The following is a 144,179-nucleotide window of genomic DNA, read 5'->3' on the forward strand; positions in this document are numbered from 1 at the left end:
AACTCACACACCTGTTGTCATTGGGCCCAATGCAACTCAGAAAAATTCTGTACAGGTGTGGGTGTTTCTTACGTCAACAGAGGTGACAAGTGTTTGGGGGAAGAAAAGGAGCCGAGTATTAACCTGACATGTTGGGGGGAGCGGGGGGGCTGTGTGGCAGCCTTTCAAACCCACAGACCTGCAGTAACCACAGGGGACAGTCTGCAATCAAAACCTTCTAACTGAAAGCAGTTGTGGCGGGTGGCCATGTCCTGGGCTGGCATTCTTCCCTAACGGAGGGCAACCTTTCCCTTCACGGAGCCATCTGTTGGCTCTTTCCATCTCCTCTAACATGCCTTTGGAGTGTCGACTTTCCTTTCTCCCGCCCCTCTGAACACACCAGGGGAGGCCTCGAACCCCCTCATTGTCATTGTTACCGTGTTCCGTGTGGACTGTTAACTATCCTGTACCCCTCTGTGTAGAAGACCAGTCTACCATTTCACGTTTGGTCCAGTCCCAGAGGTTCCACCCCCACCCGGGGCTTTGCTTTCTCCAGCCTCCCTAATCCATCAACCACGGATCACACGTATACCCCTCAGGTCTTCTCCTTTGACTGTGATGGATAAAACAAGGTGCAAAACTGCCATTTTCTGGAGCACTTCTCAGTCCAGTGAGATTTTGCTTCCCAGCAACTGGCGTCAGTGGGGCTCACGTGAACTCACAAAAATTCCCTGCAGGTGTGAAGGAGCCTGACCTCGGTAAAGAAGAAAGCCACGCCCACAACGGCATCCCTCGCGCTGAAAGCCCACCACTCCCAGCTTTCATATCTGATCTTAGTGCAGCTGCAGCCTCCCCCAGAAAGGTCATCTTAGTCAAGCAGTCTGGAATTCTTGTGCTAAAGCACCAGTAAGGTCACCAAGCTGTCACGTGGGCCCTCTCCATCCCCCAGGGAAAGAAGAGGCCATCTGCATGATAAAAACCCTCGAGTTCTCTTCCCCAGCGGCTACACTGGAAGGTGGGGGAGGGGAGTCATGAAGCCAATTAGATCTTCAAATGTACTCGGTTGAGTTTTGTTTTTTAACGAAGGGTAGGGCTCTAATCCAGCGGGATAGGTAGCCTTGGTAAGAGGAGGAGGAGGAGAGGTCTCCCTCCCCTGGAATTTGCGTGTGTGATTCTTACACAACCCCACCGCCGGGGGCTGAAGTTAGACGCTAATAAACACGGGAACTGGGGAAAGCGCTGGGCAAGCGGTCGTGCTAGGCTGACAGTCTCCAGAGTAGAAAAACTACAACGTCTGGGTTTATTGACTCCTTCTCCTGGACCTCTATGTCTGAAGAGGAAAAAGCGCACCGGGCTCTGCCTCGCGCTGTTCTTGCCCCGGCCTCCCGCCTCGCCTCCCACCGTGGCCGGTCTGCACCGGCGCTGGCCTGTCTGCAACTCCTCACGCCGAGACTGAAAACCACCTTCCTCTTCTAAAATGCTGTTTTAAAATTACAGCTGACGCACATACGACACCAGTTTCAGGTGCACGGCCCTGTGATTAGACATTCGCATAACTCACAGAGTGCTCGCCTGCTCGGTCTAGTGCCCACCTGACACTGTACGTGGCTATTACAGCATTTTTTACTGTGTTCCCTGTGCTGTACTTACATCCCCCTGGCCATTACGCGAGTGCCAGCAAATCCCTTCGCCTGTCCCACCCAGACGCCGTCTTCTAGTTGTCAGCTGCAAAGGACTCAGTCCCCCCGCCACCCCACCCCCGCCCCGTGACTTCTGGGGAGTGCCCATCTCTGCATTCCCTCCCAGGGACCCCTGCCGTGACTTCCAAGGGACCAGCCTCTCCTTGTCCTCCTTCTCTGACCGGGTGGCAGGTCTCTTTCCCTTCCACCAATCCTTAAAGGTACTTGGCTCACAGGGTTTCATCCTTAACTTTCCTTAGCTCACTGAGAAGACTCTGCAGGTGATCGCATTGACCATGGCTGTCACTGCTGCCTTCGCTCAAGTGTTTGGCCCTGACCCTGCTCTGAACTCCAGGGCCACAGGTTCATTTGCCTCCAGACTGACTCCACCTGGCTGCTCCAGGCCCGTGGCAGTCCTATGTTCCAGTCATGACTCAGTGTCGTCAGGGAGGCACCTCCAGCGCATCTCCCCGTTCAGTGCTATCATCCACCTGTCCCCACGCCGTGCCCGGGCTGTCCTCTCCTCCCTCCCCGGCCCCTTAAACTTCCTTCCTCTGTTTCTCCACCCTGCCGATGCCGTGTCCTTCATGGTACTCACACCCACTTCTTTTCCACCTGCACTGCCCCCGATTCATTTGTTGGGGAGGCAGCACCAAGGGGCAAAGGAGAATGTGCATGAGCATCACCCCAGCCTCTCCTGCGGGCGTGAGTCAGACCCGCCCGTCAGACAGCCACGGGCTCTGCCTACCTGCGCCGTTCCCGCTCTGCCCACCTCCAATCCACTTTCCGGGCTGCGGGCAGGATGATCTTTCAGAAACGCAACACTAACTGTGCGGTCTACCTGCTTAATAGTCTTACGAAGATTCCCAGAACGCTTAGGATAAAGGTCAAAGTTGTCTGAAAACCCTTCGTGTGTTCCTTCCTGCCCACAGGTTCCACCTCACCTGCCCCTCCCCTTCTGGGCACCCTGCGCTGGAGCCTTATCAAGCGTGGAGGTACTTGCTGTTCCTGGAACATCCCTCCTTTCCTTGCCGGGCTGCTCTGCCCCACTCCTTTGGACTTGGAAGTCACCTTGTTCAAAAAGCCTCTCCTGACTTCTCCGAGCAAATAGGCATTTCCTTGTCTATGTTTCCCCTCTGTCCTGTTCATATCATGATTCCGTATTTACTGTCAGATATTATAAGTATGTGTGTTTATGCAATGCCTCACCCACTAAACTGTGAACAGACTTCATTCAGTTCCTTTTTGCATGATCTCACGTAGAGCCTGGGATGTGATATGTACTAAACAAATGCCTCCTGAATAAACTGTTGAAGTAAGTTTTACTTTATATTTTTCCTGATTGCTTCAAGTAAGTGTTTAACACATAATAAAAACAACACAACTTTCAGGATAGCATGCTCTTTGAATCCCTTGTAATAATGACAGTTTATATTTGAACAGTACTTTTCCTTTTTCAAAGTACTTTTCCCCCCAACACTTTATTGTGAATATTTCCAAATGTACAGAAGAGAAAAAGAATTGTAGGTGAACACCCATATATATACCCATCACCTAGATTCTAACGTAACCTTGTGTTATTCTGGCACACCTCGGAGTTCCTGCCGCGTGTTCCAGACCACTGCAATGGAGTGAGTCCTAGTGCTTTTGCTGGTGGAGGGTCTTGCTTTCAATTTGTTTAAAAAAATAAAAAAGGCAACATCAGTGAAGCCCAATACAACAAAGCACAATAAAGTGAGGAATGCCTGTATTTGCAAAACACGTTTATGGGCTGATTTTATTATCTTTTATTCCTAATGACTAAGGTATGAGTCTACCTGTTTTATAGATGAGGACACTGAAACCAGGAAGGTTTAATGACTTGCTAAAGAGCTTGCCTTCTAATCTGGGCCAGCTGACTAATCCACACCTTCTGGGCGTTAGATATGTTAATGAAAGAAGGTCTGAACCTGTAGAGAATTTTACGAGTTCATTGGAGCCAAACTGGTGATGTATGCAGGGGTGCAGGGTTTCAAATGCCTCAGAGCATAACAGTTTTGCAGGTTCTTTTGTGCGTTTGAAATTACGGAGGTGGGGAGAGCAAAACAGGGATAGGGTGGCAGGATAGTGAACAAGATGATGCGCTCTCCTACAGGAGGCCATGGTTTATCTCAAAGGCAAGCTGGCCTAGGTGCATGGCAACAAAGAACAGAGCTGGCTTAAGGCAAGGGCAAACCTCTTACTAAAATACGTGCCTGGGACCTGACTACCTGACCTGACAGGTCCCTGACCTGACAAGTTAGGCATTTATGATCAGATCACCCTGTGAGGTTACTTTCCATGGAGCCCAGGTGTGGATAAAATAGAAGAATCAGCAAAACTGTGGGATAACCAACAAGAAAATGTATGCAGCCCATACGTCATTCAGAGAGGTACCCAGTCTTGGGTTCCCTCCCCCTCCCCCACTTCCATTCCTGGGTCGTCATCGTTTCCTGCCTGATGCGTTTCTTCCATCCATTCCTTTTCAGGACTAGAAACAGGTCTAGAATATCTTGCATCTCCGCTGGTCTACTCTTTCCTTTCATGTGCCAGAGATACATGCCCCCCAATTAAAGCAGGGCTCTAATCACATCCTTGCTCAACTCACAAGACAGAGCAGCTCACCATTTCGTACCAAATTAAGTCTACTATAATCTCCGCCTTCTACAGAGTAATCTGCCCGTCTGTCTTCTTACTCCAGCTTCCCTCTTACAGGACTAAAAGTTGTTTCCCTAAATACACCCAGAGCTTTCTGCTTATCTCCTTTCTTCCTGTATAAATCACCACCACCCTCCTCCCAAATTCCACACGTGTAAATTCTAGACCTCCACGTTCTGGCCCAGCTCAAATGCCAGTTCTTCTCATGAGCCTTCTAGAAACTCCAGGCCCGTTATAACCCCCATGCCAAACTTGAGGCATCCTGTGCCCCGATCTTAACCTCCCTTGTAGAGCCTTGCGGTCTGATTTCTCTGAAGACCTTCTGGCCCTTTGCCTGAGTAAGCCATTCTCGAGGACAGGGACACTGTCACATTCGCCAATTCGCCATCGCCCACGCACACGGTCGGGGCTTTATCGTGATCAATTCCGTTTAACGTAAAATATTCCGCCGAAAGAGTCGGGCGCGGGCACCCTTTGCTGTATTCACACACTCACACCGATGCTGTCTCCCGCTCGCACGCACACGTGTGCCAGAGCACCAGCCCCGGCACTATCCAGGGACTCCCCGCCTGTGGGCGGTTCCATTCCAGCCCGCGGAGGGAGGAGTCTCTTGTCTTTAAAACCTCTCCCTCAGGCTTCGGTTCCCTTAGGCCTCCTGCAGCATCCACGCCACCAGCAGCCTAGTATCGCTTTCCTTTTGAAATAGAACCACCCCGGTTCTTGGAACCTAGCCTGGCCGCGTCAGGGCCCGGCTCCACGGGTCCCCCCTCCGGGCCCCGCTTGGTAGCGCCCGCTTTGTCAGCCGCCGAGCTCACCGGGTGTCCTCCCGGTTTCGCCGGCCCCAGCCCGCAGTCCCTCCGCCACCGCAGCAGTCGCCCGGTCTAGCCTGTCCGTCCGGCTCGCCCGCCCAGGACTCCTCCCGGGGTCCGAGCTAGGCGAGAAGGAGCCCGGGAACCTCCGCTCGGGCGCCCCCGAGAGTCGCCTCCCCTCGGCCTCGGCCGTGCTCTGCCCCTCCGGCGCGCGAGGGGCCGCGGCGGTTGTGGCAGCGGCGCCCGGCATGTTTCAGAGCTCGTGGCGGCTCTGCTCCGCCCTGCTGCAGAGGGACGCGCCCGGCCTGCGCCGCCGGCCCGGCCCGGGCCCCGGCCGGCGCTGCCAGTCGTCTCCGGCGGCCGCCACCCGGCGCCCAGCGTCCCCCCGGCTCCTGGCGGCGGCCTCGGGCGCGCCGGCGCCGGGTCCCAGCGCAGGTGAGTGCTCAGCGGTTCCGGGCGGAGGACGCCGCCTGCAGACGGCGCGGAATGAATGGGAGCCGGGCGGCGGGGCGGGCGGGGTAGCGGCCGCTCTTCCTCCCTCCCTCCCTCCCGTTCATCGCCTGGGGCTTGCACCTGGAACATGGTGTTCAGGTTCCCTGTGCTGGATCCTCGGGTGCCGGGCCTTCGATATTTCTCTCCTGGTCCTGCGTTCAATTTCCCCCTTTCTGAGGCCGAAAATGATTCGTGTTGGTTTTACTTCTCATTGCTCTAATTATGGAAGTTATATGCAAAAAAGTCATTGAAAGTTACATTTATTTGACCATGTGGCTTTCATGGCTTCGATATTCTGGGGTTTTTTTTTTCTTTGAAAGTATGTTAACAAGGTGTTATAACACGAAATGATTCGTCTTACATTTATTTAGGGGTTGCTTTTTTTTTTTTTTTTGGAGCCTTGTAGTTCTCAATACTTACGTCATCCTGTGTCCTACATACCTGGATTAAGATCTTGTAAAGGTGATGTCTTCTCCAGGAGCCAATTTTATCCGTCGGGTACCTTCCACTTCCTCTTTTTTGCCACCTCGGTTTCTGCCTGAGGACACATTTCTGTGGCCACAACTTACAAATTAATCATACTTTTAAGATGAGAACGTGTCCCTTTCAAACTGGCAGTGGCTTCACCACACTAAAAAGTGTATGTTGCTTGTGTTCAAGTGAGGCTGTGGGCAGTTTTCCACTTTCAACATTGTGTGACCATCCGCTGTTATAGCTACATGTCGCTCGTAAAGTTTTGGAGTAGTTTGAGAAGGACAATGAAACAATTATGTTCGACGTGACTTTCTTGAGTTAATGAAAGTGATCATCCAAAATGTGATTGAAGCCAAGACTTGAAACTCTGTTCAGATTGTTTGGCATATGTAAGGCAGAAGCTGACATTTAAAATGAGGATGTTGAACTGGTAACTGAGACTCCAGACTCTGGGTTGTTCTTTAGGAAGGGTGAACTTGACCGTCATTCCGGTTTTCCCCCCAGTTCTATAGAAATTTGGCACATGGCGAAATAACTGTTAGAATGGGCACCACCTTATAACTTAAGTGTTTTTTTTCTTGCTGGAAATTTTCAAGAGGAAAACTGTTAGGTCTGAGGTGGGAAAAGTAAAAGAAAACCTGTAAGAAATCCTCTGAAACCCCCTAGTTTCACAGATAAAGAAATTACTGTGGTCCGTTATGGTCCTTAAACTGCTGTAGACAGTTACCACAGAGTCTAGGCCCTTTTCCTGTTTCCCGTGCTTTTAGCTTCATCTGCTTTCAGTACATTGGTTCTCTAGTTGTGTGACCACACATTCATCATTCATTCCACATTTTACTGGAGGTCTCGCACACTGTAGGAGCTTTACAGGGTCCAGTGCGCCCCTTTTTTATTGCAAAGTCTTACAAAATCATAACCATGTAATTCTGTACCGTAACCATATCGCATTCAAATACACCATGACATTGTAGATGAAATGTTCAGATTAAAACTATAAATTATTACACCCATGTGATTGCCCTACTAAGCACACGCAAGCAGGCGTTGCTTCTGCCGGACCCTGTATTATAGGAGGTAAAAGAATGTGAACCTTAGTCTGCCTTTAAGGATTTCACTGCCCAGTGAGACAGATGAGGTTTGGAAAAAGAAATAATTAATGAGATTAACACCTTTTCTTCTTAGAGAAAAATGTTGACACAAGGGTCTCATCGGAGACATCTTTGTGGGCTCCAGGAGTGGGTTGCATACTTACCTGGGGGTTGGGGGGGAGACACCAGGAGCATGAAGGTGCCTTTTCCAGGGCGGGGCTCAGGACGTGGGAACTTGACTGCATAGTTTGTGGTGGTCAGGGACTGCATCATCATACTTTCCCCTGTTCGATGGGGGGAGTGTTGCCTTTGAGCCGGGCCTCGGAGCACGGTTAGGATTGGAAGAGACAGAATCATTTGGCTTGGGAAAAGCCCAGAGCGAAGAGGCGGGATGAAGCATGGAGGCTGCAGGGCGAGGGAAGAGGCACTTGCAGCGTGGTTCTCAAAGGGCCTCCGAACCAGCCTTGGGTGCTTTTGAAAACACGTGGGTTCGCGGAGCCTGCTGCGGGTCTGCCGAACAGAACCATTATCGCTGAGCCCCAGATTCCTTGTTACTTGACAAAATAACAACCATAAGAAAGCTGCAGGCTGTTCTTACACGCCCCCAAGTGTAGACAGGGCAGGAGAAGCCTTGGGGAGCTGGGAACTACTCTTCTCTCCAGAGAGCCTGGGGGGAGGCGGGAGCGGGAGGCCCCGTTCCAGGATCAGCTCCTTCCTCGAGGAAGCCCCTTGGCAGTCAGAGGTCAGTGGCAAGGCGAGTCCAGTCCCTTTGGAGCCATCAAACACTAGGCTGTTAGACTAGAAAGGGGACCTTGGAGATGATCCCAGTGCTTTGCCTCCTTTTCTCACGAGGGGCAGCAGCCCCCGGAGACGCCACAGCTGCCACAGTTATAGTCCCGAAGGAAAGGCAGTCGGGAGTGGTCTGAGGTTTATGTAATGCCGTCCTCGGATAATGGAGAGTTGGCCAAATTCCTGTTCTCCACCACTGGGAGGCGCTGCTTTTTCCTTAGTACGATTCTCAAAGCCAACGCCAGCTCACTTGAGGAGCCAGCTCCCTTGAGGAGCCGGCTGTATTTAGTGTGTTCCTTACCTATGAGCTGCTGGGGGGGGAGGGGAAATGGGGAAGCTTGTGCTCACCAAGCTTCTGCAGGAACGCACTGCCCTCCTGGGGGGAGAAGGGAGGAGTTGTTTCCCAGAGCATTCGACGGCAGGGGTTTGACAGCAGTGAACTCCTGGGGGCTTTCGAGTTCATAACCGTGGGTCCCAGGGCCACGTGCAACATGCAGTGCATGCTCACTCTCGAAGCATGTGACCTGGCGTGCTGTCTCTTAACACTGGGCTGCCCCTGGAAGAAAATAAGATGCATCAATGATCCACGGATCCTCAAATGTTGAACTATTTTCAGAGTAGGGGAAGTCAGCACGGCCACAGGAAGGGGTAAGACCTCCCCTGACAGTCCGCGCTCCCTGTCCTGTAGTCTCTACCTGGTCTCAGAGCGACGCCTGAGAGACACCAGCCACCACAGACCCTTGGCAAGGGTGGGGGGAGGAGCACCCGGGAGAAAGCGAGCTAAAGAAAGCTGTTACCCTCAGACTTGCATGGTTCTGTAAAGGCCCCTTGTCTCCTCCTTCCACGGTCGGAGAGACGGTGGGGCCTGCTCAGACCTTCCGAATGTGCAGGTCCGCAGGTAGGGCCTCAGCACCGGGTCACTCAGGGGTAGCCCATGGGCAGCCACTGACCGACCAGCAGCCCAGGTGGACAGCCAGGGAGGACACTTGTTTTACAGAATGCTTAGATGCCTACGAGAAGTTTCTTACTAGGGAAGTTTTTTGTTTTTTTCCCCCATGAGACGTCTGTGAAGGCGAGTGCGTGCCAGGTGCAGGCAGCCGAGATTTCGGCACAGATTGACTGCAGTGGGATGTCTGGCAGCGTCTCGGGCCTGTGCCATCCTCTCCTGCCAGCTGCCATCTTCCTCGCCCTCTGCTTGCCTTCCCCCAACTCCCTGCGCTTTCCAGGCGGGGCTGGGCGGGGCCCTCAGCCAGTCTGCAGCTGCACTGGTGACCTGAAGTGCCTCGTGCAGCAGGGGGTGCGGGGGAAGGGGGGGAGTACTTTGCTGCAGATGCTGGTGATGCCTTGCCGGTAATAGTTTTCTGTTTGCATGCGATGCTCCACTTTCACGGACTCTAACCGTCACTGAGGGACGGCTGAAGGGAGACACCCTCTTTCGAATGATAGGTCAGGCTTTATAGATTGGCTGAGATGTATTGTACAATTAATCTTTCATGATTTTTTTAAATAAGATTTTTTCAATTACAAAAGTAACACATGCCTATTACTAGAAACCTCTTTCCACAGAACTTTGAACATCCCTGCGAGTGTGTGTCAATCATCTCTAGAAGCTCAGAGGCTTCTCCCGTCCTCGCTGTCCCACGGTTCCGTCAGGGCAGATGCCTCGGCCCCGGGGAGCCCCTCAGGCTCAGGGCACGCCGCTGTCCTCGCGTTCTTAACCTGCGACACACGGGTGCTCGGCCTCGTGGACCTGGCCTGCGTCTCTCCTTTCTCATGTTTAGTGTCTTTATCTCTTCCTTATCATGCCACATTTCCTGAGCGTTCCTGCCTTGCAGTCATTATAAATATCCAGACATGCCCTGGTTCTCTGGTCCTTTGTTCATAGAAGCCCATTCTCGTTGGGTGTCCCTAATATTTCCCTGTAGTTTTGAACAGGTAGAGACACGCATGCCCCTTTCTCCCTTGGGCCTCTGCTAAAGGACAGCAGCAAGGCGGAGGGTGGACAGCCAGGCCCCCCTGCAGCCCTGGAGAGGGGGCCGGAGAGGGGCCGGCTGGCTGCCTCCACCTTGGCCTGAGCTAGGAGGGCCTCTTGCCGTGTGCTCTCACCTGTTGACATCTTCTCTCCCCTTTTCAGAAGCATCCCTGGGACCCAGAGTTAGCTCCTGGTCTGCTTCCCACGGTGGGAGGGACTCCCCACATGGCTTCCCACGGCTAGGGGCCCTCCCCAGGCAGGTGGCCCGCTGCCTCAGAAGCAGCGTCTGGACCCCTGCTGGGTCCACCTGTGGGAGAGAAGTGGCGTCACCGGGCGACTGATTCAGGTGTCACTCTGGAATGCCTTGTCCTCACGCTCGCCCCTCAGCTCCTGCCGCCCTTTGTCTCTGACGACCCAGCTCAGCATTTCTGGGGCGTCTTTCGGAAGAACCGAGTTTGATTTGCCTTCAGTGGCTGGCGGATAGGGCGGGCCACAGGCCTCTGTCACAGCCGCTCAGCCTGAGGTGCGGGCACCGCCACAGAGGATACGGCAGCTTTATTGCTGGGACCTGGAATTTGAATTTCATGGAATCATCGCCTCAAGATATTCTGTTGTTCTTAGGATTTTTTTTGCACCTGTGTCAAAGCGGAAGCTCTCGGGCGGCAGCAGTGCCCGGTAGGGCTGCGGCCCCCGATCCGGAGGGAGAGCCCGTGCTGTCGGCAGCTGGCTCCGCCCGGCTGTCCTGCTCCCATCCGCACCTGTAGAGCAGACGGTCTCCTTGAGTCCCAGGAGTGGAGGACTAGTGCTGGGGCATCGTGCCCCAGCACCGACTCCAGATCTGAGTGGGGGCCGGTTGTCCCACCGGCTCCCTCGGTGTCTGCCCCCACACTCCACGTCTGAGCACCACAGTGCGGGGGGCGCCAGCTGCGTGTCCCGACCCAGGCTTCTCTCATGGGGGGACTCCTTCTTCCTCGGGGACATTTTCTGGGTGAATCTGGCATGGCTGGAACACACTTGGACCGTCTGCTCTGTTCTGTGACGCTGCCCAGCAACCAAAGGTCACCGGGATTGTCACCATGTCTAGGCGCTCGTATTTTTAGCCATGTTAGGGCGAGTCACGACCTTCACTTGATATCTGCAGCAGGGCCACACGGGGCGTCACACTGCTTGGACACTCTGTGCCGGGCTGACGTGTGTGCTGTGCGGGCAGTGACATCGCCAGGAGGAGAGGGGCGGAATCTGACCTCTGTTTGCTCCTGTGCGGGCCCCGGGCCAGGCCCGCCGTAGCTGCAGTTGCCCTGACTCGGGACCTCAGCGATGCTGGTACGTGATCCAGGTGCAGGCCGCCTTCCACGGCTGGTTATGCAATCCTGAGAAGGCTGTGCAATCTCGGCCTCAGTAGCCACGCCTGTGGAGTGGTGCATGTAGGGCATACTCGGCCTGATTGCTGGGGCAGCAGTGAAAGTACAGGGTGGTGGTGGTGTGGTTCTCTCTAGGCTGCTGGGTGGCAACTGCCTTCTCCCTGAGCCAGAAAAGTGAGCATCACTGAATGGAACAGAGTGGGATGGGCTGGGTGTGGCTAGTTCAACTGAATCCTCACAGCAGCCCCTGAAGGGTAGGCTGCACAGGTCCCCGCACGAAGAAACTGAGGCACCACAGGGAGGTGACTGCGCTGCTCGGGATTCTATTAGTATAAGGAGGAGGCGGAATGTAAGGCCAGGCGGCCTAACTGGAGTCATGTGTCTGAATGTTTGCCTCTCGAGTTGTAGCCTGATCTCAGCGGGACGAGTCGAGGCTTCAGCCATCCGGAGCGCGTGTCCACTGACTGAATATCTGACCTTTGCCAGAAAAGGGTGTCTTCCTGAAGTGACACTTAGGGTCCAGTCTCCGGGGTCCAGCAGTCACTGCACTGTGCACAGCCTCACACTCAGTGGCAAAATACAGCCCTGAGCTGGGTTAGCAAGGGAGACACAGCCCCTGCCCTCAGGGAGCTTACAGTCTAATGAGTAAAGGGCGGGGATTGCAGTTCAGGTATGCAGAGCAGCTTCAGTAAGAGAAGCTGGCCAGGTGTAAGAAGGGGGACATGGGCTCAGTCCTTAAAGCTCTGCAGGTGGTGTTGGGGGGGGTTGCATTTTAAATAACGCATTGGGGGCACCGCTCATCCAGTGCCTAGGCTGTCCTACGTCGGTGGTTATCTTGTGAAAATGGTCGCTTTGCCCGTCTTGGAGGTGGCCCCGTTGACTCAGGAACCTACCCCTAAGGGGCCTCCTGAAACGAACGAGCGGCCGGAGGAGCGCTCGCCGCGGTGGTTCAGCACGCGGCCGCCAGATGGCAGCACAGGCTCGCTCTTTGGGTGGCGCCTTCCTGTGACGTCTGTCCTTTCCAGTTTTTGTGCACTTTACTGGTCAAGGTTTCTTTGGGCCCGAGGTTGGTCAGCTCCGCGGCTTCCCAGGTATGTACCCAGATTACCTTGCCTTCTGCGGAGTGTTTGGGTTTTTTTCTTTACCTCGCGGTTTTGCCGAGCCGCCACTTCAGGAGGCCAAGCTCCAGCTTGGGGCGAGAGAAGTCCTGCAGAGACGGAATGGTGGGGCGGACTGGGGAATAAGCAGTCGTGGGCAGCCGAGGCGCCCTCCGTGGCGAGGCGCCCCTCTGCCCTGATTGCCAAGTGCGCTCGGTGGGGCCACCCTGCGGGGCGGGGCGGGCATCGGCTGGGGTCTCCGCCGCCGCTGGCCCCACAGGCTTCTCCCCCAGCATTCTCATCATCACAGCCCGCTCCTTCCCGTCGCTGGCGGTCCGCACTCCTCGGGAGCTTGCCCGGGGGGCTGCTTTTGCTTTGGATGTAGCGGTGGGCGATGCGAAGAGTCACGGGTGTTCTAAAAAATCTGAGCTCTCCGGCACGTGTTTCCAGGCTGTTGCAAGGGTAGGTAAGGGGTTGTTTGTTCCTGTAAAGTGAAATAGCAGGGAGGCGTTGACGATAATGCCCAGGGTGAAGGCGTGCAGTTCTCATGTAGGTGGAAGTGCGCGCACAGAATGGGGAAGAGGCAAGGGATGGCGGCGGGGTTGCTACGTGAACAGCTAGGTATGAGAAATAAAGCTATTTTGATCTGCCTGTTGATCTATGTAAATTATGTAACGTGTATCACAGAGAATGATGGCTGATCTACTCGAAGTGGCTCAAGGGGAGGAAAAAAGCATTTTGGGCAACAACCTAATACAATATGGGATGTAACAGGACATATCCAGACACATAAAAAATTGGACCTGGAAGCCAGTGCGAGTGCCAAGCAGAGGTTTTATCGAGATTTTGTATTTTTCGGTATCTTAATTCCCGCCCCCAGGAATTGTTTGTGCTAGCTCACCGCAGGAAACCGGCTTTCCGCATTGGGCTGTTCTGAACCTTGGACAAGCTTTCTGGAGCCCAGAATAACAGCTCCTACTAAGGCATAAAACCTTCAGTAGAATGGCTTGAAATATTGGAATCGGACATGTGTTCATGAGTGAGAAGAATTTTTTTAATGGTTGATCCTCTCAAAGAAAAAGTGCATGTTATTTTTAAGACCAGGTGAAAGAGACTTGTTATCAAGTTACTTAAGGGGCGTAATCAGGGTAGCTAGCTGCCTCTCAGGACTGTGACAATGAGTTGAAAATACTCAGAGCACGCAGAATCTGGAAGCGGAGCGTGTATTACACATTCTGTCGTCGTCAGCATCAGCTGGCGTACCTCGTAGAACGGGAGGGGCCGAGGAGGGGGCCCCATGGTCCTCAGCTTCGTTTTGCTTTCGCATTCGAGGGAAGGCCTTACTGCAGCTCCGTGGGGCTGGGCCTTGGTGCTGTGTTACCAGTGTGAACGCAGTCAGTGAAGCCTTGACAGTGGGCACTTTTAGTTCTTCCTCCCTCCTGAGCCCCCTGCTCCTCCTGGTTCGTATGTTGAACTTGCATACAGTAAAGCATTGTGATGGGTGGAAAGCTCTGTTTTGATGAAGGTAGAGAGTCATGTACCCACCACCGCAGTACTGGACGGAGTGGTCCCGTCACCCTACAAATTCCCGGTTTCAGGCGCTGCCCCCCCCCCCCCCCGCCCCCAACCTGACAACCACCGGGGTGTCATAAGACCCGGCTCATGCAATGTATCATTTTTAGGGTCTGGCTTCTTCTGCTTCACAAAATGCGCTTGAGATTCGCCATTGTTGCGGGGATGGATCCCGCAAGTCCAGCCTGCTCCTGTTTGTCGCTGCCTAGTGCTGCATTGCGTGGATGCGCCGAAGTCGGTTATCCATACGCACAGTGAAGGGTGTCTTGCTTGCCTCCGATTTTGGCAATTATTAATAAAACTGCTAATAAACATTGGCATATATAGCTTTGCATGCACCTAATTTTCCAGTTCACTTGGGTGAATACCTAGGGGCATGAGTTCTAGGCCGAATGGTAAATCTGTGTTTACATTATTTTTTTTAAGATTCTATTTATTTATTTTTAGAGAGGGAAGGGAAGGAGAGAGAGAAAGAGAAACATCAATGTGCGGTTGCTGGGGTCCATGGCCTGCAACCCAGGCATGTGCCCTGACTGGGAATGGAACCTGCGGTGCTTTGGTTCGCAGCCCGCGCACAATCCACTGAGCTACGCCGGCCAGGGCTTATGTTTACATTATCTTAAAAAACTGCCAAGTGCCTTCCAGCATGGCTGTGCTTGGGAAGCAATACATGGGCGTCTGTGGAGGGTTGATATCATTTCTTACTTAAATATTGGATAGGCTACCAGTGAAGCCATTGAAGCCTGGGTTTTCTCGGTGGGAAGATTTTTAACTTAATAATTCACTATCTTTGCTGCCCTAGTAGGACTAGTTAGTTACAGGTGGGGTGTAGGTGGGGGCCCAGAGTAGCCCTGTTCTTACCCAAAGCTCCTGGCCTTCGGGAGTAAAGCTTCCTAGTCCACTCCATGCCTTTGGTCTCTGTCCAGGGCACTGAAGGAGTCAGTTTAGACAGTTCCGTCCAGGTGTATACTTTCCTGTTGGGGAGAGGATTTGTCAGCACCCTGGTGCTGAAGTCCTGCTGGGTGGGTGCCCCCGCACCTATCTGCAAACAAACACGACAGGGTAGCCTCTCAAACGCTCTTGCCCCAGCCCTAGCCACGACGCCATTTCCCCACCTTGGGGGCAACTTTCCTGCTAGACTTCTGTCTGTCCTCATCCCCCACCCCCCACACAGCTCCACCCAAACTCAGAAATCGCTGTTATCAAAGTCACCAGCGTTTGCCACATTGCCAGATCCAGACCTGTTCCCAGTCTTCCTTCTCCTTGGACTGTCCGGCAACACTGGACACAGGAGGTGACCGCCGCACAGATGAAACTCTCTTTCCCCTGCCTCTCTGGCCTTGCCGACACCCCAGGTGCTCTGCCCCCTCCGCCCACGGACATCTGCTAGCATGTGTTTGCGGTTCGCGCCTGTCTCCCGAACACCAGTCCTATCTAATTCCCAGACTCCTGTTTTCTGCAAACCCACCCAGTCTTCCTGGTGAGTCTTGGCAACTTCTTGGAGGCCTTCCGATGACTCCTCATAGGTCACGTCCACTTCCCCCACCGAACTTGCTGGCTCCCGTCTATACTCACTCAGGATCCGGCCACTCGGTCACCACTAGTCCAAGCCATCCACCTCTTTCCCTGAGTTGTTGCGATTGTCCCACAATGAGTTTCCTGCGTCAGCCCTGTTTCCTGACAGAGTGTATCTTTAATGCATCAGCTGGTGAGACTTTCTTTTAGTGTAAGTCCGATTCTCATTCCTGCCTGGACTTCTCCACGGCTTCCCGTCAGGTGAAGGCTCCAGTCCTGAGAGTGGCCAGCACGGCCCTACTCTGTCCGCCCCCTGCCCCCCTGGCCTCATCTGCTGGTCATTCTGGAAGTCGCTCTGGTCCCCTGGGCGGTCATCAGCCTTGCCAGACCTGCTCCTTTCGCGGGGCTTTTGCATCTGCTGTCCTCGGCCGAGACTGTCCTTACACTGGCTCTCCGTACAACTTCCCGATTCCCCGCCACCTCAGGTCCCCGGTCATGGGTCACCTCCCACGTGTGCTGTCCTGAGCCTCGCTGAGCATCTCGCCCCCTGTAAACTCACAGCTCTCTCCGCAGCGGCGCTCCCGTTGGCCCTCTCTCCTGGGTTCTTCTCCTGAGCACTTGTACCATGTGACAAATTATGTCGGTCTGTCATCTTGTCTGTGTGTCCCCACTACAACCAAGCTCCATGAGGGCAGACGGTTTAGTCTGTTTACTGCTGTGGGCTGGAGTGGCGTCTGGTGTGTGTGTGTGTGAGTGGGGCAGGGGGTGCGCTGGCCTCCTCGGCACTCTTACCCGTCCTGACTGCTTCCACCCTATTGCGCCCGAGCCCGTTCCACGTCGCACGCCCTCAGTTTTCCTCTCCTTGGTTCCTGTGTATTAGTGTTCCCCCAGACACGGAACTCCCTGAGGGAGAAGTTCAGCACGCGCTCACTGATACGGAATGCCCTTCCCGAATCTCAGGTGACAGGGAAGCGAGAATGTGAAATCTACACACCAGAGACAGATGATCGCAGAGGACTGTCTGCACGGCAGGGCAGAGCCTGGCCACGAGGCCTGAGGTCCTCCCGTGGGAGGGTTGGGGGGGACCGGTGAGGAGACTCATGGAAACATCTTCCAGGATCATCTGGGTTTCTCTGTCCTAATTTCCTGCTCACTGTGCAACAGGCTGATTCATTCATCAGCGTCCCAAGTACTTTAGTGTGTCCCAGGCCACTTTGTCATTAAATAACCCAGTTTTCAGTCCATCAAGGGGCCATCTTTGGTTTTCCTGTGAGGTCAGAGGAGCAGAGGCAGGGCTGCCGGAAGCACTCCCACACGATGCTATTTCTCCTCTCCCTGGTCTCCAGTGCAGAATGTAGCCCCGAGACATCTCTCCCGGGTGAATGCATCTGCAGAGAGGCAAGGGCAGGGGGTGTAGGCCGTTTTCAGTGCATCCCATGCCTGAACGCTGCTATCACGCCTGATGGAAATGGTCTACTCTAGATCTCAAAGATCTAGAGTAGTAAGTCATTCTGAGTGGTGCATGCATGTTTTCTTAATAGAAATGTGTGCCTGTAGTGAGAACAGTAGATAGGTTGTTTGGGAGTTGCTACCCCTTCTAACCCGGATGTATACCCCAAATAAGAAAGTGTGATCACGGAACAGGCCCTCATTTTAGAGGCACACACACAGTTCAAGAGCTCCGCGCCACGCACAGCCCTGGGCCCGGAGCCGGCCCCTGAGCCCCGGCCTTCCGGCCTCACTCCTCCGCCCTGCTGCAGTATGGCTTTCCTCTTGGTTGCTGCAAAGCTTTGTCTCTTGAGGGTAAATTTCATGTTTGAAAACCACCAAAAGTCTTTCAGAGGCCAAGTCACAAATAAGGTGGATGATCAGATTTCATACTCCCCTGCCCGTCCAAAATGAGCTGGCTCTAACAAGAATGTTTTCCTTATGTTGCAGCTCAAGCCTAGAAATGCATTTCCAAGCTGCACACACACACAGAAAAGACTAGGAATGATGGAATTAGAATGTCCGGTTTGCTTCATCTCACACCCACAAAACAGTCTCAGGGCAACAGCAATCGTGCTACTATTAGTAATTATGATTACTGAAACATTTAAAAAAATTTAATTGGATATGCTTTCTCATTCTGGCTCCTGCTTTTCACCCACATACCCTTTTTTTTGTTGCACGAAATCTGTGTAAGTTCACTGTTGGATCATGTGGCCATCTTAGATTGTACTCGCCCTCTAACCCCATTTGGACTTGAATTTCTACGTAGCTGTGTATTTCACAAGCACCAGCCGTTTGCACATCCGTGTCTCTCTGGTCATTCTGGTCTGAAGCTTGTCCTGTAGTTGCAGGGGCGGCAACATTTTTCTGAAAAGGGTTCGACAGCAACACTGAGGCTGTCAGGGCCAGAAGAAATCACCCTGACACACACTTGTGTGTATGTGTGTGTTTGTTAACAAACTGTGAGGCCATTCTTAGCTCAGGGGCTGTGCGGATCCACCTTCGGCTGCAGGTGGCCAGCCCCTGCCCCGGCGGTCCGGGAGCCAGTATCCACTTTGCTGGATATAAAATTCTTGGGTCACATAGAGATGAGCCGAGTATTCTTTTCCTTGTGAGTTGCTTGCTCTTCTTGCCTAGATGCCCAAGGGACTTTTTTCTCTTTTCCTTTACAGTCCAGTTGGTGTTGGTCAGTCTGGGTTGGTGTTCTCAGGTATGTGGTGTGTTATTTTTCAATGTGTCGTTTCAAGTCTCGTTTTGTTTTTCAAGTTCTTTTATCATTTTCTTTTTTAGAATAACACAGACAAAGCTTTATGTGTTGGTGTTTGACAATGTCCACGATACATTTTTTTTAACCTTGTAATTTTTTAAATCATTACTTTTACTTTCCCAGCTTTATTGAGGTATAATTAACAAAATTACATATGTTTAAGATGTACCAGTAATGTTTTGATACGCATATACATTGTGAATACCTCAATCATGCTGATTAACGTGTCCGCCATCTCACATAGTTGCTGTGTGTGTGTGTGTGTGTGTGTGTGTGTGTGGTGAGGTCACTAAGATCTACTCTTCGAGATTATTTCGAATGTACAATAGCCTTATTAACTCTAGTTACTATGGTATGTATTAGAACTCCACAGCTTAATTCATGCTGCATGTTAGCTATCTGTACTCAAACTATTCTTGATTTATAGTTTTCAGTGTTTATTTCCATGCACTGGTCTTCTCACTGTAATAACTCCTGTTATTCATGTGTTGGATCTCCTTCAATTAAAATAGGCTTATACTGTTCACCCCTAGCTCTCAAAGGCTCTGCCTCCTCATTTCTGAGTTCTGCAATTCTGACTTAGGCCATACTCCCCATTTGCCTAGTGACCTTCAGCTCATTTTGATTTGATTTCATCTCTGGGCGTGTCTTTTTAGCATGCTTTCATTGTCTTGATCTGAGGGTTTTCCTAAGTTTTGGAAGGAAGTGTGGTTCAGGGTAGTTTTTCGGGCTTCACAGAACTCCTCAAACGCTGGACTCCTATTGGACACTTACCCTCTTTTTCATGTTCACAAACTTGCTTCTTATCACAGTCTCCACCTCAGAACTCACCTGGCAGGTGTGTGTCCTCAGCAGGGTGTGGAACGGTCCTGTGCACACTGAGCAACGCTGAGCGAGTAGTTAGTTCGTAGAGCCTGGCGCATGGCGAGTGTCGCAGCTTCAGATGTGAGGCACCCCGCTGTGCCCCGGGAGTTGCTGTGATGCCTGTGACACTTGGGCCTACAGTCAGGTGACCCTGATGCTGATCTAGAGACCACACTTGAGAAACCAGTAGGACTTTTAGCTGCTTTAAAAAAGTACAGCCCTGGCTGGTGTGGCTCAGGGCTCGGGCTGCAAACCAAAGGGTCGCCAGTTCGATTCCCAGTCAGGGCACATGCCTGGGTTGCGGGCCTGGTCCCCAGGAGGAGGCATGCAAGAAGCCACCACATATTGATGTTTCTCTCCCTTTCTCTATCTTCCCCTCTCTCTAAAAATAAGTAAATAAAATCTTTCTTAAAAAGTACAGAAAAAGATTTTCAAAGTTACACTGCCATCTACACAAAGTTACACTTCCTGCTAATGAGGAAGAAGAAAATTCCTTCCTTTGGACCCATGTACTCAAAACAGGCAAGCAGATTGATTGAAAAGAACTCAGTATGTTCAGATTGGTTTGGAAACAGGGGTGTGTGTGTGTGCGTGCATGCGTGCATTGGTGCATGTGCACGGTGCAAGAAAGAAGTCTCCTGGCTGGCGCATGTTCACTTACGTGTATGCTGCAGAAACCAGCATGTGTTTCTTTGCCCTGACCTAGGGGTCTTACTGGGGAGGGGGAGCTACTCTGAGTTGGTGAAAAGGAGAGAGAGCATGTTTGCATGCTTATTGACCCTGCTGTTTAAAGGACATCACATTTAGTGGTAAATCTGAATTCAGTTTTGTGACCTAGTTCCCAAATACAGCCCATCAGCCTGCCAGATCATGTATTTTTATACAGAAAATTGTGTGTCTTTTAAAACAAGGCAAAGAATGGATGTGGTAGGAAAAGCCAGATTTTCCTCCGCACCAAGATCCATCTTGCACAGAATCTTGGAGGTAATTCCAAGTACAACTTGCCCCTACTTTATACCGTACTGAAGAGAAAGCAAGCTTGACCTAAAAGCAATCAACTGCTTACAAGCGACGTGACAGGTACAACTTCCCTCCTGCTAATGAGTAGAAGGCTGTGCTCTGCCCTCCTTAGTGATTTGTAATCATTAGGATAAAGAGCAAGCACTAGAATGTTGCTCGGTGCGGGGTGCACAGAGCTCTGCAGAAAGCCAGAGCCCGGCTCTCCAGGTAACATCCAAGAGAAGCGGGAGATGGGCCAACCCAGCCGTTTCTTCTCCTAGCAGAGGGGTCTGGAGTGACGGCACGCGAGAGCAGCAGCCTGCTGTAACCGTCTCCTCCGTAGGGCTCACACCGGCTTCCCAACATCCGCTTCTTCACAAAACCGGTCTTCAGGATACAGAAAGAGGAATGGGGGTTTTGTTTGAGCTCTGCTTTCCTAAGACTGGGCATATAAATTATGAAGGCAAACCACAGGTTGGAGGTCATAAAGAGCATCTGGTTTTCACTAATAAAGGTGTTTTTACCTTAAGAGAATTATCTTAGTTCTCAGAGGCCAGTTGTTTTCTTAATATTTTAGCTTTGATTTGGAGGTAGGGGGAGGAAGAGAGCACAAGAAACACGGATGTGCGAGAGAAACATAAACTAGCTGCCTCCCCCCCCCCACCCGTGCCCCAACCATCAGTCACACCAGCAACCCTTCCGTTCAAGGGACAAGGCCCAACCAGCTGAGCCACGCCAGCCAGGGCTCTGAGAGCAGTTTTGACAGCAGCATTTGTTTCCCGTCCTAGTGGAAAGGTGGAGCCTGGGAACTCCTCTGATCCACCCGTGCTAGAGACAGCATTGCCCTACACTCAGGTCTCTGCTTCTGGGGACCGCAGCTTGCCTCCTGGTTGAGCCGGGTGAACATGGAAGAAAGGCCAGCGGAGGAGCCGAGTGTGTCATTGTGTTTTTCCTTTCCTTTCCTGCGCAGCGTGTCCCATGGGAAACGGCACGAGCAGACTCTATAGTGCTCTCACCAAGACACTGAACAGCAGCGCCGCCTCCCAGTATTTGGAGTCGCCTGACCCGGAACACCTGGAGCCCATCGACCCCAAAGAGCTCCTTGAGGAATGCAGGGCCGTTCTGCACACGCGTCCCCCCCGGTTCCAGAGGGACTTTGTGGATCTGAGGACAGACGGCCCCAGCAGCCACCCGCTGATTAGGGTCATGCAGTGGAACATCCTCGCCCAAGGTATGCCTGGTGCTCTTGTGCCTGTTGGCTTTCTGCTTCCGCACACGCCCAGTGCACTGGTGTCTTCCACTGGTGTATTCCGTGGAGGGAAGAGGTGTGGGCAGAGGGAGGTGTGGGCTGGGGTGACAGGGGCAACATGAGCTGTCAGAAGGGGGGGGTTAGGCAAGCCCGTCCTCTGGTTTTCACTAAAAATGAATCCAGCAGCTCAAGATTGATCCCTTAGCTTCCATGTTTGCGGGCCATCCAGGTGCCATGCAAGTCCATCTGCTTCCCAGCACAGCCCAATCGAGAGGACCCTGTCTTTTATCAGCCTCAGAACTTGGTCGTCTCCAGCTTTCAGTCCACAGCACTAAGATAGCATTTGCAGGGGAGAAACGGAATCTCCTGAATGGTAGCCCAGAACTTTCCATGGGGAATGGGACCTCCTGATCTTTGGTTCAGTTTTGTTTTTTGTTTTTTTTTGTTTTTTTCCCCCAGATGTTCACCCATAAGTAGGAAAAGCTGCCCATTTGAAATGGGTCATTCATTGGAACAGTGCCTGTATTGATTCAGGAGGCTTATTATAGTCAGTATTGAAACAAGTATATCCAGTTAAATACATTTATTTCACCTGACATAGTTTAGACCCTCGGAACTACAAAGAACAATGAAAACTTTAGTATGCCCTTGAAATAGTTTTAATATAAAATAAAGTCAGTCACTTGCCTTCTGTGGATGGTAAGAGGTTCTTTGGTTTGGTGGGTGAGTGCGTTTCAGGCAGAGGATCTCCCGCAGCGCCTGGAGCAGGGAGCATCCAGAGGGTCTTGAGTGAAATCCAAGCCAAGGAGACCCCCCCACCCCCCAGACACTAAGAAGTCGTAGTCTGTACTGGCTGACAAACTGACTGGCTTTTTTATTTCAGCTCTCGGAGAAGGCAAAGACAACTTTGCACAGTGCCCTCTGGAAGCACTCAAGTGGGAAGAACGGAAATGTCTCATCCTAGAGGAAATCCTAGCCTACCAGCCCGACATATTGTGCCTCCAAGAGGTGGACCACTATTTTGACACCTTCCAGCCACTCCTCAGCAGACTGGGCTATCAGGGCACGTTCTTCCCCAAGCCCTGGTCCCCTTGCCTGGATGTGGAACATAACAACGGGCCAGATGGCTGCGCCCTGTTTTTCCTCCAGAACCGATTCAAGCTACTCCACAGTGCCAACATCAGGCTGACGGCCATGAGGTTGAAAACCAACCAGGTGGCCATTGCACAGACGCTGGAGTGCACGGAGTCCGGCCGGCAGCTCTGCATCGCCGTCACCCACCTGAAAGCACGCACCGGCTGGGAGCAGCTTCGGTCGGCTCAGGGCTGTGACCTCCTCCGGAACCTGCAGAACATCACCCAAGGAGCCAAGATCCCCCTTATCGTCTGTGGGGACTTCAACGCCGAGCCGACAGAGGAGGTCTACAAACACTTCGCTTCCTCCAGCCTGAACCTGAGCAGCGCCTACAAGCTGCTCAGTGCGGACGGGCAGTCGGAACCCCCGTACACCACCTGGAAGATCCGGACCTCCGGGGAGTGCCGGCACACCCTGGACTACATCTGGTACTCCAAGCACGCTCTGAGCGTGCGGTCAGCGCTGGACTTGCTCACCGAGGAACAGATTGGACCCAACCGGCTACCGTCCTTCCACTACCCCTCAGACCACCTGTCTCTAGTGTGTGACTTCAGCTTCAATGAGGACCCTGACGCCCTTTTATAAACGCTTATCTGTGTGTTTTTACTCACAAGAGTCTTAACCTCAGTGGCCCGAGGAAGGACTCCTGGTTCCTCTCGCTTCACCTTCCGTGTTTCCAGCATGCCCTTGGGAAGGAATCCCACTGGTTCACAAACCTTTCCCATTAAAACCTACAGCAAAAAGGTGTCTGCACTCCAGTTTTGGGTTGTATGGGTCTTCTTTCCCTTAGCGTTACGTTTAGATCAGTTAAGGGCATCAAGTTAGGCTTGTTCTGAAGCTTTCAGTTTGATGATGCTGTATACAAAAGTACTTCCTTGAGTCCTCCGTAATTAACAAGTACGCAGGAGCGATTTCTCTAGACAGTGTTTCAAATAATTTATTTGAGGTTTTAAATGTCAACAAGATATGCATGGCAATATTTATTTTTTTATACCTTTGTGTAAAATTAATAAATTGTAGGTAGCATTACACATTTCAAAACCATGCAAAACATGTTATAATTTATAGTAATTTTCTTAAGGCTTTAAGATGTTTTCACCTGGGGTCTAACAAAACAGTGTACAAAGGAACCAGGTAGCCTGGCGGCCCCGGGGTTTTGCTTGTTTAAGTGGCAATATCAGCTCTTCTTGGTAAGTCCTTCATCGCCATTCTTGCTGTGCCTCCATGTCCCCATGGCCGTGTTTCCTGAGGAGATCCCACGACCAGTCTTCGTTATCTAATCACTGTTGTGCATTTCCCATTTCCCATCGGAATGCTATCAGCATACATTTGAGGTCACTCAGTGTCATTGTTCCTATCAGGATGAGCTTTTTACAGTAGGCCACTCAGGAGCTGCATAAATGTGCAGTGCCTGAGAAAGTCAGTGGGACCTTCTTTTCAGAGATGGGAAACTAGGAAAACCTCTTCACGAGGCCATCATTGACATTTCCTAAGATAACCAGGGAATGTGTTCAGAGCATCTAGAAATAATGTAAAAAGATAACCTGAAATTTTTTCATTGGGGAAAAAAGATGGTACTGCCCCTTCGAAACAAAATACCCAAAAATAACCTATTGGTAATAAAGTGATAAATATTTTAACCCATGAGTTGTATATATTTAAGATTAATAAATGGTCTTTTAAAAGTAATAGTTTTAACTTGGTTTTTTTTTTTTTCAGTCCAAAATCACAACAGATTTGATCTTTTAATACTGTTAAGGTGGTGGCCCACACTACCCATCTGCACACAGATCCTCGTTTTTCAAAGTGGACAAAGGCGGGCCTGGAGCTGCACATTAAAGGCATCTCTGCTGTGCTTGCATGTTACCTCCCAGTGTTACGCTTGCGTGGTACCTCTCAGTGTCACGGCTGGAGGTCCCCAAGCAGTCCACCCAGCGATGCTACATGGAGCCACTTTGGAAACAAGAGTCAGTACACTGCACACAGAAAACCTTGGGGCTGGCGGAAAGCAATGGCAAGCAGAAAGAACACCTGTACCATTTGGTTCAAATCTTAGCGGGACGAATAGTAACCCTAGGTGGCTGAGAAACACGGCACTGCTTAGAGCACTTACCGGTCCAGGCATTAAACATTGTTTACCTACCTCCAAGTACATCAGCCTGAAGAGATTACCATAACAGCCTTGAGTAAGCAAAACCCAGTGAGGAGAGCCAAAATGGTATTTGAATTTCAAACGTTGTTCACCAATTCGGTCATCTGCCACTTAATGACAGGGACACGTTCTCAGAAGTGCGTCGTCAGCAGGTTTCACCGTCACGTGAACATCGTAGAACATACTTACACAAGCAGAGATGGTCTAGCCTACTACACACCTACGCCTATTGCTCTGCAGGGAAGAAAAATAACATTCCCTCTATCCTTTTAGTTTCTTGGGTGAGACAATCCTGTGACACAAGATTAGAAAGATAAAAAGTTTTAGAACAGGAATACCTCCTTTCTACATGGGAAGAGACCCAGGAATAGTAACTCACCACGATGGCTGAGGCCGGCACCGCAAACACCGTTTTCAACTGCAGACAGGATGTGAGCAGCAGGAGCCAGGTGTGGGCCGCCAGGGAGAAACTATGAGTGAGGTAGTCTTGGAGATCAGGGGGCTGGGGGTTCCTGGAAACACCATTTACTGAACACACATTTCAGAAGAGTCCGGTTGGATATTCAGGAAGAAACAGCCAGTTGGCAATCAGACAAATCCATCTAAGGCTTCGAGTCTAGGCTACACCACCACATTTGGTAGTGAAAGTTGTATTCGTGGGTGAGATTATGGAACAATCGTGTCGAGGTGAAATCCTAAGAGTAAACATTTAATAGAGTGCTTTACACGTGCCGGACACTGACTGGTTCTACGTCCTGATCGTGAACTCCTTTAATTCTTACACATGCCCCAGGAGGAAAAGAGCCCCACAGACAGAATCTAGGTAAATACTAATAGTAATTGGGAAAGCAAAGCCAACAAAGAATTGGTCAGGGGTGGAAAACCATGGGGGGCATTATAGAAAACCCAAAGAGAATTTTTCAGGTGGAAAAGAAAAGAAGGAATCTATATGATTTGACTAGTGGGTACTAGAGACCTCAACATGAACTCTTTGTGAGAATTCAGACTGCAAGTTACTTAAGAAAAAGAACGATGGGCCATTAACTGTTGGAACAAGGAAACCAAGGTGTGAAAGAGGAAATGCCGGGTACAGGATACACCTGCCTCCTTCCACTGACACGTGGTGAGGATGGATGCTGGAGTGAGTAGATGGTCTTACAGCAAGGGCTCTGGAAAGGGGGGTAGTTTACAGCTCAAGCCTCCATGTTCTCTGGTCATTTGGTAAGCAGGGTGGTGAAGGCTGGAATTGCTGCTGGAAGATGACCTGAGGGATAAATGGACAGACTTCTAATCATTGTTCATAAGCCTGGTGAGGCTGGAAAATGGATGTGTCAAGCTATTATGTGGTTCTTCTCCAAAATGGACACAAAAAGCAAATATTGGGTTGTCCAAAAAGTCCCATTATTCTTTCCATACCATGGCTCTAGTAGTGCTTAGTTGTCTCTAGCTTCATTCAACACAATCCTGTTAGACTGTATTGTGACAGCTGCCATATCAGTATGCATTTTTTTTAGTATGCATTTTTAAAAAATTTATCAACATTGGTGAATTGTGCAACCATTTTAATATTGAAGATGGAAGAAAATACACCTCATTTTCAGCATGTTATGCTTTGTTATTTCAAGAAAGGTAAAAATGCAACTGAAATGCAAAAAAAAAGATTTGGACAGTGTATGGAGAAGGTGCTGTGATGGATCAAACGTGTCAAGAATGGTTTGCAAAGTTTCTTGATACTACTGACATTTTGGCCAAATAACTCTTTGCTGTGGGGCTGTCTTATGCATTGGAAGATCTTGAACAGCACCCCTGGCCTCCACCCTCTAGAGGCCAATAGCAGGAGATAGCTGACACACTCAAAATAGCCAAATCAATAGTTATTGGTGAAAATGAAAATGTGCCTTTTATTTTACGGAAAGAAATGTAACAGACTTTTGGCCAACCCGATACAATTTATGGTTCAAAAGGTCTGAGATTAAATACCACACAGCTAGTAATGTCAATCCCCAGAAAAAACTCCGATCAGTATATACTGTCAACAGGTATTTCCAGATCTAGGCCATCGGTATACTTATTCTGAAAGAAATACACAAGAAATGTTTGGGTACAGCAGTGGAGGAAGCTAGACAGTAGCCCTGGCTTAACCTCATCAGAACCAATTGATACAGCTAGAGAGAAAATTTAAAAATACTAAAAATTTAAGTTTCTTTAGCTATCTTCCATAGCACATGACTTACACTCTTAACAAATGTTACCGAAGTCAGTCAGTGCCTCTGGCTGGCGTGCTCGGCACGTGGGGAGAGGTGTAGGTATGGTATAGTCTCTAACCGCATGCCCTGCAGTGGCATGGAAGACACGACCCCACAAATGAACCTGCAGTGCAAGAAAGAAAACAACTGCCAAAGCACAGAGTGCAGATTCTGAAAGCTGAAATATTTAGGAAATGTTTAAGGAGGTAGAATCTGAGATTAGCTCTCAAATGGGATAAGAATCAGGAGAGTTTTTCTTTGAATTTTTATTAAAAAGTACCATTGGGTATGTTTATGGAAAAGATAAAAGATTACAAAGGGAGCTCTTATAAAAATCATCAACTTAAGAAGTATCAGATGAAATGCACAATTAAAGGCCACAAAATATTAAGCATCAGTTTATTTAAATTTCTAAAAGATGTAAAAATAGACAACTTTTCTTTGTAGTAGAAAGAACATTAAGATGTAGAGTCACACAACCTAGTCTGGTGTGAAACTAGGAAATTCATGTAATCCTCTGGTACCTCCAACTTCCTAATCTGTAAAAGACCTAGAGTATTATTACTTGTTCTTGTTAAGCCTCAAAAAGTATGACTGAGAAACAAATGGTCTTGATTTAAAATATAAATTCTTTAGGTGTGGCCAACATGAAAACAGTAAAGTCATTACGGTAAGTATAACATTGTACTTCATGATAGTGATTAGAACGGAAGTGGCAACATGCAGTTATTTACCAAATATGAATACAAAAGGAAAAGAAGGATTCCTTACGCAGTAGTTAAGGAAGGAGAAAGAGGATTTCTACTCTTAACTAAAACGATGTCTCTATTCTAGCTTTTGAATATTGTTATAAATATCACCAGAGACCAAAATGCAAGATAAATTTCTATATTTCAGAAAACCTACTTGAATACACTTTGAAACAAGAGTACAACAAAATAGAATATACTTCAAATGTTGAATATACAAACTATTATAGTTCAAATCTGAACACTGGTACTTTCCCTCTTAAATTTCAACTTAAAAAAAAAAAAAAAGGAAGAAAGAAAACTCCAGGTAGTAAGCATTACCTGACAGAAATTCATGCTGAGCCGAAACGGGTGTGCGCACACAGACGCCAGGGCTAAGAGAGTGACACAGGCATGTTATAGCAAAAGGCCAGGGCCAACTGTTAACTTGTCAACAATCAAGGAACTGACAGACTTAAACTACCATATAAAATGTTACATGTAAATTCTATAACAATACTGTGCTAGGTACAAGGTTTTTAAAATTTTCCTTTTAATAAAAAAAGCTTTACACAAACAAGCCATTAGCTTATTTCAATAAAGAAAATCGAAAATTAGTCTAAGGCCTTTGTTTTAAATCAGCTTAAGCTATATGATATAAAAAAAAATCGCACTAGATCTTTTTTGCTATCCTCTCTGAAACTTTTGGATCCAGTCAATTCACATTCTAAAATACCTATATTAGCAGAGTCTTCACATAGCACCAGTTAAGTGAGTTCTGTGTGAACACAGTAATATTTGCTGGTATGCATGTAAAATGCATCAAAAATCGCTCTGTGTAACAATGAGATCACCCATCCCAACCCCTCCCCACTGAAAACTATGACCTCTTACAGAATGTTAGTGTTCCAAGTCTTAGTGTAACTTGATATTGTAGTGAGTTGCTTGGTCCCTTTCAATCCGTATTCTTATTGGCGGGTTCAGTTGTTTCCTACTGTAAGAGGCAGTTTTCTGTCAGCATCTCAGTATGTAGTTCACTTCCCACTGAAACATGGGATAGGTAACTTGTTTCCAGTAAGTTTGATTGTTTTCCTATATGCATTGAAAGTTTTAAAGTCTCCTTTTGACTTTTCTCGATGACATCCCTTGCAAATATCCGTGTTGGTACGAGCACTAACAGTCTCAAGTCCACGGCAGAGCTGCTATTTATTTCTCACATGTCACTAGTCCTTCCGTTTTCATAGTGACAGGAAGGGCAATGGCTGAAGGCGCACTGACTACCACCACGTGGGTCACTGTCTTATTCCCATCGGCCGGTTTTTCTTCTTGTACCAGCTGCAAAGTTTTCACATCGTGTTCCTGCTTTTTTGCCACTGCCTCTGATTTCACCTCTGGCCCTTTTATGACTGCACTGATAACTCGGGGAGGAGTCTGGCCAGAGGACTGCTGAGCAGGCACTGACAGTCTCATTACAGGTGCACCATGGGCTATGGAAACAGGCGTAAGTGCTCTCACAGCCAGCGGGGTGCCAACAATGTTAATGCTTCCTGATCCTGTCAGATTTGACTTTGTCTGCAGTTGACACTGTGCAAGTTGTGTAGCTGGGATGGTAATAATTTTGGCAGGCTGCATGGCGATTTTGTCTCCATTTTCAGCAGAGGCTGGCATCACAGTAGGGATTGTCTGGATAACTACCTTTGGAGAGGCTGCTGTTGTTGGGCTAGTGCTGGTTATTAATGGTGCACCTGCATTGACTGACTGAACTGCCACAGTTGAAATTTTCTGACCCAACGACGTCATTACAACAGGAACTTGCATTGCCACACGAACTGTCCTAGTAAATTAAAAAAAAAAAAAAGTTGATTGTATTTAATGATAAATTAGATAAGAGGTCCCAAGCAAAAGATGAGTGCAAATACAAAATGTGGAAACCAATATTCCCAAATTACACATATGTACTGACAATCCCTGACATTTAAAATATGAAATACCATGAAACAAATATATTTTAAAAACTAAAGCCCACATTAAGTTTCATCTATAAAACCATAAAAACCAACTAAGGTTAAATGAGACATCACCTACTTTAAGAACAACAACAAAGTACATTTAAAATGCCAGGTACTTTTCAGAGCCCTGACTGGTGTGGCTCAGTGGATTGAGCATTGTCCTACAAACTGAAGGTTGCCAGTTCGATTTCTGGTCAGGGCACACTCATGGGTTACAGGACAGGTGGTGTGCAAGAGGCAACCAATGGACATTTCTCTTGCACACCAATGCTTCTCTCCCTCTCCTCCTCCCTACCTTGCCTTCTCCCTAAAAATAAATAAACAAAATCTAAAATAAAATAAAATGTCAGGTACTTTTCAAAGTCCTGACTAATAGTGAATTCTTAGAATGCTAATATTTTAAAAAATGTATTGTTTTGCCAAGGAGTTTTCTAAAAAGCTAATGCAACCACCAGTTTCCCTCCCTTACCTTGGAGCTGCTGTTGCTGACACGGAGGTGGTAGTAGTAGGAGACCTGGGCGAAGCGTCGTGACCAGGGGAAGTGATGTTCACAACTCTAGCCACTCCCTTCTCTGCTCTGGAGCAGTTTAGAGGAGATGGGTTTTTCCCACCTCGAACAGAGGCTGCTTTCAGCAGACTTTCTGCAGACAGTGACACTCGTTCTAATGACTTTTCATCAGTAGCTGCTGCCAGATCTTCATTACAGGTTTCACTCTTGTCATCATCTATGACCACTATGTTTTTGGGCATGTCCTTGAACTGATACACAAGCCTCTGTCCTTCAACCTTTGCAAGAATGCCCCTTTGGTAATAATACCTGGAAGGAAAAAAGAACTAAATGAATCGAGTATATCACATTCCCCACCTCACCTGCCGGCCCCCAAAAAGCAAACAACAACTAACACCATGCAGAATGGGTACTAAATGAAACATTCACTATTTCTGTAAGAGAAGGAGCTCTTCCTGCCTCGACTGTTCAAATGGCTGAGAATGTGAAGTAGGAATGGGGTTGGAACCTGTTGCCATAGGTACTGTAACCTTGAGATATATCAAGTAGCTAAAAGTTCCTTCTTAAAGGAAGTAATGTAACCTAAACACAGACGAGTTTACTGTATTTTACAAATACTGGTAAAAATTCAACTCTGATTTACACAGGTTAAAAAAACAATCCATTATATGAAAAAATTAAGCTGTACTTAGTGGAGATGAATGTGGGATACATAAAATACTGTCACATAAAGTATGTGTTCCTTTCAAAACACTCTGAATTAGAAGCCACGTACACTACAAATTTTGTGGGTTTCACAGACTGACAAAACAAAAACTTTCATGTCAAGATAAATCTATAAAGGATTCTATAAACAAATTCGCAACAACTGAAACAAACACTTTGGAAACTGTTTTGTTTGGGTTTTTCTTAAACGTCTACAACTTTACTTCATATTAAGAAATAGCCCTAAGTGTAAAAAAGCACATTTTCTGCAAAAATGGATTTCCCAATCATGTTGAAATTTTAGACATCCAGGCCAAACTCCTCTTTCCCATCTATCTCCAAAACTAAGAAGCTCCCTACAATATGACCCCCAAAATTAAAAGTTCTAATAAATAAAAGATTTCCACAGCTTATTTTTAAACAACTGACAATATACAGAGGTATGTAAGTCTTGTCCAAAACCTCATTCCTTTGTGCTCTTACCTTAAAGCTCGTCCCATCGTTTCATAGTTCATGTCTGGCTTGTTCTTATGCTTTCCCCAAAGTTTAGAGACAGCCTTTGAATCTACGAGCTTGAATATGCCTTTTTCTCTCTGAGTCCACTTAATATACCGGGGACAAGTATTTTTATCTTGAAGTAGATCTAAAAGAAACTCCCACAAATAGGTTGTGTTTCCTTTGAAAACAATGATAGACATTGATTAAAAATTCATTAACATAATTAAATACATAATTAAAAGCAGATATTTAATTATGCTGGATAAAAATCAATTCATTTGCTACTGGTGAAACCAATGTACTAAGAGCATGTCATTAAGTGAATGACTTTACTAACAATCTTTGTCCAGTGTCAAATTGTGTTGTCTAGCAAGTAATAAAGTATCTTTCATTATAACAAAATTCACAAACATAGCTGTTTGCTGGATTTTTAAAACAACATCCTATGTAACTTTCTAGTCATGATATTAATATAATAGAGACCCTAAATGTTTCCTCTCATATCACCCTATCCTAGATTATGAGTTCAGTAAAGGCAAAGCCATAACGCATAACACAAAGTGAACCCAAAACAGAATCATTTGTTAATGTACAGATTTAAACTCTGAATAAATTTATTCAAACCTATATATTTATTATTATATAAGCCCAAATTCTACAATCAAAATTTATCAAAAGGCATTTTTTAATTTATTGAAAAGACAAGTAATATGCAGTGAAATTGGCAAAACCTTTAGGCATTGTGGTCTTGCAGTTTTTTTGTAAGAAACACATTTTTCTTTGATTCACCTGTAAGTATGAACCATGAGATACATATGCTATAAAGTGCAAACTACACATAAGCCTTTAAAACTTATCACCTTTATCAATAAAAACCACTGCCTCTACAAAGAGATTTTTAAAAATTGCTAATCTTTCCACAGAACATACTCAGTTTAGTTGAAGGTAATATATTAGAAGGATTTCATTATATATGAACAGCTCAGTTATAAAAGACATTTATGTTTTAGTCTTAAAATATGATCTCCTTAAATAGAAACACTAGAAAGTAATATGACAATTTTTTAGTCAAATATTCATCAAATGTTAAACATGACATTTGATCACACTCACAAAATTTGAAAATGAGAAAATATTGAAATATTTTTTGAAGAATAAAATACTTATTCATCACATACTATGCTTAAGAGTAGTAGAAGATACTGAGAAGCTTTTAAAAACTGATCCCTGACTCAAGAAATGTGTAATTTGGGGGGGGTTCGGGGGAGGGCAGGGAACGGTGGATGACAAGTTAAATGACAACATAAGAAAGAAGTAACAGTATGAAACCAGGTAAGATACATCACAAGGCAATGTATAATTCTATTTCAAATGAATGACAGAATATAATGTTTGGGATTTCAGGTGTAATAATAAAGTATATTAAAAGACATCGTGAAGACTTAGAAGATGGCTAAGATTTGCACACAGGGAAAGGACCTTAGGTAAACTAAGGAACTTAACCCCAAAAGGAAGAAAGCACCACTTTCTTTTCCTTTGGGACAGGGTGAGTGGGGGAAGGAGGTGGGCAATGGTTACGAGAAGACCAGGCTTTACAGGCCGCTGTGTTTTTTTACTCCCTTTCTAAGCCTCTAGGTACAGAGGTTCTTAAGTCAATGAAGGAATAGCCGAGAATCCTGAGGAGAAGAGTAGAACACATAGGCCACCACTGAATCACCAGGTCACCTCTGGGCTCCTACTCAAATCCCTTTACTATCCTCAAATCCACATCCAAGTTACAGACCCCATGAGAAGAACCTCCAGGGGTGGGAGGGCTTTCGAACCAAGCCGCTGCTCCTCAACCTAACCCTTAAAATGTTCTTCCTCTAGCATTTCCTTTTCAACAGGTGGTAACAGTTCTGCAGAAGAGGAAACACTGGCTGGATTCTTAATCCAGGTGTTACCTGAATAATTTTAATCTCCGCATTACAAAATGCTGCCTCAATTTTAATGAAGGCCAAAATTTTAAAGAAAGGTCATTTTATTGGTAAAAGTAGGTCATCACAGTTTTACTCCATTGTTAATCATAAGGTTTTGAATACAAGAGATACCACTGATGATGGGAATTACTTAAAAAATAGTAGTAACAATTTATAATTACTATGTATTTAGCTTTTTAATATTTACTACAATCATGTAAGTTTTAAAGTTTTCAGTATAAGTTAAAAAATAAAACCTAAGATGTTAGAAATGTAAATGAAGAAAGACAAAAAAGGAAATGAAAGCACTCTAAATCTGTCCCAAGTTGAATTACCAGTTCTAAACAAATTACGAGTTCACTATAACTGGATTTTTTTCCCTAAATTTCTTGGTATGCTTACTTGAGACTTTTTACTTGAATTATTTAAAATTAGATACATCAGACCACCTGTTGATGATGCAATAATTTGAATATATTAATCCAAATGATCCAACTACTGAATATTGGTCTGGAAACTTTTATTCATGGAAGTGATAAATTTTTAGTTAATCAGATTACCAGAACATACCTCAAACCATTATTAAAGTATTACTTGATGTCAACTTAGCCAACAAATTAGGAGAGCACAGAATATAAGAGAGTTGTTGCTATTTTTGTTCATAATGAGAATATATAAATTCTAAAATAAAAACTGGTAAATTTTTATTCTGATCTCCTGACATGAGTTGAGTGGGAAATTAAATTCAGCTTGCCTTTAATTATTGCACTGCTTCTATCAGTTAAGAAATTGTGTTATCAAAACTAAGTCTTAGTTGTAAACTTCTTTCAACCCTAAGTGGCAGTGCATGAGGGCAGGTGCTGTTCCGCACACACGCACGCCCTCCAGAACAATGCTCTTAAGGAGGGTGTGCAGCAGCCTGCGCTTAGGACCTCCCCCCATATGAACGCCCACTCCCTTGCACTCCCCTAGCATGTCTACGGCTACAGAATCCCAGTGGGGTGGGGACTGGCCACAGACAGTGTGGAAAATTCCTAGGTGATGGTGACACATCCCTATTGATAAGCAGGACTAAAGACAGTACTTCCACATGAGCCTGTACTAGAAGTAATTTTCTGACAAATGCAAAAATGTCAGACTGGAAATGTCAGACCTGACTGGAAAAAAATCATTTAGTCTCCAAAATAGCCCTCCCCAAATTACCTTTTCCTTCTCTGGGTTTCTTCTTTATACCCAACTCAGGAGACCCATTGGAAATTGGTGATTGTTGGGTCTTTGGTTTACGGCCAACTGAAAAAATAAGATATTGAAAGTATACATTAAAAACAAGAATGAGCATTATTAGCAGACTCTTTGATAACACATTATTCATGAAAATGGACACCAATTTGCAGACTAATATATTCAATATATATAAAAAGTCTCATTTAAAAGGAACACTAAAAGCACTTCTACAACTTCAGATTACAGCAGTTAGCTCGTAGTAATCTCAACCTATATATATGGCAAGTCAGGTACTACTAACCTATTATTCACATGATCAGAGCCTCAATTTGCTAATAACATGGCAATGGAAACAGATTCTACCATAAATGTTTTTATTTCCTGTCCTATAGGATTGCTTTAAAAAGTTTTACAGCAGAGGATCTGATAATCTGTGAAGTTCTTTGAGCTCAAATGAGGAAAGATAAAAAATATTTTAAATGCTCACTACAGCTCTAAGTCAGTCAATTTACCAGAATTTAAGCATTAAGTATTTAAATTTCCCCATCTTGCCCTGGCTGGTGTAGCTCAGTGGACTGAGCGCAGGCTTGCAAACCAAGGGGTTACTGGTTCGATTCCCAGTCAGGGCACATGCCTGGGTTGCGGGGCTGGTCCCCAGGACGGGGCATGTGAGAGGCAACCACGCATTGATGTTTCTCTCCCTTTCTTTCTCCTTCCCTTCCCCTCTCTCTAAAAATAAACAAATAAAATCTTTAAAAAAGAAAAGAGAAGATGACAAAAAACAATTTCCCCCATCTCAAACATGGAGGTACCTTATAAAGGTAGGAAAACCTTCCAAGTAATTATTTCATGTCTAGGTAATGTTTATGTTCTTACTTTTGTTTCTCCTCACTTCTGTCAGAAGACTCTCTTGAACTAGCATCCACAATGAACAGAAAAGCAAGAGCTGTACTGCTCTACCCTAAAGAAGGTGTAAGCCTGAAATGCACTGTATTCGAATCCTCAGCACTGATGAACGAATGCTGGCAGCTGGTTGGGAGCCTCAAGGGAAGAGGTTGGGAATGTTCGAGTATGTTATCCAGCAGTGCAGGAGATACATTCCGAGATCCCCAGTGGAGGCACGAAACCATGGAAAGTACTGAACCCTGTATATACTATGTTTTCTCCTACAGGTACACACATACCACACATACCTTTTCATTTAAAGAAAACACTTAATGGCTCTCTTTGGCATACCCACCATCATTACTTCTGAGCTTTGGGGCCATTAAATAAAATAAGGGTGGCTTGAACACAAGCACTGAGATACCATGACAATCAATCTGATAACTGAGACAGTTACTAAGTGACTAATGGACAGTGAGCATATACAGCGTAAAGACACTGAACTAAGGAATGACTCACATCCCAGGCTGGACAGAGTGGGAAGGCTCAAGATTTCATCACGCTACTCAGAACTGTGTGCTATTCGAAACTTATGAACCATTTATTTCTGGAATTTCCCATTTAATGTTTTCAGACATGGGTTGACTAAAACTATAAAAGGCAATACCACAATTTTCAGATTAAATACAAGCACATTTTGTTTTATTGTAGTACCTGGCTTTATTGCACTTTGCAGATATTGCGGTTTTTTACAAATAGAAGGTTTATACTTGATCTTAGCCAAAAGGCCAAAGAGTGACTACAAATAGGTTTAAAGTTGAGCAAGTCTACTGGCATCATTTTTCCAGTAGCAATTGCTCCCCTTCTGTCTCTGTCACATTTTGTTAATTCTCACAATACTTCAAGCATTTCATTATTATTGCATTTGTCATGGTGATCTGTGGTCAGTGATCTTTGATAATTACTTTTTTAATTGTTTTGGGGCGCCATGAGCCGCACCCCCATAAGCCAGTGAACTTCATTGATAAATGCTGTGTGTTCGGACTGCTCCAACGACCAGATCCCCATCTCACTCCCTCTCCTCAGGCCTCCCTATTCTGAGACACAGAATATTGAAATAAATAACCCTATAATGGCCTCTAAGTGTTCAAATGAGAAGAAAAAAAAAAGTCAATCAATGTAGCAAACCGAACTGTTGTCTCAGTTTAAGAAACTGCCAGAGCCACCCCAGCCTTCAGTGACCACCACCCTGATCAGGCGGCAGCCGTCGGCATCTTGGCAAGACCCTCCACCAGCAAGAAGACTCCACCTTGCTGAAGGCTCAGAATCTGATGGATAGCAATTGTTCGCAATATTTTTAAATTACAGTATACATGTATCTTAGATATAATGCTGTTTATTGCACACTTAATAGTGGAAACACAACTTATATGCACTGGGAACAAAAAAATCCATGTGACTAACTTCACTGCAATAGTGGCTTTACTGCAGTGGTCTGGGACTGAACCTGCATTATCCCTGCGGTCTGCCCGTGTATTGTTACAGGTTTGGTAACTGTCATACACCGGGGTTTATGATGTCACTCTACTCTTCATCAGCAAGGACTATTTCCATCCAAATAAAGAACTAAATTAAAGTATCTTAATTTACATTTAAAAATGCACAGCTACTACATTCTAGGATTTCATTATAATTCTAATCAATAAGTATGCTTTGCCAAAATTAAAACAAAGTTCACTGGCCTCCTCAACAAAATAGAGCTTAATTTCTCAATTTAAATAATATATGTACAAATCAATCAGAAATAATATTAACATCGTACCATCTCCTAAATTCAAGCACAAAAGCCACTCCCTTAATGGAAAGGTTAGCCCAAAAAGACTTCATTTATTTTCTTATACAAGCAGCACTTTTCAAATGATATTCTTGAGAAACAAATAATTTATCAGTAGGGAAAAGGGTTCTACACTCAAGTAAACTTTTAGAACACTGCATGCTATCTTCTCTTAGAAACTCAAAAGACACATTAGTATATTAAAAGCTCTATAAATACAAAATGCTGTGCTATTAAATAACCTACTCAACTGTATATCCCAATTGTACTTGACCATAAATAAATAATCTTATATGTAATTTTTAAGTGGTCATTCAAGCCATCTATTTTTAAAAATCTAAAATCAGTACTGAACTGGCAAATTATTTCCAGGTTTACGTCAAAACACATAGGTTAACTCCATGTACCAACCTATTTATCCAGAGGTCTTGGTTCCCTACATGAGCATAGCTTTCGATGGCCTTTTCCACCTTCTTCCTTTTTTTTAATTTTTAAATTGTTTTTAACCCATTAAAAATAAGTATTAACATATGACACTTATTTTTTTAAATCTAAAAATTTCTTGTGCTTACTTTGGCAGCACAAGAACCATACAGAGAAGATTAGTATGGCCCCTAGGGGGCATAAAGGCTAAAAATTTCGTAAGTGTTTTGTCATACCTTCCAGTGGTTAGAACCACCAAAGGTTACCCTCAGCAGTGGGCTACTCATAGGTATGTCTTTTGCTTTTAAACATTTACAGCAGGAAGTGATTCTTCCCTCTAGATTCTCATTCGCACCTCTCTCAAAGTACAATTACCGTTATGGGTTACATGAAGGCGGGCACTGTCTTATTCTTCATTGTGTCCCTAACAGTAATTAGCACATACCCGTGAACATTACAGCAATCTAAAACCCTTCTAATAACTGAAAGGAAAACACCATTATTTTTAGTGTTTTCCTTTATTTTTGCTTTTGATTTTTTTCCATTCTAAAATGTGAAGAAAGAGGAATTAATGAGCACCCATTTATATAGGATTTTGTTTCTTTCAAGCTTTACCTTTTACTCAAAGAGGAAAAGACCCCACTTGCTGCACACCCTGCATCCTCGGGATGTTGGGGGTGTGCTGGAGCCTGTGCCCCACCCCCTACCAGATCAGGTGACAAGTCTCAGCAGCAGTCAACCCAGTTGAAACACTCTTTACCCACTGGTGAGTTTATTTCACTTGTAAGTTCCTACTGGCAATCTTAGTTTTAAAAGAAGGTGTGGAAAACAAAATTGGGCTATTATTTTTAATCCCCACAAAAGAGTAGAAAGTAAGATTATGAGAAACAGAAAAGATTAAATTTCTTTTAAAAAGTAACGAAGATCAAAAAGTATACAAATGTGCAGTGAATCCCCATTTTTCCTTCTGTGTGTCCAACACCTGTTATAACCTCATTTTCAGGTAACTGCTTTTAGGGTTTAAATACTAACTCTCTCAAAACAGTACGAGTATGTTAAAATACAAAATTAAAATTTTAACTTGTTGATTCTTTGAAAATATCTAGTTATGGTAACATCAACCATAAATCTATAGTATATATTTCCTACATCCCTTGATAGGGAAAACGATATCAGGAGAAAATGTCACCCACTTTCCCAGAAACTTGTAACTATACCCCACCTTTTTTCTTTTTCATCGGTTCATGGCTGTCCGGTGACGTGGGAACAGGAGAGGTGTCCATTGGTTCAGGCTCCTCAGTTGACACCTCCACTACAGTCTCCGTTATGACGTCTGGCCTCATAGCAGCATGGATAAATTCTGGAGTTGATACACAAGGAGGGACAAACACTTCCACTATAAAAAAAAAGTTGAAAAATTTAAAAATTTCCCACCCCCATTAAACGCTTCTTATAGTGGACAATTCAATATTTAGTAGAGAAGAGGTTTATTGAGCATTCATCAAAGCAGGACACACCTTGAAGCTAACATGCAATATGATCTAAAAAGTATGTAAGGAATAAAAATGTAAGAAAAACGAACTTGAAGGAAATGTTAATCCTCTGAGTTAGGGAGGGGTGAGTAGTAACCCTCTGGTTCCTTACACTTTCATACACAGGGCGGGGCAAAAGTGGGCTAACAGTTGTTCGTATGGAAAATAATACAATAATAAACTCTGTGTTTCACATACAACTGTAAACTCATTTTCCCCCCACTCTGTATTTTCAAGCTCACTGTACAAGACTTATTTTGACAACTGGAAAAATATTTGAAAATAAAATAGCGAGTTCATTAATAATTACTTTCCTTCCACATACTCATCATTATTCTCTTGGTAATTCATGCACGTTATAAAATTTAAAACACTTAATAAAGGTGATTTCAGTAACGTGTAAGCACTTCTAGTTCACTTTAAAATATGGGATTTCAATGACAAATAAGCACTTATAGTTCATTTTAAAATACAAATAAAAGGAAAATCTGCTCATTACAGCCCAATGAGTATCATCTTTCGATATTTAAAACTTTACTTAACGAACAGTCCTGGATTTTGGGTCACTAAAACAGTACATACAGATTGGTACTTAGTACTGCATTACATACAACAATGTTGCTCTGGCTTCCTTCCAATGTGTGTAAATAATCAGGAAAAGACATTTCTATTTCGATTAAATCGTTAACACACACTTTCATGGACAAATACATGTCCTAGTTTTCTTCTCTTATCTGTGAGTACGTAAGATTCCTATTCTACTTTACAAGTCTAGGTGCTCTTAGTATCTCTTGAAACACCCTGTAAGAAGGTTCAAACTTACTATAAAATAACGCCTGAATGTTAAAATTAGGACAAATTGAAAATCAGGAGAACATAACTCTCGAAGGCAGTCTTCAAGGGAAAAAAGGGACCAAAAGAAAAGGAAAACTCTCAGCCTGAAGGGAGTGTGAGGCAAGAGGGGATGCTACCTCTTCCCTCTACAATGGGTGGATTACCTAGAGTCACTGCCTATTTATCACTGAATAAAGAATTGAAACTGGTCCTGGCCAGAGTGGCACAGCTGGCTGGGGGTTTGAGAGAGGGAACTGATTGATGTTTCTCTCTCCCTTTCTTTCTCCCTCCCTTCCCCTTTCTCTAAAAATAAATAAATAAATAAAATCTGTTTTCAGAAATTTAATTCTTGATACATACAGTTGTGTGACATGTTTATGTAAGAAAGGGCAGTTCACATACCAGGACTTCTGGAATCCCTCAAGCAGGTAGGAGATTCCATATGAAGCAGGGCTTCAGCAGCTTCAATCGTCTTATCTGTACAGTGTGCATTACTGCTATGAACTGATGCTTCCACTGGGGGGAAAAATAAGTTCTACTCAATTAAAAATGCACTGAACACATGACAAAATTTAAATGCATTGCTGTAGGTGATATAAATATAAATTAACTTTCATGTGCATAACTCTAAGTCATTGACATATTAGTCTATATAAAGTATTTACAGAAATACTTTAAACACCAAAACAATCTAGTATCCTCATCTTATAAAATGAATGCCAGTTATAAAGCAACTATCAAGATTAACTAGAAATTACTGACAAATTTCTGAATTCATCCAAAGGACAACAAAGAAAAACTCTTGAAATTTTAAAATTGTATCAATTATAGGTCAAAACTAACCTAGGCAGAAAAAACATGCTTGTGCATTAACAATCCTATAATAAAGATCAATTATGTATTTTAAAATACTGTTACTAAAATTAGGGGTGATACATATTAGAATTGATCAGAAACACTTATCTAAGTTAACTTAACGAATCGGTTCAATCCCTACACACCCTCCTTGGTGAGCACATTAGCTGCAGCACCAGAGTACTCCAGAACATTCTTCACAATAACCTTGCCCTCTCTCCATGACCTCACTGGACTTTGCTGGGTTTTATCAAAGACATTCTTAGAGGTTTTATGAGGTTTTTTTTTTCATGAAGCCTTTTCTAATCGTACTGCCTTTTGTAACTTTCTCCAAGCACTTAGTTTATGCTTTGCTGATTAATAAATTACTTGTGAGGCAGTAAAGAGTGCAGCAGTGGTTGGGCTTCCAGGTCCAAGGGCCTGTGTTCTAGTCTCTGCCCCTTATAATTTTTGCTACCCTAAGCCAGCAATTTAATTTCTTGTAAGGCTGGGTTTCCTCTGTCACGAATCAGTAGTATTCCTTACCTCATACAGCTGTGAGAATTAAGTGAGGAGACTCCCACAAAAACACAGATAAGAATTTGGTAAGCAGTGATAATTTCTTATCACTCTGGTTAAGATTATAAAGTCTTTGATATCAGAGAGGCTATATTAATTCATCTTTATATCAGTTATAGTTCCTAACACAGACTTTTCATACAGTAGGCATGCAAGTGTGTCTTTTATGTATTGAAGTTAAGAACCCACCAACCTTAGAGAAAAAATAGGCAATTCAAGCACAAATGTATTATCTTAATGAAATATTAATTTCACATCCTGACTTAAAATATTGAATCTTCTACTTGGTAAACAGTTCTGAAACATGGATATATATGTTTCCAAGTTAACATATTTCCCTGAAGATGTCCTCTAAAACTAATAGGATGTATTTATATGAATTTTATAAAACCATATTACAAATTCACAAGTTCTATACACTAAAGATATGAATCTTTGAAAAACTGTTTCCAGGAAACTTTTAATTGAAAAAAAAATTCACTTAATCTCAAAATTCACCAAATGCTAAAGGCTCAGCCTTAAATATCAGTCATTTGGAGAGCATTTGTTAAAAAAAAAAAAAATCCAGTGACTCTTTTACCACCTGTTGCACATCATCCACACTCTCAACCAAGGTACTGGGTCTCTCCAGTTGCTCTTTCCATTTATGGAAATCTGCTCAAAGCTAAACGGTTCCAGAGAGGCAGCCAAACCTCTAAGTAAATCTATCTTTAGGTGACCCTGCTTACTCTTATCTGCAGCTTCACTGAAGCAAAGGATTCAATCAGTGCTTCCAGCTCAACTTTAAGAAACTTAGTTATTAGTAAGTATAAAATACATTGCAATTCAAGTATTTTTTTCAAAGTACCTCCCTATAAATACATACAATAAAGAACCTGGTAAGCAAATTCTCAGGTTTTAAAAATTCACGCTAGGAACTTCATTCTCTTTAAAGTACGCTTGTGTTGCAATTTAGCTGTTGTCTTAGGTGCTATTAATAAACTGTCCTGGATAAACTAATTCCTTATGTAATTGTATTAAGACGAAACCTAAAACTACCGCATTAAAATCACAGCTTCAAATATTTGATAATACAGCAACAGGATTCCACCAGATATTTAAATTAGGAGCAAAATGAAATTTGCCTAGATGTTATATATTATACCACCTGAGTTCCTACGTAGTTTGAGACAGCATTAATTTCATATTAGTTATATGAGTGGAAATTATTTTCTAGCTCATATTTCTGACCTCAACATACTATTTATTATTTCCCAGAAATATTTCATATTTATAGATTAAAACAAATAAAAGATATACAAACTTAAGAAGAAACTTTCCTTATTTATGCTTTAACTTTAGAATGAGAATAAAGAAAATGCATACCTTTTCTATGAAGTACCAATCAGAAGATCTAATACTCTATGTGCAGTCAACAAATGGTTGGTTGAGCATTCATCATGTGCCAGACCCTACGCTACAAACCTGAGATACACATGTGACCAGATTGCTGGCCATATGAAGCTTACGCTGATAGTTCAGAAAGTGTCAAAGCATTAATGGAAGTAAAACATTTGAAAGCTAAAAAAAGTGCAAAATTAATTTAAAGTTACTCTGTAAGCTAACAGCTTATTAAGAGCACTGATTTCTTTTTTTGATGCTGATTTTATTTAATCATTTTTACTTACCAAAATAACCCTAAGCACATCCTAAAAAAAAGAACACCTAAGAACTTAGTCTACACTAATGCCCCACAATAGTTTCCAAGAATATTTCACCAATTTTATAAAAGTGAGCACTCTTTTTACTTGTCTTTCACTGACATAAGTTGACAAGTCATTTTTGACAATAGAAATTTAAGAAATATTTCTCCTCTTCAAGTTTCTGTAGCTTTTAAAAACTTTTTAACACTACCTTCTGACCAATAAGTCAAACACAATTTAAAAATTTTGCACAACTCTTAAGGACAAACATGAGTTTTTACAATGTGGTACAATCAGCCCTGGCTGGCATGGCTCAGTGGATTGAGTGCGGGCCTGCGGACCAAAGGGTCACGGGTTCAATTCCCAGTCAGGGCACATGCCTGGCTTTAAGGCCAGGTCCCCAGAGGGGGTTGCAGGTCCCCAGAGAGGGATGCAATACACATTGATATTTCTCTCCCTCTCTTCCCCTCTCTGAAAATAAAATCTTTTTTAAAATGTTGTACAATTGAAGAAAGCAATCTATTATATAAGCAAGGGCTGAAAATTCCTTTTTTCTAATTTAAAACCTGGTTTACTGGTGTGCACAAAAAATATGGGAGGAAATAATACGCAACTCGCTTTAAAAAGAGAAACAATGACCCAAAAGTTAATCTGACAGATATTTTCCAGTTAACACTAGTAGTTGGTGTTGCTGGTTTAATACTCCTTGAAGAAATAAATGTATCAAATAAATTTCAAAACTATTTTATTTTAAATCATAGTGCCATTAAATTTGCTTACACCTTCCTTTACTATTGGAGAGAGTCGTCTTATTCTGTTTCTAGCTTTCTAATCAACTGGTGTTTGTATGGTAGACTATTCCAGCCTCACTCAACAGCTGTTACTAAATACCAAACTTGGTAATTAAGTCTGACAAGAGACATACCTCTCAGCTTTGCAGAAGAGAATGCTGGCAATGGATCTAGCTCATAACAATGTTCTTAAAGTCAAAAGTAAAAAATAACAGCAGTTTAATTGAGAGCAGTGGGAAAAAATTAGAAAACACTTCATTAAATGAGTGGCATTCCCCTCCAAGCAAGACCATAAACTAGCATTACAAGGTCATCACTAAAGTACCACACCTGACTCATCACAGCTTCTCCTCTAACGCCCCACGGCTATAACCTAACAGGTGAATGAAGAATACAAACGGAATGCAATAAAAAGAGGGGAAAGGTGAAAGATCTGGGACACTCCACCTTTACCTGTTCCCCTCTGACTTTCTAATCAACATAGTTGTGCTATAAGGTTTAAAGGGGAAAAAGAAAAAAAGATTATAAAGTAGAGCTGTCTAATAAAAATATAACATGAACTACATAATTTTAAAATTTCCAGTAGCCACACTAAAAAAAGCAAAAGGTTAAATTAATACTTTTTACTTAACCCAGTATATCCAAGATATTGTCATTTCAACGTGTAAATGGACGTAAGGTTTTCCACTGCATCAGCTTTTACATTTAAATAAAATTTTTTTAAATTAAAAATTTAGTTTCTCAGCCACATTTCATGTGCTAAATAGGTCACGTGGCTAGTGGCCACAATACTGTAAAGTGTTGACTAAATAAAACTGTATTTCAGCTATTTTCAAACCTTTCTGGTAAAAGGACCCCATTACACCCGAATTATTGAGGACTGCAGAGATTCTGTTTGTACAGACCTATGCACATTTATCCTATTTGAAATTTATCCTATAAGAAAACTTTAAAAATGTATATTAACTCATTTAATAAACCCAATACCTGTAAATGCAAGTAATATTTTTATTCAAAATAACCTTTCTAAAATAAAAAAAATTAGTGATTAGCTTTATTTTACACTTCTGCAAATCTTCTAAATACATGGTAGATAACAGCTGGACTCCTATTTGCTTCTTAATTCAATCTGTTGTAATAGCCTCCAGAAAACTCCTCTGCACACTTCTCAAAGTGAAGGGTAAATGAGGTGTTAATATTATTATGAGAACAATTTTGACTTTACAGACTTCCAGAATCCCCAAATCAGAAATTTTAGTTTCGTAGACTTTCAGCTGTAATTTATCAGATATGATTAATAAACACCCAAATTCTATCATCATGTTTCTGTAAGTTTTAGCATCTGAACATAAACGTCAATGTATAAAATGAAAAATTATGATTCCATTTCGATAAGCACAACAGTATTTTTTGTCCACTTATACATAAAAGATTTTTTAAATTTTTCATAAATATTTCACTGCACCCTTTTAAATATTTACCCTATAGTTAATAGAAAGAGTTTGAATAATTATCAAGAACACTCTCATGCCTGCCTCTCTCCAAACAACCAAATCTCTTTCTGAAAAAAATTGTTTTATGTTGAATTATCCTTACTGACTACACTGATGTTACTCTTTAACTCAGTTTTTATATGAATTTTAGTACTATGCTTCCATGGATTCTGGAGTAATTTCTTAACCACATTTTCAAGAAAAAAAAATTTTTAAGGTAATGACATTCTTTCAGCTTTATTTAAACATATGTTTTGCTCCAGCTGGTGTGGCTCAGTGGATTGAGTGCCGGTCTGTGAACCGAAGGTCTCTGGTTTGATTCCTGGTCAGGGCACATGCCTGGGTTGCTGGCCCAGTCCCCAGATGGGGGTGTGCAAGAGGCAACTGATTGATGTATCTCTCACACATCAATGTTTCTCTCTCTCTCTCTTCCTTCCTTGCCCTCTCTCTAAAAATAAATAAAATATTTTTTAATGTTTCATCTTTTTACATCCTGCCAAACTTTTTTCAAACCGGTGATCTTTTCAAGACTGGTGTTAGATATTCCAATAAATAGTAAATTAGAAATCAGATTTTCACATTCAAATTTCAAGATGAACTTCAACAAACTGGACTTTTGTTTTGTCAGTGAAAATGCTAAGGCAAATTCCAGAAAAAAATTTCCCCTTTCATTGAACAACTGCCTTAAAGTAGGGCAAAGCTTCTGGGGACTCTATTTCTCAATTCTCAAATTCTCAAAAAGAAAGGAAAGTATGCTTGAAAATAAGGCAGAATATTTTAAACTGAAAATTTTCCAGAAAATCCAGACCATAATACCCTATATTTTTGCAAAAACATTAAGAAAGTAACATTTGTTTTTCCCCTACAGACATCCATTTTTCCTATAATATACTATATGTACATATAACACTAGAAATAAGCCTAACAGTTAAGTAGACTTATATCATAGTCATATTCAAGTTCCAATTTAGCACAAAGACTAACTAAAATAAACTTTATATTCATTTACATGATGTAAAGAAATAAAAAAAAAAAAAAGAAAATCCTTCACCTTCCACTAAATGTTTCTGAGCCACTTAAAATTTTAGAACTTAAACCGTTATTAGAGGTCACCTAATCAATCCTAATGAAGCCTTAAAGAAGTTCAGTCACTAGTAGAGAGATAATTTAGTAACAGCTAGATGGAGGTCCTCATCTCCTGACTTCAGAGTTAAGGCTCTATGTCATATATCTTGTTGCCAGTGAAAGTTTTATAAAGAATGTCAAGTCTTCACCACAAAAATATTTTGTGCGCTGAGTGATTTATGTATTTATTTTGTTTTTAATTATCAATTTGAGAGACAGAGAGACACAAAGACATTGCTTTGCTGTTCTACCCATTTATGCAATTGGTTGTTTCTTGTTTGTGCCCTGACCCAGGATTACACCCACAGCCTTGGTATATCAGAATGATGCTCAAACCAACTGAGATAGCCAGCCAAAGCTAAAATTGATTTTTAATAACACTAACCTTATTCATTTCATTCTTCAGTCAAACTCCTCTAACAGTATGAATAAATGTTTATATCTAAAGCTGAAGTTGATAGCTAAAGTTGGTATTTAAGCCTCTAAAGGAGGGAAATAAAAACAAAATATATCCCCTAGTACCTTAACAAATAACATAGTAGTGGTAATACTAAGTACGTTATTACTTGCTTAGAAAAAAGTTATGCTAACAATATTCAACTTAACAAGGAAAACTTATGGAGGAAACAAACTTTTAACAGTCATTCTACACTAATCATCAACCCATTATAGCAATCACTGCATATTAACATTTATATGTTTACGTATAATACAAGTTTTCATCTGTCTTCAATTACACTATAAAATTTTTGAGAAGGAATTATGTGTAATACCTGACAACCTCCCTCAAGGGAGTTAAAAAGTTATCATTGTGTCCATTTTACAAATACAATCATTACAAACTACTCTCTGTCACTGGAATCTAGCAGCAATAAAAATTTAGATCCATGGTTCTTCATTTTCTGGGCCACCTTCCCTCCCCAACGTTAACTCACTTGAATAAGCCTTGGGTAAATCAGCAAACATATATCAAGTTTCCTTCTAAAATAGGGCTTGTAAAGGAGCTTCAGATTACATGAACATGATTGAGGAAATAATTTGAAAACAATTATACGTAAAACATATTCTTTAGAGGACATTAAAATCATGAAGCAAACTTCAACTGTAAGGTTTGTATACACTAAAGAAATGCAGTAGGGGTGGAAGTCAGCATTTAACTAAAAAAAAAAAAAAAAAAAACCTTAACAAAGGGAGATGATTTGTATTTTCAAACTGTGGACTGACATGCATCTACTTCCAACAAAATAGCTACAGGTCACATTCAGTTTCAACAATAATTCCAAAGGCTTATGACACCTTCCATCAGCAAAATTAAGCCCTCTACCTTTACAATATTTTTCAAAATTCAAACTGCAAAGGTTATTCTAAGGTTCTTTTGGTAGGTTCAAAACCAATGGAAACATTTCTTGAAATGTAACGTTTATCACTCCCAGAAATATCATGACCTAATCATTCATAAAAATTCAAAAATACCTTTAATTCATATTGTGTTATTAGTGGACTGAGCACACACACAAAAACACAAGTTCTCCTCGGACTGACTCTTATTTACTAATACTTAAGTTCTTCCTTTGATCAGAAAATAACTGTCAAATGTGTTTCAATCATTACTCAGTAAACTGATTGTTCTTTGAGAGCTTTGAAACGTTTAGTATTACATTTTATAGAATAAAGGTTGGTCACTCATTATGTGACACAATACATATGGTTAAAGTATTCTAAACTTTATTTCAACTTGAAGTTCTGTAAAATTTAGAGACACGCATGTGTTCATGATTCCCCCCAATCGAAAAAGAATCAGTTTCACCAACCAAACTTAATTTCACGTTCCCTACCTAAAAACAATGGATGGAAAACAGAGGGCAAGACCTTTTACGGCATTACTCTTCCGTGAATATTTCCTATCTTCCAATTCCCATCGATGGCTATACGAAACAGAGCCGGGGAAAGGAACATGCATGTTTATTATTCCAGTAAGTAAATAGGATGCAAGCACTGCTGCATCGATTCCGGACCCTGGCTGCGCTGTCTATAAAGTAAAGCTGCTTTTTCTATGTAACTTAAGTCCGTGCCCTTCCGCTGCAGCAGTAGCGCCGCACATCCCCCACCCCCGCGGCCACTTCCGTGTTTACACTCCTCTTCCCTCCAATTCCATGCGTACATTGTCAGCTTCACTCCCGCCCAATCTTCATTGGCCCAGCGCGCACCCGGAGTCCCGCCCCCAGAAATCAACGTTCTCAATTGGAACGTTCCAGCGAGCAGATTGGAACCAGAGGCCTGTCAATCCCGGCCGTTCTGTCCTCTCCGAGGCGCTTCCGCTATGGTGGGAGGTTTGGGGGGGAGGGGAAAAGGGGGCAATTCCGTGCTGAGACTTCCCTGGGGCCAAGACTCCCTCCCGCCGCCCCACTCCTTCACACTCACTCCCCGTTTACAAAAATAAACCTCCTTCTCTGACACCCCAACGCCCCAGGTCAGGAGTACACGAGATAGTCCGTGTCCTTCCCATTCTTCCCCCGTAAAAAAAAAAAAAAAAAACCCCACGAGGGAAGGGGCATAAACCTACTTCTTTACGGCCACCCGTGAAATGAGGAAAGGGAGGCGGGCGGCCAAAAGAAGCGGCGCCCCGGGCCCCTCCGCATTTAGTGGCCCTTCCCAGAACCGTTACTCCTGAGATTACACAAGGTGGGGATGCGAGGGAGGGTCACGGCGTTTTTCCTTTTGGCGGGTAGCGGCCCCCCGGACAAGGCCCGGGGCCGCCTCGTCCACGCGGAAGTCGTGGGTCTCGGGACCGAGCTCGAGGCGGACGGGGCGGGGGCGGCGGGGGTCCGCCGGCGGAGCCCCCCGCCCCCGGCCGCGGGCAGCAGCGGCCTCCCCGGCCAGACAGCGTGGCAGGCGCAGCCCACAGACAACAGCCTCACTCACTTCCTGGTTCCTCGGCAACTGCGGCGAAGCGCACAACTCGTCCGCCCCCGAGTCCCCAACTTCACTGCGGCTCGGCTCCCCGGCGCCCGCCGGCTGCCAGCGCTCTGCCCGACAGCTGCCGCCGCCGCCCGCCCGAGCCTCCCCGGAGCGGCGGCGCCGGCTTCGAGGCAGGTTACTCTCCAAGGTGATCACTTCCTGATTCGTCGCCTCCATTACTTCATTCACTACCCCCCTCTCCCCCCGGCCGCCCCGGCCACCGAGGTGCACACTGTACCCGCGGCGCTGACCGCCACGGGGGAGTCACCCCGCCTTCCGTGCACCCCTCTCCTGCTGCACGGGTGCACGGGAGAAAAGTTCCCCGTCCCTTACCGGCCCGGATGAGCAGATCCAGCTGGTTCGTGGGTCCCTCATGCAGAGACGTCGCCATGTTTATCCCGGGGCTGGAGCTGCTGCTTCACATTGACTTACACCGTGAGCAGCGGCGGCAGGGGAGGAGGCGGAACCCACAGCCGAAGACACGCCGTGCGGCCGACACACACACTCACGCACTCGCACACTCTCAGACGCCCAGATCCTTGCGCGTCCTCCGACAGGAAGCCGAGGCCGGCCCGCCTCCCGCCGCCGGGCTGAGAAACCCCACCACCTAACGGCAGGGGCGGCGGCGGCGGCGGCGGCGGCCGCCTCGGCTGGCAACGCGATCCTTCCGCCCCGCGCCCAGACAGGAAGTCCCGGACGCCCGGCCCGCGACCGGGGGGACACCTGAGGCTGGAAGTCGCCCCGAGACCCGCGGCCCGCGCGGGGCCCCCGGGCAGGAAGAGGCACATTTCACGCTCTGCGGAGGGAAAGTCTGTAATTGTCCCCGCTCTGGACCACAGCCATGAGTCCAGTTTTCTTCCTGGAAGACAGCTCATACCTAGTCCCGCGGCTGTAAATAAAGGTGGCCGCTTAACTTGTTTTGACCGTTTCCCAGCTTGTGCAAAGCCACTCACTTGAAAGGGCTGCCCTTTAAAACGGGAGTACCCACCCCCCCCAAAAAAAAGTCATACCCACAAAATATCCTAAAAACTGTACTTGGAAAGTAAGGCGCTTCCACTACTTTGAGAGACCGCCTGCGTCCCTTTCCCCTCCGTCACAGAGACACCAAACAGGCATTTAGTAGTCAACAGCAGAACATGCCAGCCCCGGGGAGGTCTGATGATCCTTCCCCAGTTTGCTAGTCACGAAATTCAAGCACCCTTTCGTTTCTGCTTGGTTCATTTGGTAACAAACGTATACATTTATATCATCGTCTACTTTTTAAAATGTTTTTCATAGAAACATTTTTACAAGTACAGTCCATATTAAAATACAGCAGAAGAGGCAGGGGGTAAATTGTCATTCGGTGACTATAAATTTGTTAAGACAGAAAATCAAACCAACAAATGACTCAAATGAGGCTTCATTAAAACAAACAAAAAAATGCTTCCCCAGTTTAAGAATTTCATAACATAAAAAATATGTTTGAAACAAAAGTTGCCCTAAAGTTGTTGCTACACAAAATTTACATAACAATGCGTCCTACCCAGTAAGTGCTGAATACACACAAAAAAGATTTGGCACTTACAAATTCAGAGTAAGGCTTACTTGCTATGATCTGAAGTGAATGAACTGTGCTGATAATCTAGAGAAAAAATTCTTCCAGTGGTAATATTAATGCAACATCATTTGACAAATATATGCCCAATATGTCAGTGCAAATTCAGATTTTTTTTTTCACTTCTTCTAAATGCTCATTTGCGCTCTCTCACTCTCCCTTTCCCCTTCCCTGGGCCCTACAGCATGATCCCCATCCTCCCAAAAAAGAACCCACAGGCCATTCCCGAAGTGCACTCCCCTTAAACCAAACAGGGACCCCTTTCTTGCAGAGGTGACCTTCCCACCCACTGGACAAAAGGAACTCCATGATGGGTAGCTTGTATTTTTTTATTTCTAGTCAATTTAAAACAAGGATTATCCTCTGATAGGCAGCATCCTAGACAGCCGGGTTCCGGGTGATAAGGAACACAAAGCAGTAATTGCTGGCTTTAGGCAGATAATTGAAATTATAGCAAATCTGAATTTCCACTCCCATCAATCAGGCTTGCATGTATTACGTTTAGAAGGGACAAGAGTCATGTAAGCCAAAGGTTTATTTCTTCCTGGATGTGACAAGTAAGCTTGGCTCAAGGAGGAGCCCTCTCCTCAATGTGGGAATCGGCATGAAGCCCGATACCTAGCTTTTACTTCACTATTTGCTTCCTGATCTGTATCTTAAGTGAATAGTATATGTGCGTGTGTGTACTTACTTGCTGCACATCTTAATTATGTGTATCCATGTCAACCTTATATTTTAAGTTCCAAGAAAATAGAAGCTACATCTATTCCTCCATAATACTTGTTATTATATACACACATACACTATATATATGCATGTGTTTGTTAATGACAGAAATTAATGAAGAAAAACTGATTCCTATATATTTAATGCTCTTGTAAAAATACACTTTTCTGGGCTTCACTGCAATTCTGCTGTACTATTATTGTAAATGGAATTCTGCCTTGCTATTCAAACTAGGCTTTCAAAAATCACCAATACTTTTTAGAAACCAGTAATACTAGGAATGGCAAGTAAGGGCAGGATGCTGCTACAAACAGAAATCGATACAAACTTTCAGGAAAGCAATGGACATTACATATCAAAAGTGTGAAAGCCGTGCACATATTCTGATCTAGGAATTTCATTTCCAGGGGCTAGCCTGAGGAAGCAATCAAGACAATCATATTAAAATAAAAAAAAGGGGGAGGGGGAGAAAACTGTACTTGAACAATGATTAAAAAAAAAAAATACAATCATGGATTGTTCTAGCCCTGGCTGGTGTGGCTCAGTGGATTGAGCACAGGCCTGCAAAGCAAAGAGTTGCTGGTTCGATTCCCAGTCAGGCCACATGCCTGGGTTGCAGGCCAGGTCCCCAATAGGGGGTGTGTGAGAGGCAACCACACATTGATGTTTCTGTCCCTCTCTTTCTCCCTCCCTTCTCCCTCTCTAAAGATAAATAAATAAAATCTTTAAAAAAAGACAGTCAGTGGATTGTTCTATTAAACACATGTTTGCAGAATTTAACAACATGGCAAAATATTGAATATATAAATGTGGTAGGATTTAATATGTATTTTCCATAGAATGTGACTCAAACCATGCAGTACAAATTAATAGATTCATATGTACATGTGTACAGGCACATATCACATACATACATACATCCGCATTTCTCAGGTCTTCAAGATTCAGTGGATATTAATAAGCAGAATAAAAAATTGAGTAAGAAAAGGTAGGTGAACATGGTAGACACTAGGGAGCAAATTCATATTCTGTTAATAACATCACAAAAAGACATCCCCTATATCAATGTTACTGCTGTGTTCTAGCAGGGGAAAAAATAAAAAATAGCGAACTCTTATTTTTCTTCACTCTTCTCACTTATTCCTCTCTACCTTACTATGACATAGATACTGCTATTGTGCTCCTTTTGTAGATAGGGAATCTAAGGTTGCTTGACGGAGATCTTAATCAATGGGAGGGAGGGGCCAGGATTCGAACCCAAGCACCTGACTCTTACCCTCAAACACTCCCCAACTGCCAAAGTAACAAGGCCTGTTTAAATGTCATGGATCTTCTTGTCTGAAAATTCTTTTCATATTCCTCCCTTCAAGAGGTGGAGCCTAATTCTGCTTCTCCCTCTGAGTGTGGGCCGGCCTTGATGGCTCACCACCAACAAAGAGCAGAAAGCTGAATTGCTGCGGTGTGACTTCAGAAACTCCCAGCACGATCTCTGCGGTGTGACACTCTCGGGAAGGAAGCCCACTGCCATGCTACGAGGACACTCAAGTAACGCCGTGGAGGAGCCCATTCAGTCAAGGGACAGTGGCATCCTACCAACAGTCATGTGACAGAGCTGCCTGGGAGGCGGGACCTCCGGCCCTAATCAAGGTGTCAGATGACTACAGCTTTTTGACAGACCCCAGAGCTGGAACCCTGCCGGTAAGCTACTCCCCAAACCTCACCCTCAAAAACTATAATAAATGGTTGTTGCTTTAAGCTGCTAAATTTGGGGTAATTTGTAAATCAGCCAAAGAGAAATAACACAGGAGGAAGGAGCAGTTTAAACTCCCAACTAGTGACATCTCCCAGCTTAGATGAAGAAAGAACAGGGTAAAGTTATTAAACGACCTCTAATTTTCAACTACTGAGTCCTGAGCAGTACTCTCCATTTCTTAATTCTTGACGGGCTGGGCATCAACTCTTTCGTCCTCCAGTCTCTCTATTTTGAAAACAAGTCTTCATAATATACTCGTTATCATCAAAGTCTAATGAAACTAAAAATAATTAGATATCCTCGGCCATTCACATGATTTTACAGTCCTGCAGTAACCAAGGTGGAAAACATTCTTGGGAGATTACAAGTGTTTCTAATACCATATAGATTTTCAACGTCTCTTTTTATCTTTAGCTTGCCTGGGTGATTTGCATTTTCCTTTTATCTAGTACACAGAATCAGGAAATGTTATGGATGGAAAGGAGCCTAGAAACAACATCACCGAGAGGTTGTCAAAAAATAAGGAACCTGAGTATCATGATCTCTTTTCCTAATGACTGCGAATGAGATATATATTTTATTTAAAAAAAACATACAGAATCGTGTGTTCTATCAGATACTAGTACAAACAAAGGTCAAAACAAGCTTTAAAGTTTAAAAAAAATTATAGGTAGGCCCTGGTTGGTGTGGCTCAGCTGGGTGGAGTGCCATCTGTACACCAAAAGGTTACAGGTCTGATTTCCAGTCAGGACACATGCCTAGACTTTGGGTTCAAGCCCTTGTTAGGGTACGTGTGGCAAGCAACCAATCAATGTTTCTCTCTCACATCGATGTTTCTCTCTGTCCCCCCTCGTCCTCTCTCTCTAAAATCAATGAAAAAATGCCCCCAGGTGAGGACAAAAAAAATCAATAAAAGGAAAAAAATGCCATTTAAGAAGTAAAAAATAAAAAAACTATAGGTAGGAATCAAATGGAGGAGATTGTCTGTCCATTAATGTTATCTTTCTATAATTTGGAAGAAGGATGCCAATTTCCCATTTTTAGTAATGCTAACAGCTCTTTAACTACCAATGGTAGAATTATTTGAGAATCACTGATTTAGCCCAATGCCCTCATTTTACACATCAGGAAACTGAGGCCCCATAAAGTGAAATAATTTGACCAAAGTCACATAGTATCTGTGACTTCAAAGACAAAAATTCTGCAAAACAATCTTCATCTATAAATTCAGAGGTAATAAAGTAGATTAAAAAATCCATTTGACTATTATATTTATGAATTGCAAAATGGTGGTTTTGCTTTTTTAATGTCAAAAGCTAAAGCAATGGTTAAGAATCTTTCTAAGAAGTTTCTCTAAGTGGAAAAAAACTTTGAGCAGTGAATGGTGGGAGAACAGTAAGAGGAGGCCAAACGGTCTAAGCTTTTCTGACAAAACCAAACCAAGGATGAAATCCAAAGCTGGGCTGTGGTGTATTGGGCGTGCTTAGGGGAGAAAAGGGGTCAAGAAAACTCAGCTATGAGAAAAACATGTCTATCAAGGACAACACACTGGAACCAAGTGATTTAGGTAAAGCCTGGTTCACCAACACTGGAAGATTGACAATAAATATAAGGATGAAGGCTACAGACTTACAAAGAGAAAAAAGTGATTTTTTCCCTATTTTTATAGTACTGTTTAATTCTCTATTTGCAGTCTGTATACTACTACTTTATTTAATGGTCACATTTTATAAAATATTATTAAAATGAAGATGTTTGAACCCATAGTCACATATTCATTCATTTATTCAACAAATAATTACCCAGCACTTCCTTTGAGCAAGTTTCTGTTGCAGGCACCTATTACTACTCCTGATAGCACTAAATAACATGACAAAAAAAATAAACTTTCTAGCCCTGGCTGGTGTGGCTACTCAGTGGATTGAGTGCAGGCCTGTGAACCAAAGGGTCTCTGGTTCAATTCCCAGATAAGGGCATAGGCCTGGGTTGTGGGTCAAGTCCCCAGGAGGGGGCGTGCGAGAGGCAACCACACGTTGATGTTTCCCTGTCTTTCTCCCTTCCTTCCCCTCTAAGTAAATAAAATAAAATCTTAAAAAAAATTTTTTTAAACTTCTGACATTTCATTTCATATTTTTTAAAAAAAGCTTTCTCAGTTCACACAGAAAGGGTGAAATTCTTAGAGACAGTATGATACACAAAATTGCTTAGTGGGTATATGCTACTACAATTTGGACTACTACTCAGGAAAATTAAATTATTTATGTGTATAAAAGCCTTCAGAAGACATGGATTTTTTTTTTTAGTCCTCACTTGAGAATATACTGATTGACTTTAGAGAGAGAGGAAGAAAGGGAGAGGGAGAGAGAAACATTGATATGAGAGAGAATACGGATCAGTTGCCTCCCACATGTTCCCCGGCTGGGGATCGAACCCACAACCTAGGTATGTGCCCTAGGTATATGTGGGAACCCACACCCTTTTTGGTGTAGGGAACGATGTTCCAACCAACTGAGCCACCTGGCCAGGGCAAGACATGGGTTTTTCATAGTGGGTAGAAAACCCTAAAATTTTGCTGGCAAAATGTACATTATTCTGAAAAGGGCCATGGCAATTTTAAGATTCTCGGAGACGCCCACAACTCCTGAGAGTTATTTTATCCTAAGTTATGTTGACACATGCATTTGTGGACCATGAGAACACTGTGATGAATGGGGGTCCAGTATGTACCAATTTTGAGACTGACGGTTTGCCTGAGGTTCACATTTCCTGCATTTTACTTAAGTTATCCCCGGGCCAGACTCTCCGGGACCTGGCTTCTTCACCTAATGGTTTATCCTGGGCAGCAAACACAGCTTCCGACCCTTAGCAGACACTCCCAGAAGACTGTCAACTGGTTATGGGAGGCAGTCTTCTCTCACGGACGGCAGACAAACAACTGTTTTCAAGTAGCACTTACTAAGCACCCTCATGTGCATGACACCCTGAAAAGTGAGTTAAAATAGTTAACCATCTCTGTATTTTAAATAACCTCTGGAATATTTAAATGTCCTAACATTTAACATGTCCTAACATGTCCTAAATGAACTCATTTCAAGGGCTTAGGTTATGTATTATCATTAGAGAATGGTTAGTATCTGGAAGTTTTTCTTCAATTCCTGTGAAACTTTACAAGAGCTAATACGTGATTCTTTTTTAGCATGTTTATGAAAAATTTTACTACAGACTTCTTAAACATATTACAAGTCCAATTCTATTTTGATTGATTCCAAAAGGAATATTCAGACTACCTAATTTCTCCGCACCCTGCACCCTACCCCCTCCCCTTGAAATATAGCTTCTGCACCCTACCCCATCGAAAGGTTCTTCAAAAGTCAACACTAAGCTTTCAAAGGGGGGGGAATGAGGACAACTGCAATAGCATAATCAATAAAATATAATTTTTTAAAAAACAAAAAAAATGGTTAAGTCAGCACTGACTGAGCTTTTAATGACCAAACCCAGCGACCTCTTCTTACTCTCCACCTGAGTCGACTTATCCAAACTGACGGCAGTACTGCCCCCCCCCCCCCCCCATTATTGAAATCATTCCCTTCATCTGCTTTTCCTAGTAAACTTTTACACTGGCTGGCTTTGTTTGTATTCCTCTTTCTTTCTTTTCAGTTGATCTCACCCACTTTTAAACAGCCCGTAGTCGTGAGAGTTCTCCCCAAGTGCCACCTTCTCTCTTCACTCTCTATTCTACCAAGAATGGCATTTTAGCATCCATTCACCACCCGGGGTTTCAGTATTTTTATCTTATTTTATGTATTTATTTTTAGAGAGAGGGGAAAGGAGGGAGAAAGAGAGAGAAACATCAGTATGTGGTTGCTCCTTGCACGCCCCCTGCTGGGGACCTGGCCGGCAGCCCAGACATGTGCCCTGACTTGGAATTGAACCAGACACCCTTTGGTTTACAGGCCCGCGCTCAATCCACTGAGTTACACCAGCCAGGGATGCCTTCAGTATTACTTCTGCACTGACTCAAAAATCAACATCTCCAGGCTCGACTCACTATTTTTTTAGCTCCAGGTTCTAGTTTCCAATTTATGGTAAGCATCTTCATTGGGAAAATCCACTGACATCGAAAGGCCTTTTATCTACGGATCTCCTTCGTTTCCTCTATCGATGGCGCATCACCATCTTCCCAGGCTGGAAATGAGTCATTTGTGTTTCTAGCTTAGGAACTCATCTCATCTAATTTTTGAGAGGCATCTAAATAAAATGTGCATGAAATTACAAAAAAATAATGTAATAAACAGTCAAGTTCCCCCTACCCAGGACCAGCTATTTTGTCATTTATGGCATGAAGGTGGGTTTTTTTCCCCTAAGAAATAACATATTAAAGGTGAAGACGGCATCTTTGACTACTACCTCCAGCCTTTATTCACCATTCCATCTGTCCAAAGAAACCACCAACGTGAGTTCTGTACGTACTCTTTCAGTCTATGTTTTACACCTTTATGTTTTTGTGCATATATATATTTGCATGTGTGTGTCCTGGAATGCTATGTAGCATTATTTTGCATGCTTTGGGGATATAAGTGACATTATACTACATATGCCATTATATAATGCACTTTTTTGATTCATGATCTATATTCTATCCATGTTGCTATAAGTAAATACAGCTATGCTTTTTAGATGCTACAAAGTATTTCAGTACATGAATTCACCCATTTTATTCATCAGATTATCTGCTGGGAGGAAAATAAAGTTGCTTCCATTTTTCGCTTATATCAACAACGCTGCAAAAAATCTTATCGAGGTTTTTTTAAGCTGTATGCTAGAGTATCTCCACAGTACATACCTATACACAGAATTTTTGGTTCACAAAATAATTGCATTTTTAATTTGATGTTACTCTCTCCAAAGTAGATGTGCAAGTCTAAAATCCCACCAGTGATGGGTAAGAGTTCCCATTTTTTCTCACATTCTTGTCAATAAAAATTATGATCAGACTTTTTAAAATCTTGCCATCTGTTGCGTGACAATTTTACACTGTTGTATTAATTTGCATATACTTAATAAGTACTGATGATAGACATTTTTTCATACATTTACTAGCCATTAACATTTCCCCTATGAAATGTTTATTCATAGTCTTTGTCATTTTCCTATGACACCTTTTGTCTTACTGATCTCAAGAATGTTAACATATTCTTGCTAATAATTCAAATACGTGTTGCAAATCTCTTCTGCCAGTCTGCTGTCTGGCTTTTATTTGGGTTGGTCTATGGTATCCTTTGTCCTATAAAAATTTTAAATTTTGATATAGTCTAATTAATGCATGTTTTCCTTTGCAGTGTATGTTAAGTAGTCTTTGGAATAAAAGGGAAATCATAAAATAATTTTAAAATATTCAGAAATTAATTACAGTAAAAATACAACATGCCAAACTATGTGTGACATAGCTAAAATAATACTAGAGGTCAGGAAATTAAAAGTTTAAAAAATAAACAAGCAAAGCACATTCAATTCATAAACATGGAAAAATCAACAGAACAAACACAAAGAAACAAGAAGGAAGGAAATAATGAAGAGCAAGCAAAATGAAAGAGAGAAATATATTTTAAAAAACAGATATTTTAAAAAACAAAAACAAAAGATGATTTGAAAAGATTAATAAAACAGATGGACCTTGGTAAGAGTTATTAAGAGAAGGCATAAATGTAATACAGAACAAACAGGTGTAAAACTATAGGTATGACATAAAAAATATTAAATCAAGCCTAGGCTGGTGTAGCTCAGTGGACTGAGCGTGGGCTGCGAACCAAAGTGTCGCAGGTTCGATTCCCAGTCAGGGTACATGCCTGGGTTGCAGGCCATGACCCCCAGCAACCCCACATTGATGTTTCTCTCTCTCTTTCTCCCTCCCTTCCCTCACTAAAAATAAATAAAATTAAAAATATATATTAAATCAGCATTATGAAAATTGTAATCTAACAAAGTTAAAATACAGATAAACTGTATGAAGAAACTGTATTTTAAAAACTGAGGAGAATAGTAAGTAGGAAAGAAATCAAAATGTTGTCCAAAACCTTCTCTCCACAAAATAAAAGCCCTTTAATGTCTCTTCAGGGAAATTCCTACAAATTGTAAGATTAATTTTTACCTTATAGAAATAGTTGCAGAAAATAGAAGACAATAATAAATGAAAGCAACCTGAATTATTTAGTAGCCTATCGTAATCTTGATCCCAAAACCAGATAAGGACGATACAAAAGAAAATTATAGTTCCTCATCACTTATGAAAGGCCCTTATTTTAAAGGAAACCAAAGCAAAATGATGAGCAACATGTATTCTCAAACACAAGAAGAGGTCGATGTCTGAAAATCTGTCAATTAAATGACATTAAAGAAGAAGAAAAGTCAGTCCTGGCTGGTGTGGCTCAGTGGACTGAATGCCAACCTGTGAACCAAAGGGTCGCCGATTCGATTCTCAATCAGGGCACATGCCTGGATTGGAGGTTGGTCCCCAGTGGGGGGCACATGAGAGGCAACCACACATTGATGTTTCTCTCCCCTCTTTCTCCCTCCCTTTCCCCTCTCTAAAAATAAATAAAATCTTTTTTAAAAGGAAGAAGAAAAATCATGACTTATCAAAGAAGGCTGTAAAAGCATCTGATAGGACTCCATACTTCTGTATGTATAGCTAGCACATTTAATTGTTTTGTGTACCTGTTAAAAATAGCACAGACCCGTGTTAAGATCACAGTACGTGATTTTAGTATAATTTCTGGTGTTTGGGACTTATTTCTACTATCTTGATTTATGATTTGTATTTCCAGGGTTTTTTCCACTTTTGTTGCCCTTTGTTATATTTGTCAAGTTCACTGTATTCTCTACCCTACCCCCCAACTCCGTATTTTGGAAGCTGTATCTTCTATCTCTATTATTTCAGTATGCCCTAGTTGCTTAAAATAAATGTCCTTTTCACTTCTCCTCTTCTCCAGATCATGTTTCACGCGGTTCCTGTTTTGTTCAAGGGCCCCCACAACCTCGCGGCACTCCGTCTTCCTACCTTTCTGTCTCTCCGCCGTATGTCTCTACAAAGCCTAACCTCAAGTTAAACTGCATTATTTGTCCGTCTCCGAGTGAAATACAAAATTCCTGGCCTGCGGTTCTGATTCACGATGTCTTCTCAGTCAGTCACTCACTCCCTCATTCAACAAACCCTCCACTGAGAACCTCCCTGGCACCGGGCTCTGAGCAATACCAGTGAACGCGGTGTGTGCGGTCTCTGGCTGTATGCAACACTGTGTGGCAACACTAAACGAACAATCACAAATATGAATATAACAGAGGAAAACTTGGTGAATACATGGAATCAGATAAGTGACCTGGCAATGGCCTCCTTTCTTCCACTCTACCTGCCCCCCCACCCCCGAGAGCAGTCACTGGAGCGCGCAACCACCACCACCAGGTGGCACCAAACCACAGGCGGATCCCAGCCTCTTTCGGACGCCTCGGTCCGGGCCCTGGAACCCCCTTCCAGCCACACACTTTTCTACCTTCTCGCAAGAGCGACTCGCGTCATTGTATTAAACTCACAAGAGTGCCATATTTTACACAATTTGAAAATTTTGGAATTATTTACTACCTTATCATGGGAGCTTATTGTATCACAAGTTATAGGTGCCAACCCCTCCCCCAAAAGGGGGGGGGGGACTGTGACAAAAATAACAGAACAGTTCTGAGATTGAAGAGTCTCAGCTAAGCCCCTCTCTCAGAGAACGTGACATTCAGACTAAGATCTAAAGGACGACCAGGAGTTAGAAGCTGAAAAATGGAAAGCAGTATGTTCCAAGAAAAAAACAAAACAAAACAAAAAAAACGCACAGGTGAGAGCCCTGTGAGGTACGGATTGATGAAAAGGTGAACAGACAACTGTGTGTGTGTGTGTGTGTGTGTGTGTGTGTTCCGGAGTGTGATAAAAATCATCCTAATACTTGACAGCCGGGGCTCCGGAGCTCTACGGACTATCTGGGTTTAAAGCCTTGCTTTACCACTTAAACTGATGGCAAAAGGTTTTGGGATTTTTTCTTAAAGCCTTGGAAAAGCCCTGGCTGGTGTAGCTCAGTGGATTGAGTGTGGGCTGTGAACCAAAGGGTCACCAGTTCGATTCCCAATCTAGGGCACATTCCTGGGTTGCGGGCCAGGTCCCGGGTGGGGGCCACGTGAGAGGCAACCACACATTGATGTTTCTCTCCCCCTCTTTCTCCCTCCTTTCCTCTCTCTAAAAACATAAATAAAATCTTTTTAAAAAGCCTTGGAAAAGTTTTTCAGCCTAGGGTTGTTGAGAATATTAAATATGTTAGTATGTAAAGCTCTAAAACTACTTCTGGCAACACAGTAAAGAAGTTTTACATGTCAGGGGTGTTGGTGATGTTACTGTTGTTGTAGCTTCTAGCTAAATTATTCAACATCTTGAAATATCCTGAATATATCCTAAGTGTAATTACTGGTAGAACCCACTGAAAAGTTTTTAAGGGAAAAAAAGAGTACCATGATTGAATTTACAGATACCTACTTTAAGTCACTTTGGCTACTACTATGTGAAGAATGGGTTGCTTGAAATGGTAAAAAAAAAAAAAAAAAAAAAAGGACAAGAGTTAAAATGAAGTCTGAAGACCCTGGCCTGTCTTCAGCAAGAATCTTGTTAGGTTGGGTTGGCCAGAATGCCGTTCCTCCTCCTGTCCCCTCTTCGTGTCCCACCCACAGACCCCGCCCTGCTCCTCCACTACCAACCTTCACTCGCCCACCGCCCACCGTATTCAGTGTTGAACCTGCTCTCTATCCGCTAATACAAAATTCCATTGCCGTGGTCTCTTCACCCCCACCCCAACCCCCACCCTGAATACAGTTTCCCTTATCATGCTTTAACAGGTGTCATTAAATATGTTTTCTTAACACTCCCCCCCCCAAATTTTTATTTATCCTCTCGGGCTCAGCTAAAATATGAACTTTCCCCATCACAACAGCTAATAGCTCTCTCCTTTTCATTCTCACACTGATTTTATTAAACCTTAGGTTATAAAGACTTGTTTTCTTATGTATTTTCCCTAATTGAGAGCCAGCTCCTTTACAGCAAGGGCCATATTTAATTTCTTATTCCAGCCCCCCCCACACACACAGGAAATGCTATCCACACCGCTGGCAGTCTCAAATAACCCCACAAAGGATCTCAGAGTAAGGGCGGTTCCTGGCACCTTTTCCCCCCTTTGTCAGCACCAGAAGGCGGCCTGCTTTCTTCTTCTTTCAGCTGTTCTATCTTTTGGAAGTCCGTTTCCCTGAAGACGAGCTGCGGAATGAACTCGTCTCTCATTAGCCTCCCTATTCCTCACAGCCCCCAAACACAACTGTATAGAGATTTAAGCACTTGCTACTAATTCCTGTTGAAAAACAGAAGGTAGCAAAAGTAAACAGAGGGTGATATGTTTACAGTGGTGGTCCCTAACCTATGGCTCCTTCGGGAGATGGTGAGCTGAATGCCCTGACACTTCTGCCCTTTACTTTTACTTCCAAGGATGAGGTTCGCCAAAAGTTCTTCCTTTTTTGTGGGGTCTCTATTCCCAGAGCGCAGTCCTGCAGACGAAGCCTAGACAGCCTAACGAGTGTTCTGCCGTCTCGAACAGATAACCAGCACTTCTGACGGGCCTCCGAAATAGGCATGCAGTTGTCGCAATGGAATTAAAAACAAATGTGATTCTGCCCACCTTGTTTTCTCCAAACCAAATGGCCAGAGCTTAATGCTGTAAACTCAAAGCGATGCTGAGGACCAATGTCTTTAGAGAAGAAAAGGATGTTCACATTTATTCGAAAAAGCAAATGTGAAATTTCTTTCTCAAAAAGAAATCAGCACCTTTGACTTCTTTGCCCTCTTGACCCGAATCCTTGGTTTCCTCTTGAAAAGAATTACCTCCTTAGCCCTGGCTGGCATAGCTCAGTGGATGGAGCATGGGCTGCAAACCAAAGTGTCGCAGGTTCGATTCCCAGTCAGGGTACATGCCTGGGTTGCAGGCCATGGCCCCCAGCAACCGCACATTGATGTTTCTCTTTCTCTCTCTCTCTCTCTCTTTCTCCCTCCCTTCCCTCTCTGAAAATAAATAAATAAAATCTTTAAAAAAAAAAGAATTACCTCCTTCTAAGATACTCTAAATCTTTATTTTCGGAGAATTAAGTAGCAGATGGAAAAAAAGGCACTATAGAAAAAAATGGTCCCAGTTTCCCTAAAAGTCTCGCCAAACACCTAAACAAGAAGTACGACCCTGGCCGGTGTGGCTCAATGGACTGAGTATCCGAGGGGGCCCTGGAACCAGTCCCCTGGGTTGCTGAGGGGAGACCCTTGTATCTTCTTGCCAACTGGATTCGAAACTCAGCTCTTTTCTTTTTGATGTAACACTTTTGTAAGCTCATTTGGCAGTAAGAAAATCTCTCCAGAGTTCTGGCTAACACATAATTCATTTTGTTCATATATATCTTTAAATAAGTCCTGAAGGGTGGATAATTCATACTTCCACCACCTAGACTAATATAAAACACATGAAAAGTCTTTTCAGTTCAATAAAAACACTTAATTGTTTATTCCTTTTCAGTAGTATATATATTTTTTTGGCTGACTTACAAAGTGAAAAAAAAACATTCAGTTATGATCAAACACTGACCTTAAACTTGGAGAATCTGGAATATCTATTATACAAACTGGTACTCTATCTTAATACAGTCTAAGGGGAAGAGAGGAATTGGGCTACATTCTTTCCTCCCTTGATACGCTCAATGAAAAAAGTTATAGCAATGTAAAAAACAAAAATTAGTCCTACCTCCCCTTCCTAATCCCATTCCCACACTGTAACTACCCAGTGCAAACAGGCTGAGTTCTGAGCCCTGCTCCTTGACTTTCTGTGAAGAGAAAAAAGAAATCACTCATGTGTTTCGACAGTACTGCTTCCACGCATAAAAAAATTACAATGGTGAGATTTACAAACTCGTAGTTCCACCTGACCTGCTCCTCTGCCCCTCATCCCAGAGGTCTAAACTGTCATCTGTGCCCTTATGACGAAATTTCAGTGTGACCCATCACAGAAGCAATAATGCAATCAGGAACCTTGAGATCAGCTACCTTATGTAGCGATTCTTTGTCTACTCCATACAATTATTCCTCCGAATGCTTGCTTTTTCCAACTCTGCTGGTTGGTAAATGTCTTTAAGGTACCATGTCTCATTCAACTTCCTCCCTGGGAGCTGTGACAGCACTCTGCATGTCGAAGGTAGTTTTTACTTTATAAATACCAGCTTTACCAGCATCTCAACTGTACTTAGTAACTGTCATATGGAAGAGGAAGGGGAGGGAGAATTTATCTGCTGCTGCAAAGGCTGGAAGAGAAACGATCCTTGAGTTTTTTTTTTTTTTTAATTTTAGCTTCATTGCAAATATTAACTCAGAGAACAATTTCAGGAGTTGCTAATTTAGGTGATCTGACTTGTGACAAAGCGCTTTTACAGAACGGTGGTGATCTTGCGTGCTTTCTCCACTGGAGGGTATGCACCAGGGGTACAGAGGCGTCACCGGCCTTGTCTACCGCTCCAGCCCCACGCCTAAAACAGTAGCTGGCATGGAGGTGCTCGGTGAATGCTTACCAATGAGCTGACGGTAGGACTGCACTATGTCATCTCACACACACCTGAAAGAACTTCAGTGTCTTTCACCCCCAATGACAATCTTTTGTGATGGGTTTGATACAGTAAGAAACTACAGTATTAGCTGGGTTTTCACAATGGCAGAAGCTCTCTATTGGTGCTATCGTTCCCAACTGTCTAGATAATGTCTCAAACCTGAGCCAACAGCATCAGCATCAGGATCAGCTGGGGACCCGCTGAAAATGCCAAATCGTGAGTGCCACCCCAGACCCGCCGTATCAGACATTCAGAAGGTGAGGCCTCGCAATTTGTATTTTTACAAGCATCCTAGATGATTCTGATCTATGCCCAAGTTTGAGGGCCACTGGCCACAGAAATTCTGTCATGGACATAGATGGGATCTCAGGCCAACAAAGAGGTCATAAAATATTAAATAAGCCTTTTTTAAAGAGTTTACTTATTTATTTTTAGAAGGAAGGGAGAAAGAGAGGGAGAGAAACCTGGACGTGCAAAATTGATTGGTTGCCTCTTGCACGCCCCCAACTGGGGACCTGGCCTGCAACCCAGGCATGTGCCCTGACTGGGATTCAAACCAGCAACCTCTCTGTTCACAGGCTGGCACTCAATCCACTGAGCCGCACCGACCAGGGCTAAATAAGTCTTTAAAAGAAATGTGTTAAATGTTCAAGCATAAGAATGTTGTAGAATGATTTAAATTAAGTCAAGCAATTATGGGGCATGAAAAACCAGCACTCCCTAATTGGGAGGTGTTGCTCCTTAGGAGGGATCCTAAGACTGTTCAGTGCGTGACGCACTTCAAATGCTTTCAGATCCCTGTGATGAGTTTGTACCAGGGAAAGGGAACAGGGTGGGGCAGGATCTGGAGGAGGCAAGGCTGAGAGCTAAAACAATAGGAAGAGGTGTGGGAAAATGTTTTTTCAGATTCTAATGGAAATTTGGCACTTTCCCTTTTAAAAACGGTACAAGCTGCCGTAGTCTGGGCAGTATCTGTGACTTCGTGACCAATGGAAATCAAATATTTTCCCACTGAATTATAACTGCTACGAGGTATCGCAAAATAAAATCTATGGTCATCCCTACTTTCAAATTATAGCAGTGATTTAGACCTGCCACTAGATCTAATTAATGCATTATTCAAGAAGCATATGCATTAACATACCGCAAGTAAAATAGTCTGAAAGCTATATTTCAATATATTTGGTGCTGAGTAATCCTTGGTATTTCATGTATTTTTAAAACATGTTCTGAGAGGTCCACGGGCCTCACCGTGTGGCCAAAGAGGCCCATGAAAAACAGTACCAAAGTTAATGGTTAATACCTGTGTTGGAAGTGTTCATGACCCCCTAAGTGGTGGATCTAAGAAAACTTGCCCTTTTCCCAATTTGCAAAAGGGCAGAGAAGATGGTTAAGGGACACTGATTCCCCCACCCTCTGAAACAGCTCCGTACGCAAGCACCCAGCTTCAGTTCCAAAAAGAGAGACCAGCTGTACAACCACTTCATCTTCAGGCCTTTAGCTGAGGACGGACGGGAGCGAGCTCGCATCTGCAGAGGCAGGCAGCTTGGCGGGAGGAGAGTGAGAACAGTTCACTAGCTATTAGGCAGCTGTCAGTAAGGGGCTGAGGAGTTCAGACTTTATTCTAGGTGATGCCTTGTCTTCTTTTGCTTTCTGTTTACAGCCCTCTTTTGGAAACAACTAAATCTGTATTAAAAAAAACATACTTGAAAACTCTCAAAAGGCTTCCTTCCCACTGCCTTTTACACAAAGCCCAACAAACAGATACAAAGTTTACCAAGCTCTCAGCAGTGAAGATTTTTTTTTCTTACCTCTTTAGCCTCACCTTTACCCTTTCCTTCTCACAATCCATACTCTAGCCACACTTACTGCCTTCCTGCAACTCAAACAGGGCCTGTTCTCCTTCCCGTAGGCTTCCAGCCACACTGTTCTCAGCTCGGCTAATTACTCCAAACTCCTCAAATCTATTCAAATGTCACTTCCTCGGGGAGGCGTTCTCCTGCGGTATACTCTTCTAAACCGTGCGTTAACCGTACCGTAACACTCGTCACATTTTACTGTAATGACATGTTTAACTGTTCACAAGGCTGAAAAGCCTGGTGGAGGCAACGACGTGGTCTTGTTTGCCGCAAAGCACTCCGCTCTGAGCCAGGGATGCTGCGGGTCCTCACTCGGTAAGGGCTGGTGGAGGATGAGCCAAGGTACGGATGTGCCTGCAGGCAGGCTCCAAAGCCTTCCCTTTCAGGCATCTGAGAACCTCGAGCTGCCCCTCCTTGGCCACACCTGTACTCTTGTGTGCCGCCACCCATTTAAAATTACAATTTGTGTTTAGCCTTCTCCTGTCTGAATTAATAAAATTATTATTACATAGACACATTGTTACATAGCAAAACTGTTACCCAGTGGTCTTCTTTGTTTGTTCGTTTGTTTGCTTTTTTAAAAAAATCCTCACTGGAGGGAGAGAAACATCTAACAGTGGGAACCCAACCCGCAACCCACGCACGTGCCCCGACTGGAAATCGAACCGTAACCCTCCAGTTCACAGAAAGACGCTTCCTGTGGAGTCGCCACTGGAGCCGCTCCCGCCAGGGCTGTTACTTAGTGTTTGTTTTGTTGTGTTTCGTTTTGTTTTGAAGTCTGAGTGGAAGGAGTAGTATTCTACGAGTCTCCAAACCCAAACAAACATCCTTTAATAATCTATTTTCTAGGCACATATACTCATCTTTCCTTTTATATAAATTTCTCTTGAAAACTACACAAATACCATTTTAAATCATTCCTTTTCCTGTCTGTCTTATTAGTTGACAGGGTAATAAGTTTGACAATAGTTGACAGGGTAACTGTTGACTGTTAGTTCTTTGTTTTTGGCCACTGTTTTTTTCTTCACACAGTTAAGAATTTGCAAAAACATATATTCAAGGACATTAAAAATCAGTGGCTATTCTAAAGAGCCTTTAAAGAATCCTGTTTTAAACCTTCATTTTAGTTTATTTTTAGATCACGAAACCCAATTAAAAAGTGAAAATTATGATGAAACTGCTTATTGATTTAAGTAAATGTGTTACATTTTTTGCCCTGCCTGGTGTGACTCAGAGGATTGAGTGCTGGCCTGCAAACCAAAAGGTCATGAGTTCGGTTCCTGGTCAGGGCACTTGCCTGAGTTGGGGGCCAGGTCTCTGGTTGGGGGTGTGTGAGAGGCAACCTTTCTCTCACACATGGATGCTTCTCTCCCTCTTTCTCCTTCCCCTCCCCTCTCTCTAAAAATAAATAAACAAAATCTAAAAACAATTGTTTTCATCTTCTATACTCTCCATAATTGAATGCTCTATGGTTATTCTGTATGCTTTTAAACAACACAGTTTAATGAGTTTGTTAATTTAGATACCCTCCCTTAAAAGACAGTAAAGAGTCTAGAGATCCTGGGAGGCAGGAGGAGGGTGAAGAGAGTAACGTGGGTTAAGTATACGGGGACGTAAGGAAACTAGACTTTGGGAGGTGAGCACATTGGAATATGCAGATGACGTGTTATAAAATTGTATACCTGAAACTTACTGCATTTTTTGGACTGTAAGACACACTTTCCCCCAAAATTTGGGGGGATGGGGGTGCATCTTATAGTGTGAATGTAGCTTATCTGGCTCACTGTGGTAGGGGGTGGCGGCCTATGTTATTTATGTTATTAAATATCTTACCACATTTTTTGTTTCAATTTTTTCCCCTATCTTCCTCCTCTAAAACCTAGTGCTTCTTATGGTCTGGTGCATCTTACAGTCCTAAAAATACGGTATATAATGTTATTAACCAATGTTACCTCAGTAAATCTAATTAAAAAAAAATTTAGCTCTGGCTGGTGTGGCTCAGTGGATTGGGTGCCAGCCTGTAAAAAGATGGTAGAAGAGGAAGGTTGCTGGTACGAAGGAGATAGGTGAGAAAATATCTTAGTTGGAATAGCATTTTATCACCTGGCTGGTGTAGCTCAGTGGACTGAGTGCAGGTCTGTGAACCAAAGGGTTGCTTGTTCCATTCCCAGCTGAGGCACGTGCCTGGGTTGCAGACCAGGTCCCCAGTAGGGGGCGCATGAGAGGCAACCACACACTGATGTTTCTATCCCTCTCTTTCTCCCTTCCTTCCCCTCTCTCTAAAAATAAATAAATAAAATCTTTTAAAAAATTTTAAAAGCTTTAAAAAAATTTAGAGATCTTAATCAGCATATACAGGGACTTCCACAGTTACAACTGACTTCCATTTTTCATATTCAATTTTAATGTCCAATTTCTAGAAAATGTAATTTTTTTTTAAATTGAGTCTTTTTTAAAAAGATTTTTTTTTATTTTTAGAGAGAGGAGAAAGGATGGAGAAAGAGAGGGGTAGAAACATCAATGTGTGGTTGCCTCTCACGTGCCCCCACACTGGGGAGCTGGCCTGCAACCCAGGCTGCATGTGCCCTGACTGGGAATCAAACCCCAACCCTCTGATTCGCAGGCCTGCGCTCAATCCACTGAGCTACGCCAGCCAGGGCAGAAAAAAGTAAATCTTACAAGATTCATAATTACATGATACCATACTTCATTAATTCTTTTTAAAAAAGATTTTATTTATTTTTTAAAATAATCTCATTTTAATTATTGTTCAAATACAATTTTCTATCTTTTACTCCCATCTAAGCCCACCCACCCACCCCTCCCCACCTCCTATTTATTTATTTTATAGAGGGGAAGGGAGAGAGAAAGAGAGGGAGGGAATCATCAATATGTGGTTGCCTCCCGTGCACCCCACACGAGGGACCAGGCCGGCAACCCAGGTATGGGCCCCGACTGGGAATCGAATTAGTGACCTCTTGGTTCTCAGGCCAGCACTCAATCTACTGAGCCACATCAGTCAGGGAAACACACTTCATTAATTCTAAGATGTACTTTTCCCTCACATTTTGACAGCTCTGAAATCAGGGTGTTTCTTACAACTGATGGTCTCCTAACATTTATAGTTGGCAGCATTTTTTTCTTTTCGTGTTCTAAAAATGTTTCTTACAATTGATGGCATCTTAGACTACATGCAACATTTATTAAAATATTAAAATTTTTCTCTAATAATGCTTTCTAACTGATCAACATCACAGTACAACGATAATTCAAATAATTCTAGAATCAAAACTAAGCTTACGATTCACATATTTTATGTGTTTAGAAAACTGGTGCCTAGGCTAAACTCAAGAAAACAGATAGCTGGAAGAAAATGCTTCTGTTTTAAAAATGAGGAAAATCTAGATTAGAAGCAGAAATACGGGAAATGAACATATTTAAAAAGGCTCGAAGATGTTCAGTAGGAGCTTCCGGGAAGTGAGGGCAGGAAATAGCCCTAGAGTTTTGTCTATGAAAAGAGACAAGTGTTAGGAACATGGCAGGGGGCAACGTGGCAGGGGAGAACTCGGGCAGCGGCAACCTGTCTGGGAGGAGAAGTACTGTAAAGCCCGATCCCTCCCTCCTCCAGGGAGGACCACCGGCCAGCCGCTCTTCAAACAAAAGGATCGTGCAGGGAGTTAAAATAACTGTACTTAAACGTGAAGCTGTAAATAATCTCAGTAAAGTGAAAACCAACCCACCAGCATTGTCTTCCCTCTGGCTCAATCTGTTGTACCTTCAGGGAATCCTAGGGTGGGGGCTCCTTTTCAGGCCCCCAGTTTTTCATGGCGGTCTTCTACCTCCCTGTGGCAACAACACTTTCTAATTAAAAGAGTCCTTTCATGCCACAGGGAGGATTTCTGATGGTATAACGAATAGCAAAAATCACCACGGCTCCTCGTGAAGCCAACTTAGTCTTGAGGCTCTTCAAGAAGGAGACTGGACTCACTTGTCCAGAGAGAAATCTAATTTTCTTCAGCTGCATTTTTAAAAACCTACGCTTTCATTTATTTTTTTTTAAAAAAGCACTGTTTTTCTTGTCGCATTATATAAAAATTCTTATCATTCAAACCCCGGCTGGTGCAGCTCAGTGGATTGAGCGCGGGCTGCGAACCAAAGCATCGCAGGTTCAATTCCCAGTCAGGGCACATGCCTGGGTTGCAGGCCACGGCCCCCAGCAACCGCACATTGATGTTTCTCTCTCTCTCTCTCTTTCTCCCTCCCTTCCCTCTCTAAAAATAAGTAAATAAAATCCTTTAAAAAATTCTTATGCCTTTCATCTGCCTTTTCAACTAATCTCTAGACACAATTTTGTTGATCACAAAAAAGTTTTCCAAGTGTTCTCGATAATTACTTTCTTGACTAAGTCCAACTTTTTATGTTTTAATACCTGGTTAAACACCTAAGTCCTGTTCCTAATCAATGATCGGAAGGGAGAAGGAGGAAGGCCCTAGACCCCTTTCAGCCAGTGCTTGTTAGTGAAGATTAGTAATTCTCCTTGTATTACATAACAACACCACATTAATTCTGCTTCAAATCCACATTTTAAAAAGACCAGCAGTAACTGTAGCAAAGCAGCAGTTCCTATCCTCTCACTGGTGGGAAGATGGGTGATTTTCATTGCTCGTTCTTTGCAACACTTCCCAATTTTCCCGATGAGCATGTCTCACTCATTTCATTGCAAGAAAAAAAGTTTAGGTGTAAGCAAGAATGATTAAAGCCCACTGTGATTTTAACATAATATTAATCTAAGTATAACAATATTATGGCTTTGATATATTTTAAATGACCATACATATTTTTTCAATGACTACCTTTTCACATTTTAAATAACCCTTAAGGTATTCAATGTTTAGCATCCGAACAAAAAAAGTTTATGATTTTTACAAAGATGGTTCTTGATTATGCTGCATTATAAGTCAAAATTCAATTTGTTTCAGTCTGTACTTCCTAACAGCTGCGTGTTAAACACTATATTATATACTACGTTTGATAAAATGCATGATCTCTGCCTTCAAGGGACTTACACGCTCAGTTTGGAAACAAGAGGAGCACACACACAAGAACGTAAGGAAAGTGTAAGAAGGTGAACGACCGGGGTCTGAAATCCAGACAGTCTAGCAGAAGACCGGGCCAGGGAGCGTTTCATGTAGGCCACAGCCACTGTGGAAAGTTCTTGTAGCCGGGCCTTAAAGAAGGGATGATACCTGAACACATTCTTGACAGAAAACTATTTGAGCAAAAGCTCAGCAGCCTAAATAGCACACAGCCCATGCCGGGGGCAGCAAGTAAAGCAGCAAGAAGAAGAATCCAGTGTTTCAACAGATAAGACGGCCAGATCAAGAAGGAGCTACTTCTGGGTGACTCTGTGGGTCACTCCGTTTGGCCGAGGAGTGGCCTTTGAAATCTGATAGACAAAGAGATTCAGGAGAATGATAAATGCAGTAACCGAAGCATAGTTAAGTTCAGGAAGAAACGACCAGGAAAAGTACAGACTGAAGGCATAAACGAAGCATTTCTTTTTTAAACAAGTAGAAGGGAAAGGAAAGAGAAAAACAGAACAGAGAAATGAACAAGCATACTGTTTTAATGCATAAAAAGACCACAGGACAGAAACTGCTGTCATTGCAGACTGTGGGCCACCACCCTATCGCTACGATCGTCCTGAGCGTGCCCACATATTTGCAAACTATCCATTTATTAAAATGTCCCTTTAACTATCCTAATTTGAGTATGCCATCTTCTTTGGTGATGGAACCCTGACTACACATTTGATCATCTTTAAATCCCTGAATATGTCCCCTTAATGCTCCGCTTCAGCTCAAAATCAACATGCCTACTACCAACTCACCTGCTTCCTCACATCCCTATACAATACTATCGTCAACACTCTGTGTCAAAAACACACAGTGATATCTTAACCATTCCTCTCCCCTTCACCTGCCATGTCTTGTTAGACCTTACATAGTGATATAGCTTATATAAGCCCCTTCTGTTCCTATTGCTTCTAACCCTGTTACAATACTTTTCAAGTCATCCCAACTCACGCTACGACCACCAGCCTGCCTGCCTCATCTTCTCCCCTACGATTTACCCTCTGTCTACCGAGATACTAAATACATAGCACTTTCCCCTCAAAACCTTCCGATCTGTCTGCCTTTTATATACCTAATGACCCACTCCTGGGTTCAAATCGAAATCTAGTCACAACTCATAATGGAACCTCCTGTCAATGTCTTATTTACCCAATATCGTCCAAACATACCTTGAACTCTACTACTCCAACCTATTTATTAATGACATTTCCTCTAGTCTGAAGTGCCTTTGGCCTACTTCCTAGCTGTCCATCCAAATCCTCCCAATTGTCCTCCTTCTTCACTTTCTCAAAAAACATTCTCTAATCCTGTTCATTGAAAAAACAGTGCCCTTGCACATAAAAAAATGCAAAGTACTTACTAATATATTCTCATAAATTTAAGTGAAAGGTTAAGAGGATAAATATAGTAAGTTAAGGTGCAAGATAAAGAGGCAGATCCTAAATAGCTCAATCTGCCCAGACAAGTTTAAGAGATTTCTATCAAAACTTATTGTTGTCCCTGGCAGGGCAGCTTGGTTGGTTAGGATGTTGTCCCAACACACTGAGGTTGTGGGTTTGATCCCCAGTCAGGGCATATGTAAGAATCAACAATGAATGCATCAGTAAGTGGAACGACAAATCGGTGTCTAAAGGTCTCCCTCACTCTCTCTTCTCCCTTGCTCTCTCTAAAATCAATAAATAAAAATTAAAATAAAATTCACAGCCATACACATACATATATACATATTTTTGAGTGAACATAAAAACTGCATTTTCCAATCTTAGGAAACTCAAGAGACGGCCCTCTCCCTCACCCCCAGCTCAGCCCTCTGTCTAAGGAACAGCCCCCAGAGCTGGTGGAGCCTGCCAACCAAGACTACCCTCCATCCACACCACACTGCATTTTCTCAAAGGCTCTTCAGGGTTGCTAACCCTAAATTATCCTCAAAAAGCAGTTTATATGTTTAGATGAATGCGCCTTTTTTTTTTTAAATCCTCACCTGGGGGCATTTTTTCATTGCTTTTGGAGAGAGAGGAAAGGAGAGAGAGAAATATCAATGAGAGAGAGAAGCATTGATTGGTTGCCTCCCACAGGTGCCCAGACTGAGGGTCAACCGCACCACCTAGGTAGGTACCCTGACTGGGAATCAAATTTGCAACCTTTTGGTTACGGGACAACACTCCAACCAAGTGAGCCACATGGGACAGGGCTAAATATGCCTGTTGGTAAACTTTCAAAACATCTGATTTTTCCTATAAATTTTAAGAGGGGATTACTATTACATATAAGTTCTGTGAGGGAAATGACTTTCAGACTATAAAAAGGTGAGACAAAATAGCATATAATTACACCTAACAAAATGAGAAATCTTTTCTTTAAATAATGAAGATGGCTAAATATGCATCACTAGATCTGAGGAGTCCTGCCTGGATGACACCGTAAACACTGTCTCGGGTGTGGACATACACGTGCGGGTACACAGGCATGCACAGAACCGGCGTACAGGTCAATGAGTATCATTGCAAACATTTTTAGGCAGATGAATAGAACCCAAGTTACATGGCAGGAGCATTCCAGGAAGTGTTTCCTAGATGTGCAAAAGGAAGTCTTATTCTCCATGAATCTCATTTCCACCACTTCCCCAAATAAAACCTGCTATAACCGTCATATAAATATCCCTTTGCTTTTCTTCCCACTCAGCTTCATCTCCAAAATTTACTCAAAGCTGGAATTTAAGTTAGAACTTGATACCACCAGAAGAGAGCCTGATCCTAATGCCCTACCTAAAAGGAAACATGCATTAGTACAAGACATAACAACTGTTATTCATTTGTATATGTTCTAGGTGTCAGAAGAATGGAAAATTTATTTGGATTTTAATTTGCTTAAAAATGCACTTGAGTCTTTAAACAAAAACAAATTTAAGCTCAGGTTAACTTTTCTAAACTAATCTCTATATATTAACGATTCTTATAAAGTTACATTAAAATCTACGAGCTGTAATACTGTAAAACAACCATATATTGCAGACTTCATGGTCTGCATGCCTTATCATGAATGAATGCGAGTGTTTTAAATTGTTGTCATTGCTGATGTGTGTGTGAGCCAGCAGTTTTCGGTAAGAATGTGGGATTGCTTTTTTAAATGAGCTGTAACTGAATTCTAAGTTTTATAGAGCTGTTCTGTAAAGAGAGACAAAAATAGCTATGCTATGCTGTTCTGTATTTTTAGAAGTAATAAAGCAAGCATAGATTTCCTTAAAAATCCATGAGTCAGTACGCAATCAAAAATTAGGATGAACTTCTCAGGTACCTGTAGACTATTTCAGCATAATGTGAGTTATTTACTCATATTTCATTTTGGTGTTGAAGAAAAATAAATCTAAAAAAATATTATCAAGTGTTCAAAAACCACTTTAAAAAAATCACAGAAGTAGCTGTTATTTTACCAGACTTTGTAGAATCTCTTTTTCAATATCACAGTCACTCCTCTCTCTGTCCTACAAATGATATCATCACATTCAGAGTTAAACAAGGCTAAGAAAATGAAATCCCTTAAATGGATTATATTTGCTTCCTATTTGGAATTGCTTTTACCTGAGTACTTTAAATTAATGAAGCAATGACCGCCAACTGTAAAACCAGTAAGATTTGACCAACCTGCTCCGTTACGTTAATGTAATAAATATTTTACCATAATTGTCTGCTGATGCAAACTTGGCACTACAGTTTTCATTTTTTACAGTTTCTAATTTGCTATCAAAAATCAGTCTTCCATAGCCTTTCGAATATTTTCCAGAAATTTCAAACAATTCTATTCTTTCATTTGACTTTAGCTGTCCTACTTTTCTGTTCTTGTGCTCTTAGTTTTCTGTTTAGTTGCGCTCCTATAATGAAATTGGTTACAATAGCTACTTAAAAATATCATCACACACGACGCTTTCACCTGTTCTTCCTATTATTCTCCTCAAGAAGGAACTTCATCCCTGCCACTTGACTTCTAGTTTCTGGCTGAGAAATTCTCCAAACGCTCAGAAAAACGCAGGTCTCTACCTGCCACTTGCACTATTATCTGTTGTAGTTCGAGCACCACTGCAAACTAGAGCCACGGAGCCTATTGAAGTCGGTGGCGACCTGTTCTGAAAAATAACTGATAACCACTCCACATGGGGTTTGCCGGCTTGTTGTCACCACTGCTCTGAGCAGCGAGGAAGCTTCCAGTCCCTCCACTCAGCAAAAAACGAAGCTGGAGGAAGCAGCATGGCTCGGAGCCAGAAGATGCTGGGAGTCCCAGGGGGCGCCACTGGGCCCCCGCAAGCAGGAAGCCACCGGCCACTCACAATTTTCATCATGAGACTTGGGCTACTTCTACAGAAATGTATCTAAATATTTAGGAATTTTTATTAGGGCTATACGCCAAACACAAGGATTCTTTTTCTCCGTTAATGGCAAACGATACATTTTAATGTGCATTACTATAAAATAGTCACTATCATCCTTCTGGTAAAATCCTCTTATTTTCTTTATGGTCAATGGCAAAAATTAAAAGGTTTCTTCAGGAACTGTACCTAGTAACCCCCAATTAAACATACAGTTATCTCACCACAGACACACGGCAAATACTACAATTTCTAAGACAAAAAGGGAGGAGGAACCTGAGAGACTGCTGCAAAGATGCTTCTGACCTAAGGAAAAAGGGATCACACCACTCCACCGGTACTGAGTCGAAGAAACTCTTCATCTGTTATCGAATGAAAATGCCGTATTTATGTTTTAGTAAAAAAAAAAAAAACGGTACCCTCATATACTAGCCTACTGACCTCTACAAGTAAATAACAACTAGTCGATTTTCACAGTCCCAGAAAAAGTGATAAAAACAATTTTATTATTGTGGGCCTGTAGCTGTATCCTTTGGATCCACGATATGAGATGCTATTATACCTCAAAAAATGATCATGGAGAACTTCTTATATCAATACATTCCCTTACGTAAAAGATGTTTCACTGGTTTCCAATCTATACTAAACAGCATTCGAAAGAGGTTTTGGGGTACACTTTTCGTCGGGCAACAGCAAGGTGGACACTTAGGAAATGAGGAAGTTAGAAATCACAAACATTGGAGGAGATGTCTACCTGTTTCCACATTCTCCGTTTCAACTTCTTGTTCTTCCGCCACATCTTGCATCATGTAAGTCTCATCGTCATAAACCAGAACCTGGGCGGCGTAGCCCTGCTCTAATCTGGCACTTGGCACCGGCTCCACAATCACTGCTGGGTATTCAGAAACCTTGTCACTTTCCTACAAGAGCAAATTTAAAAAACAATCAGCCTTTTTGTTCGCGAACGCTGGATTCCCTTTCAAACCCTTGAGTTCACGGAGTCCCGAGGAGCCCACACAGTGAGTCTCGTGTATGATACATATGAATGCAAAAACCACCACGAGAGGTGAGAAGGGCTCGCTTGAGCAATCTGTGCGAGTCAAGAGGTGAGGCGTAGGCTAAACATTTTAAATAATCAGAGCTTTAGGATGAAGATGGCAAATTAAAAACGTGCATGACATTTCACTCTCTCATGAGAACAGTCAGACTTTTAGACATAAGCCTGTAAGGAGAAGAGCTAAAAGCAACAAGGGAGAAGAACTACGAGTAACAACGAAACCTTGGAAGATGGAAAGGGGATGGGTAGATATTGCTGGGTGGTTTAGCGGACCCAGGAAAGCCAACCCATATAGCCTGACACACTGCACGGGAGAATCCTCAGAAGGCAACCCCAGTGACTTCTGGAAATGGAACAGCAGCAGGCGGTAGGGAAAGAGGAGGAGGTTCAAAACAAGGGAGATCTTGTTAAACCTGTTTGCGAAGCGCTTTGATTCCTAGACTCACTTGCTCCTCCATGATGCTAGGCAACCGGCCCTCCCCTCCTCAGCAGAAGCCCGGAGAGGGAGAAACAGGAGCAACGCTCAGGTACATCAGGCGCCTCTGCTGGTATGGCCACTGCACCAGAAACAGTCCCCAATCAGCTCTTTAGTTCTCGGCCTCCTGTTACATTCCTCATAGCCATTGTCAGGGACCTCCACGACTTTAATGTTTTTAAGGCTCGAAACGTGGCTTTATTATCGCCAGCTTTCTCTAAATGTATGCAGAAACACATTCAAGTAAGCAGACTCATTGGCTGGCTTTAGTCCTCAACTTTTAAGCACGAGCAGACAGCCAAGTATTACCAGCTATCTAAGACACAGAATATATACATATACATTCATATGTATACATATATATATCCATATTCTTCACAGAGGAAAAAGATTTTATATCCATAAAACAAGAAGAGAATACAATAAATAACATTAAAAAATGAAGCGTTCTTAGAAATTAAAAACCCAACACCTCAAATGAAAAGACAGAGGCCTGGAAGATAAAATCGAGGCAGTCTTCCAAGAACCAGAGAAAAAACATCAAGCAACGGAAAACAGGAGAGGAAAGAGAACTACAGGAGAGGCCCAGTCCTGGAGGGCCAATCTCGGAATGACAGGAGTTCCAGAAATAAAAAAAAAAAAAAATGGAGAGGGAGGGGGAAGTTGGCAAGAAATCAAAGAATTCCAGAAATTTCTCTAGAGCCGAAGGACATAAACTGCCCGTTTGAGAAGACCTACCAAGTGTTAGCGTAAAAAAATCAAGGGAGACCTACACTCAGGCACACCATTGTGGGACGTCATAACAGTGGGGACATGAAGAAGATTCTACAAGCTTCTAGAGAGAAAACGCCCACCGCACACAAAGACCAGGGACTCAGTTCAGTCTTCTCAACCGTCACACTGGGAGGAAGATGACAATGGAGCCATTTCTTCAAAATTATAATGGAAAATTATTTGCAACCTAGAGTTCTCCACCCAGCCAAACCATCTCATGAAAGTAGGATAAAGGTTTTCTTCGATGTGAAAGAGCTCAAAACATTTACCTTCCTGCGTCCTTCCTCAAGAAGCAACTGGAACGTGTTTTCCATAAAAAAATAAATTCTTAATAAAAAGATGACTTAGGATACAGAGCATAGGAGCTCCAACACGGGGGGGGAGATGATAGCAATCTCCGGGGAGGCCCGTGAAGGGAGAGCCCAGGATGCCGGCCGTGTGCTGGATTCCAAGGGGAGCCAGTGCAGTGCAGCGTGGCTCCTGAGATAGCGCGACCAACTGTCACCTCCAAGATAAACACCGACGCTGCTTCGCAGCACAGAATGCCCCGATAGAGCCTATTCCAGCCTGCTATTCCTATCTGGCTTGCCTTGATGCACCCACTCACCGCACCTTGCCTTGCTCCCCGGATCAGCTGAGCACACTCCTTTCATCTCCCAGACGAGCTCTGCTTTGACGCACTCCAACGTGCTGAAGGAAGACTACCAGGAGCACAGGAATCAAAAATGAAGAACGGCACTCTTTCTACGTGACCACATACCTGCTGAACCAACATGCAATACGGGGTCCGTACCACGCCCTGCCAGGTTCCTGATGCCGCTGGCCCCGTGTCTCCAGGAGCTAACTCATGACACCGCTCACTGCCTGCCTGAGCAGAAGCGCCTGAAACTCAGCGACCCCGATGCTAAGTTCGTCAGCCCTTTCCCTGGACGCCTCCGTCTAACTGTGGAACCGCCGCCCTTTCCGAACTCAGCAAGCTTGGCACACTGCTCACTTTTTCAAAGTAAACACTATGTCCTTTAGGAATACATACACAGACAATAACACTGTGAAGAAAAGAAGTAACACCTCAGTCAGGGCAAGGGCACCTCTGGGGACAGCCAGGGCAGAGATGACAGCAGGACAGACTTTGCACCCTCAAATACCGGCGATTTCTATGTTTTAACCTGAGTGATAGGTAATATATGTTCTTTTTGTTACTCTTAGGCTGACACGTATATATTTTATGCACTCTTCACTTTGCGTCAAACATTTCACAAAAGCTTTAAATAAACTGCACAAAGATACAGCCACTTCCAGTTTTTATAAAAGGAAGTATCTGCTTGAATACTAACATTGAATCTCCTACTCTGTGTAACGCAAAAAAATTTGAGCCCAACTTTTTACCATTAAAAAATATTCTTTCGCACAAATGGAATGTAATTACAGTCAAGTCGCCATGCATTCTGCTCAGCTTCGTAACCACAGCCTGCAGGCAGTGCTGCCCAGCTACAAAGCCGCTGCTAATGAGAAGCACAGGACAGGTAATGACCGATGCGGTCTCCACTCCTCGGAAACTTAGAAAGAAGCATCATAAGGAGCAGCTGAACTCGTATTAAGCCAATGTAACCCAAGGGACTCATAGCTTCCTCCACGCCTCTGAAATCTAACAGCATATTTAATAGCACTATTAGTCTGAGACTGCTTTATACTGTGAACCACCAATCCCCACCCTACCAGGAGAAATTTTTGAAACCATGAAACAACCGAAGACTGGAATTCTGTAGAAGGCTGCTGACCTTCCACAGAATACGTGGGGCTATTTTACACTGTAATAGTAGTATACAAACATACTATACTTGCCCTCAACTTTGGAGGGCATCTTTTCACATTATAATCAGAAATCAGAATTGCTTGCGTTACTTCTCTGTGCAAAAGCTTTCACAATTCCCACTTGTCAAAAAGGAGAGTTGAACATACTAAACATTGGTTTTCACACGCTCTTTGAAATATAAGCCTCATCCGTTTTTTAAAAGTTGAGTCGTGGCCCCCAAAAGATGGTGAAGCCCTAACCACTGGTACCTGTGAGTCTGAACTTATTTAGAAGTAGTCTGTGCAAGGCGATCCAGATAAGACGAGACCATCAGGAGAAACCCTAATCCAAATACGAGCACGTCCTTATCAAAAGGGCAAATTTGGACGCAAAGAGACACATACGGAAGGAAGACAATGCGAAGACCCAGGGAGAACGCCACCTACAAGCCAAGGAGCACCACAAGCTACCAGAAGCCAGGGGAGAGACACGGAAGAGATTCTCCGTGACAGCCACCAGAAGGAACCGACTCTGCCAGCACCTCGGTTTTGAATTTCTAGCCTCCAGAACCGAGAGACGATAAATACCTTCTATTTAAGCCACCAGGCTTATAGCGCTTTGTTCCAGCAACCCCCAGGAAGAAATAGATCACCTTCACAGCCTTCACTGCCTTATTTCCTACGTTACATCACACAGCTGTCCACTTACTTGCTTTGCCCCTAACTCCCACACGTGAGAGCTTCCATGGCTATTTTTCATGTTCTTTTATGGCCTGAAATACCTTCCATATCTGTCCAAACGCTTTTCATCCACCAAGGGTCAGGTTCCAGAGAACCTTCCCGTAATCCTCCAATCGGTTTTCCCATCCAAATACTTCCAGAACAAATTGTCTGCCTAACAGTACCACTTTTCATTTGCCTGTACTATAATTATTGGTTTGCATATCCGACTCCTTGACAAGACAGTAAGATGTCTGAGAACAAGACTGCTTATCTCAGTCACCAACATGCCCTTCGTATAAACCGAAGAGGCATTTAAGCATTTATAGCATGGCTCAAAGAACGATAAAGCGCAACACATTCTAATGTTAACAGGTACTCGTGGATTCTCCATTTGCTAATCTGCAACACCACATATGTCTTCAGGAGGTTTTCCTCTGCCAAGTACCAGGAACCAGAGGCCACCGCTACCGACAGGCAGATAATCATTGCTTCGCACAGTGTGTGGGGGATTAGCTATCCTTACTGGGGAAGGAGGGTGGAAAAGGAAAAGAATCAGGAGTCTTCGCTTTCTAAGAATATAGTAAACACTCACACATCCACTGAGTTCTTTGACTTAGGACCACTGTACTTTTGGTCAGGTCACCAAAATACGCAGTCATCAAAATGCACGACATCCAGGTTCGGTGGGTCTTGGCACAACCCGCCCCGTTCCCCGTGAGCTGAGGCTGTCAGACTCAGCAAACAAAAACACAATACACCCAGTTAAATTTGAATTTCAGATAAACGATGAATAATAAGTATAAGGATGCTCCATGCAACACTTGAAACACATTTAAAGTAAAAGTTTTCTGCTGTTTATCTGAAATTCAGATCTCACAGGACAGCCTGTATTTGACCGAGTAAACCTACTGTGAGCACTAACTGTGATCTCAGAAACTTCTATTCGAGGAAAGAGGCCCTCCGCATGAACAGGCAGGGCAAGTACAAGGCTGCAGGGGTAATAACCTAAGTGGCACTTGCGTGATGCACTCAAGCCACTGCTCTCCAGGTAGCAGAGGTCTCCGAAGGTAAGTACATCCCAAGGCTGGGGGCAGGGGTACTGTAACCGTTCCATCACTGTTAGAAAGATGCTGAGAGACAGGAAGCTGAAGAGAAAATCTGTTTCACATTTCCTCTTCTGTGGTAGAGGAAGACCACCTTCAAAACCTTACCCAAGATGAAACAAATAGGGTGGCAGACACAGGGGGACCTCCCAACTATTCACCCCCAGAAGCTACAGCAAATAACTGTGTTACTAAAATGAATTCCACAGGCTTGCCATGCAAATGCAGTTTTAAGACAAGTCCCCTGACCAAGATGGTCACAATGCAAAAAAAAAAGAAAAAGAAAAAGAAATATGCCCATCAGAAATGGATTGAATAACTATCGTGTGTTCATACAATGTGTCATCATGGGAAAATATCAGTGACACAAGTAAATGGGGGGGAATGGGTAACAGGGCAGGACTGTTATATAATTCTACGTATACAAATTTTTATTTTACATATGCATGAAAAGGTCTGGAAAAATATTTCTCAAATTAATTCACTCTGATAAGAGGAACATACTCAGATAAAAGAGAGGTTTTCCTTTTTCAGTGTGCCTAAGATTACTGTTTTTTATAATGTTTTTATATAACTACAAAGAAAAAACACTTTTTTTATCCATTTAAAAATAACAAATGGAATGAGAAAAAAAAAGCCTAAAGCCTGCAGGGGTAACTTGAAAACTTTCTTAAAAAATTGTGGGAGAATCTATCTCAAAAAATAAAATAACTCATTTTTCACCCACTGTACCTAGGTATTGTTACAAATGTAGACATCCCTGCAATTACGATCATAATCAAGAAACAGAACACTTTTGCCCTGCCTGGTGTGGCTCAGGGAATTGAGCATCGGCCTGCAAACCAAAGGGTTGCCAGTTCTATTCCCAGTCGGGGCACATGCCTGGGTTGTGGGCCAGGTCCCCAGTAGGGGGTGCACAAGAGGCAACCACACACTGATGTTCTTTCTCTTCTCTCTCTCTCCTCTCTCTAAAAGTAAATAAATAAGATCTTTAAAAAAAGAAAAAGAAACAGAACACCTCCACCACAAGGCTCCTGGGCACTCCCATACCAGTCAAACCCTCACCAGCACTACCCCCACATCCACCCACCTACACATACAGGCCTAGGCAACCACCAATCTGCTTTCTAGCCCTACAAGTTGCCTCTTCCAAAATTCCACATGTAAATAAACTGTATGCTCTTTTGAGTCTGAGTTCTTTAAATTAACATAGTATTGAGAATTATACATGTTGTTGCATGTATCGAGAGTTCACTTCTTTTTACTGCTGCAAATTCCGCTGCATGGATAAATCCATCGCTAATCCACTCACCACGTTCACATGGCTGCCATGCTCCTACTGCCCCTCTGCTCTTGCCCTCCCGTCCTTCCCACTCCACTCCACCGTCACCTGGGAGTCAGATGACCAGATCCTATGGGTAACTGTACTAGTTTTAAAAGGACTGTCAAACTGTTCTCCAAAGGGGCTATTTTACATTCCACAGAAATGCACATGGGTGCCAGTTGCTCCACATCCTTCCCAGCACCTGGCATTACACCATTCCAAGTATGTAGCAGTACCTCCCTGTGGTTTTCATTTGCATGTCCCTGGTGGCTAACGACATTGGGCATTGGTCCATGTGCTTACTGGCCATGCTCATAATTTTCTCTTCAAGCCATTTTCCCATTTTAGTGGGTTATTTTCAACTTATTATTCTATATATTCTGAATATAAGTTCTTTGTCAATGTATGTACTGTAAATATATTTTTTTCTAATCTTTGGCTTGCCTTCTCATTTTCTTAATGGCATTTTAAAAGAAGTTACTAATTGAAGCTCAATTCATTTCTTTCTTTTTTGTTCTCAACCAAGGACATGCTTATTGATTTTAGAGAGAGGGGAAGAGAGGGAGAGAAACATCGATGTGGGAAGCATTGATCTGTTGTCTCTCACACTCACCAGGGCTGGGTACTCAACCCACAACCTAGGCATGTGCCCTGACCAGGAACCGAACCCGACTTTTCGGTTTAGGGGACAATGATTCAACTGAGCCATACCAACCAGGGCCACCATTTTTGCTTTTAAAGTTCATGTTTTTGTGTGTGTGTGTTCAATCTAAGAAATTATTGCCCCTTTCAAGGTTGAGATAATTTCCTCTCTTGTTTTCTTCCAGGCGTGTTTAGAGTTTACACTCTTAACTCTACAGTCAGTTTTGAGTTACTCACTGTATACGATGTGAGAAAAGATTATAGTTCATTAATGTGCATACAGATATATAGTTGTTTCACTACCATTTGCTTAGAGGTTATTCTTTCTCCATAGAATTATGTTAACACCTTTAATGAAAATCAGCTAGCCTTACGTGGGTCTCTATTTTGTCCCACTGATCTGCATGCCCTACTCTAGGGCACGGCTCTTCTGGAGTCCTGGGCTCTCAAATGTCCTGGGCTCTCTAGTCTACTCCAGCTGGTTGACACTCTAACATCTCCCAGCCCGGAGGGAACCCTATAGCTTTTCCAGTAATTTACTGAGTTCACACACATTCTGGTCATTCTTTGCCTGGCTTCGCAGAATTGCATGCTATACCTGGGCAGCTAGGTCACTCAGCTCAAGACCAGCACAGAGCTACGGTATTCTTCCTCTGACACTCTGCCCCTCAGGTGAGCTGTGTCAGCTCCTCCACATTCTGTTTCCTCGGTTCCCTGAGCCTGTCATGCTCTGCTCGGACTCTTCCTCCCCACGCTGTGGCCCAGAAAGTGCTCCAAGCGGTAAGACTGTGTAACCAGGCCCCTCCTGCCCGGAAGCACAGTCCCGCGCTGCTGTCCAGCTGTCTCGGCTCTTTCAGACTGCCATGACCAAACGCCACACACTGGGTGGCTTATAAACAGCAGCAACTTATTGCTCACACATGTGGAGGCTGGAAGTCCAAGTTCAGGGGGCCAGCATGACTGGGTGAGGGCCCTCTTCTGGGTCCAAGACTTACTGCTACAGCCCCCCACACAGCAGAAACAAGGGATCTCTCCAGGACCTTTCATAAGGGCACTAATCCCATTCATAAGGATTCCTCCCTCATAACCTAATCACCTCCCAAAGGCCCTACCTCCTAATATTACCATCATTGGGGGTTAGGGATTCAACACAGGAATTTTGGAAGGACACAAACATTCAGTCCACAACACCAAAGTTTCAGCAGGGTGGTTTCGTATGTTTTGTTCCTAGTTGTTTATGGTAGGAGTATAACCTGGTCGGAGTTACTCCATCACAGTCTGAAGTGGAAAAATGCCCAATCCTGTTTGTCTGGAAGCTGATGCCTGCTAGACCTTGCAGTTACTGTGCTTTTAAAAAATATATTTAAATCCCTTTCTGCCTGCATTAATCTTCTATTTCTGTGAGACCTACCTGCTACACACTTCCTTTTCAAAGAGTGCTCTGGCTATTTCTGCATGTGTATTGTTCCGTGCAATCATCAGGCTTATAGAACCACTCCTCCCCAAAGTTGCCCTGGCATTTGATGGGGATGGAATTAAATATACGTATCAATTGAAGGAAACTGATGTCCTCCACAGCAGTGGTCCCCAACCGTGTTGGCACCAGGAACCAGTTTCATGGAAGACAATTTTTCCCACAGACCAGGGCAGTTGGGGAGATGGTCTGAGGATGATTCAAGCGTGTTATGCTCAAGCTCGCCTCCTGCTGTGCGGCCTGGTTCCTGACAGGCCCCGCCCAGGACGAGACCTTGGCCTGCAGCCCAGAGGCTGGGGACGGCTGCTCCACAGCACTGACCCTTCCCCTCTCTCCTGTCCAAGTATAAAACACATCTCTTTGTTTATTCAAGTCTTCTTCCGTGCACTTCAGTGCCAATTTTCTTTAAATAAGTTCCACATATCTATTTGTCCCTCAATATTTTATGTTTTGTCAGTTTTCTGAAAGGGATCTTATTCTCCATGATCTATTCTAATTATAGTCCTTACAAAAGAAAGCTGGATATTTTTGGTGCTAATTTTGTACTTGGCAAACTTTTATTAGTTCTAATGGGCTTTCATGGATTCCCCTGATTTCTCCAAGTAGAGAATCACATTATTTACAGATAATAATTTGGTCTCCTTTATAATATTTTTTCATTATCTTGCCTGATTGCAGAAAAATATTTATAATAGTAATGGTAGTGCCTACACTTATTGCCTTTCCAATTTTAAGGAAAATACTCTAGTTCATCATTAGACGGGATTTGACTATTGGTTGGTAACACTTCTTTATTTTAAGATTTTATTTATCTTTTTAAAAGATTTTATTTATTTATGTTTAGACAGAGGGGTAGGGAGAGAGAGAGAGGGAGAGAAACATCAATGTGTGGTTGCCCCTTGCATGCCCCCACAATGGGGACCTGGCCTGCAACCCACACATGTTCCCCTGACCAGGACGAGAATTGAACCAGTGACCCTTTGGTTCATAGGCCAGAGCTCAATCCACTAAGCCACACCTGCCAGGGCTATTTATTTTGAGAGGGAGAGAACGAGAGAGAGAGAAACATCAATGTATGGTTGATTCTCGCACACCCACAGCTGGGGATCTGGCCTACAACCCAGGCATGTGCCCTGACTGGGAATTGAACTGGCGACCCTTTGGTTAACAGGACGGCACCCAATACGCTGAGCCACACCAGCCAGGGCATGTAACAGTTATTTTTTATAATGTTAAGGAAGTATACTCCTGTATTTATATTATTAAGTGTTTTCCTAAAAAGGCAGGAGGAAAATCAGGACAAAAAAGGAAAAGAATTTTTATCAGAAATGGATATAGAATTTCATAAAATCCCATTTCCTGAAGTATTTTATTCCTACTAACATATATGTTATATTTCATATAGTAAGGAGATGTATTCTATTTTTTAATATTGAATTATGTTTGTAATCTAAATCCTACTTAGTAACTAGAACTTTTATATATAGTTGCATTTTGTATATTTATTACTATTTTATTTATGATTTTTACATCTATACTAATAAGTATGATTGTAGTTTACTTTTTTGGTATCTTTGTCAGAAACAGAATTATCCTAATTTTATAAAATATATTCCTTTTTTGTATTACTTCTATAATAAGAAATACAGTTATAAAAAAATAAAGCCTGAAAAATTATTAATAACTCCTCAAATGCCCACCACTTATTTTTGGCCAACTACTTTTAAAATTTATTTTTAATTATAGTTGACACACAATATTATATGAGTTTCCGGTGCACAACACATTCCCACAACTTTTTACACATTTATCTTTTTCTTCAGATTCTTGAGCTCTGATTATAAAATTTTGACAGGTCATTTTTTCCAACCCACCCTACATTTTAGAATATAGACATTATAGATATATTCCTGAAAAGTTGCTTGTAAAATAAAAATCTTTCAAATATACCGTCTCCAAAACTCCCTTTGTAAAAATTAGAAGATTATTTCAGATACTAGTGGCTTTTCTCTCTTCCTGGAATTCTCTTTCCCCGGATGTTTCTATTGCCCAATCCCTTACTTTATTTAGGTCTGAACTGAAAGAGCACCTCTTCAGAGAAGCCTTCCCTGTCCACCCTAATTGAAATCCCGCCTACCACCTCTCCATCCATCTCTAGCCCTGATTTATTTCTCACAGCCCTTCTGAAACAGTCTATCCCTAGTGCCTAAAAAAGGACTTAACACAAGGTAAGTGGTCAGCTCACATCTGATGAGGACAAAGCTACCCAAGGATAGTTGACCCCACTCTGGTGCCACACATTGTTGACTAAAGAGCCAAATGACTTAATTTATGAGGTTCTTTCTCCCACAATAATCAGTTCTCCAGGCCAAGAACACCCAGGGCTCCATGTAAAGGCAGAAAAGCATGAGTCTTCCAGAAATAAACTCTTGTGCTCTTTTCCCACATCGATGGTACCCAGTCAGCACCAGGTAAATATATTCTGCCTGCTCTCCCTGGCAGCTCCCTTCATAGGGTTGAATACCAACAGAGTAAAACTACGGTACAAAGAGAAAGCTCTTGAAGAAGAAACAAATGGTTTGGGTGGCATGGATGGATGGAAGTCCCCCAAGTCCCTGATCTCTCGGGTGAATCACACCTAGAAGTGATCGTCCTAAAAGTAAATCTTCAAGGAAGATGTAGACACTGGTTACTTAATGGCGTCTCTTAAGGACTCTGAACCAGTTTTAGATTCCAACAGGACGGGAATGTTTGAGTTAGCAAGCACTGAGAACAAGGGAAAAGCGGTAGCCTTTGCTTTATCTCCTTCCCACTGAATGTGCCCCCGGCTATGAGGAGGGCAGAACAGACCTTGGATTACACAAACAGACCAAGCAAGCAAGAAGAAGAATCCAGATTCCAGAGCACTCGCCCAGTGTCCTAACTTGTTTCTCAGACATGTCCCTGTGCCGCTCTGCTGGTACTAAGTGCCAGCAACAGCAGTGTCCTTTCACAGAACAGAGGGAGGACAGATTTTCCAAATACAGTAAACTCTCCATTTTCCCACTGATCAGACACTCGTCCATTAGGGCGACAGTCTTACTATATTGCAATTTAGCTCCTTCCCAACGTTCAGTCTTTATTGAACGGTGGGAACAGAAGCCAGGCCCTGGAAGTCCATGTATTTCTGGTGCTGTTATTTTTCTACCCCCATCTCTTGTGCTTTAACGTTATCAGTAACAAGAAAATAACCAAAAATGCTAATAATGTAAGAAATTCTACATGTATAAAATTTCAAAACCTGAATTTATCTTCTGATTTACAAATTACCTAAATTCTTAAATACTCACACACAATTAAAATATGATGGAACCCCCCACCCTGAATCAGAGATGTAACAAAACAACAACAAAAAACTAAGCCTGCAACTAAAGGAGACACAAAATTCTAATTTAAGATTAATTTAATTTAGGGTACAGTATACACCTAAACCCTCTATAACCCAAAGCAATAAATTTTATCAGAAATTAAGTCATGTTCTCAACGAATACTACAGCATTCTTTCTTCCCATTTTTTCCTCCCAGTTCATTCCAGCACATCCATCTTCTAACAGCTCTGGTGAGCCCGGCAGGCAGTACACGCCCTCAAACTTCGAGCACACAAACTGCATGAGGACACATGACATGTCCACGTACAACTGCATGCAGTATGCATTCCTATTCTCAAATACCTGTTTCCCATGAATTTCAAAACCATGTCATGCATTGGACTCGAGGAACGAAACGATAACGGAATACATTGGATGCCTGACCTCTTGATTTTTTACTCCATGGCTGGAAAGCTCCGAAACAGAACCTCCACTGTCAACCACTGCTGATGTCATTGTGTATTCCCTGAGGAAGCTTGAAATGCTATTAATCAGTGCAATTAGCGGTTCATGGATGATTGCCAGTATTATAGGTTTGCATTATCATGTCTTCAAAGTCAATACAGGAGTGGAGTAGACATCCAGAAATCCAATCTTCTAAAGATGATTAACCAGAGAGCCTAAAAAGAGGAAGAATTTGAAAGGTTATTAAACATATATAGGAAAGGTATAAAGTACAACCTATTCTACAATCTAATTTTTAGCATTTTGTATGAGCTAAAAAAAAAAAAAAAAAAAAAAAAGATAGGCTTATACAGCCCTGTGTCAACAGAGGGCAGTAATGAGCACTCTACTTCTTAGTATTGTCCAGTTCATGAACATAATGAAATTAAGTTCTTACCAAGCTACTGCACATTCGTGACATTATGATATTTACATTCTAAGAGGTAAAATGTTACAATTATTTTTATGAAGATGTACTTTTGTTCCTGAAATATTTTCATAGTCATTTTAAAAATCTTTTATACATACAACAACATAAAATGTGCTAGACAGAGCCAACTTTTAAAATTATCTTCCTACATTACAAAGTAAAAGACTTATTGGTTTGTAAATATTTCACTCTTCTCCTTTGGCTCATTTGGGTTATTTAATTGGATAATTATGGTCCTTTGCTATGGCAGCAATCTCACATGTGTCCACATTTTGAATCCTCTACCAGAACCATAAAACAGACTAATTTCAGTTGCTTATTATATTTTCAAATAGAGTAGTTTAAAAATAAAGCAGTGAAATCATTTGGAATGCCTTTAATATTACTTTATCATTCTTTCCTCAATACTTTTGTTGCTATTGGTTCAACAGTCAATATAGCAAAGGATTTCGAGTAAACATAATTCAATTTTCCTCCAGTAGAGAGGAATGTCAATATGTACCTCATCTAGATTTATGCACTAGATTATTCCTAAAAAAGTTACAGTTTTTGATTTTGTATATGTTAAATTTTTCATAGAAAAACTAGAGATTTATTTCTAACAGGATTTTTTCATATAAAGATTAAAGAATGCAAAAAAATTTAAGTATAAACAGAAAACAGATATCTAATAAATAAATTCATTAACACTATGTGCACTATTAAGTTTACCTGCTGGTATCATACAGATATGGAAATAAAATAATAAAGAATGTCTGTAAACTCCTACAATAAAAAGAAATACCTGAAAATAAAAAGCAGAAATTTCACCTCACTACCTAAGACCCTTCAGTACTTTTAGTCTCCTTTCCGATCTTATCCAAAGAAAATGGAGGAAATATTTGTATCTGAAGGATAAAAATTAAGAAAAATCCACAGTTCCACACACTGAAGCTCACCATTATCATATAAAGTAATGACAATTTTCAGTTTCTATTTTTTAACCATACAAATAAGAATAAAAGAAATAAGTTTTACTTACAATTTTAATGTTAAGTAGTCTAAGCATCCTTCACTATTTTCACAACTTGCCAAGAGCTAAAATATAAACCAGCAGTTCTCTGGAACTAGTAGTGGGGGGAAAAAGACAGTATTAATATAATTCTATTCAAAATATTTTTGCCCAAAATAAGTTTGATTCAGATACTATGAACTTATTACAAACCACCTCCAAATCCTGATGACACACATTACATAACTGATATAATAATAAATTATTTTTAGGCTATTGAGGAATCAGAAGTTTTTATGAAACTTACAATGCAAGTCACCACTCAATAACAATTACTAAGTAAAGACAGATGCAACATACATAGCCTATGTCTGTTATGAGGGCTTATATTTCAAGTGGCTGAAGGTATAACCCCTGATCCGCAGGAATATAAAATCAAGTTTTTAAAAAATAATCCAAAAAACTACTATAAAGCAATATTGACATATTATTGCCTAGTAAGTCAACTCTCCTGCTCCCGAAACTCTTCAAAAGCCCTCCTCCCTTCACAGCTAACCCACTGGCCCATACGCAGTGGAGCTCCGGCCTGGCTCCATCAATTGTGTCCTCCTTTTCCTCTTTCAACAGTGGGCCCTTTCCTCAACATCTAGGCATTTACAAGACCCTCTCATCTTCGATACGGAAAAGTCCCCCTCCGTGACCCTGTGCACCCCTCTTCCAACTACTGCTCTCGTTCCTTTCTCAGATAATGTTCTAAAAGAAAAATCGTCTGTACTCTGTCCCCATTTCCTAATTTCTCGGGTACTCCTCCTCTTGTAGAAGTTTGTCATCCACAGCTACCAACAGAAATTGTTACTAAATTTTGGTTGCAATGTCCAATGGACACATTTCTGTCTTCCGGGACACCGTTTCTCATACCCTCCTTGCAACTCTACCCTGAATTCCTTGCTCCCTCTCTGGCTCCTCCTTTTCAATTTCCTCTTACAGACCCTCCCGTGATTTTCAAGGAGCTTAGAGCAAGGCTACAAACGGAAGTCCACACACCACATGTACAACACAGGGTCCAGCACAAATAACGCCCCCTATGTATTAGAAAAGCTTTTATTACAAAATCATAAGCATGTAATTCCGTAACATAACAATATCACACTCAAGCACACCATAGGACATTTCAGGTAAAATGTTCCAATGAAAACTATAAATTATTACAGCCTTATGATTATCCTACCAACCACACTCAAGCAGGCCTTACTTCTGCCAGACCCTGAATTTTAAAGTTACATATCAAGCTAACAAGCTCTTAAATTGTTACTCTATCTTCCTGTCTTGACATACACATTTATAACAACCTAAAAAGCTAGGTTCTGACTTGGACTTCTTAGACTCCCTCAAGCTCTACGGGGGGCATGGGAGAATCAGACCCCTCAGACCCCTGCCTGGCCTGCAGCCTGAACCTTTTTTCTCTTCCCGACGTTAGTTCCACTCCATACTAAAAGGAGACTCACACACAGTCATATGGACGGACATCCCAGGCTCTGTCCACATGCCTGCAGACTTCTTACCCTTTGGCCACCCCTTAGGCCCAGAGAAGCCCATACATGCAGAATGGTCAAGAGAGGAGAGAATCAGAAAAGAGGCCTGTCAAGCACCACACGGGCAGGGGTTCAAATACTCAGAACTTGATTTGGAAATGGGTACCAGATGGACTAGTTCCCTTGCCCACCCCACCCCTCCACCAAATCCTAACATCATTGGGAGGGGTATAGCTGGAGGAAGGCCACACAGGGAATGAACGCTCAAGCACAAAGCCAAGAGCAGGGTCCCCCCGGGGCTAAGTCTAAGGACAGTGCCGTTCTCCTTCCCTGGAGGAACTTCCCAGACCCCATCCCTCCTCCTCTTCTGACTCCACCCTCTCTAAGCTGCCTCCCCTGTTGCCATGGCTCCACTCCAACCTCTCACCCAGTCTAAACCATATCGTGGGCTCAAGTCTGTCCTCTGGACACTTTCTGCCTCTACTTCATTATGAACTTAAAGAGGGTATAATACATCGTAAGCATCTACTCCAGGACATTCCAGGCACGCCATTAATTGATCCAGTAATGCAACAAATATTAACTGAGCACCTATTATATGCCGGCACTGTTTTGGATGCTAGAGGTACAGTTAATGCATAAAGCAAAAGTCCTTGTCCTTATGGATCTTAAATTCCAGTGGGAAGAGATGACAATAAAGTATGTACAACACATACATAGATGGTGATAAAGGTAAGGAGACCAATGAAACAAAGGGAGAGACTATTCGGCAGGGAAGACGGTTGCAATTTCAAACTGAATGGTCAGAGAAAAAGTGACATATGACTAAAGAACCTAAAGTAGGAATAAGCCACGTCAATAATGGAGGAAAGAGCCTTCTTCAAAGGAAAGAGAAAATTCACGCTCGGCGATAGGGAATACACCCGACTAGTTCAAGGGTCAGCGAGGAGGCCAAGGTGGCCGGAGTGAAGTGAGCAAAAGGAAGAACAGAAGGTGATGACCGAGAGGGGAGGGCCCTGCAGGCCTCCTGCAAGGGCTCTGACTCTTACTCCAGGGGGAGGAGGGTTTCATATGCAGGGAGATGACCTGACTGTTACGAGGATCATTCGGAAGCCGGGGTGACAGCAAGGGACAAGGAGATCAGTTAGGAAGCTCCTACAATAACTGGGTGAGAAGTGATGATGGTGAGGACCAGAGTGGTAGGGTCTGGAGAGAACTAAAAGTGGTCCATGTTTAGCTATATTTTGGAAGGCGAAGTGGAAAGATTTGCTAGCGAATTGGATGTGGGGTGTGAGAGGGAAAGGAGGCAAGAATGAATCCAAAGATATGTCACAGCACCATTGAGTGGAATGGGGAAGAGTATGGTAACTGAAATCCAGTATGTGTGTCTGTCCTGACCTAAACTCGTTTACCTTCTCCCGTTGTGCTCAGCTCAGTTACCCCACACAGGTCACCTACATCACCGGGATCCGAGACCCCTGTTTACGTCAACACTGTCGCGCTCTGGCTGCTGACCCCTCCTCTGCAATCTCACCCCCTCTGTCCTCCTCGAAATCCTTAGTGTCATTGCTCTGTATTGTGTGTTGTGAGAGCCTCGGAATTTGTCTGTTCGCCTCTACTCCCGCCCCACTGCCAGTCCCCCGACGGCAGTATCAGGGTGACCCGAGACGAAGTAAGGTCAGCCCCCCCCCCAAGTCTTCGGGAGTTAGTTCCTCATCACCTGCAAGGTGAAGTCCCAACCTCTCTGCAAGCACCCTGGGTTAGCAGGAACCAACGAGAGGCCTGGGCCTATTTTCAGAAGTTATGAAACGTTCGTTCCGGTATGTTCGGGTATGAAAATCATGTACCTAAGGCTCACTTGTCCAGCCTCACCTTCCTTTAGTTCCTCCATCTAACTTTTTTTTTTTTTTTGAGAGAGAGAAAGAGAGAACACACTCAAGAAAGAGAAACATCAATTTGTTGTTCCACTTACTTATGCATTCATTGGTTACTTCTTGTATGTGCCCTGACTGGAGATCGAACCTTGCAACCTTGGAGTATCGGAATGATGCTCTAACCGACTGAGCTACCCAGCCAGGGTCCCTCCGTCTAACTTTATACCACAGTCTTCGGTAGTTCCCTGTATTCTTCCCTCTGGTCTTCAACATTCTTCCCCTGCTTCCCCACTGGGCCAACTCCTAGCTGTCTTAAAAGTCTCAGCTTTAATGCAACCTCACCCCCTCCAAGTTCAATATCATTTGCCATTATTCTCTTCCCCCAATCACATTAGATGCCTCCCTCACTAAAAGCATCCATGAAATAACAGCCTCCAGCGGATCACTCAACCTCCCGTCAACCATGCTAAGCCCAACACCTATACCTTTCCCTCGGTGCTCTCTTCACTTCCTTCGTCGGCTCCCTGCTACATTCCACAAGCACCAAGTTTTAAGACTCTGCGTGTCCAGGCGTTTAAGACCCGTGATTTAACCAGCTAGTCCAGGGCCTTTCAGAGAGTGGGGACAGAGTCAAGATGTGATGAACGCAGGAATAAGCAAACACGCTCCAATCAGACGCGTACTTCCACTGTTCGCTGCACACACCGAGGTCTTTCAAACCCCCCTCCCTTTGCTGGTGCTCTTCTGTCACCAGGAATGTCCTCTTTGTTTACTCAAACTCCACCTGCCCTCCAGGGACAATTTTTTCCCCCACACAATGACATCACCTCTTTCCTGTCTCTCACTACACCAGTTCTTCCAGTCATGTTTACTGAGCACCTAGTGCACGCCACACAGCACTATGCCAGGAACACAAACATGAGGTAAAGTCTCAGCCTGCAAACAGTTTACAGTCTGGTGAGGAGAAACACACAGACTCAATTACAGTGTCAACGCCATGAAGACAACTACAAAGTACAGAGGAGACGGAAAGGAGGAACACCCAAGTCAGCTTTGGGGGGTTCTAGAGAGACGTCAGAGGGGCGCCACCATTAGCTGGGGACTTAGATAGAGACGGAAGGGGTGAAGACTGGTGTAGCAATAAGAGAAGCAACTTTGAATAATAATACTAAATGAATTCTCAGGACTGAAGAAAAACCGTGTGAAATGATAGCGAACCTAAGTACCTCCCAGAAGTAAATTCTGCTCGTACAATAATTCGGTTGCTTAGAACACAGACCACATTCTCACCAAAAAGTCTGTTTATGATCTTACTTATACAAAGCACAACAAGGCAAACTCATTCTATGATACTAGAAATAGGATACTACAACACGAAGGGCTAATATTACTAGTATATGAAGAACACTTAAAACAGAGGAATAAGGGACCAAAAAAACCTCAGGAAAAATATACAATTCACAAAAACAGATATAAAAATGCAAACATATGAAACAGTATTCAAATACATTCATGGAAAAATGCAAGTTTTTAAAAAATGGTATACCATTTTTCTCATCTGTCAAATCGGTAAAAAATTTAAATGAAATGGACGATATCGTTGTCGGTAAACTGTGCGAGCTTACGGATGCTGCTGGGAAGACAAAGTGACACAACACTGTGGGAGGGGAAGTTGGCGACACCCAGCAAGGCTGTGCGAGCATTGACCGTCTTTTTAAAGAGCTTTATTGAGATATAATTAACATATAAGTTCATCTATTTAAAGTATATGATTTGATGGTTTTTAGTTGTATGATAGCACCACGATCTAATTTTAGAACATTTTCGGCACTCACACTCCCCACCCTTCCCCCGACTCCTAGTCCCTGGCAACCACTAATCCACTCTCTCTGTCTAGAGAGCTGCTTGTTTGGGCTTTTCGTGTAAACAGAATGATATCATATGTGGCCTTTTGTGACTGGCTTCTTGCTCTTAATGTGTTTTCAATATTCACCTGCGGGTAGCATGCATTAGGATTTTATTTATTTTTATTGTTTTTTAGAAAGAACTGTTAGCCTGCAATTCTGTATTAGCGAGAAATGGTTCTTAGATAGAGGCTTTACATCCTAATTCAAATGTATCCACATTTCAAGTCAAAGAACTACCTGGAACCGAAACATAAACTTTTCCATGGTGCTCAGCAAAAAGACCCCCTGTAAAAGCAGCCAGGGGAACAGTGCACCTCCACTCCCATTAAAGGGTTTGCAAGATCATCTCCCTCTACCTAATTAGGCCACAGGCCTACAGCTTCCTCCACAGGGTCTGGAACACGCGCGCCAAAGGGCCAGCAGAACATGCAATGAATGGAAGAATGAACAAACGCACGATTAGTTTTATCTGAAGGACGAACTATCGTCTTCTCCATTGTACCTGGGACTCTGATCACCAGGCAAAGGGAGATGAAGTTCTTCTAACTTTAGAGGTTAAAACGCAAACCTCCAGCCTTGGCAGGGCAGAATCTCTTAGTCTTGAAGAGGTACGTCGGGGGTCTCTCAGAATTCGGCACATCGCCGTACTCGCAGCTAGAGTAAGGATACACAGCAGGTGAAAAAGGAAAAAGATGCAGGTGGAATCTGGAAGAGTCCACGTGCAAGCTCCCCGCGCCCTCTCCTTCCCGGGAGAGGTCCAGCAGAGCTTACTCCTCCCCCAGCAACAAAAAGGCGCCAGTGTGCGTGCAACCCTTCGGCCCAGGCACGCCCATCAGAGATGCAGCACCCGAGGTTCGGTGCAGGCAGGTCCCAGGCACCCTCTGCCTCACCTGTCCCAACCTTCCAGACCCCCAGAAGGAAAGCAGGTGTTCAACATGAACCGTACTGTTCGCACGAACAGCCGAGGCACAGTGAGTCACCCTCTGCAGTTACCGGGAACACCCCGAGAGCCAAGTTCCCAGGTACCAGCCAAGGGCCAGCCGTGCAAGCAGCCTGGCTAAGGACAGCAGTTTCAAGCCTGCTACGTTAACTGTTTTCTGAAGAGCAAGTTATTTAACTTCCTGAAAATCTCAGAAACCGTAACGATCTGCAGTGAAGAGGACATCGACACCATCTCTCCTGCGTGTAATATAAGGGAGGTTTAAAATGCTTTATCATTATGGAGTGACGTCATGATAGCGTTTAAGTGCTTGGAGACGACACGGTAAGAACAACGTCTCCGCGTCCAAGTATGACGTAACGACTCACGAGGGCAGACTCCCTGGAGCATTCTCAACTTGTCCAGGTTACCAAATAAAACATAAAAAAATGAACTTGCTCTGAGAGTTTACTTAAGCACACTATTAGAGAACAAAAATGTGAGATGAAAACATTCACTAATCCTTTTTAAAGTGAATGTACTTTCTCCTTCTTTCTCACTATATTCTAAAATTAAGTTTAGATAAGCATGAAATGTAGAGTTTAGAGTATTACACGTTTAAAAACACAGAACTGAGTTTTGTAAGAAAAACCTACTTTTTTATTCAGGCATCTAAGTTGTATCCACTGTAAGGTTATAAATAAAAATACTCAAAATTTGTCCAGGTCACTCATAAAAACATTGGGACTTTGACCTTTGAGTATTGATTAGGGCTGAGTAGAAGCCTATAGACCATAAAATTAGCAGATTAGAGAAGTTTTGGGGTTTTGTTCTTTGGCAATAAAGCAAATTAATGTTAGCTTGGGAATCAACAGATTAGCTTTACCCCAAATGAGTCATATCAAGGACATTAAAGATTTTAGGCAATAAACAGAATATTTTTTAACTGTCTGGATTTTATCAACATTTTGTCATTCCCCTGCAATGAAGCGGAAAATGAGACTTTCATTTAAAGTAGTCCCCACTTATCCACAGTGGGATATACTCTGAGACCCACAGCGGACGCCTGAAGCCGCCGACAGCACTAGAAAATGCGTAACTTTGTTTCCTCTGCATACATAGCTCTGACCAAGTTTAACTCACAGATCAGGCACAGTAAGAGGCTAACGACAACAACAAATAAAAGTGGAACAATCAGAAAGTACAATAAGGGTTATGTGAACACAAGCCCTGGGGTGCCTCGACGGCAGATCTGAGAACCCAGAGGGCTGCTCAGTGGCCAAGGGACAGGGAGGGCGTGTGGCGTGGACATGCTGGACAGAGGGATGATTGATGTCCCGGGCTGGACAGCAGGAAGCCTCCAGACTTCCTCACGCCACTCGGAACGGCGCACCACTTAAACTTACGAACTGTTTCCCTGTGTAATTTTCCACTTAGTACTGCGAACCCCACGGAACCGCAGGTAGCTGCACCCACGGGAAGCACAGCCGCGGACGAGGGGAAGGCGACTGTACATGCTTGGAGCACAGCATCCCGTCCACCCCACCAACACAGACCAGGACACGGGCTCCATCAGAGCCGGCCTGCAGCCGTTGTCATTGCCACTGCACAGACACCTCTCAGAACGGTGTCCCGCACAGAGTTACACAACAATTTTATTCCTAGTTTCTGTCTTCTACAGTATTATCTCTAATACGTACGGGCGCACCTCAGAGATGTCTCGGGGTTGGCCCCAGGTCAGCACAATAAATCAAGTGACACATGAGGGCCAGTCACAGGAATCTTTCTGCTGGAGGAGGGCTTTGCCACCAGCTGGCAGAAAGCAGGGCATCTTTTCAGTGCAACAACCCGAAGCACACCCACGTGTGCCCTTTGTCAAGCTACTTTCAACTGTTCTGGGGAAAGGCAAGCACCTTCTAGCCGTAGACACAACACTGAACATAGTCAGAATAAATGTCTAGTGAATAAAAGGGCAAGAAATATAGTCAGATGCATAGTATAAATCAGTATTGCCATGGAATTATAGTAGCTCAGCCTGCTTGCTGGAGGGAGGGAGCACAGAGCCCTGGCCACCCCACGGCCTACTGGCAAGCCTACCCACCCGCAGGAGCGAGCGCTGCCAGCCCCCTAGCCGGTCACGGCCTCTTTTTCTTCCAGAATGAGGCTGGTCACCCACTCCAATTCCCCCTCTAACTGTCCTCCTCTGGAGGTCGACTCTATGGAGGACCACGGCATTCCTACAAAGAGAGCACCAGTGATGAATACAATACTTTTTTTCATGAGTGAGACTTTATTGGTTGTTCTGAGGATGAGTGCACAGACATTTCAATTTGTACACAATTCTTAACATACGTACCAGAAATGTAAAGTCCTGCAGTTGTGATTCTTTTCTGACGTTATTCCAGCAATTTTCCAGCTTAAAATTGGGGGGCTAACTTTCTTAATAGAGTATCAGATGCCAATTATCTACAAATGTTGATATGCTGTTACATCAAAGCCTGACAATTTACTATCGTATATACTACATAATTGAATTTTCAGTCTTCACAGCACATTAACACAGTTACTAGGAAAACTGAACTACCCCAACAAAGATGTTACAGAGCGTCCAAAACTCTGACGGGGAGAGCCGAGGTCAAGGAGTGGCTTTCTTTAGGAAACAATTCCACCAAAAACATGAGAATAGAAGTAATTTGAAATGTTCAAGCCATAGTAACTGCACGACTGGCTCCACACTGTGGTTTAGTATGCTCTGTGTTACAGGGCATAAAAACTACCCCCATCTATGGACTGTTCAGTCGACACCCAAGACAATCAAAGCCTCCCATAATTCCATATCCCACTATGCTCTGGTTGTACCAAAAAATAAACCACCAGCAAATGGTTTCACCTCTTAAAAAAATCATTTACACTTAAAATGGGATGAGGTTGAAGTCCCTCCTTAAAAATGTTTCTAGGGCTACTAAAAGACGTGCATTTACAAAAGAGTCGATACAAATATTCCTCTGGATTGTGCAAGAAGGCGGACAGGGACCACGGGTAAGACATGATATTAACCACACTCGGCTGCTGCTTCTCCTGCTCCATCCGAGGCTGGGTTCTCCTCGTTCCTAGCTTCTCCATTTTCCGCAGGTGGATGGACCTTCCTTAGGTTCCTGGTTAGCCACTTGGGCCTGTTTCCCCTTTGCTCCCCTTTTCCCTTTCGTTTGCACTTTTTTGTCTGCAGATTTATCCTTTCCTGCAGCCTTTTTTGGCTTGGTTTCCACTTTTGCAGGAGCAGGTCTGGCTGACGACCTCGCCGATCTCCTCTCGGGCTCCTCCTTCACCGCCCCCTCCGCGGAGCTGACCTTCCTCCTGGGCGTCGTGGCGGCGGGGCGGGCTGGCGCGCCGGGTGCCTGCTGGCCGGGGCCGCGGCGGCGCACGGGGAACCTTGGCAAGCCTGGACTGCCTGGCCGCTACAGCTTCCCCCGCCCTGGTGAATGTAACAATTTGTTTACCATGGTTGTTCAAAGACTTTGGTGGACAAATGCTACAATGGAGACCACCGCGGAGGAGCCACTGAATCCCATTAAACAAGACAGAAAGGACGGCAAGGTATACCACGTGGCGAATGTCTTTCCGCACAGGAGTTGTGTGTGACCTCAGGATGCCCGCCCTCAGACTCGGGAAGATGCCCCTTGAAAAGCTGAGAGCACAGACTGCTGTGCGGGTGATGATCGTATATTGGTGTTCGTGATACAGGTCGAGAGGGTCTTCCTCGTGCAGAGGTTACTCATATGAAGATCCCTGGAATTTCTGGCTCTTACTTATCAGAGATCAGGGTGAAACAGATTACATTAATTGCCATGGAAGTCAATGTTCCGGAAGCCTGAAAATGTCACGATATTGATGGTGTTAAGTACAATCCAGCCCTGGCCAGATGGCTCAGTTGATGGGATCGTTGCCATACACCAAAAGGCTGTGAGTTTGATTCCCCATCAGGGCACCTACCCCCCGCCCCCACACACACACACCCAAAATGCCCAGCTGGGGCTTCATCTCTCTCTAAAATCAATAAACATATCCTTGGGTAAGGGGGGGGCATGGGGAGAGAAGAAAAGGAAGGAAGAAAGCAAAGGGGGGAGGGGAGGGGAGGGAGAATGGAAGGAAGGAAGGAAGGAAGGAAGGAAGGAAGGAAGGAAGGAAGGAAGGAAGGAGAAAAGAAAAGAACAAACCAGGTTATTTAGAAGCAACACTTAATGAGTTTAAATTTTATAAGATGCCAGAGAGAAAATCGGAAAACCATTTTGCTTTGAATGGAGAATTCAAAAACAAGGCTTTTGCTCTTTAAATTATTAAACCTACTCGTGAACGTCGGGGGAAGCACTGCTCATAAAGCAGTGACGGAGGCGTGCGACAGTCCTTTCCACTGCACGCCAGTTGAGTCGGTACCACCTTCACCCAACAAAGCGACGGAGAAGAACAAGTGTGGCACCTCCTTGGCAAGTGATGGGAACATCTGCCATCAAGAGTCCAGTCCCCAAGGACTTCCAGACTCCACCTCCCCAGGTGCTAGAGGCAGAAGAGCTGTGAGAATCTGCCTTCTGCTGAAACTTCATTCCGCCCCCCCCAAACTTTGTAAGATAGGCATTATGTAAATGAACACTGAATTTAAAAAAAAAAAGAATTGGAGCAATTTTAAAAAACCTTCCAAAGTATCGGGTACAGCTAGTTGAGCCCTGAACAATGAGGGGGCTGGGCTGTGGACCCCCACCCAGGTAAAAATCTGCAGAGAACTGTTGACTCCCTGCTGTTGATTAGAAGAAGCCACAGGAGGAGCAAAAACAGTTAACACATATTTCGTATGTTATATAATTTTCTTATAACAAAGTAAGCTAGGAAAAAATGTTAAGAAAATCACAAAGAAGAGATAATATATTTACAGAACTCTACGTTTTTAATGGAAAAACCTCACATATAAGGAGGCCTGTCCTGTACATTTCAAACCCGTGTTGTTCTGGAGTTACTTTTACCTGGGTTGATTTGATATATCTGGTTTATCTGAAACATGTTTGGTTTCCCTACTGAAAGGTATATTTTCAATATTAAAAATACTATGGCATTATAAAAGGAAATATTAGCCTTTACTGGTCACATTATAAAAACTATAGATTTTTGGTTTTAATAACCAATAGTGTGGTACTTTGACAGGGTAGTTTATCTTTGAAAATTTTATTCAGCCCTGACTGGTGTGGCTCAGTGGATTGAGTGTCCTCCTGTGAACCAAAAAGTCGCCAGTTCAATTCCCTCTCAGGGCACATATCTGGGTTGTGGGCCAGGTCACACCAACATACATGTAAGGAGAGTCCCAAAAGAAAAGGAGAGGGGAGAAAAGGACAGAAAAAATATTTAAAGAAATTATGGTCAAAACTTACCAAATTGTTGAAAAATATTAATCTGTAGATTTTAGTTTAGTTATTCCAAAATAGAATAAACACAAAGAGATCCACATTTAGAAACACATCATAGTGAAACTGTTGAAAACCAAAGGGAAAAAAATCTTGAAAGCACAGAGAAAAACAACTTGTCAGAAATAGTGCAGACCAGAAAGCAGGAGATAACATACACAAGGTGCTGAAAGAGAAAAAGTCTGTAACCAAGAATTCTATACCCAGCAAAACTATTCTTGAAAAATAAGGAAAAGGTAAAAACAATCCCCCCCCAAAAAAACAAAGACTAAGATAATCCACTGATAACAGACTTGTCATACAAGAAATCCTAAAAGAAGTCCATCAAGCTAAAGGAAATAACCATACTATAATTCGAATACACACACACACACGTAAAGACCACATTAAAAGTTAAATATACACGCAAATGTGAAAGTTTAAATATTTTAAACTAGCCTGGCTGGAGTAGCTCAGTGGATTGAGTGCTGGCTGCGAACCAAAGCATCGCAGGTTCCATTCCCAGTCAGGGCACATGCCTGGGTTGCAGGCCATGACCCCCAGCAACCGCACATTGATATTTCTCTCTCTCTCTTTCTCCTTCCCTTCCCTCTCTAAAAATAAATAAATAAAATCCTTTAAAAAAGGAAATGAAAAACTTGCTTTAAAAATATTTTAAACTATTTTATTTTAATTTTGTAAAAGATTCCATTTATTTTTAGAGAGTGGGGAAGGGAGGGAGGAAGAGAGGGAGAGAAAGAACAGTGCGTAATTGCCTCTCATGCGCCCCCTACTGGGGACCTGGCCTGCAACCCAGGTATGTGTCCTCACTGGGAATTGAACCAGAGACCTTCATTTTCACAGGCTGGCACTCAGTCCACTAAGGCACACCAGTCAGGGCATCTTTTAACTTTTTAAAAAGACACACAACTGCAAAATATCATAAAATTGTATTGCTGGGCTTCTAATACATACATATATAACATATACAATACTAACAGACAGGAGAGGGGAGAAAATGAAACTAAGTTTCTATATTTTACCACAATTAGTCAATCTGAAGTAGACTGTGATAAATTAATATACATATTCTAATTCCTAGAGCAACTTAAGAAAATAACTAAAAAAATCTAGTTGGCTGATACAGCTCAATGGATTGAGTGCAGGCCTGCAAACCACAAGGTTGCAAGTTTGGTTCCCAGTCAGGGCACATGCCTAGGTTGCAGGCCAGGTCCCTGGTGGGGGGCTCATGAGAGGCAACCACACATTAATGTTTCTCTCCCTCCCTTTCTCCTTCACTTTCCCTCTCTCTAAAAAATAAATAAAGGCCCTCACTAGTGTGGCTCAGTGGATTGAGCACCAGCCTGCGAACCAGAGGGTTGCCAGTTTCATTCCCACTCAGAGAACATGCCTGCGTTTCAGTGAAAGGCACCCACACACTGATGTTTCTTTCTCTCCCTTTCTCCCTCCCCTCCCTTCCCCTCTCTCTAAAAATAAATAAATTAACATATTTTTTTAAATAATAAAATAAATAAAAACTTTTAAAAAATAAATAAAATCTTGAAAAAGAAAAGAAAAACTAGAGTGGCCACACTGACACCAGACAAAATATTACTATAAATGAATATGGATCTTTCATAATGATAAAAATGTCAACTTATCAGTAAGATAAAACAATTATATTTGTATACCACACCTATTACCAGTATCTCAAACTATCAACGAGCTTGATCTGACACCTACAGAGCACTACGACCAACAACAGCAGAATACACAGGGTCTGGCCCACATAAAGCCCCCTTTTTACTATGAAATCTTTTTATTACAAAATCATAAGCGTGTAATTCTGTAACAGCAATATCACACTCAAGCAGGTGTTACTTCTGCTGGACCCTGTGTATTCTTTCCTAGCACAGATGGAACATGTCCTCAGAATAGATTACACACTAAACCACAAATATGTCTCAATAAATTAAAAATGAGAAGAATCATACAAAATGTATTCTCCTACTACAGGGGAATTAAATTAAAAATCAACAACAATGAAACCTGGAGAATTTAACTGGAAATTAGGCAACACATTTCTAAATAACCTGTGAGTCAAAGAAGAAATCACAAAGGAAACTAGAAAATATTTAGAACTAAGCCCTGGCTGGTGTGGCTTCATGGGATTGAGCACTGGCCTGTGAACCAAAGGGTCTCCAATTCGATTCCCAGTCAGGGCACATGCCTGGCTTGTGGGCCAGGACCCCAATAGGAGGCGCGAGAGGCAACCACACATTGATGTTTCCCCCCTCCTTTCTCCCTTCCTTCCCCTTTCTCTAAAAATCAATAAGAATAAATAAAATATTTTCTAAAATAAAATCAAAATAAGTAAATAAATCTTTTAAATAAATAAATAAAATCTTTAAAAAATAAAAATGTATGGGGTGCAGCTATCAGTGTTTGGAGGAAAATTTATAGCTTCAATGCCTAGGCAAGAAAGGATGACCTCATATTAACAACCTTAGCTTCTACTTTAAGAAACTAAAAAAAAAAATAGGCAAACTAAACCCAAAGCAAGCAGAAGAAAAGCTTTATAAAGATTACAATGGAAATCAGTGAAATAGAAAACAGAAAAAAACAATTAAGCCAAAACTTGTTTCTTTGAAAAGAGCAAACTTGACAAACCTTTAGCTAGAATGACCACGTAAAAAACAGAAAGGACACATGCTACCAATATTACAAATTAAAGAAAAACATCACTACCTACACTAACAAAATTAAAGACATACAGGAATATTATGCAGTATACGTCAAAAATATTAAATAGCTTAGAGGAAGTGGACAAATCCATAGAAACACAATTACTGAAACTAACTCAAAATTAGCAGAAAACTGGAATAGATCTATAATAAGTAAAGAAATTGGTAGTTTAGCCCTGACTGGTATGGCTCAGTGGATGAGTGCGGGTCTGCAAACCAAAGGGTCACTGGTTCAATTCCCAGTCAGGGCACATGCCTGAGTTGTGGGCCAGGTCCCCAGTGGGGGGTGTGCAAGAAACAAACCATCTATGTTTCTCTTGCACATTGTATCTCTCCCTCTCTTTCTCCCTCCCTTCCCCCTCTCTAAACAAAATAAAATCTTTTAAAAAAATAAAAGAAACGGTTAGTTTAAAATTGTCACAAAAAGGAAAAAACAGGCCCAGATGCTTTCACTAGTGAGTTCTATCAAATATATTCAAGGACATAATAATAGCAATCCTTCACAAACTCTTACAAAGTAGAGGGAGCACCTCTCAATTCATTCCATGAGGCTAGTATTATTGTTACAAATTCCAAAGACATCACTTGGAAAGAAAACTACAGGCCAGTAGCTCTAAAAAATATAGCCACAAAAATGTTCAACTAAACATTAGCAAACTAAATCCAGCAATGTAAAAATTACATACCATGACCAAGTGAGATTTATCTCAGGAACATTGTCTGGCTTATTATCTGAAAATCCATTAATATGATACACCACATTGATGTAATGGAAGCAGAAAGCACATAGTCATCTCAGACACTAGTGTGACCAGCCATACTGGTTTGTCCAGAAACGAGGGTTTTCCCAAGATCCAAGACTTCCAGCGCTAAAAGCAGGACAGTCCTAGGCAAACTATGACAGTCACGCTACCGGGTGCAGATAAGGCACTTGACAAAGTCCAATGCCCATTCGTGATAAAAACAAACAAACAAACAAACTCCAAACGAACTAGGATTAAAAAGGAATCTGCCAAATACAGAGATCTGCTATAAAACGCTGTGCCTGTACTTAACAACACTGTACTGTACCCTTAGAAAGTTAAGAGAATAGATCTCATGCTACGTGTTCTTACCACAACAAAATATTTTTTTAAGTAGAAGGTTTGTGTAACTAGAACACACCACTCAAAAAATGGAAATTTCCATGTTCATGTATTAGGAAATTCAATATTGTAAGGCAGCAATTCTCCCCAGATTCATCCACAGACGCAATGCATTCCCCATCAAAATCCCAGGAGCTCTTTGCAGACATTGACAAGCCAAACCTTTTTCTACGGGACACAGAATCAACACAGTTTTTAAAAACCAACACAAAACTGGAGGGCTAACAGTGCCTGGTCTCGTAAGGTATCATAAAGCACGTCAGCCAAGACAAGGTGGTGATGGCACACGGACAAGACATACAGACAATGGAAAAGAATCCAGAGCTCAGAAGAAGATCTCTACATTTACCATCAATGGAGAAATGTCTTTCTCGACACATGGTGCTAAGACAATCCATATGCAGCTGATGAACTTAGACCCTTATTGCCCAGCGTATATAAATATTAATTCAAAATAGATCATAAACCTAAATATAAGAGCAAAACCTGCAATAAAACATCTAGAAGAAAACAAAGGAGAAAAATCCTCAGGACTTTGAATTATGCTGAGAGTTCTTATGACAACAAAAGATTAATCTATAAAATAAAAAACTGAAAAATTAAACTTCATCAAAATGGAAATTTTTTGCCAAAAGAAATTTAAACTTTTTTAAAGATTTTATTTACTTACTTTTAGAGAGAGGGGAAGGGAAGGAGAAAGAAAGGGAGAGAAACATCAATGTGTGGTTGCCTCTCATGTGTGCCCACACTGGGGATCTGGCCTGCAACCCAGGCATATGCCCTGACTGGGAAACGAACCAGCGACCCTTTGGTTCACAGGCTGCCACTCAGTCCACTGAGACATATCAGTCAGGGCAAGAAATTAAAACTCTTATGCCTCAAAAGACTGCAATAAAAAAATGAAAAGACGAGCCACAGACTGAGATAAAATGTTTGCAAATCATGTATCTAAAAGGGACTTAAACCCAGAATATATAAAGAACTGTCACAACTCAATAATAGTAAGACAGACAAAACACAGGCAGAAGATTTGAGTATCTATCTCACCAAAAAGGATATATAAGTGGCAAATAATCAGATGAAAAAATGCTCAACACCTTGAGTCTTTAGGAAAATGGAAGTTACAACCACCACAATGGGTTAACCACTTCATTCATACCCACAAGAATGGCTGTGATTAACACTAAAGACAATAACAAACGTTGGCAAGAACGTGGAGAAGCTGGAACTCTGTCATACATTGCTGTTGCAGATGTAAAATGAATGGCCGGTTTTTTAAAAAATTTAAACAGATGACTCAGCATTTCTATTCCTAGGTATCTACCCAAGAGAATGAAACCATATGTCCACATAAATACTTGTGCTCAAACGTTCAAGCAGCATTATTTGCAACAGTCAAACACTGGAAACAATCCAAAGGCCCATCAACTGGTCAACGGATAAAATGTTGCACAGCTACACAATAAGATACTAGTCACCAATAAAAAAAGAACAAAATACTGATACATGTTACAATAAGTACAAGCTCCAAAAATAGTACAAGTGAAAGAAGCCAGATGCAAAAGGACTACATATGGTACGATTCCATTTACATAATCGGGGGTTCAATCCCCAGTCAGGGCACATGCCTAGGTTGCAAGGTTGGTCCCCGGTCGGGCCATGTGCGAGAGGCAACCAATCCATATTTCTCTCTTGCATGGATGCTCCTCTCCCTCTCCCTCCCTCCCTGCCCCTCTCTCTAACACCAATAAACATGTCCTCAGGTGATGACAAAAAAAAAACAACAAAAAAATAGAAATGGCAAATCTGTAGACAAAGCACAAATCAGTGGTTGCCTGGGACTAAGGGGTGAGAATAAGGGCTAACTACAAACAGGCTAGAGGGAATTTTTGGAGGTGAAAGAAATCTTCTAAAACTGGCTTGTGGCAATAGTTTAACACTTTTATATATTCACTAAAAATCATTGAATTGCGCATTTAACATGGATTAATTTTTTTATATTAAATAACTCAAAAAAATGCCCTGGCTAGTGTGGCTCAGTGGATTGAGTGCCAGCCTGGGAACCAAGGGGACGCCAGTTGGATTCCCCAGTCAGGGCACGTGCCTGGGTTGCGGCCCAGGTCCCCAGTATCCCGCATGCAAGAGGCAACCACATACATTGATATTTCCCTCTCTTTCTCCTTCCCTTCCCCTCTCTAAAAGTAAGTAAATAAAATCTTTAAAAAAAAAGTTCAAAAAGCTGATTATCTTAAGTGTACATATCCGAGAGAAATGAAAACATGTCCACACAAAAACATGACCACAAATGCTCATTAGCAGCATTATTCATAGTGGCTAAAGAGTGGAAACTCAAATGCCTATCAACTAATTAATAAATAGTGTGTGGTATACCCATACAATGGAATATTACTCAGCAATAAAAAGCAATGAAAAGATGCCATGCTACGACATGAGTATCCTTTGAAAATGTTACGCTAAACGAAAGAAACCAGTCACAAAAGATCACATATTGTGTGATTCAATTCATATAAAATGCTCAGAACAGCCCCAGCTGCCCTGGCTCCGTGGATGCAGCACCAGTCTTCGACCACAGAGTCGCCAGTTCGATTCCGGGTCCGGGCACAAGACGGAGGGAGCTGCGGTGTGGCCTGCAAGAGGCAACTGATTGGTGCTTCTCTCCCTCTCTTCCTCCCTCCCTTCTCCTCTCTCTAAAAATACATAAATAAAATCTTTTTTTTTAAATGCCCAGAAGAGGCCAATCTACAGCCAGAAAGTAGTAGATCAGTGGTGCCTACTGCCTCCGCGGGGCCTTTGTGGGGCGACGAACCTGTTGGAACACTGATCGTGGTGATCGCTGGCCCGACTCTGTAAATATATTAAAAATCACTGAACTGCACACTTTCAACGGATGAACTGAGTGGCATGTGAATCATATCTCAATAAAGCTCTTGCAAAAAAAAAAAACAAAAAACCCTGGGTGTGCCACCTGGGAGGCGGTCAAGGCCACCAACACGGGTAGGCCCTGCCACAGCCCCGGGTCACCAGTCTCCTGACTGACAACAGAAAAACCCCACAGTTACAAACTCTTCCCAACAAAACTCTGACTTTGTGAGTGTGTGTGTGTGTGTGTGTGTGTGTGTGTGTCTGGAATGAGAAGCAATGGTTAATCAATTGAGTCACTAGGCTTCCAAAGAGGCTGACGTTAAAATACTCAAATTCCAGCTGCCCAAGGTAGTTCCATGTTCTCGCAGCTTGCTCAGTGACATTCCCGTGAGCACGCCGTGCACACAAACTGCGGTGCACTACATTACAAACTTCAGTTACTCCTAAAATTCCTTCCGATCTAATGGACCAGCTTACGTAGGATCATTCCAGCCTTACATCGGATCGTTCTGCCTCCCGAGCCAAGGAAGAAACTCTGAGACAGAAACGCCCAGTCCTGGAGAGGGCACAGACACCCTCCTGCGGTTGTGTCACGCTCCCGCGACCACGGCGCTGGAGAGGGCGCTGCGTTTACCTCTCCACAGAGACCCCCAGATACCGAGGAGAGCAAATCTGATCGCCAAACACTCGAGGACCGCTCTCTCCTCGCCGGATTAAAATGTAAACCACGCCGCTGAAGCCAAGGTTCAAGAACGCACGGAGGGGGGCACGCCCTCCGGTTTTACAGTGAACTGTCGTCCCCTCATTCATTTCGGCGAGCGCTAACAACTTCAAGGCTGCAGCGCGCTCTGCGGCGAACCCAGCTCCGCGAGAAAGAGCCCAGGATGCTGGCTCGCGGGAAACATCAGAAAGCGGGCAACCTGGGTCACTCTTGGCGGCGTGGAGTGGGTGCTCCGTCCTCGACTGGGATACAATGCCACGCCGGAGCCCCCGAGGGGCTCGCTGCCCTGCCCGCCGAGCTGCTGCGGGGACAGGCGGCGCCAGCCCCAGCCGAGCCCTCCGCGAGCGGCTCGCGCGCCCCGCCACAACAGCCCGGAGCTCGGTCCCCGAGGGCCAGCCCGGCGGAGGGAGGCTCCAGAAGGCCGTCACTGGACGCGTGTGGCGGGGCCCGTTTTTGTTGTGTTTGAAAACAGACTCCTAGCAGAGCCAAGCCTCCCTGCCCGTGGGGAGTAGGGGAAGTGGCCGCAGGGGGCCGGCGGGGGCGCGAGAATAAAAGAAGGACCAAGTACAACCTGCCGGGCGAGCGAGCAGCCCGGGGAAGGGAAGGTGGGAGGCGGCGGTCGGGCCCGCGGGGAAGGGAACTGCTCCCCAGCCCCACACGCCACCCCGGGCGGCCGGAGCCTCCCAGGTCCCGCCCCGAGCTGACCGCCCTGCCCCGGCGCCGGCCGCAGCCTCCCGCCCTACCGGACCCTCCCAGGACGCGCTTCCTCCGGAGCCGGACCCCCGCCCTGGCCTCCCCGCGGGAGAAGGCGGGTCAGTTCGGTCCGCTTCTCGGCAGAGGTGACTCGCGCCGAGATGTAAACACGGCGAGCCCAGCTGCGCGCGGCCCATCCCCCCCGCCGGGGTCCGTAACCTCTTCCCTCCGCCCGGCCCCGCGCCCCGCACTCCCCGCGGGCCGGCGCGCAGCGCGCCTTCCCCTTTCTCCGAGTCCCGCTCCCCGACCGTTGCCCGAGGGCGCCAGCCCCCTTCCCCCGCGCCCGGCGGGTGTCACGGCCACAGCCTCCGGAAAACCCCTTCGCAAACCGCGGCGCAAACAACACAGGCGCGGGGAGGGGACGCGGAGGGAGGCGGCGGCACTCGGGACAGCGAGGCTCCCTCGCCGCGCCCTCCGCGCTCCCTCCCACGGCCCCGGCAGCCCGCGCTCTTACCTGCTCTCCGCGCCGCCCGGGAAGACGGCGGCGTCGCTTTCCCTCCCGGCAGGGCCGCGGACTCGCCGCCGCCGCGGCGGCCGCCGCTGGCCGGGCGTCCGGAGGGAGCCGGGGCCTCCCGGCAGCCCGAGCCGCTCCGCTGGGAGAGGTGGAGACAAAACAGCGCGCGCCGCCCCGCGCAGCGCCCCCCGCCCGCCCGCGCCGCCCCACAGACCCCCAACCGCCGAGGCGACGGCCGCGACACAGAGCCCGGCGCGGGGAGCAATGGTGGCCCCCGCCCTCGGCCCGCTCCCCTCCCTCCAACCCCCGGTCGGCTCCTCCCCCTCGGCCTCCAGCCGCCGCCACCAGGACACTTGAGTCCGCCTCCCCCACCCCGCCCGCCCGCCCCGCGCGCTCCTCCCCTCCCCGCGCGGCGCGGGGGGGCGGCCCCGCCAGTCACCGCAGCTCCTGTCAAAGCGGGGCCGGCTATTTATACCCCGCGGGGCCCGCCGCCCTCGGCGCCCAGCAGCCCGCCCAAACCTGCCTCCGCCGCTCCCGAGTGCTGCCCGCCCCCGGTCCCCCAACTTCTCCCAAAGCCGCCCGCTCAGGTAATGACTCTCCCCACTTGTCTCGCGCCCTGCTTGGAACTCCCCCATTCTGCCTCCCCGACCGGCGCAGGGGCTCCAACGCGCCGGCTGCCCGGGCGCGTGGGGGCGACGGGGCCGCGCGTGCACCTGCAGCGCCCGCCCTCGCCTCCCAGCCGGCGGGGTCCGCACGCACACAGCCCGGCCGCTCGCGGAGCGCCCCCGCGGGCCGGGCCGGCGCCCCTTCCCCGACTCTAGGCTCCCGCCCTTCTCCTGCAGCGCGGCCCGGCACTCGGGCAGCCTGACAGTCACTGGGGGCCGGGGCTGGAGGACTCCTAGCCCGCGTCCCTCGCGTCTCCACTTCTCAGCCAGGCTAAGTGAAAGCTGGGGGCGCGGGCGGGTAGCAGCACGCCGCCCGCTCGGCCCGGACCCCGCCCCGGCCGCTGACGCTCGTGGCGCACCGCCCAGCCCGGCGCGCGCCCCTCGACACCGCCCGCTCCTCCTCCCCGCCCCGGCCTCGTACACCGGCGGACCCCGCCCCGTTCCCAGAAATTACCACCCGCCCAACGGCCGGGCCGCGCGGCGGTTGGTGCCCGCGTTTGCTGACGGTCGGGCGGCTGGGCTCAGCGCGCAGCTGCGGAGCGAGGCGGACGGCCCCTTGGCGCGGCTCCCGGAGCTGCGGGCGCCCGCACCGAGCCATTGTCGCTCCGCGCTCGGTCGGCGACCGAGAAGTAACTCCAGTGCAAGTATTGTTGGGGCGAGAATGCGGGAGTGTGTTCGTGCGGGAGTATTTTGGACCGGGCGCCCACAATCGGAAAACGAGGAGCCAGCAGCAGCTGCACGTTTTTTGGTTTCCCCACTTCCACACAAAGGGGAACCTCGCGGCGAGGCACTCTCACCCGCCTTCAAGTGCACAAAGCCAATGACACGGTGCCCTGGGTCGTCCTGCGTTTGAAGCGCCTCATTCATGATCTTTCTTATGCACAGTAATGCATACAAACGCCTCCGTCTACACCCCCCCCCCAAACACACACACACACACACACACACACACACACACTCTTCTGCCGCCGCCTTCTCTGGTACAGTGTTTGTTTCTTTAACAAAGAGCAGTGACTGCCCCGTGCGCGTGGGGACTGATTCTGCTCCCCTCGGGCCCCTGCAGCCCGCGCTCGGATGGGCCTAGCGCGGACTTCCCCAATTCATTCATGGGCACCCTTGGCTGCTCCACCACCAGTCGTGAGCGGAGAAGAAACCCTGCGGAATGGAAGTGGTAGCTCTCGCACGTAACGTGGGAACCATGGAAATAACCCTAGCACAGGGCTCAAGTGTCAGAGAACCACAGGAGGCCCCACCGATTTAAGTCCCCGAAGAACCTGAGAATTTAATGGTCTTCTCTGTCCTTTTTGAAGCGATTAATGCCTCTTTATTTATTGGAGGAGGGGGGAGTCTTCCTTTCCTATCTTAAAAAGCAACTCTGGGGACTTAATTAAGAGACTTACTTTTAAAGGGGAAACTTGGATAGCAAATAGGGTTAGTCAAAAAGATCCTCTTAACAAAAAAAAAAGATCCTCTTAACTCTAATGCAGTTTTATTGATTCCTGAGTTCTAAAACAGGACAAGTCTTTGGTGCCCTTTTGGACTAAAGAATTTATAGATTTGTAACTTTCAAGCCGTTAGTGCACAGTAAACAAGATACCACAAGCCCAGCACCTTTTCTAGGGCAGCATTGCTAATCCCCTATTTCCTGTCAGATAACCTGTCACTGGTAGGAATCAGTGTCCACTTAGATACTTGAAGGAATTCGTGGTCAACGCTCTGCATCTCCATGACAAAAACATGGGGTATTCAGGAGCTCGCAGGGACAAAGCCCGATTCCTGGAGTGAGGAGCAGATCTCACCGTAAGCAGAAATGCATTGCCCCTCCAGCCAAGTGCAAGGGAGCTGGAAGGTTCCAGGTGGATGGCTGTGGTAGGTCACATGACTCCTCCCGGTTCTGCGCTGGTCCCGGCATGCGCGCCCTTTGAAATGGGGCTTTGTAGTCCCTCTCATGAGAACGTTTCTCCACTCCACCGATGTGCACTTAGACCATTCCAGGTGCTTCTGGCCAAAGGAACTTGCACAGCAGTGACCGTGTGACCGTTCTGAGCCTGACCTTAAGAGGTTTTGCACGTTTGTGTCTGTGTCTCTCCACACCTGCCTTTCGCAGTGGGAAGGGCATGCTCAGGTGTTCTGGTGTTCCAAGGAAAATGAGAAGCATGGGGCAGGTTGAGAACCATCCCTCAGCGTGGACCCAGTGACCTACAGGCAGAAAGAAAAAGGATTGTTTTAAGCACTGCGTTTTGGGGTGGTTTGCTCCCCAGAATTATTGCTGCTGTCGTTGACTGATACAATAGGAGACAGAGCACTCTGCTGTCTTGGGATTGGCCTTGAAGTTGCCAAACTTAATATCTCCGAGGCAGCTCTTTGATAGCAAGTCTTGGGAGGACACATCCCTTGTGGAAGGTGGCCAAGGGAGAAACCCAGCAGGTTTGCAGCGTGGCATTATAAGGAGCTCAGGTTCACAGGGAGAGGGAGGGTGTGGCCAGCAGTCCTCCAAACAGCTTCATAGAATAGGAGGTGTCTTGTGTTGTAACCGGATTGCTTCTACTTCTGGGTGTTTTTAAATATATATTGCAGTTTATTTTTAACTATACAGTGGTTCATAAATATGCTCTCACCATCAATTTTCAAATAATACAAAATAGACTTTTTTAAAAGCCAAGTCTACTTTCCTCCTCCACTTTTCTTTCCACTCCTCCTCTCCACACACATGCATCATACCATACCTCTGCTCTTCCACAGGTAACCGGGAATGGTAGGCGAGCACTTAAGCCTCCAAACTATCCTGTACATTTGCATGCATATACGTGCCTTTATAGGGATTAAATATAAATGAGATTATATAACGTGTAGTAGGCAGAAGGCTTCCATGCTTCTTTTCTCTGTTTCCCCTTCGTTTTCTGTAATTACCTAAGACGGCCTTTTTAAAATTTCAGCCTGTCTTCAGTAGGATGGTCTAACCAAGGGAAGAAGCTTTCCTGCTTTTATATCCTATGTCTATAGGCTTTGTGGGAAGAAGACTCATTAGGGCCCAGTTTAGGGATGGAAGTGATCATCAACAGGAGGAACACAGGAGACTAAATTCTTTGCGCGGTAGCTGGTAGTTTGCCCTCCCAAACTGGAAATGCTCCTTCTTGGGCTAATCCTTGGACGCTCTCCGAGTGAACAGCCCAAGAGACCAAGGGGAAACTGTACCCCCCCTTCGGACCTAGCCCCTGGAGTCACAGCCATCACTGGGCCAGAGTCCATCGGTCATAGGAATCAGTCCCAGCTCAGTGAGAGGTTACACTGCACAAGGACCTAAATACCAGGAGACGAAGAACCATGGGAACCGTAAGACGGGGAACCTTGTTAGGAACTGGCCGCCACAGGGGGTCCGAAGTAATGAATTTTGACTGACTGACACAATCTTTGAATGTGTTGGCGTCCTCGTTACAGGTGGGCAAACCCCCAGGTTACTAACAACCGTGTAGACTTGGCAAGAATACCCAGAACAATCTCTTCTTGTGCCTCTCCTTAAAGAATTAGTGGTTCCAGGCAACTTTCCAGTTAGATCCTGGTGCTAACTGACTTATTTGCAAGCCCTTTATCTGGCCCTCCCACCACCCCTTTCTGGGCTTCTATAGAGGTGATCACACATAGTTCGCCCATCCTCTGGGAACCTAGTCCCCAAACTCACTCTTGGTTTTAGGTACCGAATTGCCTTTTATGAATCAGAACCTTTTAAACATTGTCTATTAAACAAGTAATGACAAACCTGCCTTAGAGTATGGCCAAAACCAAGGTAATTTGGGGGGAATATGTTAGGTTTCCAGAATCCAATAAGACAAGTCTCAAGTATGGCATTTGTACCATCAAATGCAATCAGGTAAAATAAGCAGAAAATATATACAGTTTTAAATATAGAAGAAAAATTGAATCCTCATGAGTTGGATGTGTAATTTTACCATGTAACATCTCTAGTAAAATAAGTAGAAGTCATTTTATAACTTTAGTTGTTGATATATTTTAAAGCAATCTTCTCTTTAAAATGGTACTCTAGTTGGAAGCATTTTATTAATTCTATCTGCAAATAAGTTAAAAACATTTATTGCTTTATTAAAATATTTGAAGTGCTTAAGATGGATTAAACTTTATTTTAGTTAAAATTTGTTATATTTTCAATGTCAAAACCAATTTTTAGAAGCAGATTTTGTCTCCTTATCTTTTTTTAAAGATTTATTTATTTATTTTTAGAGAGTGGGGAAGGGAGGGAGAAAAAGGGAGAGAAACATTAATTGGTTGCCTCTTGCATGCCCCTAACCAGAGGCCAGGCCCGAAACCCAGGCATGTGCCCTCACTGGGAATCGAACTGGCGACCTTTCAGTTCACAGGCCAGTGTTCATTCCACTGAACCACACCAGCCAGGGCTCCTTTATTATAAAATTAAAAGTCCAAATGAAGTGTACATGAAGGCATTTTATTAGTGATTTAAAAGCATATTAATTCCTAGCCCTGGCTGGCGTAGCTCAGTGGACTGAGCGCGGGCTGGGAACCAAAGTGTCCCAGGTTCGATTCCCAGCCAGGGTACATGCCTGGGTTGCAGGCCATAACCCCCAGCAACTGCACATTGATGTTTCTCTCTCTCTCTCTCTCTCTCTCTCTTTCTCTCTCTCTCTCTCTCTCTCTCCCTCCCTTCCCTCTCTAAAAAATTAATAAATAAAATCTTTAAAAAATTGGGACAACTGTAATAGCATAACCAATAGAATATACTTAAAAAATAAATAAAAGCATATTAACTCCTTAAAGTTTCTGAATAAACCTGTTTATTAATAAAATTTAGAATAAATGCTATAGTAGTTCATTAAAATACAAAGATAAGTATCTTTCATGGGAAAAGATCTGAAATAAATTTCCATATTTGTGAGGTAACTAGTTTTCCAGGCCATTTAGCGCTGTTTTTGCCATGCTGCTAAGAATCTTTAAAATTTATTTCCTGGGTCACCTTAAAGATTAGAAAAACAAACCAAAGTCTTGTTTTCCTCATTATTTATTTGCTTTCTTCTCTGGAGGTTTTTCCTATTGGTGAGCTAATCAGAGTGGGTGGCTTTATTTGAGTTACAGTAAATAGTAACAGCTAGAAAAACAATAATAGTGACCACTATCAGTGTACTACTAGATACCTCCTGTTCACTAATCTTATGAGTTCCGTATAATTATCTCCATCTCACAGTTCACATTGAAAGGTAAGAGACATTAAGGCACTTGTTCAAAGTTACACAGTAGACAGTGGAATTCAAGGCTAAATCCTTCTTCAAACCCTGTGTTCTTAGCCGCTTCTAAAATGCAGCCTTGTTGTAACTGTTCTTGCCCAAACATCAGGGATAAAAAGTATTGCTTTCTGCATCAGCCTTGACACCAGCCTCACGTCCCAGTCCCCCCAAGGTGGTAGACACGGTGGCCACCTTGCACCCCTACTCACCTCTGTTTGGCATCCCTGTTCTGCCTTGCAGAGCCGCAGCCAGCTGAGTGCTTCGGGCCATCTTCGCTGCCTCCCTCTTTCCAGGCCCTCCCTTCTCCACTGGCTGCCGGCACATTCCCCCCCAGGAGCCTGTGGCTCCTGTGTCCCCTTCTTCCTGTCTGCCACACTAGGTCTGAGTAGACTTTCCATATCTGCTGACGACAGACTGCCAGGCAAAAAGAGAGAAATTTAAGGCCAGGGTAAGAAGCCAATCAATAGAGAGGAGAAAAAGGTCACAGGAAGACCTTATTAAAACGTGGATACCAGCCCTGGCCGGTGTGGCTCAGTGGATTGAGTGCTGAACTGCAAACCAGCGGGTGGCTGGTTCAATTCCCAGTCAGGGAACATGCCTGGGTTGTGGGCCAGGCCCCCAGGGCGGGTGGTATAAGAGGCAACCAAACATTGATGTTTCTCTCCTTCTCTTTCTCCCTCCTTTCTCCTCTCTCTAAAAATAAATAAAGTCTTTTAAAAAATGAATACCAGAGAGAAAAGAATGGAATAAGAGGGAAGAAGGGTTGAGTTTTAAAATACTGTGGATCTACATGAAAGACTCTTAACTTCTCTAATGTAAAAGAGGGAGGGAAATAAAAAATAGTTCTGTGGTTAGAATTAATATTCAAGAGTCCACAAATAGGTATAATAATTGACAATTGCACTTTTGTGTGGTCAGAGCCCTAAGTACCAACAACATGCTGTTGAAAGTTAACCACCTTCACCAGTATTCACTGAATGTGCACTTTCTTTTTGTCTTTTCTTTTAATCCTCGTCATAACCCAATCAGAAAAGTGTTAATATTATCGTCGCTGTCCCCAGACTCTGTGCCCTTCCTCTTCCAGACAGGCTGCTCAGCTTCCTCCTCCTCTCTTCCTCCTCCTCATCGTCCTCTCCAGCTTCTCTCTGTCATGTGCTCTCCTCCTTATGAATGGGTCATACCTCTGACATGTGACCTGTGGTGGGTGAAGGAGCCCAGTCACTCCCCAACAAACCTGAGAGCGCCTTATATTCTACTGGCCCAGAATGTCAGAGGCCCACTTACAACGTCTGTGTTTTTGTTTGGTTACGTGAGTGGAGAACGGAAATGAATAGTTAATGAGGATTAATTCGCTTACCACCCAGGGAGACCGAGAAGGTCCTTTTGTGATCAGTGCAAACCAAGCTTCCACAAATGGAAGAGGCGTGGTTGGTTGGAGTCCCTCACCTCCGACTTTTAGTTTCCTAGAGCTATCAGGAGGAATAGTGTATATTTACTCTAACCTCATGGTCCCACAGTCGAGGACACTGAAGCCCAAAAAAACCTAAGTGACTTACTTTTGTTAACACAGCTAAGCAGAGTTGGAATTTGAATCCAAAAATTATTCTTACAAGCACCCTTCTTGAGGTCACCGAGATAAGAGCTGGAGAAGAGGAAGGTCTTTGAAGTTTGGATGCCCTTGAGCGGGAGTGGAAGGAGTTTAGCCACAACAAACACCCTTTAATTGACTAGATAGGCCCCCAGCAAGAGAGGGAGAGCCTGAGCAAGGTGGTGGAGGGCACAAGGCCAGCCATGGAGCCGCAGAGACAGGCTCAGATCTAGGGAGGCCGGGGGAGAGCGGGGAAAACCGGGGAGCTTAGGCAAATCATAGGAAAGAGATAAAATTGATTAGGCAATGTCCTAAATAAATATGCGTATTCCTATCTAGTTTCATATCAATAATTCTTTATTTTTAAAGATTCCATCCATTTATTTTTTTAAAAGATTTTATTTATTTACTTTTAGAGAGGGAAGGGAGGGAGATAGAGAGAGAGAAACATCAATGTGCGGTTACTGGGGGTCATGGCCTGCAACCCAGGCATGTGCCCTGGCTGGGAATCGAACCTGGGACACTTTGGTTCACAGCCCGTGCTCAATCCACTGAGCTATGCCAGCCAGGGCTATCCATTTATTTTTAGAGAGAGGAGAGGGAGGAGTAAGATAGGGAGAGAAACATTAATGTAAGGGAGAAACATCCATGGGTTGCCTCTCACCGGTCCCCAGCTGGGGACCCGGCCCGAAACCCAGGCATGTGCCCAGTCAGGACCCTTCGGGCTGCAGGACCTCACCCAACCCACTGAGTCGCACCAGTCAGGGCGATACTTCTTTATTCTTTAAAAAGAGGGTTCCCCTATTATATAAGTGTCAGGTCCTGTGAATGTTTGGAATGGATTGGACCCAGAAGGCTCCCAGGAACTTCTTTCTTGCTCTCTGCTGTCTGCTCCTCCCTGGGGCTGAGCCACAGCGGAAGAGCTTTCCCTGCCCTCGGTTTGCATATGGCTCCCCCACAACTAGCAACACACAGGTACAAGGGTCCAGGGGCAGCAAGAGGCTGCAGGCCCTGGCCGGGTGGCTGTGTTGGTTAGAGCATCCACACCCCAATACACCAAAGTGATGGGTTCGATCCCTCATCAGGGCACATAGAAAAATCAACCAATGAATGTGTGAATAAGTGGAACAAGAAATCAATGTTTCTTTCTCTCTGACAATCAATGAATTTTAAAAAAAATTTAAGATTTTATTTATTTATGTTTAGAGAGACGGTAAGGAGGGAGAAAGAGAAGGAGAGAAACATCAATGTGTGGTTGCGTCTTGCGTGCCCCCTACTGGGGACCTGGCCTGCAACCCAGGCATGTGCCCTGACTGGGAATTGAACCAGTGATTGTTTGGTTCGCAGGCCGGCACTCAATCCACTAAGCCACACTAGCCATGGCTCTAAAAAATATTTTGAAACAATTAAAAAGACCTGTAGATGGTGTGTGTTGGTCCCAATTCCAAATTCCTGAGAGAACTACTATGGTAGACCCAGTTTCAACAAGCTGCACCTTGTGAGAAATAAATCACAAAAATGATAGATTTTTAAAAGCTGATCACTACCTCAAAATGTTATAAACCCAGCAAAAGAAAATATGCTATACTTCTTTTTATTAATCAACTGTCTCACGTACTTGTAAAATAGTTTTCGTTGGCTACATACTATCACATTATTTCTTTTTTTTTTAAGATTTTATTTATTTATTTTTAGGGAGGGAAGGAGGAGAGAGAGAGAGAGAGACATCAATGTGCGGTTGCTGGGGGTTATGGCCTGCAACCCAGGAATGTACCCTGGCTGGGAATCGAACTTGGGACACTTTGGTTCCCAGCCCGCGCTCAATCCACTGAGCTACACCAGCCAGGGCAACATTATTTCTTAATGTGATGATTTTGCAATATCATTTTCTATGGTGAGAATAGAATAATTAAAATTTTCTTCCAGCTTAGAAAATTAAAATTTTCTTTTTTTTATAATATTTTCTTACAATCTTTTGTATTTCTTTTTTTAAGATTTTATTTATTTTATTTTTTTAGAGAGGGAAGGGGGGGAGAAAGAGAAAGAGAGAGGAACTTCAATGTGCGGTTGCTGGGGGCCATGGCCTGCAACCCAGGCATGTGCCCTGACTGGGAATCGAACCTGCGACGCTGTGATTCGCAGCCTGCGCTCAATCCACTGAGCTACGCCAGCCAGGGTAAAATTTTCTTACTGTTGATAATTCAGATTAGCTGCTGGCAGCCTCACATCCTGTTATTGGCAATGCCTACCTTTCCAGGCTTACTCCCCACCACTTTTCCCGATGGAGTCTGGGCACCAGCCACGACTGGCTCCTCACTGGGCTTTCCCGCCCACGTGTCCCTCCCTGCTCGGGGACCTCCTCCTACATATGATGCCCTCACTCTGGCTGTCAGGGCGAGGTCGGCTTCAGAGTCTATCTCCAATGGCCTCTCCTCCACGAAGTTTCTCCTGACTTCCCAAAGAACCTCCCATCCCCCACACAAAGTGATTTCTGCCCTCTTTCGCCTCATCATAGCTTTTGGCTCTAACTTGGCCAATGACGCTGTATTTTGCCCTAGGTGGTCATCATCGCATGCAGCAGCTTCACATCTCACCTAGGGGCTAGGCTCCAAAGTCAGTGAACGAGTTAAAAAAAAAAGTTATACTCCAAAAAATTCCTGGAAAGTTCTTAAGAAGGCACCAAGTTAGAGAGCAACTCACTGCTCCCCTGGATAAACTGCACTGTCCTCCAGCGTGAAAAGACGTCGCTGTCACGCCCCAAAGGAAGTGAAGGGGCCAACAGTGTAGGCATGACAGAATCTTCGAAGCTACAACCCCCTTGAGCGTCCTGGGAACTGAGCAGGGCGGTTCCCCTCCCATAATGCATTCCCTCCACAGCCCCTGCCCACTGAGCAGAGTGGGCGAGCGGCCTCACCCATCTCAATGCTCCTGCTGGTCTCTCAGTGCGTACGGTTGAGTTCACGTCAATTAAACGCACAGATAATGGGATTTTATAGTAGAGAAAGGACATTGAAAAGTGGTCAAGATACAGACTCGAGCCTTAGACTAGGTGTGTTTGATTCCCGGCTCCGTCACTCACTAGATGAGTAACCTTGGCCAAGCTGTTTAATGACTTATTTTCTCTACACCTCAGTTTATGTCTGCAAAAAGGAATGCGAATGAGGCCTAATTAATAAGCTTGTCGTAAGGATTAATATCGTTCATCTGTAAAATAATATTACCTACCTTCTGGGCTTGCAGTGAAATGAAATGATCAAATTTATATAAAGCACTTAAAATAGTGTTCTGGCATATGTTAGTACTCAGTACATATTAGCTAATCATCTCGCTGTCTCACTGTCTTCATATGCTTGTAAAGGATTAAATGAGAGGCACTTAGAGCAGTGCCTACAAAATAGAGCAAGTACTCTCTGAGGGTTGGCTATTATTATTTCACTGTTGTGTCCACCCCATTGCAAGCTTCTTGGGGACAGGGACAGGGACATACAACTTTGTATTCTTGCAGTGACTGAAATAGAGCTGGTACATATGAGTCACTCAAAAATTAAGTGTAAAATCAGATGTTTCTCCCCCAATATTGATTTGAATTTTTACAAGTTCATAAAGCTCAGTGAAAGAAATGTATATTCATGGATACCTGAATCCCTCTCCAACCCTCTTAAGCTGTCTTTACCTTCTTCTGCAAAATTCCTCATTGCAAGAACTCCCCCAGGTGGCCCTGAGTAACTTCCTGAATAAAGTTATTCAGGTACCAGGGTTGAACTGTAAATTATTTGGAGATAAATGTTGACTTTGGTTGGCTTCCCTGAGTTTTACTAGGGACATTTTCATTATGGAAACTAGTCTTGAAAACTAGTAATTCATGATCTGTGGTTTGAAGGCAGCTTGGAAATGATGCCAGGACCCTGAGAAATACATAATCTTAGATTTATAACTGACTGCAAACCTTTTTTGTATCCGAAGTCTTCCAGCTTTTAAATAACACCGGCCGAGCTCAAAAGTCTGGAGACAAATAATTGACACAATTCTTATGACATGTGAATATGACCACAGTCTATTAGTTAAATGATTCCGTTGTCAGAGATGATTGTTTTTTACCATGAATATACTTGGTTAGGAAGGTTTTCCCGTTTCACAGCTCACACTTTCTGAATGGACCGCATGGAGAGGGCAGGAGATGCTCAGCACCACGCAAGAACCTTTCTGATCCGTGGGATGGCAAGCTGTCAGCCAGACAGAGCCCTGTGAACCCAGGTAGGTGTCAAATACTCCTCTCAGTTTAACAAACTGGGAAATATCATTTTCCTAGCAACTGGTGTGATCATCTCTCTTAAGAAGGAGACCCACCTTTGCTGGGGAAATTCCATGAGTAGCCTGCTTGGAAGCCGGGACCTAAGTGTGAAGAACTGCCCAGCCCAGAGTAAGGAGAGGAATGTGTTGATTGCACCGGAGAGGCAGAGGGTGGAGGCGGAGCTGCGGAGATGGTAGAAAGCCGGCTGTGCCCTGTGGGATGCATCCCACCAGCAACCCCACAGCTCCTCAGCCACGATGTTAACCTCACAAAGTGCTTGGAGGGCATGGAATTCCAGGGGAAGGCAGGGAGGAGAGCGCATCCGATGTCCATCTTAGCCAAGGACAGAAACACAGAGCGACCCCAGGAAACAACGCTGGAGGAATTCAGCGTCTCAAAGCAGGGTCTGGACTCTCCTAGGTCATCACATAAATAGGTGCTGGCACAAAGTTTTCCCAGATCTCAGAAGGGTATAGAGGTTTCAGTTCCCTGTGGTTTGCATTAGTAGTAGTAGTAGTATTGGGACGAAGGTAGCTTATTGTCAAAAATAAGAATATTTAAGCAAATGGGGGGAAATCAGAAGTAAACATTTTTTTAAGATTTTATTTATTTATTTTTAAAGAGGGAAGGGAGGGAGAAAGAGAGAGAGAGAGAGAAATAGTGTACGGTTGCTGGGGGTCATGGCCTGCAACCCACGCATGTGCCCTGACTGGGAATCGAACCTGCGATGCTTTGATTCGCAGCCCGCACTCAATCCACTGAGCTATGCTAGCCAGGGCTTAGAAGTAGACATTTTTAAACAGTAGAGCAATTTGCCTTCAAAACCAGGGAGACCACTTTCACTGTCAGAGCAGAAATAAATAAATTATACGAAGAAAACTTCCTTGCTGTGTCAACAATTTTGAATAAAATGTGGAAAGGACTTTAAAACAGAGGTTGCTTTACTGCATTGTAGTACCTACCTGCGTTGTACCTTAAGGGCCCTCAAACAGAAATACGAATTTCATCCTTTCTTATCTGAAGATTTATTTATTTTTTTAAAAATAATGTTGGCCTTTTTTCTTACCTAAAACAGTAACACATGGTCCTTTCGGAGACGTTTTAAACTATGAGAATAAATCCGTGCCTTTTTAAATCATAAAGTAAATTGGTCTCGAGCAATTTCAGCTTCCCTGAAATGCAGACATCATTCTCAGTAGTGTCCCTGGTGTGGATAGCATGTGCCGAGAGCGAGTTCACAGTGAGGGTTATAGAACTGTCATCGTCCTTGAGAAAAAAAAAAAGAAGAAAAGAGGAACTTGGTACTTCATCCATCACGTTATCAGGGCTCTTGATGGCACATGACAAAAAAACTGACTTGAACCAACTCAGCTAAATATGGTGAGAAACTGATGGACTCACATGTCCAAACCACGGGCCAGGCAAGGACAATGGTGACGAAGCCACTCACTTTCAGGATGGCCCCTCCCCATCTGTCTGCTCTGCTCCTCCTGGCAGTTTGAGTTTATTCTCTTGAGCCAGCTGGCTGCATGAGACATTGATGGTGGCCTCCCAGCTATTGGGAGGGTGAGAGGGAATACCCTTTCTACCCTCCTTGAGCTCTTGTGGCTACTAATAAAATTGGCAGAAGGCAGAATAGCAGGAGAAAAATCCCGTGTTTTTTTTTTTTTTTTATGTGTACACGAGAGAATTAAAAGACTGATTCTCTGCGAGAGAAGTGGAACAGGCTATTTATATATCCTTTACATAAAGAAACATTAAATGTGTGGGGATTTGACAAGACAAAGGAGCATAGGTTTTGGGGTGTGTAGTCAGTAAGGAATTTAAGCGTAGGACGGTGAATTAGTAAAATTAACAGGGGTTCGTTTCTAGAGGCTTCTCAGCTCTGGATCCCCTACCTCTAGCGAGAAGGCTGCCTCTTCCGTAGACTGCTCCTTAGCCCTTTCATAGGACTGACCCCGCCAAGAACCAACTCGTAGAAAAGTTCACGTCAACCACATTTGGACTTCCATTCGTCTGCCCTGCACTTGGAAGAACAGTGTGGTAATCTACCATTGGTTTGGAGTATGTTATTTCTTTTTGGTTTTTTTGGCTTATTAAGAGACATTACCTGATATGCTTTTTAAAAAAAATTATTTATGTTTAGATAGAAAGGGAGGGAGAACGAGAGGGAAAGTAACTTCAATGTGTGGTTGCCTCTCCTGCACATCTCCTAATGGGGACCTGGCCCACAACCCAGGCATGTGCCCTGACTGGGAATCAAACCAGAGACCCTTTGCTTCACAGGCTGGCATTCAAGCCCCTGAGCCACACCAGCCAGGGCTATCTATCCTACATGCTTTTGACTTGTGAGAAATTATTTATTAAAAATTATAATTCTAGCAGTGAACTCGTATTAAACAAATTATTGGCAAAGGCAATCTCGGTCTCTGGGCATAATTTGCCTGCAAGGAAACATGCACGCACACACACACACACACACACACGCACACGCACACCCCTCTGTCCCTCTCCCTCCCTCCCTCTCTCCTTTGGTGAGAGTGGTGTTTGACGCTCTGACTTAGTGCCCTCTTCTGTTGAAAACTTTCAGTGCTCATCCCGGCAATCTTCCTGGCTCTCAAGCTTTCTGAAAGAGCCTGAAACTGTTGGGAACAAACCTAGTATATTGTCCACAGGACAAATATTGTGCAAATGCAGGTTTCTAAGAAATGTGGGGGAAACAAAGGAATTCAGAAGGATTTGTTTTCATTATCTCGACACCAGGACACCTGAAAATGAGATTTGTCTTACCTGCCTTTTCTGAAACTATGCCTCATACTTTTCAAATGCCCAGGATTTGTGAGAGCGTCTGAGGTCTTGCTTCTCAGCATTATTGTCAGCTGGGCTCAAATAAAGTCTTATAACAATTCTCAGAAAAATAAAGTAAATTCCCAACATTTCTGATGTAGCGAACATCAATACTTTTTTAAAACATTTTATTTATTTATTTTTTAGAGATAGGGGACGAGAAGGAGAAAGAGAGAGAGAGAAACATCAATGTGTGGTCACTTCTCACACACCCCGAACTGGGGACCTGGCCCACTACCCAGGCATGTGCCCTAACTGGGAGTCGAACCGGTGACCCATTAGTTCACAGGCACATTCTCAGTCCACAGAGCCACACCAGCCAGGGCCGGCAATACTCTTCTATAGGTCAACAAAGCCAGGTTTGCTTGTTTTCTCTTTAAACAGGATATGTTATATGCATATATCATTATAGGATCGTTACAATTTGTTTAAGTTGTTCATTCTTCTGTTCAGCACCTTTCATTCAATCTTTTAGTCATTTATCTTTATGTGTATTGTCATTCGACATAAATACATCAGGTCCTCTGGTGTCTTTTTTCAATAAGATTTAATTTAATTATTTTTAGAGGGGGAAAGGGAGGGAGAAAGAGAGAGAGAGAGAAACAGTGATGTGTGAGAGATACGTGGAACAGCTGCCTCTCACAGGCCCCAGCCAGAGATGCAGCCGGCAACCCAGGCATGTGCCCTGACAGGGATTGAACCTGTGAGCTTTCGATTCAGTCTGGTGCTCAACCCACTGAGCCACACCCACTAGGGCTTTTTTTTTTTACATTTTTTTAAAGACTTTATTTATTTATTTTTAGAGAGGGAAGGGAGGAAGAAAGAGAGAGAGAGAAACATCAATGTGTGGTTGCTGGGGGCTGTGGCCTGCAACCCAGGCATGTGCCCTGACTGGGAATCAAACCTACGATGCTTTGGTTCGCAGCCCACACTCAATCCACTGAGCTACACCAGCCAGGGCTTTTATACACTTTTTAAAAAATTTTAATTGTTATTCAAGTACAATTTTCTGCCTTTTACCCCCATCTCAGCCCACCCTCCCCCCCTTTATTTTATTTTAATTGTTGTTCAAGTACAATTTTCTGGGGTTTTTTTTTACATTTTAACAGTTGACTTTTGCATTCTTTGCCTTTACAGTAAAATAATGAAAAGCAATAATTTTGCTGATTGATACAGACTATCATAAATGTTGGTTTTAACTTGTTTTTTGAATACATTAAAATGAATGTAGTACAAAATTAAATAAAATGTATGAGATAAACTCTGGTGCAATACATAAATGTTGTTTAGAAGAGCATTATTATCAGCCCTGGCTGGGGTAGCTTAGTGGATTGGGCACAGGCTGTGAATCAAAGGGTTGCTGATTTGATTCCTGGTTAGAGCACATGCCTGGGTTCCAGGCCAGGTGCCCAGTGGGGGCCATGTGAGAGGCAAGCACACATTGATGTTTCTCTCCCTGTCTTTTTCCCTCCCTTCCTCCTTTCTAAAAAGAATAAATAAATAATTTTTGTTTAAAAAAGAACATTATTATCAGTTTTGACTCAAAACAAGTCTAGTAAAATAGAGAAAAATACCTCCTTAAGTAATATTTAAGATTTAATGTAAAGTGAAAGTGTATTAATACTTTTGGATTTTGATTTTCTGACTGAAAAATACCCAGTGTATAGATTTCATAAATTTTGAAAGGAAATTATAAACAGAATTATAGCTGCCTTTAGCAAAAACCAAATTATTCTAATCATTTTTCTGACTCTGAAGAATAAAAATGTCACCTCTTAGAATTGTAGGTAAAATAACCTAGCATCTTTCATTTTGCACATCTATGAAGTTAAAAACTCTAAGTTAAGCAGAATTAACATAGATAGCACGATATATAGCATAAATAATACCTTCATTTTTCCTTCCCAGTGAAGGCAGCATTCACGCTCTAGACCTACTCAGGCTGCTTCTCCACACCACAGATCTTAGAGGTTCACTGCTTCAATCCTTCAGAGCTCCGCTGTCGAAATTAATCAATACATTAACTAATGTGACAAAACGGGTGATAACTGGTGTTCGTGTGGCGTGCTTCTCAGGTAAATGATTTGCTCTCAAAATCAGGCTTCTCTAAGGACAACGCTTCCACCCAATGAAGCGATTCTGGCTATAGAATGTGTGGGGCCCAGTGCAAAATGAAGACGAAGGGCCCCGTTCAAAAATTATTAAGAATTTCAAGGCGGCAGCAACAGCAGAACAGTAAGCGAAGCCCAGGGCCCTTCCCGGGGGAGGGCCTAGGTGACTGCAGGGGGTGCACGCCTGTGAGGTCAGCTCTGCAAGGCAGTGATGTCGAGTTCCAGGTTGAAGCAACATGGCAGGCCACTGGAACACCACTGTCACGGAAGGAGAGAGGGCGAGAGGGAGAGGGACGGAGGGGGAGAGTGTGTGTGTGTGTGTGTGTGTGTGTGTGTGTGTGTGTGTTTCCTTGCAGGCAAATTATGCCCAGAGACCGAGATTGCCTTTGCCAATAATTTGCTTAACACAAGTTTATTGCTGGAATTGTAATGTTTAATAAATAATGGTTTGGATGGGCAGTGCCTTCACCATCCTCCCAATTATAGCATGTAGGCAAGTCTCTGTTGAAACCACTTGTAAAACTATGTTTACCGGGGTGGAGCAAAGAGTAAAGTTCTCCGGAGATCAGTAGGATGTAGAAAGAAAAGTCAATAATAATAAACTAATACGAAGGCTAAATAATGGGCTCAAAGTCCCGTACCGTATTTTGCTGTATACAATGCACACTCTTTTGCCCAAATTTTTGAGGGAAAAATAAGGATGTATGTTATGCATGGGTATAGTGATTGCACGCCACAGATATAAAAATGGGTGTAATAATGTATATAATGTGCCCCAAAACATGGGTGCACAGTATACACGGTAGTGCATTATACATGGCAGAATATGGTATTCAGAGCTGCCTGGGCTACAAAAGTAGTGTTTGAGGGTTCTGGTGTCTCTTCTCCTTATCTAAGGGCACCAGCTCTGTCTGATCATTGTCATTAGAGCCCCGCCCTTAGGACCTCATTTAACCTTAATTACCTCCCTGAAGGTCCTGTCCCCAAGTACAGTCACATTGTGGGGGGGGTTATAAGGCTTCAACATTTAAATTTGGGGGTGCACAATGAGTCCATAGCAAAGTTTTTTGTCAAATTGTCTTTCAGAAAGTTTGCACAAATTTATACTCCCACACACAGTGTTTGAATTCTCATCGGGAGGTTAATATTTACATAATCTAGAGCAGGGGTCCCGATGACCAGACAGTTTGGGCCTGTTAGGAGTTGAGCCGCATAGCAGGAGGTGAGCTTGAATGTTAGGCACTTAAATCATCTCGAAACCATCCCCTCCATCATTCCCCATCAGGGAAAAATTGTATTCCACGAAAAAAATAGTCCCTGGTGCCCAAAAGGTTGGGGACCACCTACTGACTAGATTATTTTGAAAATAGACATTGTGGCCCTTCAGAGTTGGACAAATGTTCATAACTGTACAAGCAGGAGGCTGGACTAGGGGGCTCGGGTCAGGACACACATTTCACCACCAACTGCTTCTCAGACTCTCAGATTCATTTCCTCACCTGCGGGTCCCATGACACCTGCAAACCCTGGTGTATCCTCGGGCCAAGGAGGCACCCACACCTCATAACTTAAAGAAAGCTTATGTGTGCCCTTACGTAGTTTGCCAAAATCGTGATGCCTTCGTGCCAGGTTTAGAAAAGATGGGAATGAACCGCTGAGAAGGAACTACCATGTATTCTGGTAAATGAATTAGATGGAATTTTGACAGAATGTGAAAGGAGGGGTCACCTTGAGTACTGCGATTGTGGAAAAATTCTTTGATATTGAATTCCATAGCCTTAGGGCATTTCATTTGACCAGAGCTGCTTCCCTAATCCCTAGAAGCTGACTCTTCAGGAGCCCTTTTTTCATTCAAATCAACCAGGGAAATGACCGCTCCTTTCTCTTTGTGCATCTCCTCCCCGGAGAGTAATAGGTCACATGTTTCTAACTTGCAGACAAGAAAAATGCAGCGGACTTTTTTGTGTACACTGAAGTCCTATTACAGAACGAAGAAGCTCAACTGCTTATAAAAGGGGAGAAAGCACAGCCAACTCCAGGCTTCACTAGGCTTCTCTCCTTCTCTTCATTCCTAGGTACAATGATTTCACTTCCTTGCTAATGGACATAGCCCAGGTGAAAATGGAAGAGCAAAAAGTACTTGGAATTTACTTTATCATGTACATGTTACAGCTTTACTGTTTTGTTTTGTTTTGTTTTGTTTTGTTTAAATAGCACATGCCACCCTGACTGGTGTGGCTCAGTGGGTTGGGTGCCGAAAGGTCGCTGGTTCGGTTCCCAGTCAGGGTACTCCCCTGGGTTGCAGGCCAGGTCCCCTGGTTGGGGGCCTAAGAGAAGCAACCGATCAATGTTTCTCTTCCACATCCATGTTTCTCTCCCTCTCTTCCTCCCTCCCTTTCCTCCTCTCTAAAAAAAATAAATAAGTAAAATATTGTTTAAAAGAATAATACATACCCATTTTAACAAACTCTAATACAGAAAAGTGTAAAGGACAAAGTAAAAATAATCTGGACACTTAACCAAAACAAGCTTTCTCATTATCATTGACATATAAAAAAGAATTATATAAATGAGCTCATAGATACATCAAAAATAAAAAATTCAATAAATGACAAAAAAAGATTAAAAATAAAAGAAGAAAAAGATGAGCTCATACATGTATTCTGTGACCTGTTTTACTCATTCATATGCAGGAAATCTTTTCAAGGCAGTAAACAGGGAGGAACATCATCAGCATTAGCGATTGCATCACATTCTTCGGAATATATATGTGTGTATATATCTCATAATCCACTTAGCTCCTCAAGCAGGTTGTTTCAATGAGCTGCTATAAATAATACTGAGATGAATGTTCTTGTGTGTGTCTTTCACTGCTCTTAGAGATATTTAAATGAGCATGTCTAATGTCTTTGGGAGTAACAACACATTAAAAATTATGCAGTCACACTTAGCATAAGTTAAAAACATGTAAAACCTCTCTCTTCTCTCTATCTCTAGAAAATAGTGATCCCCACCATCCTGTAGAATAAAAGGATCTGGATACACTTTAATTTTGGTCGCCCCCTCATCCTCTCCCCTGTCTCTCGTGATGCTGTGTTCAGAATTGGGGGTCTATGCTATTGCTATTTTTGCTATTGTTTTACTTTATTTTTTAAATGTGTTTTTAAAAATATTGTATATATTTATTTTTAGAGAGCGAAAAGGAGAGAGACAAAGAGGAAGAGAAACATCAATGTGTGGCCGCCTCCTGCACGCCCCCACACTGGGGACTCAGCCCGAAACCCAGGCGTGTGCCCCAGACCAGGACTCAAACCAGTGACCCCTTGGTTCTCAGGCCGGCAGTCACTCCACTGAGCCACAGCAGCCAGGGCTTACTTTATTTTTTAATTTGAAAAATTTCAAGCTCATGGAAAAGTGAAAAAACACCTCAATAAACTTCACCTAATTTCATGAATTGTCGATGTGTTTTCTCTCCCCTCCCCCTTTCCCTTAGAGATATTTCCAAGGCATCTATTTAAAAGAATATTAATTCGCCTTGGCTGGTGTGGCTCAGTGGACTGAGCACTGGCCTGCCAACCGAAAGGTTGCTGGTCAGATTCCGGGTCAGGGCACATGCCTGGGTTATGGGCCAGGTCCCCAGTTGGGGGTGAGTGAGAGGCAACCGATCAATGTTTCTCTCACACATCAATATTTCTCTTCCTTTCTTACCCCCCTCGATAAACAGACAAACAAACATTAGTTATATTTTATCCAAAATCTCTAGATATTACATGGCAAGAAGTTTTTCAAGTTATCTTCTTGACTGCACTGCCAGAAATGGAAGTCCTACATTTATCCATTTTCTCCTTTTCTCAGAACACCACAGAATTTTTTCATGGTTCCACAGAAATAATTGGCTACAAACTTGGTTTTCATAGTAATCTGAAAAATAATTAAAATAATAAATTATTTTTTCAAAAACAATCATTGTGTTCAACTTATTCTGCATGTGTCTTGGACAGTAATATCATCCTCACTTTTTTACATGCCTGTTTGTACTTTCTCTATATGTTCAGTTATATTTTTATAAAAATTCTGCCCTCTGATCTACATTGTGCCTAATTTTTGAAGTCAAGTTTAGAGTATGCTGAATAGGGAAAAAGTGAACAGACACCAAAGTGTGTTGCATCATGCTGTATTTCTCAGAAGTGGAAAGGATTCAAGAAGCATCCCAAGGAGAAGGATTGGAACATACGAGAGCCCTGGGGAAGAAGCAAGACTTGTTTTCCAGGATAGAAAGAAGCACTGCATTGGAGCAGGGCGGGTGGGGGGTATGAGGTTAGGCTCAAGAGGGCATTGGGGCTGACCCCTCAAGGACCCTGAGGACGAGGTCAAGGATTTAAGTGTATTTTTTTTAAGTGTAATGCTAAGCCTCTAGAGGCTTTGATTAGACTTATATTTGACAAGATGATTGACTGCAGTGGGAAGAACAGCGTGAAATGGGAAAACCAGGAGAAATTATTGCAGTAGTGCCAGCAAGGGATAATGGCTTGGAACGGGGCAGTAGTGATGGAAAGAAGTAAAAGAGAAGAGCAATCTTACCAAAATGATGAGCAAAACTTTAAAAAAAATTTTTATTGATTGATTTCAGAGAGAAAGAAGGAGGGGGGAAGAGAGATAACACACACACACCAATTTGTTGTTCCACTCACTAAAGCATTCATCAGTGGACTCTTGTATGTGTGCTGACCGGGGATCAAACCTACACCCCTGGTATATCAGGACGATGCTGTAGCCAACTGAGCTACCGGGCTAGGCAGGCAAGCATTTTTGAGGTTCCACTTGGTCGTGTAACAGGATGGGAAGTTGGCTGAAAACTGCAAAGGTCCCTACTGTGGGAGCCAGAAGGCACATGCTTAGGCCTCTCTCAGAAGGAACTTGCTGTTCAGCGACAAGGAAGCGTTCACCACGGCTTTCATCTGCAGGCCGAGGTCTTCCGGGCAGCCCCAGCCAGTGACTGTGCACGGCAGGGTGGCTGGGTCTGCTCGTTTCTGCCCAGAGCTGCACTCCTCCCACAGGCAATGTGCTCGGGTGGGACAGCTGGGATTCGATCAGATCAGCATTGGCCTGAGGCTCTCTCTGCCACGTCCCACTTCCTCCCTTTCCTTTTCCAAACCCCAGATCCGCACCCTGGTCTGATGGCTATCTCTGCCCAACCCCGTACCCTCCCCTCTACCTTTCTGAGACTTTCTTCGCTAATAAATCTCCCAACTCCATCTCATTATCTGCTTTCCTTGGGACCCTATTGACACAGCTGCCACGTAATGAGGTTAGGGCTATCAGATGAAGGGTATCCGATCAACTGTGACATTATCTCCACAAAGGTCATAATCGCTAGGCCATAAGTCACTAACTGTGCTGCGAAGTTTTCTCAGAGCATGGGGCAGGCAGATTCTCTCCCACGCTTCCAGGGAGACTTGCGTGTTGTTGCGGAGCAGCTGTTTGGAGATGCAGAATTCAGAGGGCAGAGAGCGTGGAGCTGACGCTCAGGCCTAATCTTCCCTTCAGGCAGCAGGAGCAGCTAGGAGAAGAACTGGCTGAGGCTTGACGTAATTGCCTGAGAATGGTGTGATTGATTGGTTCACCACCCAGGATGGTATTCAACTCTGTGTAACCCAGACTCTGGAAATGTGTCTCTAAGCTGCCCTATAGGAGCCATAGGATCAGAAGTCACATCTGTATATGGGGGTGAATTCTTCTGTGACAAATTTTTCTCTGAGAAACTATGTTGTCACTGTCACTCAACTTGGGGAGAGGTTGGTTCAGAGACAGAGAGAGAAGCTAAGGACTTCGAGAGGTGAGCTGGGCCTCAATGGACAGAAGGTCCTTCTCTCCTGGGACTCAGTGGGGCCAGGGCTCTTGGGGCTGGATTCTGGGGCAGAGGTGTGGTGATCAGCATGACAGAGCAGTTTTGGGGGAGACAGAGTGAGCCGTCCCAGGTCAGCCACAACAGTGCAGGAGCCAGGCGGGGATCTGGGATTGAACTGGAGTGATATTACTTTCTGTGTTGCATACCCTCCCTGAACCTCCAGTAAAACCATGGCTTAAGTTATGTTACAGAGAATTAGTTAAAAGTTGTGCCCACATTTGGGCAGATCTGTGAAAGCACAATGTCCAGACTGTATGCCCGTGGAAACCTCATGCCCCCTGCGTGTTAGAATGTACAGGGCCCAATGAATGATACATCTGTTTCCTGCCCAAATGTGGCACCAACTGAGAGACAGAGAGAGAGAGAGAGAGAGAGAGAGAGAGAGAGGAAAGAGTAAGGCAGCAGAAAAGCGAAACTATCACCTTTATTGCCATTAAAGGCAGTCCAGGGTGTGGATTAGGCGTGTTGGCCAAGGGGGTTACCTGATATTCCGCCCCTGAATTGAACTTACCTGCCTCATCATAGGCAGTGCTGGACAACCACACAGAAAAGCTGAGCAGTGGCATGCACCCTGAGGGCAGACGAAAGTCAAAGAGAAAATGAGGAGGAAGAACTGAACATGTTCAGCTTCTTCTGCAAACTCTCCATTCAAATCCCCCCATCTTTACCTGGGGGCCAGAAAGTGAAGGGAGCAGACAGAGGCCAGGCCCATTAGACACGGAGCCAGAGCAAAGGGTGTTTGTCCATTTTCCCACATAGCTGCAACAGTGAGTGTCAGGGCTCATCGTTGTGAAAACCTTGATTATAACGGCGTCACTGGTGCTTTGCTGAAATGAGGGCCAGAGAAATGAATATGTAAACATTGATTAATTGTGATTGCCTTTATTTTACACTCATCGATAGAACACCTAGACAGGCAATAATAATTAACTTCATTTATCTTTAATGTTTTGTCAATTTTAGTAATATTTAAAAAACATAGCTTTATACATTTTTTAAAGATTCTATTTATTTATTTTTAGAGCGAGGAGAAGGGAGGGAGAAAGACAGGAAGAAAAACATCAGTGTGTGGTTGCCTCTTGAGCGCCCCCTACTGGGAACTTGACCTGCAACCCAGGCATGTGCCCTGACTGGGAATCGAACCAGTGACCCTTTGATTCACAAGCTGGCACTCAATCCACTGAGCCACATCAGCCAGGGTGCTTTACACATATGCCAATTTTATTATTCTGAAGGTATATATTCTGAATGTAGACATTATTGAACAATTTGTCTACTTGATTGATAATCTCTACAACGATAGACATATGGCATGTGGGCCTTCATTTCAATTCTTGTCAATGTTGCAGCCCCACTGGGCCAGGGATGGAGGATGGAGGCTCTCCTGGTCAGTTTCTCATGAAGGAGAGCTCGTGGGCAGGGCTAAGGGAGGAAATGAACCTATCCCTTGCTTTTATGGAGAAATAAACAAGATCTCCCATGTGGTACTTGAACTTGGCCACTCACCATCTGTCGATGCAGAGGGGGCATGAGCATCCCCACCTCCCACAACATCCAGGGAGTTCTAATCTGGGGGGCAGAGCAAGTCAGCAGGAGGCTCCCCTGGGGGAGATGTTATTCAGAGTGAGGTGAGCAGCAGTGTTGAGTGGTCCCTGTGGCCTCCAGCAGGACCCTAGAAAAGCTACAGGGGATGGAGGCCCCGTCTAACACCTTGGAAAGAAAAATAACAAAAACCTAAGCATATTTCAAATATCCCAACTCAGTCAGTTACCGGTCAGGAAAGACTGCACTTCTGGCCGGGGGCCCCTGTGTCTCAAGCAAATGGCAGCAGAAGTGGGGACCCACACCCCCTCGGCAAACACAGCAGGTGGGTGGGAAGCGGGCAGCTTGGGGGGGAGGCGCCGGGCTCACGGAGGAAGCGTGGGAGCAGCAGGACTATAGGACTCGTGACAGGAGGCTTCATCGCAGACGCCAGCCGTGGGTGACAAGGGGCTCGAGGCCTACTGCCTGCCCTGCTCAGGCCTGGCCTGCCTCCCGATCTGGGGAGGCGGCGGTTCCAGTGCCGGCGCTGGAGAAGCCCAACTGCCAGGCTTCCGTGGCTGGCTGCAAGGGAGCTGTTTTTTTGACTAGAAAACATCCATCACGTACAGCATTCAGATTTCCCACTCTACAAAACGTTACTCTTGAGCAGAAACAAGTTCTGGTTCGTGTTGTTAAAACACAAATGTTTTTAAGTGCCCGGGTTGCTGACTGGCAGCGTACTGTAAGGGTTGGCGCAGGGTGACTGATCACAAGGCCGTAACAGCGAGCGGTCTCCATTATGACCAGCGCACCGTGGTGTCTTGAACTAGAGAGGCAACTCGGGGGGATGGAAGGAAGTACAAAGGGAGAAAGATGAGAAAATTACCAGAACGAAGTCCTTAGGAAGAAGGGCCAGGACGACAGCAGAGCCCCGGGAAGGAAGGACTGCCTTGGGCGTGTACTGTGGTAGGGATGTAGGCAGACGACGAGGAAGAGAGGCCACACAGGATTCAGTCAACTCCTGCTATGTGCCAGGACTGTCCTAAGGAGATCCATGCACCTTAATTCACTCAGTCCTCCCAACAAACTCATGAGGCAGCTCTGAGTATCATCCTCATCTTCCAGGAGAAGAAACTCAGACACCAAGTGGGCACCTGCCCCAGGTCCCATAACCAGCACTTTGGCAGCTTTGGGATTCGAACTTGGGCAGTTGGGCATGTGCATACCTCGAGGTCTTAACACGGTACTGAATCTGTCCTCATGAGGAGGCTGGTAGATTTGATGGTGGGAAGAATTGCAGAAAATGATAAATTATGCCCCCCAGGAAATATGCTTTATGAAGGGCCCCCAGTAAACAAAAAGGAAACATCTCTTACAAGAAATTCCCGAATGTAGCATGTCTCTCATTTAGGAGTACGCAGAGAATCTGTGATGTGTTCCAACTGCAAATACACAGACCTTTCTTCATCCTGGCCACTAGGGGGAAGAGTGGAACGTGAAAAAAGCTTATTCATCTTCCACGGGTTCTCAATGGCTGATAATTACTCAATTTCCTCCCTAACGTTAGCAATACTTAAAACTTCTTTCTGTTTTTACTTGTGAAGGATTGTTTTCAAGTAATACTCTTTAGGCATCTATAAACACTCTTCTGTACTTTCCATAGATATATGTATTACCCTAAATGAAAGCAGACACAAGAGACCACATGGTGTATGATACCATTTATGTGCAATGCCCAGAAAAGGCAAAGCTCTGGCTACAGAAGGTAGGCAGTGTTGGCCCCGGGGAAGGGCCCAGGGGACGTGGGTTGGCAGCGGATGTGCACGAGGGATCTTGCTGCGGGGTGAAAATGCTCTGGAACTCACCTGGGGTGATAGTCATCCATGTCCAGCAGTAAAAAAGTAGTAAAAACAAACAGTGTACTGCACGTCATTGAACTGGACACTTGAAGTAAGTGGATTATGTGATACATAAAACAAGCCTCAACAAAGATGTCAGAGAAATGAAATGTCACATTTTACAAATCAAACCAAAAATCCCCTATAGATTCAAGAAGAATAAAAATATAAGGTTGTGAATGCAAAAAATGTCTGAAAGGATGGTCACTATTAACAGTGATTAACTCTCAGAAATGCGATTGTAAGGGAAAACTAGAAAAGTTTTAGACTCTGTCTTTCTATATGATTTTTGAGGGCAATATAATTAAAATTTTAATTGAAATGTTTTTGAGAGATTAGAAGTTAAAATGTATATAATGGAATGGAACTAGAAGTATCATTACCTCTGATAGTGGGATATGGATTATACTTTTGTCTATGTTTATTCTCTAATTTTATAAATGATCATTTGTTACTTTTTACAGTAATACCTGGAGAGAGCCTAATTTAAAATAAAAAAGCCAGGCAATATTTAGGTAACTTTTTAAAAACTTACCTTTAGTACAATGTTTATTGTATGTCTTATATAACAGGATTTTTTTTAGCTCAACAGATGCCTGGGGCTTAGACACTTAGATAAAAGGAGAGAACTGTCCGTTGGCATCTCAGCTTGGGTGCTATCTAGTGAAGCTGTAAGGTATTCTATCCTCACTCGTATTTGCATCCACAAATCCATGTAGGTAAGGGAGAAAGAAACCTTTGTGATATTAGAAAATGAGATACAGATCTCTCCTTTTAAGGTTTACATTTATTAGTTCATGCCTGGGGCAAAGGAGGGGGTGCTGGTAGGAATCAGGAGGTTAAAATGACTGTGGGAGAGGAAAATCCTTGAGAAGAACCGTACTGTAGGGGAGGAACAAGCTGCACTGATGTTCCAGAACTTTCTGCACGACCTGACTCCTTGGAGGTAGATGTTGCCTTGAGGAGCAGGGTATAGTGGAGACAGGAATTGCTCCCTACTTAGATATTACTGCATGCTTTAAAAAAATAAAACAAACAAACACACACACACCTGCATGTAAGGAGCTGGAAGAGCTGTACTGAGAAGGCCACTTCTGAGAGTGACACTGGAGCAAAGAACTTGGAAGAAACACTTTGTCCCAACCTCACCCTCACCCTCACCATGGAAAGTGACTGATACTGACCTGTATCAGTAGCCATGGAAACGCAGAGCAGGGCACCAGGGCTAACAGAAATGTACCTTAGAACATAAGCCCCTTTACCTTAGACCATAAGCCCCTTTCTGGCGTTCAAGATGTTGAAGTGAGCACGTGGTGGGTCCTCGGGTGCAAAATTCCAGGTTTCCCTAAGTCTGCCAGTAGGAGCCGTGATCGACTGTGCCGACCACACAGGAGCCAAAAATCCGAGCATCCTCTCCGTGAACGGGACCCAGGGGCCACTGAAGAGACCGACTTCCCGCTGCTGGGGTGGGAGGCAGGGTGACGGCCCCAGTCAAAAAAAGGGCGAACCAGAGCTCAGAAAGAAGGGGCGTCCAGCGGTGGCAATTCGACAACCAGTCCTACGGGAGAAAAGATGGTGTGATTCATTATTTTGAAGATAATGCAGGGGTCACAGTAAACAATAAAGGCGAGATGAAAGGCTCTGCCACCCGGACCAGTTGCAAAGGAATGTGCGCATTTGTTCCCCAGGGCTGCGATCAATGCTGGCAGCATGGCATGATGCTCCGGTGTGTTTGTAAAGAGCAAACACCATGAAAAAGTATTTCCCCCAAAGAATATAAGCCTCTTAAAGACTAGGATTTGTGTCTGTCTTGGGGTCTGGTCGGAGCAGTGCCTGACGTGTACCAGGCGCTCTGTAACTACTTAGGAATGATGGAGGAGTGAGGGCATGAGTAGGGGACTGCCTGGCAGGGCCCTGGGCCCGGGTGCTGTCTGGGTTTCAGCAGCACCACAGCTGTGCTGGGCCTCAGACCAGGGTCCGGGAGGCCCCAGGGAAGGGCAGGCCCCCTCCGGAAGCCAGGGATCAAGGACTCAAGCGTGGTTTACCCGTAAAAGGAAAACATCTCACTAGTTCACTCTGGAAAGTCAAGAGTGAGGGTGGCGTCATCCCTCCCGTGACCAGGAGTGCTACCACTGGCCCTGCCTAGTCACGCGTGCCCTGCTGAGCTGCAACTGGCATCTTGACATCTCAGCGCACAGCACGGAGGGACCTCGAGACAGACCTGTGCCAGAGTTCAGGAATAGAGCCCATCACTTTGTGTGCTCCAGGAGCGCAGCCGCAGCCTTGCACAGAGTTTTGGGGGTCTGGAGGGGGTGATTAGAAGGAAGGAAGAATGTCAGGAAATACCTTCAAAAGAATGCTATTTTTTTAAATGCAATCTTTTTTAAAAAAAGATTTTATTTATTTATTTTTAGAGAGGGAAGGGAGAGAGAAAGAGAGAGAGAAAGAAACGTCAATGTGCGGTTGCTGGGGGCCGTGGCCTGCAACCCAGGCATGTACCCTGACTGGGAATCGAACCTGAGACACTAAAAGAATGCTATTTTTAAAAATGTATCTCTTAAATGGGTCATATTTAGAATTTAATGGCTAGGCTGTAGATGCATGTATCATTCTTCCTGAAAAATGAAAATTTAAATTCAAACAGTTAGTAAAATGCTTTATTATATATCTCTGTCTTCTAAAACCAAGACAATGCCAAACAACCGTCATAATGTTTTACTGCCTGCCAAAAAAGGGAGCCTTTTCCTGGTTATAAAGTAGTATAATGCAGTCCAGATGGCTTAGCTGAGACGAAGGGTAGTCAATAAAATACTTGAGTAAAGGCAAGGAGCATTGCCTCCAGGTATCGGTGTTCTGGTTACATAACATCCACATTTTCTAAATAACTAGGTCGCATGAAAGCACAGAGGTGCTTCGGGCACGCAGATAATGCCGACAGCGGCGCCGAGTGGAAGGGCCGGAAAGGCAGCGGTTGCCTCTGAAAGCGCAGCTGCTCTGTGGTCATCAGTGGTCAGTTCCAAAGTGTGGGAGCCCCAGGCGACACTGGGTCTCCCCCGGCACCCACTGCGGCACGTGCTCTGAGTAACACGGTGGCAGGGCCCGCAGGAATCACCTGCAAACCCCAGCCACCTTCCACTCTGAGTGGTCGCCCTGACTTTCCCCTTCACTGGGAAGCAATGGCCACTGAGCCAAGGTCGCACCTCTTCATCTGGCTAACCTGCTCATCCTTCACACTCCGGTGAGAGAGTGTCTTTGCCAGGAAGCCCTCTGTGACCACGACTCACTCCCCTCTCCTCCTAGAGACGTCCACAGCTGCTTTCACACTTCTATGTCCCAGCATAGTACCTGGCATGTTGTTTATTTTCTTTCTCCCCAACTAAAATATCAGTCTATCCACACTGGTACAATGTCAGTAGCGGGCAGTTCAGTAAATGTCCATTAAGAAAGGTTATTCGGAGTTGTGAAAAGTAGTGAATTGATTTGACCAAATATAAAAAAAAAGTTGGTTGGAGAACCCCACCAACAAGACTTGATGCTGCAAAGTTTGTCAGGGGCCGTTGAAAAAAAATGGAGAAGCATGGGTCGGTTTTCGTTCAGTTTCTTCTGTCCAAGAGGACACTAGGAGGGCACTCTGGCTCTCTTTTCACGCTCAGGAAAGTCTGAGAATGAAGGTAATCACCCTTCCATTTTCAGCAAGAGTTTTTGCTGTGTGGCAGGGTTTGAAATGACTGGCAGGAAATGATAACCAGGCAGTATTATGAAGAATGTGGACCCCTTCCTTCTCTTCTAATCTCAGTATTCCCAAGTCCCTCTTGACCACAAAAAGTGAGAGAAAAAGAGGAGAGAAGAGGAGAGGAGAGGACAGGAGAGGAAAGGAAAGGAAAGGAAAGGGAAGGGAAGGGAAGGGGAAGGGGAAGGAAAGGGAAGGGAAGGGAAGGGAAGGGAAGGGAAGGGAAGGGAAGGGAAGGGAGGGGAAGGGAAGGGAGGGGAGGGAAAGGGAAGGGAAAGGAGAAGGGAAAAGGAAAAGAAAAGGGAAAAGAAAAGAAAAAAGAAAAGAAAAGAAAAGAAAGATAGTTCTAGTCTTCAATCTGCAACCCCTATGGCTAAGGAGAAAAATTGTTCTCAAACTGCCATTTGACAGACAGATGCAGCCGCAGCCCGGCCTAAGCACTGGTCTTCATCGCTCTGGCCAGTTGCAGAGCCTGCCACAGACACCAGGAGGGAGTCGTCCTGTAGCCCGGACAACCTCAAAATGCAGCTGGGAGCTCTTTCCATACTAACTAAGGGGATCAAGTGACAGATTTTTATCTCTTTAGTCCCATCTTTTTTTAACCAATTATAAGAGATGGCAAGCCTGTACTTCTCTTGGTACTTGAGATTCAGCCTTAAATAAGGATTATTTGTCCTCAAGTCCGGTAGATCTTTCTTTATCCCCACCCCACATTGAACATTTTTGAAAGTAAAACAGGAAATTACTTCAAGAAAAATGGCTGGAAGAAAATCAAGTATTTTCTAACCATTCAAAGACAAGGACATTTTTTTTTTTAATTAAAACTTGCCAAAGGGAAAAGAAGCAAGTAATGTCCAATTCTTAAAATTCCAAAGAGGAAACAATGACAACAACTGTTATCCCTCTCTGTGTGCTAACTAACGTATTTAGACACCCCTCTCACTCAGCTACTCATCGGTCGCATCTGGGACTACAGTGGCCCTCCTGTCCCCCTGGTCCCAGCAGGCCAAAGGAAGGGGAAAGGCCACCCCTCTCTGTGTCCTTTCTCCATGGAGAACACTTCGGCTGCCACTAGCTGCTCTGCATCCAGTCTGCAGCGACCGACCGGAGAAGTGCCAGCTGGTTCCACCTTTTCTTGGTGTGGAGGCTGCAAAAGGGAACCAACCAGAAGTGCCTTCCCAAAATTGCCACTTATCTGTGCTTTCTGGGTCTCTGACAGAGTTCTCTGGGCTCATGCCAGGAGGCAGGAAGAAGATTCCCTGTGGGAGTTTCACTAAGTCCTGAGATTTTGAAACTCATTCATACTCATTCTCATTGTAATTGAATGAATTTTCATTAACTGGATTTCTTTACCATGGTAAGGAACTATAATATCCATGCTCCTTTAAAACTGAAATTACAACTGAAGTCAGTATAATGAGTGGTTAACTTTCAGTGGGAGGTTTAAGGTGCAGGCAGATCCTATATTTCATAAAATCACTCATGAATCTATAATTATTGCCTCTTCTTTTTGCCTGTTTTCACATTTCCCTACATTAATTTTCACACAGTATGGTTGGGACTTATTGCAAGCTACTGTAAAGTAGCTTTTAAAGTACAGCCCTGGCTGGTGCGGCTCAGTGGATTGAGTGGCAGCCTGTGAACCAAAGGGTCACTGGTTCGATTCCCAGTCAGGGCACATGCCTGGGTTGTAGGTCAGGTCCCTGGTAGGGCGCGCGTGAGAGGCAACCACACATTAATATATCTCTCCCTCTTTCTTTCTTTCTCCTTTTCCCTCTCTCTAAAAATAAATGAAAAAATCTTTTTTTATTTTTAAAAGATTTTATTTATTTATGTATTAGAGAGAGGGGAAGGAAAGGAAAAAGAGAGGAAGAGAAACATCAGTGTATGGTTGCCCTTCACGTGCCCCCAACTGAACACCTGGCCTGCAACCCAGGCCTGTGCCTTGACTGGGAATCGAAACAGCAACCCTTTGGTTTGCAGGTCCACACTCAATCCACTGAGCTATACCAGCCAGGGCATGCAAAAGTCTTTTTTAAAAAAGTCCAGAAAGGTAAGTATTGGAAGAAAGTAACAAATGCACAACTGAGTATCCCTGATCGCGGTCACCTACCCTGGAGTGCACGTGTGTGCAGGCACTGCGTGTGCAGGCACTGCCTGTGGGCTGGGGGCACGTTGTGTCCTCATTCACATGGAGGTGTCCTGCTCTTTCCTGAAGTCAGAGGATGACTTTCTTCCAAAATCTTAAGAATGGTTGTCCTCACTTTTAAATTGTTAATCCACTTGGAAGTGTGTGTGTGTGTGTGTGTGTGTGTGAGTGTCACGAGGGAAGGGGCTAATTTTATGTGCCTTTCCATGCGGATGCCCAATAGCCCCTGCTCCACTTACCAAGTTCATCATTTCCTCACTGACTGCCACTCAGGCAAGCAGACCCATTCCATACACTGGTGGCCTTTCTCAGCCCCCTCTTCCTTCCCGTTGGCTGTTTGTTCATCCATCCACCCACATCGACTATCTTAAACCCTGTAGCTTTATTAGTCTTTATATCTAGTAGGGCAAGTTCCCCCCAACACACAAAACTTTCTTTATATTTTAAGCATATATTTGTAGCCAGATATTTCTATTAGACGGCAAACTTGGCGAGACAAACCTCGCCCACACAGAGATGTTCCACACCGTCCAGATGACGGCCAAGTGCGTTTGCTGACGGGAATATGAGAAATTCTGC

General features: G+C 44.1%; 2 protein-coding genes, 1 long non-coding RNA gene, 1 other non-coding gene and 1 pseudogene across 11 annotated transcripts; 2 read left to right on the forward strand and 3 right to left on the reverse strand.

The window, feature by feature from the left end:
- The first annotated feature begins 4,987 nt into the window (after positions 1-4,987).
- Positions 4,988-24,192, forward strand: NOCT (nocturnin). Of its 4 annotated transcripts, none has more exons than XM_036031822.1 (4): positions 5,221-5,578; positions 18,167-18,204; positions 21,095-21,355; positions 22,257-24,192. In XM_036031822.1, the coding sequence occupies exons 3-4, from the start codon at positions 21,103-21,105 to the stop codon at positions 23,090-23,092; spliced, it is 1,089 nt and encodes a 362-aa protein (XP_035887715.1). In that variant the 5' UTR covers positions 5,221-5,578; positions 18,167-18,204; positions 21,095-21,102; the 3' UTR covers positions 23,093-24,192. The 4 variants fall into 4 exon arrangements, with proteins under 4 accessions (XP_028377666.1, XP_035887715.1, XP_035887714.1 ...); XM_036031821.1 differs by lacking the exon at positions 5,221-5,578 and adding an exon at positions 10,918-12,410; XM_028521865.2 differs by lacking the exon at positions 18,167-18,204 and having other exon boundaries at positions 4,988-5,578.
- A 3,095-nt stretch (positions 24,193-27,287) lies between these two features.
- On the reverse strand, positions 27,288-111,778 carry ELF2 (E74 like ETS transcription factor 2). Of its 5 annotated transcripts, none has more exons than XM_036031824.1 (10): positions 111,641-111,778; positions 91,313-91,397; positions 89,802-90,037; positions 77,402-77,567; positions 40,446-40,559; positions 38,900-39,037; positions 34,515-34,601; positions 31,339-31,531; positions 30,112-30,459; positions 27,288-29,467 (listed from the first exon to the last, which is right to left on the reverse strand). In XM_036031824.1, the coding sequence occupies exons 3-10, from the start codon at positions 89,871-89,873 to the stop codon at positions 28,840-28,842; spliced, it is 1,746 nt and encodes a 581-aa protein (XP_035887717.1). In that variant the 5' UTR covers positions 89,874-90,037; positions 91,313-91,397; positions 111,641-111,778; the 3' UTR covers positions 27,288-28,839. The 5 variants fall into 5 exon arrangements, with proteins under 5 accessions (XP_035887717.1, XP_035887716.1, XP_035887719.1 ...); XM_036031823.1 differs by having other exon boundaries at positions 38,900-39,073; XM_036031826.1 differs by lacking the exon at positions 77,402-77,567 and having other exon boundaries at positions 38,900-39,073.
- Positions 61,889-69,323, reverse strand: LOC118501919. Its single transcript, XR_004904572.1, has 3 exons — positions 69,256-69,323; positions 63,759-63,888; positions 61,889-63,539 (listed from the first exon to the last, which is right to left on the reverse strand). It is a non-coding gene; the product is annotated as an uncharacterized LOC118501919 (long non-coding RNA).
- On the reverse strand, positions 78,317-78,446 carry LOC114504418. Its single transcript, XR_003685190.1, has one exon. It is a non-coding gene; the product is annotated as a small nucleolar RNA SNORA33 (small nucleolar RNA).
- A 26,483-nt stretch (positions 111,779-138,261) lies between the features above and the next one.
- LOC114503443 lies at positions 138,262-139,440 on the forward strand (annotated as a pseudogene).
- Positions 139,441-144,179: the final 4,739 nt, after the last annotated feature.

The sequence above is a fragment of the Phyllostomus discolor genome, chromosome 8, assembly GCF_004126475.2.
Source record: "Phyllostomus discolor isolate MPI-MPIP mPhyDis1 chromosome 8, mPhyDis1.pri.v3, whole genome shotgun sequence".
Lineage (NCBI taxonomy): Eukaryota > Metazoa > Chordata > Mammalia > Chiroptera > Phyllostomidae > Phyllostomus > Phyllostomus discolor.

Excerpts from the sequence above, each read along its gene's own strand:
- ELF2 (XM_036031823.1), bottom strand. The coding sequence starts at position 89,873 with ATGACATCAGCAGTGGTTGACAGTGGAGGTTCTGTTTCGGAGCTTTCC. Across the intron at positions 77,568-89,801 it reads ATGGAGTAAAAAATCAAGAG|GAAAGTGACAAGGTTTCTGA; the intron begins GTCAGGCATCCA and ends TTGCTCTTGTAG. Across the intron at positions 29,468-30,111 it reads TCAGCAACAGCAGCTCCAAG|GACAGTTCGTGTGGCAATGC; the intron begins GTAAGGGAGGGA and ends TTAATTTACTAG.
- NOCT (XM_036031821.1), top strand. The coding sequence starts at position 12,163 with ATGGTCGCTTTGCCCGTCTTGGAGGTGGCCCCGTTGACTCAGGAACCT. Across the intron at positions 18,205-21,094 it reads GTCTGGGTTGGTGTTCTCAG|CGTGTCCCATGGGAAACGGC; the intron begins GTATGTGGTGTG and ends TTTCCTGCGCAG. Across the intron at positions 21,356-22,256 it reads GTGGAACATCCTCGCCCAAG|CTCTCGGAGAAGGCAAAGAC; the intron begins GTATGCCTGGTG and ends TTTTTATTTCAG.